Genomic DNA, 143,825 nt, shown 5'->3' on the forward strand with positions numbered 1-143,825 from the left:
ACATTCCACATTATTCGCAACTCCATGAATAACGTCCGATGGCCAAGCGCATGTATGGAGAGCAGTGACGTGCGGTGAGGTCAATGGCTGGGGAGGCACTGGATCGTGTCAGAGCCAGAGTCACACACTGAGGGGGGCGTGGCCTCACGGAGGAAGGCGTGGCCGGAGTGAGGGGGGCGTGTCCTCACTGAGGGGGGCGTGTTAGACACGTCCCCCCTCAGTGAGGCAGATGTGATAGCGGCCTCCCCTGGTGCTTTTTCATTGCAGTTTCATGACGAGACCAGCGAGCCTAAATATCTTGATACACATACGTGAAATAAGTTACCTGGAGTATGGAAGGCGAGGACGTGAAATTAAGGGGTCTACAAACATTACATTGGTGAGATACTGAGATAGTAACAGGCACGCGCTTATTGCCCGCGCTCCATCCAGCTACTGAGGGGTTGCGCAATCAGAGGGGAGGCTGAGCTCGTCGCTGCTTCACCTCTCGTCTCTTCCTGTATTTGCAGCAGAGCTCCGCAAATTTGGCGATTTTGACTATAAAAATGATTGGAATCGTACAGAAATGACATTTATAACACAGATCAGTGGAAAATTATTGATATTTATTTTATTTAATTACTCTTTTTTTTACTTTTCGTACACAGCTATTTTCATTGGAGTATGACAGGTGAGGCTCTGCCTCCCCTGCCTCCCCTGACCGCACGTCCCTGGTGGAGAGCCGATACAGAAACCATGGCAGATGCATTGTGGGAATTTTTTATCTGGGCCGTTTGCCATTAATGCACTTTTTCTGTTAAAGCATTGTCGTTGAGCAGTGCGGTGAGCTGTTGTGGCGATTAATGCCAGTTATTTTGGTCTTTTCGTTAAAACACGAGAAATGCCCTCATTTAGACGGACACATTATTCCCCAGGCGAAGCGATAGACAGCCCGATGAATCCATTTGAGAGCGGGAAGGATGATGTTGGATGAGGGGAACTTGTCGTTTGCGAATGAGTGACGCGACTGGACGCATGGCGTTTTGACCCGATATCCCGTCCTGCCTGCCTGGGGCCGCGTGTGGCACCTGCAACTTGCTCACTCCCTCCTCTGAAAGAGGCCCATTCACCCGAAACGTTATCTTGTTGAGAAGAGTTAAAAAAAATGGTGCGTGCCCAAAACTTCCCGGCACACGCGAAAGGCTGGGCCAACCGGATCCAGTCACATTGGCCCAACATTGGCACGCTCACTGGGCTGACGGCGTTGTCACAGCAGCCTGTGCAAGATGGCCCGCAGCCAAGTGTGGGATAGGGGTTGAATATTCGAATGCGTTGTCGGTTACAAGACGATGTTTTCTCGACGCAGACGGGTGGGTTGTAAGGTATGGTCCAACAGGTGCAGTGGGATCCAGCTGTTACCACGACCTGTCTTTTAAATGCCTCATGTGGCCAGAAAAAGAACATCCAGCTGCTCTCTTGTAGTTTGACACGTGGGAGGCTTTCACGACCAATATTATCCATAATAAAGGTTTGTTTATGGGTTAGATCGGGTACAAATAAATGTGTCGTTAAACCCACCACCGCCCGACACATCCAATTAGTAAGGTTTGTCACGTAAACAAAGCTTGCCAAATAGTTACTACTTCAGCACACCGGTGTGTTGAAGAGTAAACCCACAACACTTGTAGCTATAAACCCAGATTGTGTGTGCCGAGAGGGAGGCGGCGGGTGGAGGGGCCGGCTACCACACACGTTTGAAGATGAGTTAATATCGACAATGAAGTCACTTTTAAGATGCCCTCTCGTGATGCTGTGGCAGTGACGACGCCTTGTATAAAGTACGGCGAACACGCCGTGATGAAGTCGATGGAAAGTCATTTGAAAGTGCCTTGGGGTTATCGCCGTTACCGCTGTGTAATGTTTCAAGATGTTGACCTCTGCGAGCCCCTCGAACAAGCACGTTATCTCTTCACGGGTGGCTAATGGCGACCAATCAATGCCATTGTCCCCACCCTCAGACCTTTATTGGGGACACTTTAGGTCCAATAAAATAAAATCTATGGGAATACCGTATATGATTTCACTACGATGCTCATTTGACGAACGGGACCGATCCGTTGGCGATAGCCAATTGCAAATAATCGCCTCCCATATCGATGAACAGCGTTTGGGCTGTGCTGCTGCGCGTCACTCAAAGCACGACAGTATCCCAAGTACAAACACGACAAGAGGCTTTCGGTGAAACATGTAAGTCGGGAACTTTACTCAAAACACAGAGCTGTACACATTTATAAATAGCACACAAAATAAAAGCGAAACTTTACAGGTAACAGTCACGTTGGGACGCTGGTTTGAGACGAGATGCGATGAATGTTTTGGACGCCGAGATGAGTGTAATGTGTGGGATTGGTGGTGGGGGGGGGGGGAGCACGGAGGGGAGGGGGGGTTGGGGAAGCACGGGGGGTGTGGGGGGGGGACACAGAGGGCTCATCAAAATTATGTAGCTTGTCAACATGCATTTCTCCCCGCTCTTGGATCCGCGGACCATGAGAGTCCAGACGTGGGTTCTCGTTGGGCCACCGATGCTTTTAGAAGCACTTGCGGTGGACGATGGAGGGCCCTGCCTCGTCATACTCCTGCTTGGTGATCCACATCTGCTGGAAGGTGGACAGCGACGCCAGGATGGAGCCTCCGATCCAGACGGAGTACTTGCGCTCGGGAGGAGCGATGATCTGTCGCGGGAACGCGGGGAGGAGGAGGAGGAGAATGAGAAAAGGCGGTCAATGACGAGAAGAACCCGTGTGCATCCAACAGATGGCAGTGCAGCATCGCATTCTGATGTCTGCGAGTCTGAACCCTGCGACTTGGGAACACTTTTGTATTTTTGTGCACCTCGTCACGAACGTGCGCGCGAGCTGACCGATGTGTCGTGGACATTTACCGCGTGCGTGGCCTCAGACTCACCTTGATCTTCATGGTGCTGGGTGCCAGGGCGGTGATCTCCTTCTGCATGCGGTCAGCGATACCCGGGTACATGGTGGTGCCACCGGACAGCACGTTGTTGGCGTACAGGTCCTTGCGGATGTCGATGTCGCACTTCATGATGGAGTTGTAGGTGGTCTCATGGATGCCAGCGGACTCCATGCCTGAGAGACGGGTGGGAAAGCGAGTTTATTGAACATCATCACTCCCGAGCCTTCGTCTGTCCATCCACTGTTGCGCGAAACGCCTCTGCACATCGTGGTCCTGCGGATGCCACGATCCCCTCGCACTCACCGATGAATGAGGGCTGGAAGAGGGTCTCGGGGCAGCGGAAGCGCTCGTTGCCGATGGTGATGACCTGGCCGTCGGGAAGCTCGTAGCTCTTCTCCAGGGAGGAGGAAGTGGCGGCGGTCGCCATCTCGTTCTCGAAGTCCAGAGCCACGTAGCAAAGCTTCTCCTTGATGTCACGCACGATCTCACGCTCGGCTGCGGGGGGCGCGCGCGTACAACACCGCGGTTCAGGCGACTCGCACGGCGGTCTCTCCCGAGCCGGGAGTCGAACACCCCGAAAAATGGTCGCGTGTTCTGCGGGGGAGTTCCTCCTCCTCTGGCGGACGGCTCACCTGTGGTCACGAAGGAGTAGCCACGCTCTGTGAGGATCTTCATCAGGTAGTCGGTGAGGTCGCGACCAGCCAGGTCAAGGCGCATGATGGCGTGGGGCAGCGCGTAACCCTCGTAGATGGGCACGTTGTGGGTCACACCGTCACCGGAGTCCAGCACAATACCTGCGGGCGGGAAGGGGGCACGAGCGGTCAGTTCCGAGTCGCGTTGTGCCCGTGCAGGGCTCGTATCGCAGACTGTGCGTCCGTGAGTGGCCGCAACACCCCCCCCCCCCCCAGCCTCCTCCTCCATCCCCACCTCGTGCGCCATGCCAGCCCTCTATAGGTGATCGCCAACAGCACTTGCTGCAAGAGTCCAGTGAAGGCTACGTGGGGCATCTTTGTCTTTGTTTCGGTGGCGCAGTCCTTTCGCGCAATGCCCTACGAGCTCGACTTTTAGGGTTCCAACCCTGGGTCTCGATTTTCCTGAGTGGCAAGCGGTCCCTGAAGCAATCTAGGCTGAGCATCACCTAGGTCGGCGCGGCCTTAAAAATGAGTTACCCAGGTTCAGTGATGTGAAAATCAGGACCGGGGAGACGAAGGCGTCCGAGCGAACGAATCCCGTCCCTCGTGCGCCGTGCTGCTACCCTGAGCCTTATCAGGTGCTCGCTCACAGAACTTTGCCCCAACAGTCTATGATACTGAAATATTGTACGTGGGATCTTTGCCGTGCGCGAGTGTAATCAATGCAAAACCGTCATACTGAAAGATATGGGGCATCTATGTTGCGAGTGTGGGTGTGTGAATGTAGAATTCGGTGTGTCACGTGATCTCACCGGTGGTACGGCCGGACGCGTACAGGGACAGCACGGCCTGGATGGCCACGTACATGGCGGGCACGTTGAAGGTCTCAAACATGATCTGGGTCATCTTTTCACGGTTGGCCTTGGGGTTAAGGGGGGCCTCTGTGAGCAGGGTGGGGTGCTCCTCGGGGGCCACGCGCAGCTCGTTGTAGAAGGTGTGGTGCCAGATCTTCTCCATGTCGTCCCAGTTGGTGATGATGCCGTGCTCGATGGGGTACTTGAGGGTGAGGATACCGCGCTTGCTCTGCGCCTCGTCGCCTACGTACGAGTCCTTCTGACCCATACCCACCATGACTCCCTGTTGGGGCACAGACGCGCGGAGGACGCGCGTGATTAGTGGCGAGGCGAGCGCGTTGCACAACAGGACGTGCCTCGTCTGAGTGTCGGTGTCACGAACACCGAAACGCGTGTGGTCCGGCGCCTTGGCGGATCGGGGTTGGTGGCTCACGCTGGGATTTGTGAAACTCCAAAGCCTTCTCGACTTCTACGAGACGCGTTGCTGGGAGATGGTGAAACCAGCAAGTGGGTCCTTGACTCGCGATCGGTGCGCAGATTTTGACTGTCATCTCCTCGCGTCTGCGTGGTGGGGTTTCTCCGAGCATTCCGGTTTCCTCGTTGCGCGCAAAATATTCATTTAAAAAAAAAGAACTAAATTGACGAAACAGCCTGGTGTTTTTTTATATATATGTAAATGCAGGGTACCCTCTCGATGACGAGCCGTGAGGCTTTGCCGGGTAAGTAAAATGCCTTTGCAGTGCGGCTGCTGGGCTGGATGTCGGATTGCCGTCGAGTGAGAGAGGCTGCGCAGTCAGCAGTCGCCATTCTAAGATCCAGGCTGCCCAGGCGTCAAGTCTATTCTCGGGCTACAGTGCGTGCTAGAGGGACAGGCCGATCCACGGAGGTGGACCCCGCGGCTAAATTTAGTGACCCCCTTTCACCCCGTCCTTATTAGGGCCCGAAACTCCCTTGGCACGTGAGCGATTTCACATTTTTCATCGGGATGAAATGTGAGATTCTGCACACTGGGCGTCAACGGAGCCGCGTCGGCGTTTGCAGCAGAACGCCCACCGTGGTAATTCACAGGGTCAGAAGAGTTGAAGCGGAGGTTGACGTTCAAGAATATGCGCGCGCGTGCAATTACGGGTAAGTCATTGGCTCGTTACTAATCGCTCGTAGAGCCTGGATCGGCGTGTGTGCGCGCGGAGCGTGTGAATAGTTGATGGATGCATTGTCCGCCGCTTTAGGTGGTGATTTTAATGCAACTCTGAAACCACATCGCATCGCTGCTGCCAGCTTCTTCCGACTTCTACGACCTCATCCGTTTGTTAGCGGACACTGACTTTTCTGTAGACTTGTTAGACACCCGCCAATTTAGCTGACTATCGCACAGTTTGCCCCATGTGTCCGCCCAACTTTCGCAAGCACTTCACTTCGGCCGACGCATGAATTAAAAGCCCCATCGGGGCCTTGGCGACTTCCCCCAATTGGTGGCTTTCTCAAAAAACACATCCGGCGAAACCAAATCAGTCGTTGGCCCCTTAATGCCCCCCGCCGCATGCCGAAGTGCGTGGGTTCTTCCTCCTCCGCACGTCTGAGTGACAGGTGTGTGGGGGGGGGGTGTATGGGGAGGAGTAGTGGGGGGGGGGGGGTGTGAGGGTGCGGGTGGAGGCAGCCCTTACCTGGTGGCGGGGTCGCCCTACGATAGAGGGAAAGACGGCGCGAGGAGCGTCGTCTCCGGCGAAGCCAGCCTTGCACAGCCCCGAGCCATTGTCGCACACGAGCGCGGTGGTCTCCTCGTCGTCACACATGGTTGCTTTTGTTTCTTGTTTCCTTCAAGCCGCTGCAGGGGGATAGAGGGGGGGTGGGGAGAGCGAGAGAGCGGTCCGCGTTATTGCGCCTTAACTCCGTGCTGCTGCGTCCCCATCGACTACCCCCGCCTCGGCGAGCAATCCGCAGGTGTTCGCATTCGTTGGGAGTGGTAGAAATTCGCCATTCTCAAGGCGCAGGTCGGTCTATTCATAGGGCATATCCCGCTTGCTTCTCAAAACGTTGTACTAGCCCCCGTCGATAATGATGGCCCAAATCGACAAATAACCGGAATTGAAGCTCGCTACTTGACTGAGATGCCATTCACATGTTCTATTAGTGACTTCGTGGCTTTTTGTGTTCTAACTGATGTCATTTTCCTAAACCCCCGAGTTAGTTAAATCCACGTAAATGCGCACATCCTTTTTCGAACTATCAGTGTTGTTTGAATTAACTAGCACCCATCCCAAGCACTTTGAATTTCACAGCACTGAAGTCTGCGTGGTTGATTCCCCGATACTCACCACAGAGAAGGGCGATCAATTTGGATTAAAAACTTCCCCGATCTAATCAAACTAAATCTGGATTCCGTCTCTGAGAAGTGCATGCCTAATTAAAATTATATAATCTGTTTGTCTACACTGCCCTTCACCGATGTGAGCTCTCGATGTTAGTTTATGCTCGTAGATTACGTTATTTTGCTTTAAAGCTATCATTAAAAAAGATTCCACTAAATCTTTAGAACTCCAACTAAGAGGTTTCTTTTTTTTTAATCTAACGTTATTTGTATTGTTTACATTGTGCTCTTGTTAGTTCGCCTTCTTCAGGAAATGCAATCACTGCTATAGTAAGATCCTCCTGGGTGCACAGTTACAATTTAATAAAGCTGCTTAACACCTCCTCATATATGATCTTCGCTTTTAAATTATCGATGCCGTTGTCTGTAAACATTTCCATTCACTTCCTTGTAATGTCCAATATTTGGTATTGCGTTTTATTCTCCCAACTTAAGAATTGACTGCCTGCCGCCACAATTGCCACGTGTCATCATTACTTAAGATCGTTGAGGCTCATGGTGATATATTAACTACACAATAATTACAACTTTGTCTCTGACCCTCCTTTAACAACACCCTCCTATTCACATCGTTCCACAACTCGCTCCCTTCTTCTGTAGCGAGCCCATCCCGAGACACGGCTGCGCAAAGTTTCGACGGCACATGAACTGAACTTGCGTTGCGTGACATTTGCCACTGCGTTAGATCCAAGTCGCTTCTGCCTGGCTGTTGCCTGCTGCTGCTGCCAGGTGGTCCTTATGCTTACCCGTGCAAGGCTGAAATGCTTCGCTATGTTCCTCGAGCGTAGGACTGGAGGCCGAGGTAACCCTGCGCTCCCTTTTATACACAAGCGGTACCTCCTCCTCCGCACACGCCGCTCTGCATATGGAGTCGCATAAGAACCTCTCCATATATGGTATCGGCCACGCCGGGCGCCCCATTAATGGCGAGGCGGTGGCCGGGATGGGTCCTCGCCGAATGAAGCGCACTGCCTTCTCGAGTCGGGGATTTGACCACCCGGCCTTGTAAGGGCACAGCCGAGGGCTGGGAGAGGGACCACAGCTTTGCCCGGCAGTAGCGCGTGCGGCGGGAGCGAGCGTCGCGCGATTGTTGACCCAAAATGGTCTCATTCAATTAATAGAGAATAGTAATAAAGTGGCACGCAGCGTGCGACTGAAAGCGTGTTAATTATTATTTGTGTATTATTATTACTACTCGTGATTATTAGTGCCATTGCTGGCACGGTATACGTAGCAGGATTGAACCATGGTGAGTGCTTAGACGGGTGACCATTACCAGGGCTTGCCAGGGTTTGTAGGATTGTGGCGGCGAGGTTTGGTGGAGGTGGCAGTGCGGAGCGTTACTCACTCTCGTATGCGTAATGGGGTTTTGTCCGATTCCTTTCCCACACGAAGCCACTCATTCAAAAATGAAATCGGTGAAACAACCCCAATGGAGTAGAAACCCTCCTGACAAGGCGTATTGAGACTCTTCAGGCTCCCCTGTGCGAAACAGCTGCCATTGTGAATGTCGCTGCGGTATTAACTTGTGCAGGGTGGCGTCAATGCCACGCTTTTGGCCGTGGTGCCATCGCTAGCCGCGCCGTGTGAACTTGCGTGGAGATGGAATGATGGGCACGGATGGCATTGCTCATCCTGCCAGCGCGATAACAATAGCGAGATAATTCCAGTTATAATCGTGGCCCCTGGTGGGTTGAACAGATACCATGTAAGATAATGTGACGTCTTATTACAAAGGTTGAACGCAAATTTACTTTCATGAAAACCGTACCAGAAATTGTCGCGCTTGTTTACTTCCAAGTATTCAGGAGTGTGCGTTATTAATTCAGCGAGGAGAGCTCCGCGACCACTCCGGGGGGCTGATAAGCAGCTAGCGGACTAACGTTTCGCAACCCTCCCCCATCCTCGCGATACAATGAATCGTCACGATTCACAGTCCCGATTGAACTACATAATCGATTGTTTTCTTTAATAATTGTGGTGAATGCGGCGATCTCCGGTTGGCGGAGGGGGTCATCATCATTGCCAAACTGATGTTCTATCATCATTAGCCATGATCAGTCCACTGCTGGATGAAGGCCTCCCCAAGTCGTCCCGATCTCTCACGATGGACGTCCTCACGGGCACGTTCTCTCCATGGACTGCCACTCCGTTATTATTCTCGACCATCGGCGGAGGGATGACGCGAAACCCCCGCACCTCCGATTAATGCGGTTGGCTACGCATGGTGCGAAAGAAGTTCAACATACATACAACCTATAGCAATGGAAACATGTATACATACATTCGGGATCTGTTATTCATCGTCACACCCTTTATAGTAGCATCACGGCTGCTATCGTGGCTGGAGGATGGCCAGGGCAGCCCACAGGGAGACCTGCAGGGATCCCACTGCTCATCGAGCTCGCTGGCCTCTGAGTCACTGGACAAAATTGGCGGTTCTACTCCCACCGCCGTCTGACAATTAATGTTGACGTCGTTCATAGCGTAATAGCAGAGTACGTGGTTTGCTGTCAAGTTAACTTCAAGGACTGTGTGACATCATTTTCAAGAGCAGACCATCATCATCGTTATTCTCAGACCTGCCTGCCAGAGCATATAAGGCGTCTCACGAGGCTCGCTTTGTGTGCCTCTCACCTGGTTAAATAAAGGACAATGTGCCAAGACCCCGGGGCAACAGAGGGCCGAGGGGGACGAACGCTCTTGCACGTGTGAGCGAGCGGCCGCACGGCTCCCCCGCAGCTCGCCCGGCTAAAATTAGGGCCCACTTTGCACTTTGTATTCCAAAATAGCGCGCTGGCCTTATGTGGAAGTCTGAGTTATATATAATTGTAGATCAACGCCGGGAAGGTGAGGCTATTGCTCGGCGGCGGCGGCAACGCAGTCGCGCGCGTGTGCGTGTGTGTGGCTGCCGCGTAAAGCCGACATGGGGGGTCTCGTGTTGAGTGTCCGAGGCTCCGTCCTTTCAGTGTTGGCGACACTCCGGGAAGTGGCGACACTTGCCGTGAACGAGCCTCCCCCCCAAACCCCCCGAGCAGACGGGGACTCTCCAGGGAGGAGAGCGAGAGAGTGGCGCGTGTGGCTCAACCGGTCATGGATCATATCTGGAGAGACAAAAGCGTTCGGGCGTGGATCACGGCCACACCGCACCCTCGTCCGCCGTGCTGGTCTTCGCATGTGCTCGCTGACAGCACCTGTCCTCATCGTGTGTGCGAGGCTACACGGGGATCGCTGTGAGCTCGCCGAGTGTGCTGTGCTGTCCGTCCCCCGAGTGTTGCCGGAGTTCGAAGCGAGCGCTCCCCTCGCTCACGTCGCACACCCGCTGGCGTGAGTCTCACATCGTGCAGCGAGCCCCCCCCCCCCACCACCCCCAAATCTGATGCTCTTATACATTCCGCCACCCTCCCCCCACCTCCCCCCCCCAAAGCAGACTCAGTCGCTGGGTGGGGGGGGTCCCTCGCCGCATGGCTCAATCTCCCCCCACCTCCCCTCCTTGAAACAAAAAAAACCCCACTGAAAACAACAAAAACTCACTTCGCGGGATTAGTTTGGAATTTGGAAGGGAGCCGTGAACAGGAGCAACACCCCCCCCTCCTCTCCATCCATCGCGATGTGACGCGGCATGACAGATGCCTCCTCCCCCTCCTCCTCCCCCGCCTCCTCTCTGCCATGTGCGCGCTCTCGTGTTGTGTGCGGGTGGGCGCGCGAGGAGGCCGGGGCCCCTGGCTGCTGCTGATGATGATGCTGCTGCTTGTTGCTGTTGGTGGGGATTGCCGAGAACACCTGTTGGACGGCGCTGGCCCTCGGCTGCCTCTCCTTACGTGTCGAGCGCGATATCGCCTTTTATGGTCAGTGTGGAAGCGCGCCCTCTGAAGCTCAAGACGTCTGTTGGGAGGTTGAGAAAGCTGTTCGCTGTTCACGTCCCGTCCCCCCCCCCCCTTTATTCGCGTTGCAAGATCACACAAGAAATGGAGACGAAGGCATTCCAATGCCTCCCAGCCTGGGTTCGAGTCCGGGTTAGGACGAGCGACGATGCCCTTATATGTCGTACTTGGGTACAGAACATCATGATCTAATATATATGTAGTCGTGATTGCGACCGATATAACCCCCCCCCCCATGATGTTCTGGAAGGGCTAGAAAGCTGAACGCTTGGTACCAACACAGTCGTCCTATCCTTAGAGCTAGAACAGGAGTCGCAACCTGCTACTGCTTCGTGACCGTTATTTTATTAAGGGCCACCACCCGTCCCGTATTCACGTTGCCTTGCTGCGATTTCTTAAAATATTGAGCTATTTTCTTTCGTTGCCGACCCTTGAGCAAGAATATATATTTAAAAAAATGTTTTTAGAATTCTTGGTTCTTTCGGTAAAGTCACGTTGGAAGGAAACAATAAAATAATAATATATAAAACAATAACATTCTCACGACGTTTCGACTGTAACACAAACAGTCATCATCAGGTGTAAAAAAAAACAACGGCAAGAAGCAACGGCAAGAATAATGCTTCTTGCCGTTAGTTTTTTCACACCTGATGATGACTGTTTGTGTTACAGTCGAAACGTCGTGAGAATTTTATTGTTTTATATATTTTATTATTTTATTGTTTCCCTTCAACGTGACTTTACCGAAAAAAACAAGAATATGAATCACTGCAGTCACGAAAGCTTTAAATCAAAATGTAATGTTTTTAGAATTGCGGGTCTCCAAAACGTGCAGCCGATTGTTGATTGATTTCGGCTGTAAGTGGGGGGGGGGGGTGGTATGGCTAGCCTAGAAGTCTCAATCGCTTCCAGTCTCTTGTGTTTAACACTTAAGAGACAATAACCGCTTGTAGTACATCATCAGTGAACCAAGTGTCACGCTATGATGGACGGAAATACGCGGAAGAAGTCCGCTCCCTTTTACTGATATTAATGGTAATTGATGTAAAATAAATCGCTCATATAAATGGCATAATTGCATTATTGTGGTTGTTGTTTAACCACAGAAGCCGTGTGAAGTCTCAAGACTGTTGTCAATGAGGGTCTTCTGCCTTGGGATGTTTGGTGAGTTGTTATTGGCAGTGTTTTTGTTCAGCCTAAGTGTACACAGAAGGGCTAATTCTCATTTTTTATATTTAAAAAAATAACCATACTTGCTCTACGCACAGCCCTCGCCTCCCTTGCCTGTATTCAATGCGTGATGCAACTCCCTCATTTCGAACCGTGAACAGTGTCCCACTGACAAGGGCGCACGACAACGAGATCATTACACGCACACACAGCGCGCTCGTGTTTAACCCCACGTCCACCGTCAGTGTGCCGCGCGGCAATCAACAGGCTCCTTGGCATGGAGCAGCTGCGCGCCCCAGACCTGCAGCTGAGCAGAGGGAGGCGGCCGTGTGCTCGGATGTAACAGGAAAAGGGATAACGCGGGGCCGGGGTGCCCTGGGCACGGGGGGGGGGGGTGGAGTTTGTGGAGACGAAATGGCACGGACAGCTGGGCCACGGCGCATGAGCAGATAGATTCCGGCCGCCCACGTGGCCTTGAGCAGCCTCGCGCAAGCGTCAATGGGCTCCTTGTGCCGTGCACACAAAAAAAAACAGTCGCCCGCGTCTCCTCGTGTCGCGAGCAGCTGCGCCGGGAGGCAACACGTGGATAGGTCGGGGGGGGGGGGGGTTATGTGGCTGGGGAGGGATGGAGGGTAACGCACAATAACAATCCAGTGTTATAGATGCATTTGTGTATTTATTTATGGGGGTGATTCTTCCAGCATCTCAAAACGACGTGAAAATACGAGGAAGGTGCCCGCATGCATTGTTTGAAGTTATATATTTTTTTCCTAAAGTCACAGCAGGGATGATGGGTACAATTCTACGGGTCAGAGTGGACGCATTCGGATAGAAGATACTTCTTCAGAGAGACATTCGTGAGCAGAAGGGGGAGAGGAAGAACTTGAGCTTGGACATAAACCGGGAGAGGGTCTCAACAGAGGCGAAACGAAGGGAGCAGCGTAAACAGCAGCGGAGAAAGAACGTGAAGGGGCTGGATTGGATAGTTTGTAAATGCAAGTCCACAACGTTTATCCCGTTGACGGTTGCTATACAACGGTGGGAATTCCACATTCCTATTGTGGAGACAAGTCTATGTACATAGGACGACGAGTATGTTTATCGACCGGAAATGAAGGAGATATAAATTGGCTGCGTTTCGGGGAGAGATTCAATAAAATATCAGCGGCGTGTACACGATTCCAAACACGTCGTAACGTACAGCGCTGACCTTTTATAATCCAATTAGCATTTAATTATCTCCATTCGGTGCCTACGTATTGAACGTTTGTAATTGTGACAAAGTGCCTGAGTGCAGCCTGTAATTACTGGAGGTCACGCGGGACAATTTTAGATTACCCGAGCGCCGTGTTCGTGAATGCAATGCACTGAACTGACAGCGTCTGTATGCTCGGGGGGGTCGTAAGGATTTATTGAAAGAGGAAATATCGCATCACGGGTCCATCGCAATCTCGGCCCTTTTTTGTTTTGCTCTCTTAGGCAACATACCAATGCCTTTACTTTGCGACTTCACGTTGTAGCCTGCGTAACTGTTGCTCGTGTGGAATGGCATTGGGAAAGTTTTTTTTATATATATACAGCAGGTTTACGTTGGGGATGCGTTCCTGAAAGGTGCGACGAATATCGAAACGGCGTAAACCAAAGTGGTGTACGGGGGCAGGTGAGGACGGAGGCTGAGGCGACGGATACGAGAAAGGACGGATGGTTCTGTCGGCAACGTGTGGCTTGGGGCGACGCAAATCTGGCAGTGGTAGTAATGAAGTGCCGGCATTTGTAGATCTGGGTATTGCTGTACAGGGACTCTTCTACTTACAAACGAGTTAGGTTCCAGAGGTCTGTTCGTAAAGTCGATTTGTTCGTAAGTCCAACTTTACTCCTGTCGATTCCAAACGTGTTGTGCGGCATGTACACTAAACACAGGGAATTACTTTAAAAGTTGTATAATCTCCTGTATATGTAGATGCCATTTGTTAGTAATGCTCTGCAGATGTAGATGCCACTGGCTCTTCACGTTCTGCAGATGTAGATGCCACTGGTTCTTCATGTTCTGCAGATGAAGATGTCACTGGTTCTTCACGTTCTGCAAATGTAGATACCACTGGTTCTTCATGTTCTACATATGTAGATGCCACTGGTTCTTCATGTTCTGCAGATGTAGATGCCACTGGCTTTTCACGTTCTGCAGATGTAGATGCCATTGGTTCTTCATGTTCTGCAGATGTAGAAGCCACTGGTTCCTCATGTTCTGCAGATGGAGATGCTAACTCCCTTTGGTGCTCGTGTTTCCTCTCTTGAAAAACTCGGTCCGAACAGGCAAGTGTACATACGGACAGGTGTGTTTGAATCTCTGAAAGTTCGTAAGTAGAGGAGTCCCTCTATTTTGTTACAAGGGATAGCCTCACTTGAGTCTCGAAGACTCCCTCCTAGCTTATTCAAGTGGGTCCTTCTACGGTGCGAGTGTATCCGATGACACGAATGAGAATGTGGTAAGCGGAGATCCGAAGAAGCCGCAGAAAGGGAGGGGGTGATTATAATTCAGCACTGCCACCTCGCAGCCCTCCGCGTCTAACATCACCTGGCGAGCCGTGGGTGGCGGTCGCACCCATCCGCACGTACGAACCGGACTCCGATCGAACACCGCCTCATCTTTTCAAACGACCGTGCAACGAGGATCTGCGGCGCATCGCGACGGCCGCGGGCATCCGTTTCGTGGAAACCCCTCCGCCGTTGTTGATGCACTCTCAGTAAACACGCCACTTTGCTCGACCCGTTTTTCCTTAAATACGTATATTTAAACTGTCAAGGCTTCTCGCCACTCGAGACGAGTGTTGGCGGGTTTTATTTGAGCGATGCAGGTCGTCGGTTTACTTTTGAGAGAAACTAAACAAACCTCGCGACCGCCGTTCCGCAAATCACGCAGGGGCGCACGCGCGGAGGAGTTCCTGCGCGCGCGTCTGCCTTGCGTTTCATGCGTCGTTCCCTTTAAACGGGACATTTTAAACAAACTCAACAGAAACTACCGCCGCCGTACAGCGGCCCGGAACATAAATAAATACGGCGTAACGCTGTCGCTTCGCTGAACTTGTACCGCAGATTGATTATTAACAGTACACGGTTAGAAACACAGTATTTGTCATTTCGATTTTAAACACGAAAATATTGCGAAGAGCCGTCTCGACGCAGCGGGAATTTGCAAACTACGCAGGAGGGCAAGCTTAGCCAAGCGTGCGCATTTGTGGAGGAACGCGTCGAAGATGTGACCCGCTCAGCAAATCGTCCCTTTGGTCGGTGGATGAAATCGCGACCGCTTCGTGTGAAGTCAGCCGGTGGCCGTCTTTGCTTGGATATGGAGAGGCATGACGAATGTGGACTTTCCACAAATGGCTCCGGGTCGCCAACAACGGAGGCTAGAACCCGCTCCAGCAGGGAGCCGTGCTTGACTCTTGCCCACTTGTCGGCTACGTCCACGCGTCGTCTCGTCGTCCGCCGTGGCCCCGCGGGCAGCAGTGTCCCCTTCCTACTCCTCCTTATCGGGGGGAAGAGAAGGCAGCAAGGCCACGGGGTCCGGCGAGGCCACGTGCTCCCTGGGTCCACCCCTCCCCCCACACAACACCATCCCCCCCCCCCCGCAACTACCCCATCCCTTCCCACCTTCCCCCCCCCAAGAATGAGCGCATGTTTTCCACAGAGAGCCGCTATCATCGCGTGCGCCTCTTTCGCGGCGCAACTATTAATCGATTAATCTTCGTCTGCTGCTCACGATGCACGACGCATCATTATTATTTGTGATTGGTATAATTACTGGAGTTCACCGGATCCCTACAGCCACTAGAGGGGGCTACAATCCACCACAATGGTTGTAAATAAACGATTTTTTTTAAAGTTTAAACGGGACTCAAAATTATTGGCAATAAAATCGTTGATGGATGAGGACCGCAACAAGCCGAGTGGCGTTGCACGTGGGCCGTGTGGAAAAAGCAGAAAACACGGCCCTCGCACTGCCGCCACGTGTGCCCTGCCTCAGTGGTAAAATTATTTTTTATTGTGGTTATTTTTGTTATAACCATTTTTTAACCCAGCAAAGCCTCATCGAGGTAGAAAACTATATATTTTTCAGAAGTGTTCCTGTGCCAAGTTTGGTCGCAGTAGAGGGCGATGTTGCAAATTGAGTAATTTGAGTAATTGAGTAATTTGCAACCAAATTGATAATATATGCATCTGCTTTGAAACTGATTGGTCCGCACCAGATACAGCTTTCTTTTGAGCCTCGTCTCAAACAGGTGTTAGACCTCTGGTCTCTGGTGTGGACCAGTTTCAAAGGCAATGCATATATTATCAGAGCATGTTTTTTGTTTGCATTCTGACCAGAAGTATTGTGGTCAATGCAGACATGATTCCGTGTAAAAGGTTTCAGTTTGGTGTTTTAACATCTCAACACCTGTTTGTTGCCAGAAAAAAGGGGAAAACCTATTCTCAAACTTTGGTACTGGAAAAGGAGGTCCCATGTTGCAATTTTTTCAGAGAAACCGGAGGAAATCCACCACGTGTCGTATAGGTGGTTGGGAGAAGATAGAAACGTCACACAGAAAGGAGTCCAAGTCAGGAATCGAACCCTGGGACCCTTCGTGCGGTGAGGCCCAAGTGTTACCACTACGCAACCCTGCCGCCCTTCACCGGGTGAAAGCTCTCACTGCCCTTCAGTGCAAGAGATGTTCAAACCCCTTGGCCGTGCGTGGATTCTCCACGTTGCTCGTGGGCTGTCAGGATTACATCGTGGCCGTGGTGGCTCATGGCTCCGGGTTGAGGAAGCCACTCTCTGCATCGGGGTTTTCCCGTCTCGGGTGATGTGTGCAGGTGGAATTCCTTAAGCAAATGCAATAGAATACATGAACTGATAGCATACTAACGTATCAAGGTGAGCCTCATCGAGTCTCAAGATACATTTTCAGACTGGTTGCTACTTTGAGATGTTTGTCCAATTTCACTTTTATGAGTATTTTTTGTTGTTGAAAGCCTGAGGCATTAGGCGTACCCGAAGAAATCCCACATGCACGCTTTGCTGTACCGCCATCTCCTGGCCACCCCACAGCCCAACAACGGGTTTGGGAGATGTCACAAATCTGCGTGATCCACCAACCCTTGCGCCCGTCTTGTACGAAAAAAAACCCCACCGATTATCAAACCAGTTTCTCAGAATTTCACCTGCACGCATCATTCGAGACTGCAAAACCCGAGGCATAGTCTGCAACCTCGTCGATCTGCGAGCTACAAGCCGGCCACTCCATAGCCGCACCCTCATCTCGCTGTGAGAGACCATGAGCAGTGAGGGCCATGTCCTTTCCTGGAGTCACCGAGGGGAATTTTTTTTCACCCTGCCCTCGCGCCTGGGGGCAGCGGAGAGCGGTTCCGAGTGGCACGCTGTGGGTATTTTTGAGAGCCTGATCGAGTTACGTCTGACCGCTTTCTCGCTGCCTAAAGAAGGCAAGGCGTTCACTGCTGTGCGGCGATCGCACCCGAAACCGCACGACACTCGGGGTCTTCGCTCGCTCGCTCACTCGGTCATTCATTCAAAGCAGAGCGTGAACATTTTCAACGTGGCGATAACGAATGAAAGCAAAGCTCTGGTGATTGCTTCTGGATGTACAGCCCCACGTGCTTTTTTCAGTCTACTTGTACACACGTTCTGGATGGCCCATACACATGCGTTGTGCGCGCAAGAGTGGAGGCATGCCGCTGCGGGCCACCCAAGGGTTACGGCCTTGGCTGGTTTAACGGAAGCCTCTGGGGAGGGCAGGGGATAAGAGTGGGGTTCCTTGGTAGGGCCGCCCCAAAAGGTTTTTGGGAGGCTCAGAAAATACCAAAATACCATCTGTGCTATTTGCTGGGGTCCCCATGGACTTGAGGCCTGGGACGAATTGCCCCACTGATGCCCCCTCCCTCTAAGGTCCTGGTTCCGAGATACTCGCTGCCTCGGCTGATGAATGGGCACAGGGATCGAGGGGCAACGGACCAATGACCCATCGCTCCATTGCACGTAACACAACCACGGTGTGTGAGCAACCTGTAGAATACATTACGACAAAATATTAAATGCAAACTCATCATGAATGGTCTTTATTTAAAAGTGGAATGTATAAAAACCACACCAGGCAAACCTGCTCCAATCACAAGAGCGATGTCTAAAGTCGCGTCTCCTCCGTTTACGGCCAAGTAATTTGGTATCACACCATCCCTTGTGGTCATCCAGCAAGCATCAGCTTGCTGGACAAGCAGTTCCACAGACCAGCGATGGCTTTTTTTAATCAAAATTACCAAAAAAAATACTGTAAAAAGTTCCCGTTTGTAAATTCTTGAGTAGGGGCTTTCTTTACAGGGTAATATTCAGAGTGCGGGGGGGGGGGCATCCAGACCCACCAGCGCTCAAAGGTCGGTGGTACTCGAAAGGGTGGAGACTCGGTTCTATTGCGATCGAGCACAAGAATGGGACATGCGCCCGAGGGAAAAAAAAACAAAAGACCATTTTTACAAGAGACAATCTACACATCATAATGCACATATAAAATAGATTAATTAAAATATATCATATACAAAATATAGTTGGCCTTTAATATTGGCATTTTAAAGACACTTATTTTGATAGCGTGCGGTTGATCATTTACATATTTTTGAAATATTCTATGGGATTCGCCGCTCACATCTTCCCTGAATACCAACGGCACAAACTTACACAATCAGCAATGTTATTGGTAGAAACACTGCACAACCTGCCTTGTGTAGACTTTTTGAATCGGTACTCACAGAATAGTATCTTATGTCTAACAAGATCAACAGATGCCACGTCATTTCCCATCACCTGTGTGGACAATTTTGATTCCACGGCACAAGGTGGCACTTTGGATTTTGCGACTGCATCGTGTCCACGTTTGCGTCTGCTCCGTTTTAAAACACGACACAGCACAGCTATAGAACGAGAGTAATGTGGTTACAATGTAAGTGCACGCAAAAGTATATAGGGTGGGACAACGGATTTCTCAGGAAGTAGTTTGGTGCCAGCACTGACTTGGCAAGATGCATCCTTCACATCCGCCACAACTACAGCAACCACGATTATCATCTGGCTCATCGTGTTGTCCACATGGCATAACGATTTTCATAATCGGTGTTCGGGCAGTTCGGGCAGCTCGCGCATATCATTCGGCAGTTTCTCCTCGTATCCCTTTACATGAAAAGGCAAAGTCGCTGTTCGTCGAAATTGGCGATGAGCCTTTTGAGTTCCAACTACATGGTGACGATGACATGCGCCGCTCATCCGGCACGCTGGTCCCCTACGACGGCGTGGTGTGCCGCGGTTTGGCGCTCCACTAGGCGATGGAACATGCCGCCCGTGTCGGCCGTCAGCTGTGCGTAAGTGCCGGCCTGGGCCACGCGGCCTCGCTCAAGCACGGCGATCCGGTCTGCGCCCTGGATTGTGGAGAGGCGGTGCGCGATCACCAGCACCGTGCGTCCCGTCATCAGCCGGTCCAGCGCCTCCTGCACCAGCGACTCGCTCTCCGAGTCCAACGCACTGCGGGGCGGTGGCGACGAATGGAATGAGGCTTAATTTCGCAGTGGCAAGATGTTAACTACCTCGCCTGGTATACAGGAGGTCGTGGGTTCGATCCCGACACTGACGCCTGTCTATTTGGAGTTTGCGTGTCTCTCTCCCAGTCGTCGCTTTAATTTTTCTCCGGGTCCTCCGGTTTTTCCCTCCACATTTAGAAACATACATTTGGAGTCAAGTATTTGACTGATATAAATTCCCACGTGATAAGCCACTTCAATGAGCTATCATTTGTGGCCAGGTCGCTTCTGAAAAAGAGCTATATAGCTCAATGGGCCTTACCTGGTAAAATAAAAAGTTTAGTTGAATAGTTTTGTTTAATTTCAGTTGACATCACCAGCCTCCTTCAACAATAATGGAATACTGGGACTACAAGTATTCACTCGAGTACCACTGCTACTACGAACCAGGGTTTCATTTCATCTGGGTCTGTTCATGTGCGCGACCCCGGTAAATATTTCCGCATCCGGCACGCCACAGCCAAGTATAACTCTCGCAATAGCTGCGGTTACTATTCACGTGCGCATCCCAGTTTTCCGGTGACCAGGAAAATATTTAGCGACACACAACCCTGGAAAGGTGAAATGTAGTTTTGCAACTTGCTAAAAAAATCCACATTAACACCACCTCAAAATAAAAAATATATATATACAACAGGATAACATTATGCATACACCATTTTCCAGTGTTAACAAAATAAATAAGCAATGCGTCTTCGTCACAAATCCACCTCTTCATGTAAAAATATACATATTTCTTATCCAACCCATTGGCCACACGACCATCTGGGAGTGCATTATGAGCAGCACTAATTCACAATACAAGCAAACTTTGGACAGGTTTTAACATAGTGTTTAATCAACTGAGTTTTGTTTTATAGATCAAGTATTAAAAAAAATCAAATATAATGAGGCATCGCAAGACAGCGAGAAGCGGTGGCAGCTTAGGGAGGCTGTCATCCAGCAGTGGACTGATCATGGCTGATGATGATAACTGGAGTATACGATTTGTCCTACCTTGTTGCTTCATCCAGCAGGAGGATATTTGGATTCTGCAATGAATAAGAAAAAATAATTAGCAGCGCTACGACATACAAATTTACGCTTCAAATACAGTGGGGTCGAGTGTAATTTGAAATGCTCCGCTGAAAAAAAGCATCACCTTCAGAATGGCTCGCGCGATTGCAATTCTTTGCTTCTGGCCACCTGTGTGAAGTGGAAGACAGAACCCGTGTGAATGTTTATCGTTTGTGAGCTCAGCGAGCGCCTGAAAGAGACTGATGCTTGACATGTGCCGGTGGTATAATAAGCAACACAGAGATCCACACCATGGGCTCACGGTCAAGGAAATTAAAAGCACCAGGTTATCGTGTGCGGTAACGTTTGTGGTTTCCATCTGTGCCTTGATGATGACCGCACATAAACCGGTCTGGTAATTCACACCTTTAGTGTTTCATTTAGTAAATATTGGCACTGGGGGCTTATTTCTTTGAAAAGGCCAGGGGCAAAGCACTGCTTGCCAAGACGGATGAAAACTATGTGATACTTAGCAGTAGTGTAAGAAAGATATTGCAAAGATACTGGGCAAAGAGCCATGATTTTGAGCCCAAATGCCATTCCACATCAAAAGAACAAACCCATAAATTATTTTTTGCGGTTTTTACATCTTTCTGATGCAAGAAATAAAAGTAATAAATGGGATTTCAGCCAAATTCCTATTCGTACTCTAAACCACTGTAAGGGGGCCAGTACAACAATGGATTCCTGAATCGATCTGTGCACACAAGTGTTAGCGTCTTGTATGTATGGGTTTTCTCCGGTTACTCCAGCTTTCTCCCCAATGTTTCGGACTTGGGACAAGAGACGACGGGAGGGAATTTACCAAGTAGAAAGGTTTCGGCGGATGAAGCAGGGAAAAAGAGACAATGGGAGGAAATTCCAAATTGGAGCAGTGCGAAGGAAGGAGCAGGAAGACGTGCATTACGACTCGCAGTCAAGGGCATGGTTGAATGCAGGCAGAGTGGACGAGTTGACTGTACGGGTTGAACCGCATCTCCCGCGAGCTCCTCGCCGGAGCGGCATTTACCGGAGAGCAGCACCCCCTTCTCGCCGACGACCGTGTCGAAGCCGCTGGGGAAGCCCTCGATGAAGCCGTAGGCGTTGGCCGCCTGCGCCGCGCGGGCGATGTCCGCTTTGCTCGCGGCCTCGGGGTTGGCGGCGCCGTACGCGATGTTCTCCGCGATTGAGCACGAGAAGAGGATGGGCTCCTGCGTCACACGCGCACGCGAGGGGTGTTTGAGTCCTGCTTCATGCGGGGTTTTTTTTCGTTGTTGAAAATCACGGTTCCTGACCGCATGCCCAAATGCCCAAAAAAATGGCTGGCGGTTTCACCGAGAAACGTTTTAAAGAGATGAAAGGGAATTTCCACGACGAGCTATGCGTGGTAAGAAGAAAAAATAGAGGAGCTTTGACCTGCGGTGGTGGTTGAACACAGCATGGAAGAGACCAAACAGTTCCTCTGTTTGTCAACCAAAAGTGTCGCACAATGTTTTATTGTAATATAGCTAATCTATGGCCTGCAGGGGTCAATATACTTCCAACAACTTCGTTTCATTGGCCAAAACCCAACCACTTCAAAATAGGTCACAAAACGACATTTATCCTTCACTGCCAGCATCTTAACTGCACTAATCAGGAATGTCAGGGGAATAATATTGAGGCGGCAACAATGCAGAATCTAATTTCAGCACGATCAGTCGCTTCCGTCATGACAGACACCACTTGCGTGACGTGTGGCCCACCTCGTGCGTTTACGAGGGATCTGAAAGTCCTCTTCATCTCGAGAAAATAAGAGGTGCCCACACCCAACCATGTCGAATGCGTTATTCGTAGACTTCACATTTTTGCTTTAGTATAAAAATTGTTATTTTTTTATCACTGCAGACGTACGGCATTAGACACAAATCAATTCAACAAGAAACAAAATAGGCATATCCCTGTGCAGCCACACACAACTGACGCAAGTATGAATCTTTTAAACCCTTGTTCAGGCCATCTGTCGCTGAGCTGCATTGACGTCAACAGAATTTTAATGTCACTCGAATACATTTTAATATCAGTGCAGCGAGGGTCACTGAGATGAACATGATGGAGCACCTGAATGTGCTATTAAAGTCTCTCTTGATCTAAGGAAGCTTAAAGCTCGCATCGCACAGCCCGTGACATGCAGCCTAGGTGTGTGCCTACTGTATGAGTTGTATTTATGGGCAAATGTCTTTCTGTAAGTTCACATCCTGCTAGTGATGTAGGCTCGCACCTGGCTGACTGTGCCAATCTGCGATCGTAGCCAGCTTGGGTTCACCTCCCGGACGTCCTGCCCATCAATGAGTACTTGACCTGTAACACAGAACAAATGCACAATGCAGTGATCGTGAACATGTGTATGTGTAATAATTCCCCAAGTATCCGAATATTTATCCTCATATATGTAACTTTGGCTAAAGCGTGACACCATGTCCAATTCCATACCAATATGTAATCCGTATAAGTGTTTTGGCGGATGATGATTATGATGAAGCAGTGCGAGTGTGCCCCATGGGAGGGTGACCTCTGCTGCGAACGAATACTACGCCCCAACCCCTCCTAGCTTTGCGAGCGACACGTGGCAGCAGAGCGTCGGACCTTTCTGCGGGTCGTAGAGGCGTAGCAATAGCGACAGGAGTGTAGACTTCCCGCAGCCGCTGGGGCCCACGACGGCGGTGACCTGGCCAGCCGGCACTGCGAGGTCCAGCGAGCGGAACACCGGGGCGGTTTCACGAGTCGGGTAGGCAAAGTGCACTCCACGGAACTCTATCTCCCCGCGCAGCGCCTGCAACGGCACCACCTGCCCCTCTGCCACGCGACGCACGTCACAACAAAGCAAGCAGCCGGCATCAGCCAGAGGGAGCCCACAATCGCAATCGTCACCACACCTGTTTATTTTAATTGACGAATACTTCCGCTGCAAAAAGTCAGGCCCACGCGGTTGAAAGATAGTATGTTTGATGGTATTTAATGCGGAATGTCCTGCTTCGAGGTTGGGCTGGGCATACCACCAAGTGGGATGGTCGGCTGCCGATCCAGTAGCTGCCAGATGCGACTGCCAGTTCCCAGCCCCTTCATCAGCTCCGAGTAGAAAGAGCTCAGCCCTATGGTGGAGATAAAGCACAGACTCTTTTGTTGACCCTTTCCCGTAAAAGGCAAAATGCTAAAAATACTGAACAGACCATCGACAACACAGTGAACCATTGTGAACTCCGAACAGTGAGTGGAGGCTTTGAAGCAATCCACTGTAGATAAAGTGAAGCCATTTATTTCCTGGCAAAGTAGTCTGAACATAGACGTACAAATTGCTATTCATCAAGCCATATATAAGATAGCAAAAGGCAAGAGCAGTGTCCCTTGCTGTAAACTGAAGGTGAGCTTACCTCCGATGCTGATGCCCACCCAACCAGAGTAGAGAAGGAAAGCAGAGAGGTCCCCGACAGTGATGTGTGCACTCTGCATGAGCAGTCCCCCCTTGTACAGCACGGCCAAGACGATGAGGTTGCCAGACAGCCCCGTCTGCAAAACCGAATGCACACTCGCTGTTTACCCTATCCCTTCATTCCATCTCAACACAATCCCTGACAACCTTCTCCACCCTCCAAATGCAATCAGCAGAAACAACCACAGTGTTGGCGTGGGGCTGCAACATCGGTTGAGTGATATCTACACCGTATGTCAGGATCTCTTTTGGCATGTCTATTATTTTGTAGCAGCACCAATGCTGCGTGTGCAGACACGCCCCACAAACCCCGGCTTTTCCCGTCGTGCTCTTGCGCGCTAACAAGCTCTCACCGCCCCGAAGAAGCCGGCTCGAGCCAAAGCCTCCTTGTATGCCAGCTGTAGCACGTAGTTCACTTTGGAGGAGTACTTCTGCATCTCAAGTTCTTCCTTCGCAAACGACCGCACCGTGCGAATGTTCCCTATGCGCTCCTCGGCCACCTGCAGTGCGGAACGGAAGAAGTGAAAGCAAGGTCGGTGAAGCAGAACAAAAACACGTCCACCTGTTTTGAACATCAATTACTGCCTTGCACACTTATTTTGGCAGACTTTGTTTATTGGCTTGCGAGGGGTACACGTGAGCATTCCATAACTGATGCTTACACACTCAACGTTGAGATGCTTAAAGGTCCCTCCTGCTTGAAGTTGCTGCTGGCCAAGCATGTAAAATTCATTGATTACAATTATATCTTATACTCGTGATACATACACCACGTTGTGTGAGTCAGCACGATTTTCAATTTCTATTATTTACATTACGGTCATGGTCAGAATGAGACAACAGAATAGTATAAATGAGATTTACAATACACATGCGATGGGCAGTAGTAATTTAAAAAACACAACACAGAGATAGTATGGACAAGTTGTGCATTGTGAATAGCAAAAGACAAGCTAGGCGTAGAAACAATTATTCAATCGAGCCGTGAATCCAAACTGACCCATGCAATTATGAGGCTTTTCCTTCGAAGAACTGAATGGTGTCAATTCATGCAACGGAGGTTGGGGTGAATCGCAAATATGCCCGCTGCTGGATAAGTGAATAAACAAAACACGAGATGGCTCTGGTGTCCGGCGGGGGGGGGCGGCTGCACCTGCGTGGCCTCGGCGAGCGAGTCCTGCGTGCGTTTGGTGATGCGGCGCAGGTAGCGGCCGTACACCACGGCGATCAGTGCGATGGGCGGCACCACGCCCAGGACGAAGGTGGCCAGCTTCGGCGAGACGTAAAACTAGAAAAGGACGGGGGCGAGCACAGGTCTCGTGTCAGCCACAGTGGTGCTGTAAGCGTGCATTGATGCGCAAGTTCATGGTGCATACGTTCAAGTGTGCAGGGATATATGCTTCTGGATTCGTACGTGTTGTATGTAATTCGTTAACCTGAACCCTCCAGCCGCTTGAGGCTAATATGGAAATCAAAAATAAAATATTCTTGATTCGAATTATATGCCTCAATTGGAAGGAGGGTTAATTGTAAAATATCTCCTCCACGCAACGTTGTTATGCAAGTTCTATGTGCAATTTGTGTCATGAATAGGTCAGTAATATGCCATAACATTAATTCATAACGTGCAATATATACCAAATGACCAATAATTATACATCACTGTATAAGAATTGGTTTTATCCTTCCTGGCAATAAACAGGTGTTAAGATTTTGATTTAAAGCTTTCGTGACTGCAGGGATTCATATTCTTGGTTCTTTCGGTAAAGTCACGTAGAAGGGAAACAATAAAATAATAAAAATATAAAACATTAAAATATGTTTTATTTTTTTTATTTTTTTTTAATAATAAAAATATAAAACATTAAAATGTCACGTAGAAGGGAAAGAAAGAACCAAGAAAACATTAAAAATAGGTTTTATATTTTTATTATTTTAATGTTTGCCTTCTACGTGACTTTACCGAAAGAACCAAGAATATAGGTGTTACGATGTTAAAACACCAAACGTAAATCTTTAGCAAAGAATCATATCTACATTAACCACACATACTTGTGGTGAACATGCAAACAAAAACATGCCCCTGGTAATATACGCATTGTCCTTGAAACTGATTGGTCCACACCAGAGCCTAGCCTCAAATAGTGTAAGACCAGAGAACACCAAAAGGCAAACAGCACAAAGACAATGCCACTATCAGGACATTTATAGCTAAGGCTTGAGCAGCTACATCATGGGACCTTTCTTGCCAGAATCAGAATTGGTTTTCCCCTTTCTGCCAAGAAAGGGCAAAACCAATTCTTATATTTCTTATATTTTGACACATCACTGTGTTAATATAACAAGATGGATAGAATATATTTTACATTCCCAATTAATTTTTTTTCATGGGAATGTAAAACATAGGCAATGTCAGCCGTGACCAGGACTCAAATTCAGGTTTCCAAGTTCAAGCCGCAGCATGTCGACAACTGCGCCACCGCTCCCCGTATTATAAAAAAAAATACCATTAAATATTGTATGAATTGGAGACATATATAACCTTTTACAGAAGTGTCACAATGTCGCACCACACCACTATTCAGGCTGTGCACGCTACTACCCTCGGGTGGAACTGTTACTCCTCACGCACCATCATGCCGATGCCGACCGTGACCTGGGCCACAGATCTCAGTCCATCGGACAAGTTCTCCGTGACAGCGCGGCCCATTAGGGCCGTATCAGCAGACAGTCGGTTCACCAGCTCGCCCGTGCGCGTCCGGTCAAAGAAGCCGAGCTCCTGCCGCATGATGGCACGGAAGAGGGAGTCGCGGAGTCGCTGCACAATCCGTTGGCCTGCGACCACACCAGATGTCATCATCACATGCCCCAACGGACGATGGTGAGATTACCGATAAGAGATCAAGGGTTTCACAACCGCCTGTTCCTTGCAGTTTGGAAATGTATTAAACATGTTCATTATTTACAAACGACTTCATGTTTCTTAAGTACTGTTTTAAAGCGCTTTATCAATCCGCGACTGGACGAAGGCCTCCGTGGGCAATGTCAGTCAGGGGAGATGTTGGTCATTGCAAGTTGGGAAAGGTGAGGGGCAGGCAGGGGGGATCGGTGGTCGGGACTGGCTGCGATACCATTTGCCACTGGTGTTAGCAATGACTCGGAATCAAACTCAGGTGGCTGGGTTCTGAGCGCAGTGCACAAACCCACTGTGCCACCACCCCCTCCCTAGATTTTAAATACTTTAAGCTATACGTAAATTGTATCACACTTAACGAGCAATACGTAAGACAAATACACTTAATATAGGCAACACTGAACGCATCTTCTCATTTGACTACTGCTATAGAGGCAATGCACTACGCTGACAGACAATCTGGCCTGGGCCGGTAGAGGCCCACAAGCCGATCACAGAGCCGTGGTGGTGTGGTGCGTGCCAGGCCGGACCTGACACCTGCATGAGGTAGACACGGCCGGCGTTCGCGATGGCCCCGGCCATGAAGATGCCGGATAGCACGGTGGCCAGGTGAGCCAGGTCGGTGGGGGCCATGTCTACGCCGCCGGTGCTGTTGATCACATCGATGACCTTGCCCAGGCAGAACGGCACCGACATGGTCACCACACTCGATATGCACAGAAGCCCCACCGCCGCTGCCAGGAGTGGAAGGCAAAGAAAACAAAACCGGCGATTAGAAAGCGAAGTTTGAACAAACACAATCTCACTAAACTCACAAGGCCTTTCAAACAAAATGAGAGGTCAAGCTGCCCTGGCTCCTCTCAACAAGTCGACTTGTGCTTTGTGTTGTGCCAAATCCATTAATGGCATACCACACAAATCTGGAAGTTAGTGTAAAGTAACCGAGAGAGCATACGCATTTCACCTCATCTAATTACATCTCTGCTCAAGAATACGTTACCAAAAGCGCGTGCTCAAAATATAAAATCAAGTTATGTTGTGCATTCCCTGACACACGCCGCACAATAACTCGAGCGCAGCAATTGCCAATGTGCTCCACTCCACATTCATCCCCGTCAAGGCCAATCGCGTGCAGTGCTAGTGCCAGGATTCAAACAGCAGGTGGAGGGGGAAGGGGGCAACACTGCAGTCAGTCATCACGGCACTGTTAACGACCCGGGGCAGCCGAAATGTGGCGCTGTCTCACCGGCGAGTGTACGACTCTCGGGCCGTGCCAGCGCCATCAGCTTCTTCAAGTCCTTGGAGGAGTCATCGGCGCTCTTAACCTCCGAAGCCGCGCCAGTGCCGCCCGCTTCCTTGAGGCCTCTACCATCGTCAGCGCCGCTCGCGAACCTCCTGACGTGGTGGAGGCTCCAGGCCCGTGCTTCGGGAGCCGCGAATCCCAGGTGACCGCTCCAGGGAACGATGACCCCTGGAAGCCCCGGGACCACCCTCAGACCCGTTCGTCGGACCCCGGGGCCGCTCGTCGCGTGGGCCCGTCGCTGCGCCTCGCGCTCCGCGCAATCCTGCAAGCCCGACGCAGCCCTCGCCAACGCGGTCGTGCCTTCTCGGGGCCATAACCGCGGAGCCCCGCGGGAAATCAACGCCGCCAACGCCGTGCGGCAAGGGCCACGGGGCGGCGCGGCCCAGCGGCCGGCGCGTCCGTAGCTCACACGGGGGGCACAGGAGCCCTGACGCAGCCTGAACAGCAGCAAAGGGCGCCTGGCGGGGACGCACTGCATCCTGCCCGCAAGCGACGGGGACGATGCGGGCGAGGGGCGGGGGTGCCTCGGGGTCACGGCCTCAGAGCCGGTAGCCGCTCCAGTAGCCCGGGCCGAGTGCGGGCATCACGGAGCCACGCGTTCTCCTCGCCTCGTAGTGCGTGAGTGAAGGCTCCGTGGGGGGGGGGGGGTATACAGGAGGTGGAGGAGCAGCAGCAGCAGCGGCGGCGGCGGCGGCAGCGGGAATGTGCCGAGGCCTCGGGTCCACCCCCAGCCGGTGGGACTCGCGAACTCCACACGCGTTGCCTACCCCCCCGCCACTCCTGTCGGGACACTGTCGCACGCAACTTCCGCAAGGGGTGTGGCGTCTATGACTGGCGAGCGACGCCCCGGATTGGCTGTCTCGCGAGCGACGCGTCTTTAAACGCCGCCCATCGTGGGTGTTTGATTAATTCGTTTAAAACCCCTAATCATTTAAGGCGACGTTTCGGGCAATGGGCCTTCTGCAGCACACACAAATGTCGAGGCCGGAGAGATAGGCAATGTAAGAGTTGGAGGCTGTACTTTTCATCATTGGGCATAATAGGAATATATATTTTTGTTGCTGATATACAATGTTTGAATTGGCATATGAATAACAATGTATTTGTAGCTATTGACAAACAAACTAATCCTTCAATGATCAAACATATATTCCTGAATAAACTCGTTTGTATTAAAAGTCAAATTATAAAATGTTGCTGCCACATTGCATTATGGATGGACCTGTTGTTGTGAGGTCATTGAAAGCATCATCATGCCTGTCAACCCCTAAGTGCCCTACCTTATTACAGACCAATTCAAACCTTATTGGTCACCCCGTACCCTTATAAGTCTCAACGTTCATCATCCTACAAAGTCCCATTACAAGGGAGAAACACAAACAAATTGACAACACAAATGTTTTTTACCCGTATTGAAACGGCCGTACGCCGTATGGACCGGAAAACTCAATTTCCCTGCACTAGAATATGGGTAACCCGTTTGGGTTGACACGGTATGCATCATTGGCATTAATTGGGATTAGTAGCCGAAGACTAAGCTGGCAGTATAAACTTAGATAAAAAATTAAACCACACTTACACAACATTTGCAACTGTTACAGCTAAAATAAATTGTATTTGAACCGGCAATATGCTCAAGTTAATAATTTACAATATTGTTTATACTTGTGTTTGAATGAGTGTGCTATTCATTATATACACGGACATTGTATAGGTTAAATATTTAACATTTTTGTATATGTGCATCACACTCTGGACACCCTTACAAACGAGATGTTCCATGCCCCGAGAGATTTTCAAGGACAATTTTTTAAATAAAATAAATGTAAAAATAAATAAAATATTAAGTGAACACATCCTCTTGCCGCTCAGATTGTCATTTTCAAAGCTCGCACCTCAGCCCTGGATTCGAATCCAGACAGGGCTCTCAATTGTAGTGAGTCGTTCTCTCAGCACTCGCCTTGATGACTGAAAGAAAGATATCACATTTAAGTGGACGCGTGATTTGGCTACGCAAAACAGCTCTGAGAATTAAAATACTTATCGGTTTGACTGCCTTGGGAAACAAAAAAAAAACATTAATCTCTTTGGCAAAAAGGTGACTATGTTTACGGGATATTTTTGCCAGTATCACAGTGTGAAAAATAAGAATAGGTTTTAGCTTTTTTTGGCAATGATAGAGATGTTAAGATGTTCTAACACAAAACATGCAAACAAACATGCTCTAAAAATATATGTAGGCCAATCAGTTTCGAAGGCAATGCATATTTTATCAGAGCACGTTTGTTTGCATGTTTTGCCACAAGTACGTGTGGTTAATGCAGACTTTATTCCTTGCAAAAAGTATTTATTTTGGTGATTATTGCTTGTGTTGCAGTCGAAACGTCGTGAGAATTTTATTTTATATTTTTTATTATTTTATTGTTTCCCTTCTACGTGACTTTACCGAAAGAACCAAGAATATCTTAACACCTGTTTTATTTCCAGAAAGGGTAAAACCTATTCTTATTATACTAGTATAATGAGCCAAGAATGTCTGTGTGTAACGCGCGTGACGTCACTCCACATGCCGCACACCCCCCGTCATTAATATTCATGAGTGGGAAAAATATTTTTTCGCAAATTCGCTCTAAGTTTCACGTTTCTTTATTGAAAGTCAATCTAATAAATAATTATACGCAGCAACAAAGTGGATTTGGTGTCTTTATTCATTTCTTCAGCACTTGAGACAAAAGGTAAGTCTAATTTATGCTTCTACATTATGGTAAAATATACATTTATCGGTGATTTTCATGATATTGTATCGAATTTCAATTTATTTGAACCCCAGCAACCGAAAGCAGAAGAGCATAAAGTATTAGAGCAGTGAATTTTTACAAATTGAAGGTCAGTTATATACAGTGCTCCAGTGACATGAAGTAAGGTGTTTTATGACTTCGTTTTGTGGCAGATTCACTGCCATTAATTCAGTGCTACAGTGAAATGCAGTGCAGTGTTTGATGACATACTTTCGTGCAAGACTCACTGGCATTAAATTTACACAAGATAGAATTATACTCCGCTCAATTTTTTCTTAAATATTACAGCTTCCATCCAAGGACGGGCAAATAAGCTAGTTATTAATAAGATGCATATGGTTCACAAGTCAACCTTATTTGCGATCAACAGCATTGCATAGCTCCACTACATTCTTACCAACATTTTATAGTTTTACGATATTATTTGTTTTAGATTGTTAACATTCATAACGCGCTGCAATTTTCTAAATTAGTAATCCTATAACACAATAAAACGATGCACACACTGTACATGTTAATTTTAAATGTTCTCGTTATTGCACACCAAAGCAACTGTATTCGCGACTGCACGAATCTAAAGGCAATTTGTGCCTTTTGTGTTTCTACCAAACATCGCATTAAGGCTTCGCAGTGAGTCATACGCAGAGAGCCCAGTGGGGGTCTTGTTATTCTGCCACGTTGCAATTAGGCCAATTATAAAGCGTCGTTGCCCTAGACAACGTGCTGTCATCACAACCCCCCAAACAATGGTTTTAGCAATCAGGGCTTGTGTCGCCGTGTTGTCATGCAAATTACAACATTATTCATTCATTCTGCGGGAAGCGGACACTCTAAGTGAAAATAGCCATTGAAACCATAACCCTGCATAGAAGATCGCGTTTAGACAGTCATCCCACTTCATGCGTGAAGTGCGGTGCGACGTTGATCTCATTTGATTGTCACGAGCAAGAGCGATAGCCTTGTCCTCGGTGTGGCCAAGGGGTTACAATTCGACATTTGTGATCTGGTGCATGTTTTGGGACCACTGCCTGGTACTTCGCCCCGACTCTTTCCACACGTTCGCCGAATACCTCCTAAGGCTGGGTCTATTCAATTAATCGATTAAGCAAACGAATGTACTAAGCCAATTGACCGACTAAAATTATTCATCAATATTTTTTTGGGTGGATTACCTCGGCACGCCAAGCGTGACGTGGCTGGCACACATTGGAAACAGAGGTGAGACTTTTTTTCGAAACACGTCGAGTAAATTGATGTTATAAATAATTGGATATCCCAGCTCTAGATGTCTCCCATACTCAACCCACAGCAGGCTTCCAGGACATTCCCCCTACCCTATTCACGTGGTCCGTAGTTCTACTCCCACCCCGTCACAACCCGCCCCAGTGGCTCGGTACACTGTGGACAAGTCCCACCTCGATTCTATCTATTCCCAGCCCACTCGAGAGTCCCCCCGCATATCCGTGTCCTCTGCGGGGAGAGATTCTCTCCGTGGCTCTTGTCCGCTGCAGCTCCACGTGGAAGAAGAGCCATTGTCGTGGGTCTCTGTGCTCTCCTCGGATCTTCTTGTCAACCCGTCGTGGGTGCTTTTTTGATTTCAGGAGGACTGTGCTGAAGAAGACGAGACGAACGACCAGATACATCGACTCGGTTGTTTAAGGAATTTCAAGCGTAAGCAGTTGTTATTGAACACTCAAATAGCGTGCACAGTGATATGGCTTTAACCCCCCCCTCCCCACATTAAAAGTTGTTTTACTTGTTTTTTGTTCAAATGCTGTACATTGTAAATATTTAAATCGCATACAATGAGTGTATGTCGTACGTGACATTGGAAAGCATTACAATTACTCTGAATGACTGTGTAATTTCTTGTTGTTAAGAGGGAGTGTTCATTGGTTGCCTGGTGCATTGCGTACAAAGCCACCCCTGGTCACAGAACACTCTTTGTTCGGAACGCAAGCGCCAGGACACTTCACGCTTTGTGACCAACTCTAGTTGTTGGCTCGCTCACGGTTTGCCCGTGCGTTGTGGGAGAAGCCAAACGTGTGCTTTAATAACTTTTTTTTCTGTGCACGTCCAGCAGAAGAGCGTGGAGTGAGTGAGCGGGCCCGTGGTGGCAATGTTGACATTTTCGGGGACTTGCAGAACGTGAGCCTCAACTCCGAGAGCGCGGCTCAGTCACTGCGAGACTCCAGGTGTGGTGATAATGGTAAGTGGCCATACCTAGAATTGCGGACATCCTCACTCACCTTCAACCCTACGTCGTGCATGCCGATACATCGAGTGTTTGGGAGACGCGTGGGGCGGGGGAGGTTTGGCCAGGGGGCCATTGGTGCTGAGATGTTAGACCTTGACATATGTTTTTTTTGTATAATAAAAAGTGAAAATTCACTGCCCCAGGTGACGGCATGCCGCGGCGCGTCCGTTGCCAGGGTGCACGTAATTAAGTGTGAATTTAGCTCCAGGCAGTACTCAGCATTTGTGTAACTACAGTCGAGAAACTGCCATTGATTAAACACGATTTATTGTGGTGTTTTTTGGTAAAGTTGAGAATAGAGACGTCAATAAGACATTTAACAAATCTTACGGTAAAATACAAGTAGCATTTTTACATTTAACGTTTAATATTTAAAAAGCACGATATCGTGTATATAATGCTTGGCAAAACAACTTTCTCGACGCTGTACGGTGATGTAAAACTTCATTAAACATCGTAGTCCCTGTACAGCTCTAAGTTTTCCTGCCAACCGCGAGTGACTGAAAAGAGTGACGCTTGCAGTAAATCGACTAGAATGTGGAGTAATTTTCAAAAGTGTCCATACGTTCCGACACTTGTATTTTGGAATCGAGGGTGTGCAATCATTTTCGATGACATTCACGCGTCATATCGTTACTGTAAAAGTAGTATCGCTCAACAAAACTACTGAAACTTTGTTGAAACAGCTCTAAGTCAAACATGTATGCTATCAGTGTGCCTGCGGGCATAATTCCCTTGGAGCGCCAGTGCAACCAACATCTCGTTGAGATAATCGATGTGGATCTGTTTCTATTACTACCCATAAAGAGGCCACACATGCCAGTTGTAACCCACAATATATGCAACTCTCAACATAAAATAAAATTGAGGGATAGGAAGATAATCGAGAATGTATTAAAAAAACATAAAAATAGCATGTCGAAAATATATTGAGGTTTTTGTTGACAAAGATCAAAGGTCATATAGTTACACATAGCCCATCATCAATACAATAGCTGCTTGGTTGCTCCAGGTCTGTTTGGACAATTAAGTTTCCGCCGTGTCAGATGGTCTCTGAGATGGACAAATTAAGTTTGCTACACATTTAGATGTAGCTTGCTTAGGTATCTATGCGTATTGAGGGTACTGCAGGAACATGCGGCAAAACCACTCTGCTGCTGCTATCAATTTCCACGTCATAAACCAATTCGTTGAGCTATCATTTGTGGCCAGGTCGCTTCTGAAAAATAAGTTAATAACTGAGTGGGCTTTACCTGCTCAAATAACTTAATTTATTTGTATATTTCTTTCGTGATTTGCTTACTTTTCCTATACTTTGCACTCATATCGTGTTTTTGCATTGATTGTTTGTTGCAACGTTCTGACTCGCCCCAACTGGACGTCTGTGAAAAAGAGCATTAATTAGCTCATCGGTTTCTTCCACTATAACTACATATTCTGATTCTGTTTCTGGGCCACAGGATGGGTTTTCGCCCTGTGCCCAGCCACCGGCCTGGGCTCGCAGGTGGCATGCTGGCAGCTCTCTGCTGGAGCAGGTGAGCCGAATGCTTTCATTACCCCCACACCATCTACCGGCCGTTGATTGTCACGTGCACAAATCTAAAACCAATATTTCATGCGTTTGCTGTGGTAAGTTACGCAACAGACAAATAGACCATCTCTGTGAGTGGAATTTCAAAGGTGTCTTGATACACCACTGTGCCGTTTGACGTGGTGGCTCTATTCTTCCTATAAAGTATTGCATATGTAGCTGCTGCATCGTGATTTATGAATGTTAAGTGATATACAAATGGATTAACATTCGGAGATAAAAAAATCACATTTTACATGTTGACTGAGAGTCTTTTTATCCCGATATAAACCGGAGTAAATAATGTAAGTGTTTATGTAACAGTACATTTATATAACCTGACGAGAGACAGTGAAAGCATACAATATCTCGCCCCCGGAGTGCAACCCTGTGCAGGTTTTGTGCTTCTGGTTTTATTTCCGTTCCCAACCGTATTTCAGTTCCTACCGGCACCCTGGCGTAATGCGCACTCAGTCGAGGTGTGTGTCCCACCACTCGTCAGTGAGCCCACTAGTTCGGCACAGAGGTGGCGAGTTCGCAGAGATGCAGCCCCCCCCCCCCCCATGCCTTCACAGCGTGGGGTTCCCACAAGCACGGCTGTGATCAAGGGGAGGCGACAAGGCGGAGGAGAGTTCTTGAGTAATTGACCCCTCATGCGCTGAAGCACCGTCGATGGATGGGTGTTCTGGGAGTAGGGGTTTGGTCTGACCAGCCACCCTCTCAACGAATAACACTTCATGCCGCTGGGTGCAGCTCTGCTTTGATTTGCTCTGAGTGCAAACTCAGTGTTTGCTTTCCAGTATGGCTGTATACATTTAAAACTGTGTATACAGCAATGTTTACTTTAAATCAAAGTTTAGATTTCAAGCAATTATGATAATTTAATGGAAAATGTTACGAGAAAATGTCTTTAGTATTCTACTAATGAGGCCTTCGTCGCGCAATAATTGACAGGGATGTAAATTATTATTAAAATATTTCAGTTGTCTTTGATAAAGAGCACAGATTAAAACATCCACTATTTGTTTAGAATGCAAGGGTAGATGCTGATGCGTGGTGTGCGCCCTTTTATTGGGTGTACACGTGGACCTGCTTGGAGTAAAGTTTTCTTCATCGATCGCGGCTGAGCCAGCCTGTCGGGTGCTGAGTTAGCACCAGGACTTCATTTCTCAAGGAATCTTGCCCAGGGTCCCTCCAAGCCCGTACCCCCTGGACCCCACTGTCTAACCCCTGACAGTGGGAATTGCAGGGAAGGGTGGGGGTGGGGGGACAGGGAAACAATTTCCAGATCTCAGCCCTGAGACAGCTTCGGCTAAAACTAAGCCGTGGTTAGCCCAGTGGCTGTGCTTGGATCTGGGTCACTGGTATGAGATTCGGATATTCGAAGTGTAAAGCTGGCTTCCAGAGTGGCACGCATGCTAGGGGTGGGCTCACACCTCGGAGTGAGTTCCACGGCCAAATTTGGCTCAATTGTTAAACTTGTGCGACTTATGGTGCGGTACGACCAGAGTGTGCTAAAACGTGGAGATGCAACGAACCGGCACTGGAAGAGACACTTCAGGGTTTGAGTCCCACTCTCGCCAGGTTCTCGTGTGATGCCCCACGCATTACCCCTCCAGTGAGAAAAAAAACCAATGACAATAGAACAACAACCACCATCAGCATCCACGACACCAGCCCTGTCCCCCATACCCTCAACTCATACATATCCAGCAAATACGCATCCAGCAAACACATGTTCACCTCACCGGGTGCACAGCTCGGCATGCTATCGCCACCACAGCTTAAGACTGCGGGGTCCCTCGCTGAGGCACAAAATCCGCGGTGGCACCTCCTCCGCCTGTGAGCTGACGCTGTGGGGTTCCGGAAAGTGTCTGCCCCGTGATCCTTGCCGAGTCGCCACTCCACCTGTGTCCACCATCTGCAGTTTAACAAATGAAGCCGCAGGAAAAAGAAAAGCTGTCAACTATGCCAATTGATCCCACCACAACTATTAAATTATTTGGCAGACTTACAGCTTGCTATTAAGCTGGTGCCGTGCCCACAGTTGCGGCTGCTGGAGCAGAAGGATGATGGATGTGGGCAGTAGAGGAGCAACTGTCCTGTCTGGCTTGCAAACTGCCCTTCTCTACCCAAGCCCAGTGGCCCCCCTCCCCCCATCGGAACCAACTCCAACCGATATTCATAATGTTACCTCTCATCCAATTGCACGCCAGTGAAAATAAACCATCTGTGGAATGATGTTTGATTATTTATACATTTTTGATATTCGATAATTTATTGAATGAACACATGTAATGTATCCTCAATTTTCGGCAACATTATCGACAACGTTCACGAATACTTTATAAGGTCGCAACTCATTACACACAAAGTGCTTGCCACAAATGAACCACCTTGCTGATCTTGTAAAGGAGCATAAACCATCATGCGAACTCCGGTCATCCTCGCAGCAGGTTTTGACTAGCCATCGAAAAAAGATGGTTACCCCATTGCGCGTTTTTAGATGCGCTTCTGTGGCCGTCTGGAATGCTCTTCCGAAATGAAGAAGCCACTGGAGCTATGCATTTTTAAATCTAGATTGAAAACTAATTTCTTTAGAACTGCGTTTTGGGTTTAGTTTGTTGTCCTTCTTCTGCGCCTCCGATTAGCACGGTTGGCTACGTACAACATGTTCAATAATCGAGCATAGCAACAAATGTTATGCCATACCCATCTGACTAGGCATCTGCATACACTACACTACTGCCTGGTCAAACTGACAGGGCATTATACTTGTGATGCTGAGGCTGCTAAAATGTTATTCTTTATTAAACCCGCATTCCCATTGTGGTTTTTTTTTATTAAAGGTAACTTTTAAAATTATAGATGTTTGTATCTACCTGAGCATGAGTCAATGAACACTAGGTGGCAGGCTTTACAAAGATTAAGTTGCAAAAATAAACCCATTTTATTCGTTCCAAAAGACAAAATCTTTTAATATTCTTGAGCATAAAATAATGTCCTAATTTCCCTTTTTTAATTAAACGCAATGAATGTTCTCGGTTCATTGAGTGCATATTAAATATTTGGCGAACAATTTGCTTCCATTAGTATTCTACACATTATGTTTGTACGATTTATAATTGATGTGTGTTAGTCAAACATTTTTTGCGTGTGCACTTTGCGTAATGTTATTAGTATGATGTCGCTGTGCATTAAAGCTGTCGTGGCTTGCAATCGGAAGGCAAAAGTGTAAAAAAAAGTGTGTATTGATTTTGTAAAGGGGGAGACTTTTTTTGACGAGCGCCAGATGCAGACACAGGAGACGCAATGTCGCTTCGTCTCCTGGAAAATTGACATTCCGACCTGTTGGCGTGTGCATACACACACGCACGCCCGCACGCACGCGAAAAGAGATTGGCCAGGAGATATATTTCCAGCAAACGAAGCAGGCGGGCAAACAGCAATCAGAAGCAGACAATGTAAATAGAGACGACTTGCCAGGTGCCTGTTTGCTGCAATTATCGCTATTGATAATACAGTAATCCCAGTGTCCAAGGCCCAACGGTAATTAGCAAACATGACCATCGCAAGACAAATGTGGCAATGCATGCGCCGGGGTCTTTCTCACTGATTTTATGAAATAGGGGAAGACACAAATGGATTTTGCAGCGTTGTTCGGCTCACGAATGAAATCCAAATGTTTTGATATTTGAGAACCTTTAAATTAAATTCATGACAATGCCATACCTCCGTGCTGCAAACTAGATGTTGTGCTGTTATCCTGGCTGGGAATGCCCGTCAAACAATTGTCAGCGTTCGTACGTCAAGTGCTTAAATTGTGCTTGTGCATTTGTTTTCTTTTACGTCTCCTGCAGCACGCCGGGAATGAGGCATTAAATCTAATTGAGGTCAGAAGTGGCTTCTCTGGGCAAGTCGTGAAGGTGAGCTGTCTCCGCTCGTCATTCGGACATAAATTACTTGCCCTCTTCACCTTGCCACTCATGCCAGGCAGCTTGTCTTTGCTCATGCCACAGCTCACACCATTCCATAAACATATCAGTTTTATGTTTAAGTAGGCTTTTTGTATTTTAAAGCATCTTATTTAAGCGATGATAATGTGTGTGTGACGCACAAACATAAAAAATGCACGCACACATGGGGTACATGCAGTTATGTTCAACTCAATCTATGCTTGCACATTTATAATCATTGAATACAATTGCAGGGCTGCACCTTTGCCTTTTAAAGGGACAATAATTGTTGCAAAATCATTAATGAGTGCTTACAGCCAGTGGGGACGATACACTTGGATGAACAACGGTGTAAAGAGTTAAATTGTTTATCGGGAACGTATAAAGGCTCTTGTTAGGCGAGTGTGCTTGCCGTCATTTTTCTTGTCTATTTCAATTATTTCGTCAGGGAAATATCCCTGGATCTTTAGACTTTTTTTTACAGGAGGATCCTCCATTATGATGTTTGGCTGCTACCATTAATGAGTGTTTAGCATTACCATAATGTATAACTTTTATAGTAATTATTCACCAGCCTCATTTCTACCAGGAGGCTTCTGATAAGTTTAATGGCGTTTTCTTGACCAATTGATCTCAACTAGTCGAGCATCGATTATCTACAATTTGCAAATTAAGTTTGATCAAATATATATTTGAAAAAAAATTAATGAAATTGCAACAGTACCTCCTGCAACCGTGTGAGTGCATATAGGACGTTAGTGGCTATATATATATATTTTTTATTTCCTTTTAATGGTAGTCTGGCAAAATAATGGAGGGTTTAAATCAATTCGAAGTATCGAACCGTGTCAAAGAAATCCACTTTTTTCTTTTAGCGTAGCGGGCACTTTGCGAACCGCCGAGTGGGCCTGGAGTCACAGGGTCATTCTGTGTGTGCCTCATGTCCGCACACGATACGTGGTCTCCCTGCCATGTTTGTTAACGTATATTAAATGCGCTGATATTCAAACAAAATTCGGTAATAAAACCCAGCGCAGGCAACCTTATTGGGAACGTAATAATGAAAAGTTTGATTAGACGGATGTGTGTTTTGATCACACATGGCATGGAGTCGCTTCAAATGACAATTACTTAATCAAGCCGAGCATGTCTGTTTTTTTGAGTAATGGAAAGTACTATATAAGCTAATCCATTGAAAGAGGTTTGACGTACAGCGTCCAGAGAACGCCTCCTGTTTTATTCATGTGGTGGCACATCGCTTTCATTGGAAGGTACAAAGTTACCATCAGATACTATAATTGAGTGTAGTTTTTCCCCCTACAACACAAAGTAATTTAATCTCTATTTACAATAGTTTATATTTCCAATTACCTTATTTAATCCTCACAGGTAAACGTTTGGTCGGAAAATTTCTACGCCTAAGCCCAAACGTAATTTATGCACGTCTTCTCACACAGCTCCATTCGGCTAAATGAAATGAAAATATTGATGGTTGACGCCGTGCGGTGCTTCTCAAAATTCCAGTCTCATCATATTCTAAGAGCTTTGGAGTGCAGTAGCAGGTGTGTACCATGCGCCGCCTCAAGTCACGGATGGACCCTGGAGCATGCTGAATTGTCTTAGGCTTTCAAGGGAATCTACGGAATGCAACGTCGCGCATACTCGCACAAAGGCAAAGATGAAAGGCCCACCTTACAACCTTTATAGACTGGCGGGGAAAATGCTGTTAATGAGCACCTATCTAATCCCGAACCGTGAATAGGCGGATGGTATGGCCAACACCGTGTTTTAGCCATCTTCGTATTCGCAGTGCTTACACTACATCTGGTACTCATTTCAGTCGACCTATAGGAAGGCCTAGAACCTGTTCAGACACCATTCGCCATTGATGTGAACTCATGTGAACTCGGGTCGACCAGTTTGTAGCGAGAACCACTGCAGAAACAAAGAAGCCCCGTCATAGCCTTAATAGACTGTTGGGGCAAGTGCTGTTCGCAAGCACCTACGAAGAGTGGTAGGGCACGCGAGGCGGTGATGTGGCCGGGATCACGCCCGGCCGCCTTTGTCTCCCTAATGGCGATGTTTACACGCCGCATTGGGTATTAATTTGAGGCTGAATCGACGACCTAGGGGAAACCCAGGACCAATTCAGATCAATGTCACTGGTGTTGGCCGTGAGTGGGAATTGAACTCGGGTCGCCAGGGTCGTAGCGCAGTGCGTGACCCGCAACACTACCGCTCGCCCCCGCAAACCACTGCACCTCCAGTCACAAGACAAAGATCTCCCTTATAGCCTCAAGAGACTTTTGGGGCAAGTGCTGTCAGCGAACAGCTATGAAGGTTCGCACGGCACACGAGGGGGTGGGTGGCCAGCACCACGCCCGGCCGCCTTTGTCTCCCTAGTGGCAAATTTTACAAACCACATCAAGGCGGAGTTGACCTAGGGGAGGTCCAGGACCGGTTCAAATATTCGTCACTGGGGTTGGCCGTAAGCGGGAATCGAACTTGGGTCGCCGGGTTCATAGCGCAGCGCGCATAACCACCACACCACCGCTCCCCAGCAGTCACACTCGCGTGCACACACACACACACAAACAGATCTCCGAGGATGCGAATGCTCCGTGTATTCCCATGCTCGTTGTCACCGTAAAACATCTGCGTGTAAGCCCGCCCGCCCGCCCGCCCGCTCGCTCACTCGCAGCGCTGCGGCTAATTGTTTATGGTGGTGGGCGCACGGGCGGTGGCCATGGTGGAAAGCCACCGAGAGATTCCACCCCCCCCCGGTATGTATGTGGATGGATTAATGGTGCGTACGTGCGTTCGTGCGTTCGTGCGTGCGTTCGTGCGTGCGCGGCGCGAGGGTGTGGGGAGATCGGCGCTCGCCGGGGCGCCGGCGGCCGCGGGGGCGCCGGCCGGGTTGCCATGGAGCTTGCCCCGAGGAGGCCGATCCTTGCGCGTGCTCTATATTTATTGCATCTGTTTATTGTTACTTAGGATTCACAGTGCTCGCCGAGAGACGCTTGAGCCGAGTGAGCCTAAACCTGTAAAACAAATCAAATCGAGGTGAATTTATATTATTGATCAGGCAGAGGCTTTGGGGCGCAGTGGGTTTGCGCGCTGCCCTACGAAGCCAGACACCTATGTTCAGTTCCCTGCCGTGGGCTACGTCGCTTGCGAGCGACGGCTTTCGCCAACCCGCTTTGACCATCGTGGTGAAATAACCAAGAAAGACCCCCCTCCCCCCACCCCCCGCGACCGACACGGCACGAGCAGGAATTCATAGACGTGGCTTTACAATGTGGGACAGCAGTGATTCATTCTATTGCGGCAGGGAACTGGAGACACTGTGCAGCAGGCGAGCTGTACCTCTGTGGCCCTGATGCGCGTTCACGTTCGGCGTCATTGACCACTTGCGCCGCGTTCAGTTCGTGAAGGTGTCCGAGCGAGAGTGCCTCCCGTATCGGCTCGTCAGGCTCGCTGCCCTGCCCCATGCATAAAGGTGAATTGTGCCTGAGCGAATCAAGCCATTTATTTGCCCCGTGAGATTGGGTTGTTGCTGTAACAAGGTCGGCAGAATATAAATGGACTCGGGACCGGGCTGGAGTTGTGTCATGTGTAATGTTCGCGTCAATGAGAGTCGTGCAGGCACGTGCGCTCGGTGCGGGGATGACCGCTCCATTCCAGCCACACTGGCGTCGATAGCAAAGCTTAGGGTGGGGACGTTCAAAAATTATCCCTGGATAAAATGCGAGTTCTTCTCGGCACGTATCATTCGCTATTGGTTATAGGGTCGTTTTTTTTTTTTGATGCAGCAAGCCGTTAAATTGATCTATAATTTGGCCAGGCGCATTTCACAGTCGGAGTCCGAGGAGTAATTCATGCGCACCGAGCGGCGGATCAATCGCGTTCCTCCTGCCGCCTCTTGGGGGGTTTTTGCTCTTCCAGCGCGTTTGTACGCGAAGCGACCAGGGCATTCGGCGGAGACGAGTCATTTAATCAATAAAATTCATTATTTTGCAAAGCAGTTATCAGTTGTGTTCATTATCTTTGAAATGTTTAACCAAGGACCTGCTTGTCAAGCTTTGGTAGACTCCTCAGAAATTAATTGGCTGATAAAATTGCCATCATTAGCAGTAGTGACCGTATTCATAGCCAGGGCATAATTTCTAACTTCATTATTTTCCCGTTCGTCGATGAACTGGAAGGAGGCGCGTGACGAGTAAACACAGCCACAGTGAGAGAGGCATGCTGGATGTGATGTACCAGGCTCGGATGTATGTGTTGCCGGACCACTGTCCCAGACAGACACGGCTGATGTAAGGCGATGTGAGTAGCAGCAGTAGTTCTGATGTCGAGTGCTTGCAGCCGTAATCACTGTTGATGGAACTCGGTGATGTCAATATTGTTTGACATCATGACGCCTCCTTTATACGCCAGTGGCGTGCTTGTGAATACAGCCCACTGGCCACTGACATACATGACCCTTCTCGGGTCTCTGCTTCGTGTCGGGGGTGCAGGGCAGTTCCTCCTGGGATGGGGGTGTTGCTACGTGTTTGAGAGCAGCGTACCCCCCCCTCCTCCTTCGTGTAGCGCACGGGATGTGTTTACATAATACGCGTGGAGCTGCGGCGGAGCTGTTCATATGGCATCGTACGTGTGGCCTGGTTTTACAAGGCGCGCCGCGATTGTGCGGTGCAGCCTGCACCCTCAGTGGGAGAACATTCCGTTCATTGTATTAATGTGTTCTCTGAGGTGAGAACACCATTACGTGAGTTAATGGTTTTTTTTTTTTACACAAAGACCTGTGGTCTCAATATCACATGAGTTCGTGTCCAGTGGAAAACCTTGGGCGAGTTTCTGCATTCGCAAATGTGCTCATCTGCAAAGCAATGAAGTGGTGCAACACGATAGTAGTACGTGGGTCACTTTACCATTTGTGGTGGGAGTGCCGTGGTTGTTTGCCATGGCCCTGGTGCGCGGAGTGAAATGGGCCCTCCTGCCCGCCTTTCCCCCTCTTTGTAACCCAAATTATGGCGCCCTCTGGCCAGTGGGTCCAGGTGCAGTTGCACAGCCTGCACACTCAATAGTTCAGCAACTGTGTGGTGAGAATAAAGTGTGGGTCTGCAATCTCTTACGACCCATTATGCCAGTGTGGCATGGTGGAGGGTACACACCTCTTGAGAGAGGAATTTAACTATTCCAATGCCACTCACACATAATATGCTAGGCAATAAAAATGTATCAAACATTCGTTAAATAAAATAAAAATAAAACATGTTTTTCTTTCCTCTCCAATGTTTTCTGGTTGTCTCGCATATTTTCTTAACAAATACGTCCGACGTTCTCCCGCGTATAGAACCGCGAAAACCTTATACAATGAATGGCAATTGACATGACCGAGAGAACATTGTTCACATTGAACAAGAAATATATTTTATAATTCCTCTCTTGAAACAGGTTTTGTTTTTATCCCCACGAAACGATGGTTATATGTATGTACGTTGAACTTCTTTCGCACCGCGCGCAGCCAACCTGCACTAATCGGAGGTTGCGGCGCTAATCGGAGGAGCCGCTGCCGATTACTGGCTCGGCGGTGACAGCCGACAGAAGCCAGGCAGGCTGCTGCTGCTGTTGCAGGGGTAAAGCGTGCCCATTGATAACACAGAATTCATCGTTTTCCACTGCATGCGTGCGGGAAATAGTCTTGTTGTGTCTCCCCGTGCAGTTCTACTTCTGCCCCGCTATTAATTGCCGCCGTAAAAAAAAAGCAAAAATTGCCCATAGCAATTTTTTTTCAGCACGACGCCTGTGCAGGGTTCGCGCGGGGCAGGCGCTCGGGAGGTTTGAACCCTGCCGGCGACTGCCGCCGGGAGATGACGGCGGCGCGGCTGGTGAGATCTGACAGCCCCGTGGCATTTCGAGAGGCCGCGCAAACGCAAGAGCAAGCGCGCTCAGCTCAGCTCGTCGACAAGCGCGGACAGGAAACGAAGCGAATGGGCGATTCCTGTCGTAGGTTGAGGCCTCCTCGTCTGGCGGCGTCTTTCATTCGGCTGCCTCTTGTCAATCCACTGCTGGATGAAGGTCTCCCCCACGCCGGGTGGGTCGTGGGGGTATTGAACCGTGCGCTTCACCTCGCTGGGCAGTGCGGGTTTGTGAATGTGGGGGAGGCATAGGCGTCAGAGCATAGACGTACAGTATAACACTGGATTTTCCCGCAATCCCCTCTGCTGACGACGTAGCCCCCAAGCAGCCTGCAACACCTTTGATGCTTGGTGGTCGCCCACCTAAGTGCCTTCCGAGCTGAATCCCGCTTTAGCTGCCAAGATGTGATGAGATTGAGAGCATTATATTCCGGGAGATTCCATCCCAGGCGTACAGTATAATGCAGTACTGTACTTAAAAATGTCTTGTGGAATATTACATTCCCATTAAGGCGCACATGCTTCTATTTCAGTGGACGTGTGCCTCACTCATGGCAACGTGGTGTGATTATGTGTTTATTGACTTGTTATTTTTCTGTCAATTGTAGTTTAATAATTTCTGCAGGATCTGTTCTGTAGCGTGATGTATAATGTATGGGGGGGGGGGTATCTCCTGTGCAGTGAGATGCTGCTGGTGAAATGGGGTCACGTTATTTACATACATCAATGCCTGCATAGCATTAACAAAAATAGCAGGGCATTTCATTCGCAAGGGAAAAATGCACTGGCATTCGTGGGAAGGTTGTTTAAACGGCCATCCTCGGACGCTTTAGCCTCGCAAACAACTTTCCAAGGGTGAATTTTTGTTCACATTCCTTCCGTGAACCGCTTACTGGTCCAAATCTTTTCTGTTGTTGTTGTTGCAACATTCGCAGACGAGCACATGTTAATGCTGAGCATTGCCATTCATTATTCTCAATCAGACAAAAAACTATATCGAAGACTTTGCAGAAAATACGAGGGTTTCTTATTCTTGTCATTTATAAAGAGAACACGGTGTTTTTGTTTGTATTTTGTATGTATGTTAAACTTCTTTCGCACCGTACGCAGCCAACTGCGATAAACTATATTTGAAGTGTGTATGATGAAACACGTTCTGTTTTAACTTTTAAATGTTCAAGCAGTTCAGATAACAACAATAATCGAATTCTAGCATTTGGCGAGTAGGGTCCAGAGATTGTGGCCTTCACGTGACCCACCTTTTAAGTGCTTCATTGCACGACTAATACCGTAACTTCAGACTTTTTTTTAAATAGTTCAAGATTGTGTAAAAAAAATGTACAAATTACCTTTCTGCAAGGTACTCAAAACGATGTACATCACGAATATAAATAAATGGATACATGAATGGATACATTGTTTGACAAGGGGAGGAATAACTGAAGAGTATAGGAGCGAATGAAGAGAGCCCAAAGTGAGAAAGAATGAACACGCGTTGAGACGGGTTTTGGCCACACGCCACGTGCTGTGGCCTCCGAATCGCGGACAACACCGATGGGCAAGGCATTCCACAGACGCGGCACAGCACAACAGAAGGTGGTTTAACAATCGCTGGGCCTTCCAACCATCACTATCTGCAAATCTATTAGCGCTGCCGTCGCCACCCTTGGACGGCGTGGGTGAGACCGACAGCGCCAGTCGTGACAGGAACGAGGCCGACTCGGCTTTGCGAGCAAATCGAGTCACGTTAACGCCGCCACGGTGGCTCTTGCCTCCGTGCACAGAACAACAAAAATCCCTCGTCCCGCCGAGTCCTCGCGTGTTAGTGGCACAGCGTGTCCAGTCGCCCTTGGCTCCAATTACTCGCCGACTGACGCACTAAACGTCGAAATGAGCCAGAAATCAAACGGGCTCTTGCACGCGTTTGTGTCCAGTGTGGGTTTTGTTTGTTATTGCTATTGTTGTTCTTTCCATTGCATTGTTTTTCTTCCTCGCAAAATTTTCCGTACATTTCAAGCTTTTGTGACGGTGATTTTACTTCGAAAATTCAGTATGGTCATGGATTATATTATCCACGGTTTGGTTTTGAAAGAGAGAAAAAACACATTTCTTCTGCTTGACCTTTTTTTGATCTTGCAAATTATTTTAAGTAAAAATGCGTTTTAGTCAAGCCGTATCTACTGCAAAATGTGTAATGTCGATGTTCATTAATTGTTTGCGTTTGCATTGCACCCGTATTTGGGTTGGCATCACCTTGCCTAGAGATGCAAAGTTTGGCCAACTAAAATGGAAATTTGAATCTATTGAAAAATTGGAAAGTATTGAATTCGAAATTAATTATATGCCATTTATATAAATAACAACTTGCATTAAATCTTGCAATATTTACACATTCAGTTAGTATCACGAATAACATTATTTAGATGTACTTCAATATCTAATGTGGTACCAGTGTAAGATGCGCTCATGATGTTTTGTCTTCGTGGTGGACAATTGCGACTTAAGAGGTGAACATAATTCTAGATTTGAAGCTTTCGTTACTGCAAGGATTCATACTCTTTGGTTTTTTCGGTAAAGTCACGTAGCTAAAAAATAAAATAAAATAAATGTAGTTGTTTTCATTTATTTTATTGATTTTTTTTACCTACGTGACTTTACCGAAAAAAACAAAGAGTAGGTGAACATAAGTTCATGTGGACCTTGTGGTTGTGTAACTCGATGTGGCTCGGTGTGGCTCAGAGTGGCTCGGTGTGGTTTGTTGTAGCTCGGTAGTCAATATGAGCCTCTCCAGGTCGAGAGTGACGATGAGGCTGCCCCTGCTGTGTTGCCAAACAAGACCTCGGAAACAAAGCAGAGTGGACGTTTCCTCTTTGCCAAAATTTTGCCATGCTTCCCTTCTTTGTTGTATTCGAACATTCATTAATGCTTTCGTATAAACTAAAAACATATCGCCCACTGTTTTAAAAACTTAAAAAGATATATCATGGAGCTCTCAGACGTGATTTGGAGGATTGTGACGTCCGTCCGTTATTCGGCACGACGTCCGGAGTTTTGCTCCACGTGTTGCGAGCTTGTTCAGGAAACTAAATGCAGTTCATGAAACGTCAGACCTTCATGCCTTACACCAGCACGCGGTACAACCGGAAAAAAAAAACACGTCGGAGAGCTGTACAGCACAAAGCCTGTGGAAACGACCCATGGCGCGCAGCGTTATTCATCGAAATGCGCGGCTGTGCGCCTTGTGGGCCTCCGTGACGAAGGTTGGTAATGAACGTGCAAGGCAGAGCCTTCACCTCGCAGCCTGTGTGCTTCCTAACCTTAGGAGCACACGACCTAGAAATGTTGCCGTGTGGAAATGAAGGCAGCAGCAGCAGCAGCAGGATGCCCCCTGGGTCGGAAACACCATGCAGCCAGCGGCCTCGGCACAGTGCGAGCGTTAACGGTTTGCACGAAATTGCCTCTCTGGTCTCTTGGCTCCAAAGTCTTTTGCAATGCCAAGTAAAAAAAGACACAACTGTTTGCAGCTGTACACGGAAGACTTTGCAAACCAGTTGAGCTTGGTTTTTTTTTTTTTAATAACCACTCATCGTTGTCATCAGTAGCCTGTGACCTGAGTTTTATTGCCAGCCGCAGCGAACATCCGGTCCTGACCAGCAGCCCCTCACCAACCCGCACTGGCCGTCTTAAAACATTTGCCATTCCACGGCTGGATAGAGCCCCCCCCCCCCCCCCCCCCAAGCTGTAGCCATCTCTCACAATTTTGCGATGTAATGACCACCTAGCACCTGCACAAAGTGCTGATTTCATTGCTCCATATCCTCGGTGGGACGTCCTCTGAGGCGCGTTCCATGCCTGGGCTGTGACTCTGCCAAGTCATGTCAACTATATATTTCTACATCATGGGACCTCCTTTTCCAGTGCCAAAATATGAGAATAGGTTTCCCCTTTTTTCTGGCAACAAAACAGGTGTTAAGATGTTAAAACACCAATTAACTGAAACCTTCTACAAAGAATCATGTCTGCATTAACCACAATGCTTGTAGTCAGAATGCAAACACAAAACATACTCTGGTAATATATGCATTGTCCTTGAAACTGATTGGTCCACACCAGAGACTGGTGTTCGCATTATGACCACAAGCTTTTTGGTTAATGCAGACATTATTCCTTGCAAAAGGTTTCAGTTTGGTGTTTTAACATCTTAACACCTATTTTGTTGCCAGAAAAAAAGGGGAAAACCTAATATCATTATATATTTAAAATTATTTTTAGCCCTTTGTCAAGTTCATGGCTGGACGAAGGCCTCCTAATGACCAATATTGCGTGGGAGGCTTTCATCCAGCAGTGGATTCATAAATTGCTCACAATGGTGAGTGCGGTTTGGTGAGGGGGAGATCAGGACCGTTTCACTCACCCTTGTGTTGGCTTTGATAATAACTCAGGCCAGTGGGTTTATAGTGCAGTGCATGAACTATTACACCACCGATCCACCCTGTATTTGTCGAAGCCTACAATTATCCCAGATAACCGCAAACAAACGCCAATGTGTAAGCAAAATAAAAGCATAAAAGACCATGAAATACTTTTACACCACTATTATTCATAAATATTAATAAGTAGAGAAAACATAATACAACATCACCCTTTAAGTAATAAAACATATTTTGTATTTCAGAAATACAAAATATTCAACATAACCTTTTATTTAAGAAAAAAATATATTTGTGTAATTGCCGAATATTGACTCTTTACAGGGTAATGAAACCTGGCTCAGATGGAATGGCGACTAAATTAGCATTACGCTTCCTTTTCATTGTCTTCCATAATGTGTTATTCACTCATCATTTCTATGCAGAGCCAGAGAGTGACAGTCCTGTATACACCGAATTTATTGGAATTATAAAGACATTGAATTAAGTACTGAGTCCCTCTTTGCGGTGAATAATGTGAGACTGGTAAATAAATATGCAATGATAATGGTTTGCTAAAGGATTTTTCCACTGCATAACTATATTTGATTGCACAGTCTCCGTTGATCTGCCACTTTAAATGTCTCATTGATAAATACTTCAAATAATTATTTTTGGTAGTTAATATTGCAAAAACACTGCAAAGCCATACACACATACACACTATGGAGACTCACTAATGGTTATTGTTTGGATTGGTGCTGTGTTTAAAATACAAGCGTGGGTAGCGGCTGGGTGGGAAGTTGGACTTGGTAATCACGTTAACCTTTCGCGAGCACGCGATGTTGTTTACGAGGACCTGGAGCTGTGTTTGTGTAATGCTCTCCCGAGGCTAGGCCATTTGCGCTTCATTTCCAGGTCAGGTGGATGAAACGGGTCACCGGATTTTGTTCCATTCAGCCGCGTTGTTTCTTTGATATTGGAAACAACCAAGCAATCAGCAACAATTAAACCCTTTCAGCAAATGACAACGAGTCCATTTGCTAGTCGTGTTAAGCGCTTTCGGTGGGATTTTTCCAATAAGTTTGTTTGTTTGTGTGTGCAAAAGTAGTGCATGCGTGTGTGTTTAACTTCTTTCGCATCGTACGTAATCAACCGTGTGCTAATCAGAGGTGCAAAGGTAATAGGAAAAAGGTAATCGTCCAAGGTAATAGGAGCATTGTTTTAGTGTGCTTCTTACCCAAAGCGTATGGTACCTGTGACACCAGCTGTTTGCTTTCAAGAACCTCTGCCACCAAGCGCATGTGTCTTTGTTGTTTGTGCATGCAAGTGATGGGGCCGTCCGTAAATGACGTCACGCACCTCGGGGGGGGAGGGGCGTCAGACATTTGTGACGATGTGTGACGAGGGGAGGGGGGGTTTGAGAAATGTGACGTCACGTCAAAATGCGCAACTTTAAATAAATATAAACAACACGTTCTACTTAATTAAATAGAATTGTTATAACAACACAAATTTTGATTCATTATCATGATTAACTTTTAATTATTTAAATTTGGTAAAGTCACATTTTTTTTTAGTATAGATTATATTATATTTCGATTTAAAATACGCTGCCAAAATTAGCAGTGTTCATTAAGACGCTGTCTTTCTGACAGCTCTGTTTCCTCACCTGAGGATGGCTGCTTGCGTTGTGGCCGAAGCGTCGTGAGAATTTTATGCTTTATTTTTATTATTTTATTATTTCCCTTCTACGTGACTTTACCGAAAGAACCAAGAATATATTATATTATGTTAAACTTAAGAACCGGAAGCCAAACTACGTAACACGTTTATATAGAATAATACTTCGTCAGGAAGATGAAATGCAAATAAAATTTATATTAAAAACGCTTTATAGTTACAAAGATATCAAACAGCCATTTTTGAGCATGGAGGGATAATGAATTACGGAGTACCGACTAAATAGACGTCATTCGGCAAGCGTACAATAGCCAACGCGTCCTCCATAATGCATTATTCCTCCATGAAATTTTAGTTATTTGTACCCAGACAATGACGTCATGCTTCTTTTCGCCATTGTCCTACTATGAACCATGAGTGACTGAATTTAACCATTGAGGATCTTTACTGTAACTACGGAGTTCCCTTATGAAAATGAAAAAAAATGTGAACCGCTCAAAATTCAGTATATCGTGTGCACGATTTAGTATTTTATGAGCAAAAAATACGTTGTTATTTTTATTCCATGAAGGAGCATTTTGCTTCTCCATGGGAGAATGGAGAAGCATACATTTTGTTAAATTTTTTGTATGATTGTTATTAAACATTTTGATTCTAATGATTCTACCAGGGCTTTTCATTTTGTGGAATTAATGTGATTGTTATAATTGTACTCTCCATTTTGCTTTTTTCTTCTACAAAGTTTCAAGTATTTTTTTCAACGGTTTTAATTACTTTGAATATTTGATAATTAGAAGATGAATTTCAATATAATATTCTGAACATCTGCAGTTTTAGCTAGTCGATGAATATTTTCAGGTGAATTTTATGCTAAATTTCAGCTTTCCAACACCTTTTTAATTAATGTTTTCTCCTACAACATCAGAGTGCAGCGCCACATTTAATACGCACTGCAATGACAATAGTTTAAAGTGATTTGAAGCGTGTTTAATTTGGGGGGGGGGGTTGCAGAGCGTTGTGACGTCATATTTGAGGGGTGTCTGACTTTGTGACGCCATGTGACGAGGGGGGGTCAAAAATCGGCCAAAATCGCGTGACGTCATTTATGGACGGCCCCTAAGTGCATGCACGTAGATTTATTCAGGTGTACGTGTGTGCATTCAAGTGTACGTGCGTGCATTCAGGTGTACGTGCGTGCATTCAAGTGTACGTGCGTGCATTCAGGTGTACGTGCGTGCATTCAGGTGCACGTGCGTGCATTCAAGTGCACGTGCGTGCATTCAGGTGTACGTGCGTGCATTCAGGTGTACGTGCGTGCATTCAAGTGTACGTGCGTGCATTCAGGTGTACGTGCGTGCATTCAGGTGTACGTGCGTGCATTCAGGTGCACGTGCGTGCATTCAGGTGCACGTGCGTGCATTCAGGTGCACGTGCGTGCATTCAGGTGTACGTGCGTGCATTCAGGTGCACGTGCGTGCATTCAAGTGTACGTGCGTGCATTCAGGTGCACGTGCATGCATTCAGGTGCACGTGCATGCATTCAAGTGTACGTGCGTGCATTCGGATCACCTCCACCGGTCCGCGCCAGTGCTTATGCAGCTTAGGGGATGTGCCAACGGGTACTTGAGGGCAATGCAACCAAGCCCTGTCACCAACAGATCACGGCACGTCACGGCCAGATCTGCGCGCAAGACGTTCATTGCGCGCTTGTGTCTTGGCGGTGTTAATTTTATCTGCCTCCCGTGTGTCAGAAAAACATCGCAAGGAATCGCGGACGTGTTCCGGCAGCGTATACTTAGCATTAGCAATCGGCGCACCCAATTGGGTATCGATAGGTGGTACGTTCTCCTGCCCATACATAAGGAAGAACGGTGAAAATCCCGTGGAAGCGTGAGGGTCCATCGTATATGCAGCGAGCACCCTAGGCACATGCAGATCCCAATCCGCCTGCTTGGCATCCACCGTCTGACAGAGCATGGCGGACAGGGTCCTGTTCAGGTATTCGACCATACCATCCGTCTGAGGATGGTACGGTGACATCCTGATTTTCTTAGTGCCCAACGCATCGCAAACCTTGCGCAACAACTTAGAGGAGAAATTCCGGCCTTGGTCTATAAGCAGTTGTTCGGGAGCACCTTTATCCATAACATACCCGTTCAAAAACGCGTTGGCAATGCAGGCCGCCGACTGGTCCGGTAGCGGCCAAGCCACCGGCCAGTGGGTAAAATATTCAACACCTTCTAAAAGGAGCTTGTTCCCTCTAGACGTGACCAGAAAGGGCCCCAAAACATCGAGCGACACCAGCTTGTTGATAGGCGAGACCGAAATAGACTGCAGCGGCGGGTGTCATTTCTGCTGCAACGGTTTCCTCTGAGCACATTTTGTGCAAGCTCTAATCCATTTGGAGACATCGGCCGTCATTCCCGGCCAATAATAATCCCGTTGCAATGTCAACAGCGACTTTTGCACCCAAAGGTGTAACAACTTCTCCCGTACAGAGCGCGAACCAAGCCACACCGAAGGGCAAGAGGAATGACAATTCGCCAACGATCCAACGTTTCCTCCCTCCACATCAAAAGACCATCATGATGAGTCAACCGGCCATCCTCAGCAGAAACAGAAGTCACCTGCCTATACTCAGCCCGACGCCACAGATCCCTTAAGGAGACATCAAGCAGCTGCTTGCGCATCCATGTGAAGCGGGGGAGTCACAAAACACTGTCAACTGGCGCACCCGCGTCTAAAGGCTCAGAAACAGCAACTGCAGACATAGCCGTACTTGTCCGTGAGGCAATGGGTCCACAACGACTCGTACTAGATAGATACGGGCAATGAGGTGATAAAGCATCCGCGTTGCAGTGGCGAGAACCTTTACGGTAAACGATGCTGAAAGATAATTCCTGCAAAATTTCGAGCCAATGAGAAAGCTGGCCAGCTGGCTGCTCAATTTTCAAGGAGTATTGAAGAGCCGCATGATCGGTGCGGACAACAAATTCCCTGCCATAGAGGTAAGGCCTGTATTTGCGGATGAAATAAACAATAGCCAAAAGTTCCCTCCGGGTAACACATTAGTGGCATTCCGCAGGTGAAAGGACACGGCTGCCGTACGCAACCACCTTTTCCATGCCGTTCTTAATGTGAGACAGCACAGCGCCGATGCCCGTATTGCTAGCATCAGTGTCAAGGATAAATGGCAGCGAAAAATCGGGATATTCTAGCATGGGTGCGTTAGACAGCCGTTCACTGAGGGCAACAAACGCAGCCTCTTCCTCCGGACCCCATTTAAACCTCTGATTTTTAGCAAGCAACGCGTGCAATGGTCCAGCGACTGTAGCGAAATGCGGCACGAATCTACGGTAGTATGACGCAAATCCTATGAAGCTGCGGACCGCCCCCAAACTTACAGGGGTCAGCCAATCGCAGACACAGGCAGTCTTTTCAGGGTCCGTGGCAATGCCTTCGGAACTAACAATGTGACCCAAGTAACGCACCGAGTTCTGCAGCAAGTGACACTTGGCCGGCTTAAATTGCAAGTTAGCGGATTGCATTCTATCGAAAGCGGAGCGCTGTCACTGCAGATGTTGGTCAAAAGTGCGACTAAAAACAATAACGTCGTCTAAGTAAATGAGACAAGTTTCCCACTGTAAGCCGGCCAAAACGAGCTCCATCAACCACTGAAAGTTGGCCGGAGTCGAATTCAAGCCCATCGAAAGGCAATTGAACTGAAAGAGACCTTGAGGCATGCGAAACGCAGTTTTCGGCTTCGACGACTCGTCCAGGGGTAGCTGCCAAAACCCCGAAGACAGATCAAGGGTGGAAAAATATTTTGCGCCGGACAAGGCGTCTAGAGAGTCATCCATCCGCGGAAGTGGATACGCGTCCTAAGGGCTATTAGAAGGGGAGGTAATATCGGCGGCCAGCATGTCGTTGACCGCCCGTTGCACGCTTTCCTTCTCCACCGGGCTCAACCGGTGCGAGTTTTGCCGAATAGGGAAAAACTCGCACTGCTTACGCTGTATAAAGGTGGTTCATCTCGGCATACGCGCCCTGTACCATTGATCTCTTTTCCGGAGGAATGGACCTGAAGACCGCCAGAGCGTCGTCATCCAGCACGGTCGGTAGAGCAACCAGTTCCTCTTCCTCTGTCCAATGGACCGACCGGAACGCCGCCTCAAACCTCCAGGTGAAGGCGTTCCAGTCGCCGCCCGCTGCGATTAATTATTTAATGTGGGGAAGTCGACGCCCGCGATCGACACTGCTCCGTGTGACAGCAGCGGCTGCCGCACCCTTCCCAGCACGTGGCTCGTTGGAAATGGCGGGCTCCCCACCCGCCTTCACCGCAACGTCCAAAATGGCGGCGTCCTGCCGCGTGGGCGACTCCGCTCGCGTAATGGCAGACGTCCCTGCCGCGCAAACAATGGCGGACGACTCCTCCACGCGCGCAATGGCGGACGCCGCCTCTGCGTGCGCGATGGCGGGCGTCACCAGAGCCGGGGAACCCGTCGGAGCCGCCGCCTCGACTCCCCGATCACCGCTTTCTGGAGGCAATGCAAGTGGACGCCCCGCCACCGTGGACGTCGCGACGAGCGAGGCGAGTTGCAGAAGTACGCCTCACAGCGACTCAAGCTGCTCCTCCACCCTTTTCCATCCGTCGTCCGCCCGTAAGGACGGAGGTGCCGCGACCGTTCCGCCCACCTCCGGAGCGGCAACTTCCTCGGCCGTGGCGCTTGTGACCGGGACCACGGATCCCGGGGGGTCGGCTGGTCCTGAGTCTCCGTCTCATCGTTGTCGGAAGATTCCACAGGTGGGTTCTTTTTCCTGAGGTTTTTCGACATACTTCACCCTCAGTGATTGTCTTGTCTTGAAAGGCCACTCCTGACACCACTGCAATAAAGTACTTCCAAGACGATGCTTGTTCGAGTGCTTCTTTAATTAACGGTAGTACAGCACGGCTTCGCGCCTTCCCCCTTCGGTGTTCAACTCTTTCCAACCCCGTGGACGAGGCGTCCCTCTCCGAGCTCCCACGAGGCTCACTCCGCTCTCCCGGCCTCGTCGCTGGCTGACGGCGCGCTGGAAGCGGAGAGGTGAACTCCGGGGGAGGATCCGCCACGTGGCCCGTGGCGAGAAGATGAGCAGCGACGCGATCCGGAACCCAGGCTTCCCACACCGACCATGAGTCCTCCCCCGATGTCCCTTATATCCTACTTGGCGGAGCTAAGCCCCGCCTCTCACCACGCCCCCTTGGGGAACCTTCTCGATAGTTCCCGAACCTCTCTCAGCAACCCCGCCCGTCCTCTCCGGCCCAGATCATATCCCCCCTCAGGATTGGATGCTGATGACGTAATGGTGGCTGTACCCGTTACCCTCTGGCACCCCCTGGATGGCGCTCTCTCATTACATATGTTAGTTTTCAACAACAGTCCCTGCAACCCTGATAAGAGTTAGCCATAAAGCGTTAAATAACGTTTTAAAAAGGCAGTGCTATCTAGGCAGATGGTACCGCTCATACACGATGATGTCACTTTCTCAAATGCTGCTGGTGATGTTACACAGGACATCGTAATATTACTGAAAGCTTTCTTTGGACTCCCGAAATCAAGCAATTGCTGCGATCATCTGTTTGGTTTTCTCTGCACGTTAATTTGCTTTTAATTGTTTCCAGTGGAAACAGTTTACTTTTAATAAAATTTTGTAGATGTTATAAATACCGAACTACATAATAAAAAAAATAGTTTTTAATGGGTTTATTTTCGTGTGTCCTATCCGTATGGGCTGGAACACACGTTTCCAAGATGTGCATAAGGACAGACGGCAACACACTGCAAGCCCATCACTTACAGTAAAAGGAATAGCTGATGACGTGAAGGCCAACCATGCAGAAACAAGGCAATGATATTAATCTTGGCACAGTGCCTTCAAGGAGGGCAATTACTGTAATGACTTCCGGGAATATTACGCAGGGTTAACATGAAGGCATAAGGTGTGTTTAAATATAGTGCAACGACTGTCATCTGCTTCCATATTGATTTTAACGTAGATATTCTTTTTTTCAAAGCAAGTTGGTGGGGAAAGAGAGACGGGTGTATTCCACACAGGTTTGTAAAAATATTTCTTCGAATTTGGCCAAGCGGCGCTGCGTCATGTCTTTGGACCCACACTCGGAATGCCGCGAGGTCAAACCCTGAACAGGAGCCAATGCAGCCCATTGTTCCTCCTGAGTTACCAAAATATGTAGCACATTATGAGAAGTAACCATTGACTGTTCGATGGTTCCATTCAAAAAGTGTCATTCACCATTATTTTGAATCACCGTCGCTGTCTCAGAGTCACCAACGGTACGGAGCATTGCCCCCTCCGACCTTCTTAGAGCAGGAAGACACGTTGCCTTGGTTTCTGAGGTTTCTTGCGGTAAATTTCGACATTGAGGTCTGCTGCAGCGAATATCAACCGCTGCTGCTGCTGCTGCCTTTGTTTTTTTTTTCCCTCGTTGGCGTCTTGTGCGTGGGGAGCACGGGGAGCCCAGGCGGTTGCGTTCAGGGCCGTCCAGGGCCCTGGCCGTGTTGGGGAAAGACGTCTCCTCCCGCTCATCCACTCGGCAGCTGCACGCGCTGGCCAGGTAACGAGCCGCCCCGGGGCTTTTGCTCGTCCACGCTCGTGACGACCGATTGCGTGAAGCCCGTACACTTAAATCAATTGCCGTTTCCAAGCGCGATATTAGATCTCGATGTCCGTCCCCGACGTCGCCACACGTGTGGTGGCGTCCGCACGTTTCATTCACAATTAAAATCACAACGATGCCAAATTCTCTCGGTGCCCCAAAAATGAACGAATGCGATGCGCAAAAGAGAGAGGAAATGAAGAGGCATTTCTTTTATGATTGAACCAATATCTAAGTTTGGTGCCATGTGTATGTGTGCCTTTGTGTCCAATGTTCTTTGTATTAATCCTTAGAGCCTTCAAATGTAAAGAGCCCGTATTTAGAGATAAAGGAAAATATTGTAGACTGCCTAATTAATGCTCGATTCAATACTGTTATGCAAAAAGGAACATGTACAAAACACATTTTTGTAGAACTTGGGATCTGCGATTGTATTTTGTGCGATACTTTGCACTGGTGAGCAGACCTTGCCAGCGTGAAGAGCGACACGTGCAGATGGCCTGATCTAACCCCTATTGCAGACTCTTTCTGTAAATGGCGCTTACTAAACATAGCCGCAAACAGCAACAACCCGCGGTATTCTTTAATTAAAATGCGACGTGCCATTGTGCACAGCACTGCCGCAAAAACAAAAAAAACACAATGCATTGGTTGTGCTGGCGTTTGGACAACCTTCCAGCAGCCGATTGACCTTTTGAAGTAGCCACCGCAGGTGTGTGCGCTTAAATTGCATGACATCGCGAATCAAGCAAGACATAAACAGATGTTGCAGTGCTCTGTGAAACGTGCAGCTTTGAGCAATTCCGTGTTGGATGCGCTAATGGTGAAAATAAGGTCGGCCTGGGGTCAGCTGCACTTTGGTTTGAGTGTGGCCAGCGATGTGTGTCCATCTTTCCTGTTGCAAGCGCTTGGCCACCTGTTCAGTTGTGTACAGTCTTTGCCGATAAGTGCTCACCTCACTTTTTCCATGTTCCACGTTCCCGACTGCTGCCCGGCATGCTTGGACTTTTAAATGTTCCATTCAAAATCCTGAAAATCCCACACTGTTTCCAAAGAACAGGAAGACTTCTCGCGCAAGCTAAAGTAGTGCTTCTAGTTGCTACATCGGTGTACAGTAATCAAGATTAAACAATTAAATGAATAGTGCAATATCAATATATGCTCCTTTGTACATTTATATTCTAAGGTATTGAGTGGCACAGAGGTCAGAGCTCTCGGCTGGCATTGCTAAGATTCCCGGTAAAAAATCTGGGTTTAAAATCTGGTCCATGAATAAACTGGGTTCTCCAGCGGTATGGATGTATGGTCTCAGCCCTGTCACCACGAGCTGCAAAAAAACCCCTCTCATATTGTATTTTACTTAATTTAACCGCATTTAAAATCTGAAAATTACAAAAAATGTCATTTGACTACGTGTGCGAATTTGTCGCCTGGTGTGTGCACAAAAAGGCCACGGTGGTATTTCCCACTGTGGACGGACCTTCGCATCTCGTGTGCCCTGTTTTCGTCATGACGTGACACCAAAAGCGCAATTGGAATAAGACCGGGGGGGAAATGGCAAAAGAGATGAAATCACACTCGTATACCGTGCTGCCATCGTTTGTGCGCGAAATTTAATTGCGCACGTAAATGTGAAACGACCATCATCGCCACGGACGTTTGCCAAATAATTATATGCAGGCGCCGCTTTTACGATGGGCCCAACATTGTTATCCAGCAGCCAGTCCATCAGATTAGTTTATGTAAGGCCTGTTGGGCTAAGAAGCCCTTTTTTAATGGTAAGAAGTGTCTACTGTGGGTATTTGTGAAAAAAATGTAGCTTTTTTTCTTTACACATTTACAGACACAAATTTCAGTGCGCTTCCGAAATATGCATGGCTGGATCTGTACACGCCTCCGTGTATACGCACCAGCGATCATGCACGTTGCGCAACTTCTACCTTTGTCGAGGTTATTATAATAACATATTATTATTAAGTTTACTATATCTCTGCACGCTCCTGTATTTGGCGCACAACACAAAAAAGACGGGGGTGGAGTTGCTCGCCTTGGATTATGGACCCTTGGCCTCAACTCACGAACCACGTATTTGTGGACGCTGCCGCTGCGGCAAATGGTGTGTTGCGACAGCCCGTGTGACGTTGCCAGGAGGTAAGGTCTCTACGCTCAGAGTCTCCGAGCCGCCCACTCACCATCGCCCGTGTGCTCACACGGAGCTGAAGGCCGGCAGCCCCGGGGGCCACACTTCAGCGCACAGGGCGGCCGCCCTTAAAGCCTCTTATCTGAGCCTAACTGCTCCAGGCGCTGCTACCCCTTCACGCTTGTATTGAGTAAAGGTTGCAGCTCAAAATCTTTGATTTCAATGATAGAATGACATCTTTCACATGGTCTGTCGTCGCCACCGCTAGCCTAAGATTCGATGATCGAGTGCGCCGTTTTTGTGTGGAACTTGTAACACCGCTAACGATTGTTGCTTTTGCTCTGATTGAAAAATATTGACTTGGAAATAATGGGTAAGTGGTTATGTGCCCGAGGGTGCTAAGACACACAATCAGTGCCGAGCCACTGGTTCAGGTGTCCTGAGTTGAAGCTGTGGATTCTTACTCAATTGGTTCTCTTCCTCGCCAAGCATGATGTGCTCAGCCCAATCACCAGTGACCGCATCAGGAATACATCTTTTGAATGGACACTTTTTTGATAGCGATTTAAGTGCACGTAGCTTTACTCGATGGAGCAATCGTATGATTGCAAATCATTGTGATTTAATTAAATGTAATTATTGGATGGCGATTGGTGACATGGCCAAATTCATGCGATGGTTTCCTGCCAGTTGTTATTTTCTATAAATAAAAGTACACATTTCATTGTGATGTCTCGAAACAACACACATCGCTCTAGAGTACTGCAATCCATTGAGAATTCTTTGTCACGATCATTGTGTGGGAGTGTTATGCATTTCCGCATGCGCTATCCGCACGAAATGCTCTTCACTTCCAAATCCTTTGCCACTTTCTCTGCTGTTAATATTATATCCTTCCGCTATGTCTTCCCGTTTGGTGCGATTACTTCCTCTTTTCGTTCTGCTGTGTGTTGGTTTTCACAGCATCAGTTTTCCCACCACCGTGGCTGCCACGGTGGCAAGATGTTATTTACCTTGTCCGGTATTGAGGAGGTCGTGGATTCGATCCCGACCCTAACGCCTGTATATTTTGAGCTTTTGAAAAATAATTTAAAATCGTTTCGTTTTTGTGGTTTCCGTACAAGAGTAGATGCCCGAGCCATTGCAGTTGCATTAAAGATAAATCTAACGTGTTAATTGAAGTTCCTAACGGTTTTATACTTTCAGTTTATTACTCGACCGATAAGAAAATAAGTGGAAGGCGTAGGAGGAGTGAGATATATGGGTGGAGCTGCAAATATTAAGGTGCTTCATTGTCATGGAAAGGGCAACCCGAGCGTGACCTGATTTAATGTTGCACGCTCGCTGCACTGGATAATTATCCCCTGAATTGGACAAATCAGGCCTGAGGCTGCCATTGGATTACATACGAAGGGAGCCACCAATTTTTAATTGGAATTTGGAGGCATCTTGACATTGATGCAAAAGATACCCATAGCCGTTACAAACCGCCGCAGTTTTAAAGCACGTACCATAGTCAAAGTGCGACTGAAATGTAATGTATTTGTTTTTTTTTATGCACGCAATTTTAACGCTTAATATACACAAGTGGTGACCAGGTGTCTCAGAGTTCAGAGCATTGAGTTGGCACCACTGACGACTTAGGTTCAAATCCAGGCAGCGGTCTGTGGTTAATACCGGATTCTCAAGTTGAGTGAGTTTTTTCAACTCGGTCACCAATGATCGCACAAAATCTCATCGCGTTAAATTAGTTTTTTTTCTCTCTCTCTCTCTTTTTAATTTGTCTAAATTCCAACTCTGAGAATTAAACAAATTAATTTGCCTGTCATATGACGAACATTATCCCCGGTGGCAGATTAAGTTAGAGAGCGCTGTCCTCTGCAGTGTGGACCAGAGGTCACTTGAAGGGATCTCAAAGCCACCTCTGTGATATACATTTCCGTGGATCGTTCTCGTAATGCCAAGGCTTGCATTGCTCGGCTAGATATCTGAATGGACACATTATCCCAAGACCAATAGCACAATTATGATGAAATTGGGGGAAAGACACAAACGCACACGCGAAATAAACTCACGCATAAAGCGCCCTATTTGATGAAGTGTGCTGCTGTGGATGTGCTGCTGTGTGTGATCTTCGAGGTGTGGGACTGACGCTAGGTGTGATGAGCCTGAACTGCGAAGACACTTGCAGCTTGCTGCGCGTGTTTGTTTCTCTCTGTAACGCATATAATTTGGGGCAAAGTCCGTGGAGCGTTGCCATGTAAAGTTCTCAATATGCCATACTCCACATGCCTGCCTCGGGCTGGTCTCGCATAATGCCGCATAGCACCAGTGCTCGACTGCCCGCACCGACGGTGCTCACCGCAGCGCCGCTACAATTCAACCTCTGTTACACTAAAGTTATTGGCTGAAAAGGGCTTTAGACAAGACGTCCATTCACCGCCGCATGCATGATGGTTTTATCGCCTGATGTTTTGTCAGTGTGCTCTTTGAGATTTGTTTTTATCTTCCCTCTGAATTTGGGACTGCAGGACTGTGAGACCTTAACGGCAGATATTCTTCACAAGACGACCATTTATTTCTGCAGCGTTTTGCCATCTGACCGCCGGCGCGGCGCTTTAGAGCGAATTTACCGTGCGTATTTGGAGGTGCACTGATGTCTGTCAGCCGTGTCCACCCGCCACCGGAAGCGCTTTGACTTTCAAAGACTCCCACGCACCACCGCGTGGCGTTGTCAGGGCGTGATGGTGGTCCAGAGACGGCTCGTCTCCACGGAGCCACGCGGCCCCGTTTAAATAACAAGCGAATAACGATTAAAGCAACTTTTGAGCACGCCATTGCTAATCGGTGTAACGCTTTGACGCGTCCGCACTGACAGTTGACGTTTCGTGCGGGGACTGCATCTGTTTGAGAAGAAGCCGGGTGTAAATGCTGCTACGGGCGTTATCATTCGCAACAACAACAACAAAAATCAAGAACAACTGCCGGGGCGAGGCGGTGCATTTCAATTAAGATCGCGGCGATAGTTGTGCGTCTCCCGTAGCTGAACGCATTAACATAAATGTACGCACGAGCCGCATTGCATTCGGGTATGGCGGAGATTTTCTTAATAGTCACGCAACATTATCGGATGCATGTGCGGCAGCACCGGTGAAGTGAGTCAGTGTCCAGGAAGCGGATCTGCATGTAACGCAATGTGGCCGTCGCAGTTTTAGTCATGGTAAATAATGCTTTAGTTACAAATATTTCCACTTACATACACGGTGATAAGAAGGGAGCGTTTATCCCCGTTTTATTGCGCCTATCTCCTCCACGATATGGCATTGAACGCTGGTGACGAGGCACGTTCACTTAATCCGTTCAACTCGGCGGGTCCCAGGGGAATTTATTCGGATGGTGCCACCGGACATGATGAGTGCCAAGCTTGTGCCCAGAACACACGCCCCACCGGCCGGGCGCTGAAACTCGGCGCCTGACAGTGCCACTCTATGCCCCGCTGCGCGCACGCTATATCGATTCCCGCAGCTGGGGATTAATGGTTGCATTGTCCGCGCCTCGCCGTCATTAGTGACTGTGTGACGCTGATAAATGAGCGTCATTCACCAAATTCTTCATTTACCACATGTGGAGAGCTTTCCTTTTTTTTTGTCCTCCCCAAATTTCGAAAAAAACCAGCGAATTTAGATCAAATGTTTACAGTCGTTCATTAAAACTCGGGTACATAAATAAAGCCCGTGTGATGTGCATGTGGTCTACCAGAGGAGCTATTGCATTGTGGGTAGAACTGCACTAATATTTATTAAATTCAATACCTGGCCCGCAGGAATCAATATCTGCACCTTGCACGAACCTGAACTTTAGGGTGACATAAGCATCTGATGTTTTGCGCTAAAATCAGTACAGCAGATCATTTTTCCCATCCAGTTTCTTCTATGATATTCATGCTGCTCTGTAGTGCCATACTCATCACTGTCACTTCTTCCCATCAAACAGTGGAGTGGACAAACTGGAGACAAGACTCGAGCACATTTTAGCTTTTAAAACTTGGTTCTCTCATTGATTGTGCATATCGTCTGCATTGCGTTGTTTTTTAACATTATATTTTTGGTCTGCAATCACTTTCTTCCCGAGTAATCATCTCAAATACCACTTTTCTCGGCCGACTCTACAAGTGCCGCATGGGTGGTGCAGTGTAAATAATAAATGATGATGATGATGAGACACCGAGAGGAGGTTGCCCGTGGATCTGAAACCATGCAATGTTGTGTCGCAGGAGAAATATGTGGGAGAGCCCCCAGCCTGGACTGGGCCACGTGGTCCTGGCAGCTCACAACAGCCGCCACGCAGTGGGCACGGCAGCCCGGAACGAGCACCGGCAAGCCCCGGTACACGACCAGCAGCCAGGAGAGACAGGCAGGTTGGCGACGGCCGTGCATTTCCAAGATTGCAGTGACGCTGCCCGACCGAGCTGCCCTCTGAGCCCGAGCAAGGTGGGGGAGGAGTGCCGATGTTTTGCATACACTTCTCCGAATAATGATGAATAATACAAATGTGTGTACATATATATAACGCCAACTTGCAACGCGCCGCCGAACAGTATTCGCTCACTCTCGGATAGAAAGAACGACTCAGATGTGTGAGGAACAGCAGGCAAGCGGGGAGGCGGCCACAAGGTGAGCTGGTTCCAACAGTTGTCCAAGCTCTGTAGTCCTCTATATATTAACGTGGTATTGGCCAATTAATGTGTTTACGTGTGTGAGGAAATTGGAACACCCCGGAAAAAAATCCACGTGTGTGTAAGGGGAAGAAATGATAATTTACAGCCTTTTGATTTAAAGCTTTCGTGACTGAAGTAATTCATATTCTTAGCTCTTTCGGTAAAATCACATTGAAGGGAAACAATAAAATAGAAAAATATATATAAAACAATAAAAAATTCTCACGACGTTTCGACCATAATGCAAACGGTCATCATCAGGTGTGAAAAACCAACGGCAAGAAACATTTGAAAGAAGCGTCGGTTTACATGTATTTATTTATTTTTAAACGGTGTATTTATTTATTTAAAAAAACGTTAGCGCCACACGCAGCGATTTGGCAGTTTATTTAGAAGGACGAGTCCATCTATGTTCTGAAAAGAGGAGGGGGGAGACGAAAAATGTATGTATGCTGTCTGAAAGCCACCGTAAGCATGAACAATCAATTAAGACCTGAAAAGGTTTATCAAATCCTTCCAATGATTGCTAAACCAGAATCCATCTTCTCGGTTAAAATTGTCTCTGTGCTTGTATATTTGGATAGCCTCATGAACGAATCTCTCATGGTAGCCAGATGGCTTACAAAGAACCTCTGTCTTGGAGAAGTCAATGTCATGTGAGCCTATTGAATTATAACAATGATCTGCCATGGCCGAGGTGTTGGTCCTACCGTGTTTAAGGTCTGCTTTGTGTTCACGAATGCGGTCCGAGACATGGCGTTTGGTTTCTCCAATGTAACTACTACCACAGAGGCAACTTAGTTTGTAGACACCAGGGTACTGTATGTCCGGAATCACATCTTTTACAGATGGAACCAGATCACGGATTTTATGTAATGTGTTGAAACGGACCTGGATCTTGTGTTTATTCAAGATTTTGGAGATCTTTTTTGTGATCCCCGCAATGTAGGGTAAAGTGATGGTTTTGAAAGGCTCCTCAAGAGGGTCATTCTTCATGGTTTGAGTGATAGCTTTGCGGATTGTATAGTCGGAGTAAACATTAGCCTTAAGCGCTTAGTGTACATGCTTGTGTTCACTGCCTATGTGTTCCTGGTCGGATATGCATTGGGCTCTATGGTACAGAGTCTTGATGAGAGAATTCTTCTGTGATGGATGGTGGTGGGAATCCGGTTTCAGATAAGCATCCGTATGGGTAGCTTTCCTGTAGACAGAGTGGCTCATTGAACCATCAGGTCTCTTTTTTATTAGGACATCCAAAAAAGGTAGCTTGCCATCTTTTTCGACTTTCATGGTAAATCTGATGGCTGGGTGTATGGAATTGATGTGGTCGAAGAATTGGTCTAGAGCAGGCCGGCCATGTGGCCAGATGACAAAAGTGTCATCCACGTACCTCTTCCATAAGGTTGGGCGCAGAGTGGCAGTCTGGATGACGTCAGTCTCAAATTTCTCCATGAAAATGTTAGCTATAACCGGAGATAGGGGGGAGCCCATTGGGGTGCCCTCAGTTTGTTTGTAGAAAGTTCCATTCCAAGTGAAGTATGTATTGGTTAAACAGTGTCTCACCAGGGGGGGTACCTCAGTGTTTAGTCCTTGATGAACCAAGTCTTCAATGATTGTGATGGTGTCAGGTACAGGAACTTTGGTGAATAAGGAAACTACATCAAAACTGACAAGCAGGTCGTCTGGGGACAGGGAAATACCCTTGATTGTCGATACCAGGTGAGTAGAATTTTGTACCGCAGAGGTGGTTTTTCCAGTGAAAGGACGCATACCAGTTAACAATATAATTGCCCAAGTAGACGTTGCTCTCAGGGGCCTGGGTCACATCGCTGCAGACGTAGCAAGATCTGAAATCGCTGCAACCCTCAAAAACGCTAAGATGCCAGCTAGCAACCTCAGCAAAGATGAGCGTTTTGAATTATATAAATTAAAAAAGAGGGATGACATTGTAGTCCTCTCAGCCGATAAGGGCAATGCTACTGTCATTATGGATAAAATAGAATATGACAACAAAATTAAATAATTACTCGATGATGGTAGCTATACAAAAATAAAAAGAGATCCCACCAACAGCCTCGTCACACAAACCAACAAAATAATTTCTGATTCAACCGCATTAATTGATCAATCTAAACAGTTTTCGCTAAAACCTTCTGCTGCCAGGCCACCAAGATTATACGGCTTACCAAAAATACATAAAGTAGATACACCCCTTCGTCCCATCGTCTCTACTATCAACTCCTCCACCTACAAACTGGCTCGTTTTTTGTCTGAAATCCTGCGTCCTTTCACTGGAAAAACCACCTCTGCGGTACAAAATTCTACTCACCTGGTATCGACAACCAAGGGTATTTCCTGTCCCCAGACGACCTACTTGTCAGTTTTGATGTAGTTTCCTTATTCACCAAAGTTCCTGTACCTGACACCATCGCAATAATTGAAGACTTGGTTCATCAAGGACTAAACACTGAGGTACCCCCCTGGTGAGACACTGTTTAACCAATACATACTTCACTTGGAATGGAACTTTCTACAAACAAACTGAGGGCACCCCAATGGGCTCCCCCCTATCTCCGGTTATAGCTAACATTTTCATGGAGAAATTTGAAACTGACGCCATCCAGACTGCCACTCTGCGCCCAACCTTATGAAAGAGGTACGTAGATGACACTTTTGTCATCTGGCCACATGGCCGGCCTACTCTAGACCAATTCTTCGACCACATCAATTCCATACACCCAGCCATCAGATTTATCATGGAAGTCGAAAAAGATGGCAAGCTACCTTTTTTGGATGTCCTAATAAAAAAGAGACCTGATGGTTCAATGAGCCACTCTGTCTACAGGAAAGCTACCCATACGGATGCTTATCTGAAACCGGATTCCCACCACCATCCATCACAGAAGAATTCTCTCATCAAGACTCTGTACCATAGAGCCCAATGCATATCCGACCAGGAACACATAGGCAGTGAACTCAAGCACGTACACCAAGCTCTTAAGGCTAATGGTTACTCCGACTATACAATCCGCAAAGCTATCACTCAAACCATGAAGAAGGACCCTCTTGAGGAGCCTTTCAAAACCATCACTTTACCCACCATTGCGGGGATCACAAAAAGATCTCCAAAATCTTGAATAAACACAAGATCCAGGTCCGTTTCAACACATTACATAAAATCCGTGATCTGGTTCCGTCTGTAAAAGATGTGATTCCGGACATACAGTACCCTGGTGTCTACAAACTAAGTTGCCTCTGTGGTAGTAGTTACTTTGGAGAAACCAAACGCCATGTCTCGGACCACATTCGTGAACACAAAGCAGACCTTAAACACTGTAGGACCAACACCTCGGCCGTGGCAAATCATTGTTATAATTCAGTAGGCTCACATGACATTGACTTCTCCAAGACAGAGGTTCTTTGTAAGCCATCTGGCTACCATGAGAGATTCGTTCATGAGGCTATCCACATATACAAGCACAGAGACAATTTCAACCGAGAAGATGGATTCTGGCTTAGCAATCATTGGAAGGATTTGATAAACCATTTCAGGTCTTAATTGATTGTTCATGCTTACGGTGGCTTTCAGACAGCATACATTAATTTTTCGTCTCCCCCTCCTCTTTTCAGAACATAGATGGACTCGTCCTTCTTAACAAACTGCCAAATCGCTGCGCGTGGCGCTAATGTTTTTTCATAAAAAAATACACTGTTTAAAATTAAATAAATAAATGCAAACCGAGGCTTCTTTCAAATGTTTCTTGCCGTTGGTTTTTCACACCTGATGATGACCGTTTGCGTTATGGTCGAAACGTTGTGAGAATTTTTATTGTTTAATATATATTTTATTCTTTCCCTTCAACGTGACTTTACCGAAAGAGCTAAGAATATGAATTACAGCCTATTGTCAAGGCCATGCTGCATGCAGCTCTCCCCCATGTCGTGTTAATCGTGGGCGTTCTTTGACCATTCTGCATTACACTGGTCAGTGTGGGTTGGTGAAGGGGTGGCTACGACCGTCTCAACTCTCACTCTGTACTTGATGTTGGGTGTGGCCAGGAACTGAAATCTGGTTGCCGAATTCATAGTGCAATGCACTCACCACTGCCCGCTGCTCCGCGCTGCACGTACAATACAAAAAAAACATCAAATCACCACATTTGTCATTTACATTGAATTATACCAGAAAAATAATAGGCCGATGTTTCAGGGAGTGACCGTTCATTTGAGCAGAAGGCCAGTACCTGGAACGTCAGCATTTTATATATATGTTTATTTGTGATATAACGCAGGGTTAATAGAAAATGTGGTGAGCTCTGATGCTGAAGGACACTGGGCACTGAGGGGCGGTGCCTCAACGTCACTCATTCAGACTCGACTTGAAACCCCGGCGCAGATGGTTCGTGTGCTGTAATTACATCTACCTCGTGCGGACAGCTGCTGTCAGTTAACCCTGCAGTTGTTTATCTCTGTTGGTCAGTTTATTTTGCTGATACAGATGCTTTCGAGATGATCTGCCTGATTTCTCTTGGGTTGGTGATTGTGCGAATTTATATGATTTTTGGAGGGGAAATGTGCTGACGTTTCCATGAACGTTATCGATTGGGCTGGGTATGTTTTGGGTTTAAAAAAATTGTTTGGCTTTTTCTCAGTGACACCATAAATAGAACCCACTCATACAGATATTTATGAAAGAAATTTGTTAATTGGTTTAAAAGAGCACATGTGATTCATTGTTTGAGCTCCAGAGTACTCACGGTGCCCCCACAATGCATTCTGGGCTGTTACGCAGTCGAGTAAACATGCACGCTCAACAGCAACAACTGCTTATAGAACGCTTTATTAAAAAAAATCCTCTTTGCACTTCATTTCGAAAGTACCAGGTGTTCCAGACACCGAGTTGACAATAATGTCGTCGCACAAAATCGCCTTTTTACTGGATGTTTGGGAAATTTCAGAGTGATTTTATTGAGAGGCGTTTCAGGATGAGAGGCCAGCGATGCTGTGACGGCGAGCTCCCCTGAAGGAAAATGGCCTCTGGTTAAAAAACAAAAATTCTCCACATTTTAAATAACAAAAGGGTTGCGGATTTAGTCGCATTCAATTGATAAGTAGCATAGCTTGCTAAACACGCAGACAGATGGTGGGCAGGTAGATCATAGTCAACCTCCGCCTGGTGTAATAGAATTAGTTTGCGTGTCATTTACTTGAAAAGGTACCTTTAAATGAGATGTAATTATTTTCCTTCGCGTATTCCGCCGGAAGTAACCGAAGCTCTGGTCAAATAGCATTTTGAAAATTCTGACGCGTGGGGCATTAATGTGCGAGGGCTTTCATCCGGGCGACGAGTGCAATTCCCGATGTTAGGGGCTTTTAAAATTCTAATCGTGGCGAAACAAAAAAATCAAATCAGCGTATTTAAAGATAGGGCAATGACGTGCGCCTAAATGAAAACATGCAATTCAAGCCCACGTTGCAAATTGACCATGCTTTTATGATTAACTTCGTTTCAGAGCCCTCTGTAGTCAATGACCTAATAATGAATGGAGATTACAACAAATTATAACTGTGCACGGTTCGTGGTGCAAAGGGTAAAATCGGCTCAGAAAGAACATGGAAATTATAAATGCGACGTATAATGTGTAACGAGTATAAGGTTAATGAAATGCCTTTGGTTATTTTTTTAACGAATAAATAATGGGCCAAGGACCTTTTGGTGCTCGTATTTTTTGGGTGAATGGGAAATCCTTTGATCCACATTGCTCAAGTCGTTATTCTTGTACTCCCACTGTCCTGTAGGAACAATTAAACAATTAACTGTGCTTCTTGCTGGACCCTAGGCTGCCATGGGCCATCGGCAATTCATTGTTGCGTTACATCGATTTGCATCGGCTTCTATAGATTTTCCACACAACGGTCTCGCATGAGCCTCCATTGTTCTACAAGTTAAATGAATGTTCTGCACAGACCGCAGCTGTCCCTACTGCCATCTCCCTTTGTCCCGTATGTCCAACGCAAAGGCTGCTGCTGCTGCCTCCTCTGCCACTGCTACCCATGTGACCTAACGTGTCGCGTGGTTTCCGAATGGGGTGGTGCGTGCTGTTTCGATCGTGCACCCCTGGAACCGTTTTGGTCCCTGCGTACGCAGTCTTGTTGGCAACGGCAAGAGATAATCGTTGTTTCTCGTTTGTGCCTCTGTTTGCTACTTGAACATCTTATGTATGCATCTTTGTTTACGGATGAGGTCCATTCAAGCAGATGCCGGAGAGGCAGCCCTCGATCCCACACTGAGCCCTCAAGGAACCGCTTTGCCTGCTCACTTCTACGCTTCTTTGCCTGCCCGCTGTCATTGGAATCCACCGTGAATTGTGTATTATTTCGGAGTCCTAATCAGTGCAAATTAGTGGCGTCTAATTGCAGAGATGTTGTACGCACACTATGCGATGCATCTCGGCAGGGACAGTGCACGGCGGCGTGCGGTGTCGTTTCACAGGCGAATGCAGCTATCTGAGCAAGTAGCAGTCAACACGTGTGTCGCAGTGGAAAGGCACGTCTTTCGTGTGTCAAGGGTCCCACGGTCCCCTTTCTGAACCGGTTGCCAGTGAGTCAGCAACATGACAGATTCTTGAGAAGGTCACCAAATATCAAATGGCATCCACATCTTCTATTTTGTCCTCGCCCCACCCCCCCCCCCGCTACTAATTTTATCCCGATAACGCTTCATGCGTTAAGAGATAAATAATCCATCCACTACTCTCCCACAGCAGTGCAACCATCAGTTAGGGTATCGCAGAACTCTTTCCGAAAATCTCTTCAAGTCACTGCTTTTCAACGGAGAACTGGCGTTTAGCCAAGTTTAAGTGCAAAACCATTTTATTAGCTCAATCGTTGGTGGGCTGGGACTATGAACTCTCTACACGTGAGAACCCGGCTTGTTCATGGGTGGCTGACTCTGGATTCAAACCCAGCATCTCAGATGCGTCAGCCAAGCACTCTGGCCTCCGAACCACCTCAACGGCCACCTCAACGAGCGCATCTTTGACCGTGTTATGCATGTCCTTGGGTTGGCGGGACGCGAGTGTGGCTGCTGTGTGCGCGTCGTCTGTTTGCAGGGAGACGTCGCGCTCGCGACACGACCGCCGGCGTCCGCCAGGGTGCTGTGCGCCAGGAACGTCCACCCCCTGGCGTCTCCCCTCGGCAACCCGCTCACCGTCCTGTAAGCAGAGGCAGTGGGTGCGGCCGCTGCGCACCGCGGTGTTGTCAAGTCGCACTAAGATCGGGCGCACGCGGCAGTCGAGCAGCACACGTCCGGTCCGGCACAGTCGAATAGCACGGAGAGCTCTGATCTCGGGATTCGCTCGACAACTTGACTGGCTGCGTTAATTCCAGCGCCACGCAATGGGAATTTCACTTGCCAAACTTGGTGCCCTTCGGAGTGGAAGGTGACACTATTGTTTGGTCATTACCAGCGTTCTGTTGTCGCCACCACTGCCCCGCTCCCCAACCCCGGCAGGAGCCTTCGCACGGCGGCCGAGCCACGGCGCGTCGAGCAGGTGTCGGAGGTTTGCCGCAGGCGGGCGCGCGGGCTCGCCAGCTGCCGCCTGCTGTCCCTGCCTGGTCCGTGCCTCTCGCTGCTTCCACACTCGTTCCACGAATGCTCCTCCGCGCGGCCATCCCATCTTTCACGGAGCTGCCCCAACCCTGCCTTCCTTGGTGCTCGGCACGCAGCGTCGCTGGTGGCCACCGCCCGGCCCATCACCACCTGCGCTGGCAACGTGGGCGCCGGCAGGAGAAGCCACCCAGAAGGACCCCCCAGTCAGTGTGACCCGCGCACCGTTCACAGCCTCGCACATTTATTTGCTGCGGTAATGTCTTGTCAGTTGTATAATAAATATTTATGGTAGTCGGGCCATAATGTACCCAACAATTTTATACGATGATCTTCATTTTGAGTTAAAGTTTGCCAACAAATATAACAATTAGGATGACGGTGAAATATGAACGTTAATGAATAATTTTGGCCGAAGCTGCTGACAGTGTTCAACGTTGCATTGCTGAGACGTTCGCCTGCAATTATTGTGTTAGCTTTCAGTGATCCTTTATAATAAGATTAATACTTGCTGAGATATATTTTATTTTCATCGTTGGTTTAGCTAGCTTCATATCCTTGGTTCTTTCGGTAAAGTCACGTAGAAGGGAAACAATAAAATAATAAAAATATAAAACAATACAATTCTCACGACGTTTCGACTGCGCAACACAAGCAATCATCATCAGGTGTGAAAACCACAACAAGAAAAGTTGAATTTTACCGAAAGAACCAAGACTATGAATCCCTGCAGTCACGAAAGCTTTAAATCAAAATTTAGCTTCATATCGTTTGTTATTTTGACCTGCAGACGCACGCCATAGTTACATCATCCTGGGCTCTGACTTGAGAGTTCTTTGTGTAAAAATGGCGGCACACCTTAGCCTTGCACACAACGCATAGCGCGGCTTCTGTTGCATGCCTTTGAGGTGCCCTCCAAGAACATGAATATCGACGTAACTCTTGAATGAAAATCGTCATATTTAGCACACAATTCAAACTGCTGCAACATATATATTTTTAATTATTTAGCTTCCTCCCGCTCAGCGCATTTCTACGACAGCTTGCTCACAACAAAATGGACGTCGCTATCCAAAAAAAAATGTGGGAAGCAACGGAATGTTTTTTGCAAGATATACCAAAGCCATTCAGATTCTGTCAAGGTGATACTGTCTGGTGAAAGGGTTTCTGCCTCTTTCATTGCCTCTTGCTCCATATCTGAGATTAACTGCTGGAATTTGCTGTGGCCTCTCTGCAGTGGAATAACTTACGTACTTGCCCAGGACCCTTGGCAATTGGCGGCAGTAAAACCCAGTGATTGTAATTCAGGATGCGACTTGTTTTCTCGATCGCCAAATCCGTTTTCTCTATCACCAAATCTGTACAAAGTAGCCAACTTTTGATTATTTTGTAATATATTAAATGATAAATATTTGTTTTCATTTCATTTGAACTCTTTGTAGGGGTGTAATTATGCATGGATTCATGAATTAATATAAATTATTAAGCTCACGATACACGTTTTGAATTGTGTGTAAGAATTAATGTTTTCCCTTCATGTATATGTTGCTTTAGTGGGTTCACGTGACCCCATCAGTCATTTGTTGCCACTTCATAACCCACATTTTTTTAAGACGATTAATGAATTGAGTAGTGATGCTGAATCATGACAATTGATCTTAATGTCTTTTGCATGGTGAATCATTAAATCTCTAAAGTCTTACAATTACAACATCTAAAAATGTACGTGTATATATTTATATATTTCTCTGTTGTGCAATATGAATTGGTCGTGTGGGCTAAATTTGTGAATTCCAAATGGGACTAATGGTTTTGCCATTCTTACCAGGTTTCCCTTGGAAATTAGATCTGAATGTCCACGATATCATTATTATCATCATCATCCATTTGTCAATCTACCACTGGATGAAATCTTGCCCAGCACCTTTTGCTCATGGGAGTTTGCTTGACCACATTTGACCAGTTCAAGGAGGAGGGGGGGGGGGTCAGGACCGTTTCGGGGCACCACGGTAGTGAGATGTTAACTACCTCGCATGGTATGCAGGAGGTCATGGGGTTGATCCAGATTCCCGACCCTAACGCCCGTAAATTTGGAGTTTGCATGTTCTCTCCGTAGTCGTGTGCATTTTTATCCGGCCCTTTTGGCTTTTCCCTCATTTAGAATCAACATGCGTTTAGGAGTATTTGGCTGCGATAAATTTCCACGTGATAAGCCACTTCGTAGAAATGTCATTTATGGCGAGGTCGCTTCTGTAAAAATAGCTATATAGCTCAATGGGCATTATCTGGTAAAATAAAATAAAACATAGCAAGCTATTGATGCAATAGCTGTGTCCAGGCATCATACTCAGGTTGCCGGGTTTCTGGTGCAAGTGCACGAACAATTGCACCGCTGCTCCACATCATCGAGAGTTTATCCTCGTTACATTTATAAACACCCTCGTCCAATACTTCACCTGCGCCACGTAACGCCCGCACAAGGTTGGGCCCTGGCGCCTTCTGGCCTCACTTCCCCCCCAACTCCTGCTCGGCCTGCTGGCCGGCCGTCAAGCCCTGTTTGCCACAAACAGATTAAAGTTGTCCATCCGGAAACTTTCTCTCCCTTAGCTACCGAGCACTGGGGAGATAATTGCATTTCGTAACTCGCGAGGGTAATGCACTTGGGGTTTTGTGCCAAGCCAAGCCGCACATTTTGTTCAAAGGGGCAGCCACCGCTAGACCGTAATTGCTTGGTGTGAGGCGACGGGGTTTTCTCTTTTAAGAGTGTGTGAGCGTGATAATTGTGTAGACTTCCGTAGTTTCTACCGCAGCCCGTGGAGGTTGCCCATGCCTCTCCCTGCTCACACGAAGTCGTTGATGTTGCCAGGCGCGAAGGAGAGCAACATTCACTTCTCCTGCCACTGTTGCCGTATAATCTGCGACGTCAGACACCACTGGCAAGGGCCGGTTACTGATGAGCCACTTGCCTGCGAATGGCACTTCATTTGCACTCTGACAGTGTCCTTCACTGTCTGCTATTTCTTTAGCAAGTAATTTCCAATTTGAAATGATATTCGATTTGCACTGGATTATTTTTACCTTTTCCCAACTCTGTTTATATTTGCACGATTGGAATCGTTTCATCGGACAAAATGCACGTTTATTACATCTCTTGCAGCTAGCAGTGAACTGCTTTGTGTCTGAAAGTGGCTTCAGGAGATGGTGTCCCAGAAGAACTTGTGAGGACACTGTAATAAGCCTCATTATCCACACTGGGGGCACCCCATATGCATTGCAACGAGTTATCATCACATCATAAACAACATGTTTTAAGTCTAAGCACTGGCATAAGGGAAATTAAGTGAAACACACATTTAACTCCAGGTTATTTTACACAATCATTGGCTTCCATGCTGAAAGCATGGACTTGCTGCACGTGAAAAGTATTTTTAATCATGCGTAGCTGGCCCATATTGCAAGCTGACATGGCATTAGCCTATTTAATCACCCATCTCCCTTGAGATGCAATTATCTCATTGAATCGGTGTCCGTTGTTTATTTGTAGCTCCGAGATGTATAATCATCTTTTCAGAAAACGTCTTGCCATGCAATGCGTTGTGGTCATGGAATGCATTATGTTGTCCACAAAGGGGGATTGCAGTCCTCCGTCTTTCATTTCCACAATAGCGATGCCTTCCACAAGGCCATGGCACAGGCGTGTGCGATCACAGAGCTCCATAGCTCCTGCAATAATAAAAAAAACGCTTTTAATGTTTTCTCGGAGTTATTTTTTTCATGAAAAAAATCAAGGGTTTTGTGTTTCCTGTTTGTCCGTTCGGAACAAAGTGCAGAGCTCGCCAGCTGCGCGACACTGCAGGGCCTTGACCCTCACGCCCGGTGACGTCAGTGCGAGAGCCTCGCACGTGAACGGCCGGCCCGGCAGACGCGCCAACCCGAACACCGCGTGGCGTTCCCCGGATCAGGTAATGATCCCCCCCCCCCCCCCTCCGTGCGCATATCCACTCTGCACTGGTGCTGTTGTCTGGCACTGCCCGCTGGCTTTTTGATTATTCCGGTCCTCACCGCTTTGATTCTGCCCCTAACGAGGGATTTGTGTATCTCTGTGGGGAGCAGCGTGGGGCAGGAGACTTCGTCCCGTAGAGAGCGAACACGACGCCATCCTGTGATGCCACGCAAGCACAATATTCCCCTAACAAGTGTCAATTTATAGTATGGCTCAGACACCAGGGTATTTGTATCACCATTGTTAAACACGTGGTCTTCTAAAGGTAAACAATACAATTTCGCACCTCCGATTAGTATGGTTGGCTACTTACGGTGCGAAAGAAGTTCAACATACATACATACAAACATGCAATACATTGAAATGAAGGTCAATGATTTCATGTTTTAACAGCTTTTCATTGAAAGCAATGCATTGAATTGCGGTGGGGTGAATCCTTGCATGCCCAGCTCGCATCCTATCGGGCTGCCATTTCGTGTTATGGGAGGGTGAATTCAAGAGAACCAGCAGCTATGAAAACACAACTGTGGCACCACAATAGAGCCTGATTTATTTAGCGACCAACCAATGTGAGTATCTCCTCATTTGATATGCAATTTTTCGTTGTGAGTGCTGCTTCTCCCATTTCCGTGTTGATACTGAACAGGGCCCATACACTAAATGCCACAATTTATGTTTTGTTGTTGTTACAAAATGTTTGTTTTCATTTGAGTTTTACGAAACATCCAGCAACTCTCATGTCGAATCCGCAAAGACTGCTGCAATAGATTTACTGCCCACTTTCGGAATATTTTTTTTTACAACTCGGTGGCAATTGTTATTGGGGGTTTTTTTTTTTCACGAGTATGTGAATTCTACATCTTGCGTGGATATCCGTGCAACCCAGACATGAGGTCGCACGAGAGACTTATTGCAAAGAGGACGTTGATCAGCGTGGCCGGGGGGGGGGGGGGTATTAGGTGACCGATGCAGTCACGGCACAAACGGCAGTTTCATTCAGGGCATCGTTTACAACAAATGTTCTCATTTGCCTGGTCCTCAAGGGTTCCGGCGGCCAGCGGGCTTGCAGGAATGAGTATCTGAGTGGCTGCTTCTGCAATGGATGGAGAGCGGAGTCATTGAGAGAGCACCAATTGACCCGGAGTACAGTTTCTGGTTCAGCAGTGTATTTTGTCAAAATAACCAATTTGCTGAACGGTTGTTTATTTACTTTTTTTTACATTCATGTGTAAAGTAACAAAAAAAATTGCGTTGTTTTTTTGTAAAAAAAAATTTAATTGAAAAATCAACGATGCGGTTGGTTTGTGCTGACCTGCACCGCCAAGTGCAGTGGCATGTCAAGACGACGGGCAGCACGATATGAAATCGAGGCGGCGATGCAATTAATCCATTGCTCGACGGGGACACCGGGGGCCCAAACAGCCCAGCGCTGGAGATTACGGACGAGGCGCCAACCCGCCGTTCCCCAGGGAGTCCAGTGTGCGCAGCTCGTCGCTGAAATTAATGCCAAAGTGATTTTCACGTGTCCTGCGTTGTGCATTGCAGAGGTCTCCCAGCGTGTGGCTACACATACCTGTTGCCCTGAGAGGAGCGAGGGTGGCAGGGGAATTGAACGGCAGTGAAGCACACGACGGAGGTGTGTTTTTCAACACGTGTTGCCATGTTATTTGCGCTAACCGCTCGTTTACCGGTTTGTTTCCTGAGGTCAACAGTTGCAGATGGAATGAATAATAGCCACACCGCGTTTATAACGCCTATTTATTTCGCTGTGTCCGAAGGCCTTGAAAGTAGCCCGAGCTGTCTTGAATGCAAAGAATGGGAATGCAGCACCTGCAGTGTTTGTCCTGGAACAGAATGTTCCGGGTCATCTCCCTGTGGAGCGCCTGTGTGCGCGTGCCACGTATACCTGCGCCGCAAACCCGCATTCTCCCATTGAGCAGGCGCGTCTTTTAAAAATGTGCGATGAGAATGCCGTTGTTGTCTTTTGTCTGTGAGACGCCAGTTCAAACATTTTGTGAGAGGTTTGCACGGAGTAAAAGTTTTTTTTTTACTTTTTTGTTACATTAACCCAACGTGCGTGAGTCATTGCTCGATGATTTTTCAAAAGAAGAAAACGAGACAATGAAGATAGCTACATATATAGGGGTGGGAATGTCTGCTTTATTATTTTTCTACCCATAAAAAAAAGATGACGTTAAAAAAACCTTCTTTGGTTCTTTCGGTAAAGTCACGTAGAATGAGAATAAAATAATAAATTGATAAAATAAAATAACACAATAATATTCTCACGACGTTTCGGCCACAACACAAGCGGCCTTCATCAGGTGAAGGGAGCGAGACTGTCTGGTAGGACAGCGCTGGAGTGAGAGAGCCACGTTCTATTGTGTTATTTTATTTTATCAATTTATTATTTTATTCTCATTCTACGTGACTTTACCGAAAGAACCAAAGAAGATGAATCATTGCAGTCACGAAAGCTTTAAATCGAAATTTTTAAAAAACCCTTCAGATAAAAAACATTGCATCGTAGTTAAGTTTTATGATTTTTATATGTTTCAATATGAAGCGTTTTGGACTGCCCCCCTGATTAGTGTGGTTCACATCCATTTTCCTTCAACCCCGTCTGACTCCCGGGCACAGAGGCCGACCGCCCACACCGCCCACACCCTGACCCTTACATCTCCCGAACACAAAGGGGAGTGACTCAGCACTCCTGGGGTCTGCCCGAGTCCTCACACCGATTTAAGCATTTCCCTGTTGAACCTGCCACTGGCATTAAAGTGCGTCCTGGCAATCGCTCAAATGATCTCATCCAGATGCCATGCTGAGCCAGTGTTGGCACCCACAGGATTTTGTCAGCATTCAGACATCTACTTAAAGAGGTGGACAATAAATCACAACATCTGGATTATGGGATTGTGCCGACAGTCAATTGCAGTGCAATACGCAGTTTGTGCATTCCCTAACACTTTATAATCGCGAGCTTGGTTATTATGAACGTATAGCCTCACAAGAAACAGCATCGTTCTCTTAACTAAAGTTGTGTTCAGACCCTAAAAGGAGAGTAGTGGCACAGTGGTTTGCGCTTTGCGTTGTGATCCCAACAACCCGGGGTTAATTTTCAGCCACAGCTTAACGTCCACGGTTAATTATATCAGAACAGCTCTTGGTGAAGCATGGTTGTCATTTACTCTCATTCATTTTTTTTATTCATAAGTGCTTTCCTCCTTCATAGCAAATAATCAACCTGCCATGCATGAGTGTACTTCCTGAACAACCTTTATGTCGTATGATTTGGAAGGGTGAATGGTTGATGCAGAGCGTTCAACAAAACACCAGTGCCGTTTGTCAATAATTTCATAGAAGCGATTAAGTCATCCTTTCGCACGTTAGTGAAGGAGCCTTTGCGTTGGTTTCTCGCAACGCTACGGCTTATGCTTTTGGAGGTGACGAAGTACTCTTAAAATAATTTCAAACTGGAAATCTATTGATTTTAAGTACTTTCCCAATCGTGCTATCATAGTTACATCATGGGACAAACAACCCAGCCAGTGGAAGATATTTTTCACAAGATTTCTTTCAAAAAATTCTTCAAGTCGTTGTTTTATCTTCTCAACAGAAAGGGATGCAATTTCCCATGCATTCATCCAAGAGATTGTTACATGACAGTTAAACCGATAGTCTTCATGGTTTTTTTTCATTCTCTGAGCTGGAGTTTAGCCAAATCTTGTCAAATAGCAGGTTTAATATGATGGTCTTTTTTGTGTGCAATCATTGGGAGCTGCGTTAAGACCATTAACTCACCACAATGGGAAATCCCAATTAACCATGGGCGGCTGAAACCTAAATTTGAACCCAGGATCTCAGCGGCGCCGGGTCAGTGCAGTGACCTCTGAGTCACCCGACCACCTCGTTAAACAAATAGGTTTAAACGTTTACAATTAATCTGTTTTTAGTAGTATTCACAAAACGGTATCCCCAAACTATTTAATTGGGGTGCAAGTCAAAAATGAGGCGCTTGTCGAGGCAACAAGTAGATTGATTTCACGGTCATCTTGTAATCAGAGATTGCCAAGAATCATCATCTAATAGAACACCCCAGAACTTGGCCGATAATTTTGTTCCCACCGCCCACTCACATCATTATCTGTGTCCCAGAGGTGCTCCCACTGAAGCGGCGATCATGTTGATTGGCAGGCACTGCCGACGATAATAGGTTAACGGAGCACCTTCCTCCCTCGCAAATTCCTATGAAGCGGCACGGTGATATGATGGTGTTTGCAAGCCGGGAGATGGCACGTGACATTATTGTGGAAAAGAGGATGATGAGCGAGAGAGAGATAGCTCAAAATGAAAACAAGAAAGAAAACTTACGTTTGTTAAATATATTGAAGTATTGGCTCGGGATTGATTTTGCAATGACTAAGTACACACAGCCATGTTGCGACATGTAATTGTGCATGAAATGTGTGTGTACTTTATGTGATGTATTTGAGGTATTTCATGTGCGGTAACAAAGTGCTTTAAATGTCACAGGAATAGTGTACAGTAATTTTGTCTGTATGTATGTTGAACTTTCGCACCGTACGTAGCCAACCGCGTTAATACACTGCTGGATGAAGGCCTCCTCACGCCAAAAACTCGAACTCGGTTTTCTGGGTTCGTCGTCGTGTGGTTCACTAATCACTGTGACACCATTCCTTCTGGTCTCAACAACCTCATCAAAAAACATGTGCCTTGATACTAGGGTTTACCGCAAAGATCCATATTTTATTAACCTCCCGAGAGCCTTTTGCAAAGGGAGACCTGGGTTGCGGAAAGGAGTTTGGCTTTACATTAAAGACATTCTGAAATAACGGAGCAATTCTGCTTGCCTTGCCTCAACACTCATTCTCAACACTCATTGCCCACGCCTGACTTTTGATCCTTCCCGTACACGTTCAACGTACGACGTCGCTCCTTGTGTTTTCCTAGGGCGATGCGCAATCGGCGCTGATTTGAGAGAGGAGCAGGTTTCAGGGGGTCCGCGAGCCCGCTTTAAGCCATCGGTGCCAAAGCCGCACAATAGCTTCGACGTGACTGGCCCCACCATGGCGGGCAACCGATGTCGCGAGCCACCTGGACGCAGCGGCGGCGACGGTGGCGGCGATGGCGGCGGTGGCGGCGCCAACGCTGTGGAGATTTTCCACGGTCAAATTGCCGCTGCCGAGAGTCCTCCAAGTCGACCGACGGCGCACGCTGGGGCGAGTCGCCACGGGGACTTTGGATGGAAGGAAGCGAAGATGGCTGTGGTCGGGGACACGGGTGGGCAGATTCAGGTGATCATCAACATCCGGAGCAGGGAGTGTGTGCCCACGACGGGAGAGGACCAGCGCGAGTGACGTTTAACCGCCACCGAGCAATGGTTCAATTGAGTTGTACCCCTTCTACCTTTCAGCATATTATTGTTTTGATTTAAAGCTTTCGTGACTGCAGTAATTCATATTCTTAGTTCTTTCGGTAAAGTCACGTTGAAGGGAAACAACAAAATAATAAAATATATAAAACAATAGAAATTCTCACGACGTTTCGAAACGTCGTGAGAATTTTTATTGTTTATATATTTTATTATTTTGTTGTTTCCCTTCAACCTGACTTTACCGAAAGAACTAAGAATATACATATTATTGTTGTTAAACATACGTTTCATTTACTCTTACGAACTGGTTCCGTGGTAATTATGCACAGTCCGTGTGTTTTATTTTAATTCGTAAAATTGTTAATGATGCTCACGTATTACACATGTAACATACATGGGGCGGAAAATCCGTTTCGCTAGCGTAGCATTGTCTAGACGCTGTTGCTTTGTTTGCCTGCGAGGTGTTGTCTGTGCACCAGTGCGGTCTCGGTTTTGTGCACAGCCCTGTGGCTCTGGTTCAGGTTCACGTGATCCAGTGAAAGCAACCCTGAGCCATGGGCAGCAGCTGCCCCACGCATCCCACAGTACCCACTGTCAGTGACATAACTATCAAGTGTGCCGGCGGTGCAACTGCACAGAGGTCCATAGGCCTAGAGGCCCAAGAGTCGGGCTACACTGGCCATTGTCCACCGGCTGACCCCTCCCACCCACAGGGATCACTTGGTAACCGTCCTTCCTTAGGTCGCCCAAGGGTTCGAGCACTGAGCCGGCACTGCTGAGAAACTGAGTTTGATTCTGGGGTTCAGCCGTCCGTGCTAAGGCTCGGTTCTTAATCGTAGCAAGATGATGATCACAGTCCAGTTCTCAAATGACTGCACAAGAAAAAATAAACCCATCATTAAATCTGATTTAGCATCTGATTTTGGCTATATTCCCGCTCTGAGAATGAAACGTATCGGTTCGGCTCTCATGCAAACCATGTCTCGAGTGAGTGTGGGAAATCGCATCTATTGCTCTAAATATATATAAAGCACTTGAGTGATTTTGTTCGAGTGTAGCAAGGTGAAGGTCTCGGGCCAGTTACGAATGACTGCACGAAACAGCCCCATCAGATTAAATGTTTTGTTTCACTTTGGCAAAAACGCCAGCTCTAAGATTAAACAATATTGGGTTGTTCTGCCATAAAACAATAGCGGGGTGTGTTTGAAAGCAGGGTGCGTGAGAAAGGACATGGATCAAAGGTCACTTGAAGGAGTCACGTCAGTAGTTCTGTGATATCTCTTCCATAGACAGTTCCCTAACACAAGGTCATGCAATGCTTACTGTCGGCGTTTCCGAATGGACACTGCCTCCGTGACGTGACGTGAGGCACGCGCAGTGAGAAATACGCTGCTAAGCAATACGAATTGGATAAAAACTGTTTGCAACGCTGAATGATATATATTTTTGGGTAAAACAGCCTCCCTCATCGATCGCACACGGGGAAGAGCAAACATGCACTTTGTCAGCGCGGAGCGCTCCGAGCGGCTGTTCCAGGGCTCGTGGCGAGCGTGCGGCGATGGCTGTGCCTGCAGTGACAGGACCGAGTGACCTTTCACCCCCCCCCGCTTCGAAGGCTGCTCGCACGCTGAGATAAGGCTCTCACTGTGTTGGTTTTAAACCGGAGAGAACATCTTGAATGCGCTTGATGATTTTAACCTCTGCCCTCCGACAACCGCCCACTGCTTGTTAGAGACAAACTAAACTGTATTTACAGCGTAGCGCTCCGCCGTTATCGCCTTGTAAAATGTCATAGGAGAAGCACTCGAGATGCACGAATATACAATCATTTACAATACACAAGTGTCCCCGACTCGCTGCTTTGTACGTTTCTCATAAAGCGCGTGTCCATTCGTGTGAAAGTGAACCTCGCTCTGGTGTTAACGCGAGCGCGTGCGCGCGTGGGCAGGCGAGTCCGCGAGAGGATGCTGGTGCGCGTGTGTGTGTGTGTGAGCAGGGTCCGCAGGGCACCTCGCGTGCAAGGGAACAGGAGCGGCGCCTCTCCGCGCCGATATGAATTTCCACTACGTTACCCCGGAATGAGTCAAACAGACAATTTCACGCCTTGCTAGCGAACGCAAACACGCAATAACTGCCGTGCTTCTCACTTGACCATCGGGGCTGCGAGAGCGGTGTTTACTCGGCAAAACATGCGCCAAGGAAATGTGAAATATACAGGGGCATTGAAGGAGCCCTGTGGTAGGTGTGAGATAGCCCCCCTTCTGTAGTAGGCCCCAGCCAGATATTGACGTCGCTGTTGTGGGAGAAGCTCCCTGTATTGATCTGCACCCCCCCCCCACCGCCCCCCTGCCCTGCATGTGAGATGCCCTGTCAATTGAGACTGGCCACGTTGAAGGGATTCGAGGCTGGCGAGCTGTGCTTGAGTCTTGGTGCACAGCGAGACGCGCATTGCATCGACTCGAATGGGTTGTCGACGTCATCGTTTCCAAATGTAATATCAGCAATGCGTCGAGGGTTTTTGTGCTGCGTTCAGTCATGGTCAAGGTCCATGCTTGTGTCTTAATTTCTGAATTTCTCATGGAAGATTTTCTGGAACCCTCCAACCCCCCCCCCCCCTTCCCCCCAACTCCCCGATAGCGGTAGTAGAGGGGAAATATTTTTTTCGAGAGTTCAGCCCCAGACATCTTTGGTTGATTTTTAAGCCGTCAGTGTCCTCCAACGAATATGGATTTGTATTTGGCGAGTGCGTATCGGGCGGAAGACTATTAAGCGCACATTTATTTGCGTGAAAAGGTCAGAATTGAAAATCATTCAAGTGAACTATAAATTCGCAAAGGCAGAAACTAGATTGTCAATACCATGAAATGGTTATACGGTGATTGAACGACAAGCGGGATTGCCTTTATGGGCGATAATGTTTCGCGCTCGGTACGCTCCCGTTAATTGCGACGCGCGGGTGCGCAACGCGGAGCCGTTTGTGACACCGCGTGGGCTGGCACAGGCGCGGGAGATGGAGCCACGACGGGTCCCAGTCACACAGCCCCGGGGCCATCGGTAACGCGCGGGCCGGATCGCGGCCTTCCACTGGAGCGGAGCGAGTATTATAGCTCGGTTACGCAATGCCAATAAAATTATATTTTTTATCACAGCTCCAAACGCTTGTGCGCGTTCTTGTGGTTGTATCGTGGGCTTGATCAGCTCGTGGTGGAATTGAAACGGCATCCGTTTAATGAGCACCGCTGGACACGAAAGGCACACTGCGTGCGTGCATCCCGGCCATAACTCACCCCTCCTGCCTGGCCATTACTCAGCCTGGCGCAACTGCCGGCAACGGCAGTCCGGTTTCCCTCCCCCCACCTCTCATTGCCAACCTCCCTCTTCCCTCCCTCCGGACCCCCCCCCACCCCGCACTCTTATATCCCCCACCCCCGCCTGTTCTCGTGTCCTGCGTATCCTGCAGATTGTATCGCCTCTAGCAGGCGTTGTATCTCAGCTGATGCTGCTGAATTCTGTCGACCGCAAGACGATGCGATGGCGTCTCCAAGCGCTCTGCTGGTTTGAGCAAAATATCACACACGCCATGGACGATTGATTTGAGTTATGAGCAAGGTGGCACGGGGGGAGTGTGAGTGTCTGGCGCATCGTGGGGATCTTCGACGATCAACGCGATGGTGACGTCCCCATCACTGAGTGATAGAAACATGGGGTGATATTGAACAGTGGGGGCGGGGGGGGCGTGCACAAGCTTCTTCTTCCGTATGGTTGATGTAGATGCTGGGAATGAACTACAATTTCACATTCAGGTAACCAAAGCCAGATAGATAACCGCGTCAGGAGCAGCAGAGTGCATCACCGTCTCCTTCGTAGTTTATGGATCGGGGCAGTGCGTCGTTATACGTTGTATGGTCTGTTCTGGATGACCACAGTCGCACCACTACTGGGGGGGTGCACAATGACGTCACTAGAGTTCTTTGGTGGAGCACCGGATTGGCTTTAAAAAAAATCTCACATTGCATCCCTACCCATGCTGCTGTGTCATGGCCTCGCGAAGTGAATCGCATCGAGATGCTGTGGCATTTAGACGCTGCATGAGTATCCATTGCAGTAGTTGTTGTTGTTGTTAGTGATGGGGGAGCGTACGCAAGCATGGCGGGGTCGATTCTAGTCTATTAAATGCGAGACTAAGTCTCTCCCTTTGTGCTTTACGATTTCCTTTCATCTATAAACGGTAGCCACAGCAGTGGTAGCAAGTCACGTTAACTCGGAGCAAGGCGTTTTTGCAAATTTCACGCACGGGCGGGAATGGACTGTAATACGAAACGCAGGTTTTTGCACAAATTAATATGCGATCGTTTTTTGTCGACACATTGTTCGGAGGGACGTCAAGTGTAATATAGACCTATGTAGAGGCAGCTGTTAAATATATAATAACAAATTATATCGTTTATGCGACGAACTAGGATTCATCTCGGGGAGTGCCCTTAACGAACATGTGTGGCAGTTTGCCGGCATTAGTTCAAGCAAAGCCCGACTCCGCTGATGCCACGTCGAATGTCGAAATAAGTCCATAAATGTCTTGCGTTGAACCAATGCTGCTGGAATTATGGACGCTCAGAAGGCGTTCTGGTTGATAGGATGTGTGAAAATTAAAACACATTTTATTCGTGGAGGAGCAGATAAGAAAAATAATCATATTATCTGCTTATTTTAAATATATAAGCCATTATCTCGGATGTCTCTGCAGAAGAGCTATTTCCCGAAACGTCAGTCTATTATTTATTTTACCCTTACCAGACAGTGAGAATGACGAACGGGGCGAATGTTTTTTTTTTCCAACGTGTGCGCTTGTGAACTAAAGCCACCAATCTAGCGCCCTGAATTTGTATATGTTATATAAGAGACATAGTCCGAGAGGAAAAATGAGTCATCTAAGGGACGTCGCTCACAGAGCTTCATGTTAGAAATGCCTCGGCCGTGCTCTCGGCGCGTGCCGTGCGTTCTGGACGTGGACCCCCGTCGATGGCGCGCGCTCGTGGGAAACTCGCCGTGCGAATTAGCCGGGGACAGGGAGCGCCCCGTTCCGCGCGGCCCCACTCCACTCCACGATTTACAGGCAGCGCTGCCAGCGAGCGGAATCCGCGGGCTGAGCTAGGGGAAGGATATCTCCACCCCCCACACCACACCAGCCCGACCGAAGCAAGCCTTTAAATCTCACGGGACCCCACGAGCGCCTTCGTGAAATATCAGCGAATACGCGAGCTCGTCGTAACTAGGACACCCCGCACAAGCGGTGTTCACTGTGGGGCCGCTCCAGAAATCGCCCCTCTCTTCTGGGCCACCTCCGCATGACGGAGCCGCTACGCTGCGCCCTTAGATTAATAATAGCAACAACAATAATAGGTCATCGCAACCCCCCTCCCCCCCCCCCACGAGGCAGTGCGCGCCGCGGTAGAGTTGAGCGCTGCTGCTGCTCGTGTGTGCGCCCACTCCAGCGGGGGTGGTGCGCGGGAGGGTTTATAGGGCGGCTGAGTGACGCGCGGTGACGCGGCTCCCTGCTCGCGGCTCGCGGCGCAAACCTTCATGAATTATACAGATGATCCGTCCCGTCGGCCGAGACGATCCGCTCCGCGTTAGCGCCGAGAAACAAACAGCCAGCGCGCCGGCCGCTCGTATTTATACTCCTCGCGCCGCTCCCCTCCGCGCAGACATGCCGACTGGGAGGGGCGACCCGCGCAAGCCGCGCTCATAAGCGGCCCTACACTTGAGCTGAGACGTTGCCCAACGATGTGTTATTACTGAATGCTTAGGGAGTAGTGTCGCTGCTGCTGCTGTTGCTGCTGCTGTTGTTATTAGTAGCAGGAGTGGAGTGCGCTCGACGAGAGTAGGAGCCACAGAGGCGTAATGCGGTTGAGAAGCGCGTGCAACGCCGGGGTGACCCTTCTCGCGTTGCTGCCGCTGACCGCTTTGGTTCTCGTGAGCGGCGACCCGCTCTTCACGAACCATTTTCTGGTGCAGCTGCATCAGGGAGACCTCGGCGTTGCTGGGCAAGTGGCGCGGGACCGCGGCTTCATCAACCATGGCCAGGTACTTCCCGCGCACACCGCACGGGCGCTTCGCGATCCGCGCTCCCGACACGCGCGTGGATGCTAATAGATTCCCGCCGGGCGCCGCAGAGCCGCGCGGATCGCTCGAACATTTCTCGCGTTACTTTGCTCGTAGTGGAATCGTCTTTGAAATTGTAACTTTTTTTTTTGTTATTTATCCGCTCACGATGTCTTCGTGCGCAGCACCGCGTGCTGTAGGGGCGCGATGCTGTGGCCGAGCGCCGCTCACTTTCAGCACCACGAGCGGGAGGGACAGCTCCGCTTTACGAGCGGAGTCCATTAGCCTGCGCACCCGTTGCGGTCCAGACGCCGATGCAACACACAGTATGTGTAATACATACGCGTTGTTCATGGGTTTCTCTGAGTGCGCATACGTGCAAGAGACAATTAATTTATGTACGGGTGAATCCTGAAGGTCAGGTTGCAGCTGTATAACCCTTAAGCCCAGACTAGCTATTTCACTTACCGGTACCACCCGAGGTGGCATAAATGTAGCGGTTACAATTTCTTTATCTGGCCAAATAACAGTGGATTACGTGATAACCACTTGAAATGAAAGGGGTTATTGAGTAATTCACTCTCATTAGCCGTGTGAATAAATCGGTACTGCGAAAGTTGTTCTACCTTTGTCGGTGATGCAAATGCCTGCTGTGGTCCGTGGACTTTTACAACAACCAGGGATAATCTAGCGAATGGAAGAAGGGAGGGGCGGCGAGTTGTGGGGTGCTTCAATGACAATCGGCCGCAATGACCTCCAATTGTCTTGGCGACACGTTGCCGGTCTAAAGCTAGAGCCGTGTTACGACACACGCGCAAGCCCCTTGCGCGTGTGTCGTATCGGCTGTGCTTTGTGCAAAGCGCTGACCGCAGCACTCTGCACAGGGGCGTTCAATAGTGTCGGCTCTCGTGCGCATGTGATGTTATTCAGTCGAGCAGCGGCGTTCATTGAGTTCCGAATTCCACCGTTGTTAAGGAGCGGATACAAGTCTCTAAATGGATCAGTCCGCACCATCGCTGGTCATAATTGTCGTAACATTTATAACTCTCGTCAAACTTCCCCGCTAGGCGCGTCGGCGCGAGCGGTGACCTTAACACCGCGACTACACGAGCGCCGCCTTCATTTTAATTCCAGAGCTGTAAAACCGATAGCTGCTGCCCAGGGACGCATGATTAGAATGTTCTATATTTGATACAAGCTCGCAGTGTGTGTGACATTATTAAAGTCAAGGCATAATATATTCAATGAACATGTTTTCAGGGTGGTCTGTAAAACTAGAATAGACGCGTGACTACTTTCCACAGTCAAATTAGGGGGTATACTGGATGTGATGTGCCGGGTGCGGAAATATTTTCCGGGTTTTCATGATCCGGACCAGCCTGGCCGAAATGAAGAATCTAGCTCCACTGCCTCCAGACTGAGTCGCCGGGATTGAGCACGGAGCGCTTTCTGTGCAGCAGCGGCAGGCGCCACCTCGTTTTGTGTGAAGATTCACTCCACCATTTGCCCACCATTCCCTTGCCTCTGCGGTGCTCTCATTGCACCTCGCTGACCGTCAAGAGTCGTTAGCGTGGCGGCGGGAGCTCAGCGTATACACAGGTCGGGTTTTCGCACGGCGCGATGTTGGTTCTCGCGTGCCGACGTTTGGAGGACCAACGTCTTTCAGGATCATCGATGTCCTTAAACGCGCAGTGACCACTCGGTCGGTCATGACTGACGCGACTGCCCGAGTGATGATGATGCCATCCGTTCCCACCCCACCTCCGCCACTGCTGTTTAATCACCGTCGTTTGCGATGGGTAACTGCAAGAGGCGTTCCGTGCTCACCGATCCTGGGTTGTATTCTGTGTAATCGCGGCGTGCTGTTCCCGAGGCATGCCTCCTGTGGCAAAACCCCCAGCGTGGCTCCGATTGTAGGTTGCAGATTTCACGCCAAGAGCATGCGGCTGAATTCCCCACGCCTGCTCGCAGTCTACATTTGCGCTCGTATTCAAACTGTGCACTGTGTTGTGAATTATATTATAACCCGGTTGTTGTTTTTTTTACGGAGACAGAAGATGGTTTTCACGACAACAAAAGGCACATTAGATGTTTTTTTTTTATTTTTGCTCTGGTCCATGGGCTATTACAATCCCATTATGCAAAAACTATTTACACTGCAATATATATATACAAGGTGTACAGTGGCTACGAATTGCTGAATGCTTTGGTCTCGTTTTGCCGCAAGGTTAGCCGTGTATATAAATATGATGGCGCACATTTCCCATTTTAGTGCAATGGGCGTTGTGCAAGAAGCTGTCCACACGATCTGCCATGGGTTAAACGAGGGTGAGCACTAAGGAAGCAGCAGCCTCTGGCTTCGCGAGGCTCATAAATTCGTCTCTGGCTCCGTGGCTATAAATAGGGTTATGATATTGTTGTAAAGTGCCCAATGTGAGTCGGAAGATATGGTTGCCACCATCGCGACACTGAGACGAGGGACGGATTTCCGTGTGGATTACGAGATGAGCGCGCACTGTATACCGCGCATGCATCGTTGGGGGGGGGGGGGGGGGGGGGTGAGGGGTCTTGCGCTTGCTTCGAGACATGTTTCGTGCAGAGGTTAACCGACCTGATTTTAATATTGATAAGGTTTAAGACTGTGAACTTTGAAATCGACACTGTACACGGCATTTTCATTATACATATCTAAAAGATGGACCCAATTTCAAAGCAGTATATTTCACGATGCCAACATGTTACAATTACACAAAAAGTTACAAACGGTTTAATGCGTTATCAAGTTTTACTAACCCTTTTATAAATGCTCTATGTGCCCTCCACCTGCTGTACGGACAACATCGAGACCATAGTTGAATTCGTCCCAAACGCCTCTCAAAGTGTCTTCTTCCACTGAAGTCACCACTGCCGTGATTCTGTTTTTGAGGTCATCCAGATTAGTCGCTAATGGTGGCACAAAAACACCACGGCTCTTTGACGTAAGTGCACAAGAAAAAGTCGCAGGGGGCCAAGAGTGTAGCGCCAAGTCTTGGGGTTCCGTGCACCTATCCAACGTTGAGGCAGTGTTGTCTTGCGAATGACTGAGGCTAGGGGCTGTTTGTGCGCTGGGAGAGGCATCGAGCGGTAATCAATTGCAACTCTTTCAAGCGGTAAGAGTTTCATTCATGGGCGGTTCGTGGTTGCAGAGATATAGCGATTTCAAATCGGGTCCATCTTTTTCAAACACTCTGTTCTTAAAAATCATGCCAAGAGCCATTGCATTAAACAAATAAAAAATATTGGCATATTGGAAATAGGAATAGGTTTTACCCTTTTAACTGGCACAAAAACTGACACCTTTATTCAAGGCATTATGTTTGCAATGACCACAACACAAGCAGTATTGTTAAACGTTTCCATATCTTGGTCCCAACAAGAAGGCCACAAAGAGCGCCCATGAGTTCATATTCACTCCCGATGTTAAAGGTCACATTCTTAGATCTTTGCAATGCATGACCGATGCACCCCCATTCCCTGTCCCAGCCCCCCCCCCTTCCCGGTAGTGGCTGCGTCTTCTAGTTTATTAGTCTCTGATGTGCGACTTGTGTCGTCAGCGTCGGACAGATGAGAGTGATTTCATCTTGATGAACCTCTATTACGGCACACGGCGAGAACCCCCCCCCCCCACTCCAACCTCCAATGCTGCTTATCATCCTGGAGCCGCAAGAGAGGGAAAACATGGTTACCTGATTTGGTGCGAGATCGATGTCTGCATTTACCTCCTCCACCGAAGGCGCGGGGCTACTACCGGCCGCGGAGACTTTGACTCGGAGACGCCGGCCAATTGAGGGTGGCCGCAATCGTTTGACTCGTCGGCGTTCCTGACCCCCCTACCCCCCCCCCGGAGGACACCTCGTGACGTGCCAGCAGGCCGTGTAATTCGGACGGTGGATGGTCTCTCGGTGGTTTTAACTTAGCGTTGCCAGTACAATCGCTTAAGAGCCGAGACGTCTTCCTTCGGTGGACACGTTCTTTATCTTTTCGCTTGGTATTCACGGAAGTCAACTGCAAGTGGCCATTTTTTACACGAACAAAGCGATACATTTTCAAATAATTACTCCTTACAATATGTACCATGCTGCAATGCATCACACAAAGGATATTTCTATTTCAGTGAGGCTAATACCACTCAGGGTTTTTTTCCCCCTTCCACAGAGCGGTGAAATGAATATGTGCTGCTTCATTACGCCAGCTGATTCAATTTGCCCAGAATATGGAGGTCCTTCCTCTCAAACAGCGACACAATGTTATCGGCCAGCGCCTCCACACAGCAGATGACTCAGTGATGTAATCCGGTCGCACGGAATCAGACTCCAGTTTTGTCTAAAGCTTGACCAGAGAGTCATTGTTATTATAATATTATTGCTGATTGTTATTGTATTTCATATAGCATAATTCATGGAAATTGCAACTCAGATCGTTGTCGAAGTACTGTAACGAGCCTAGAATTTTAACACCGAGGTTCGCGAGAACCAACGACAAGCATCGAGGACAGCGAGAACCGACGCCAAGGGTTATCCAAGCTCTGTGGTCCTATATTGGGATGTTTGGCCAACTCGAATTGGTAAGATATTGCACTACCTGGGCACATAGTATATCAATGACCGATTTTTATATTTTGATGGGAGTAGACTGGCGTTGTTAGTTTATATTCAAAATGTTAGCATTTACTGGGCCATATACCCAGAGCTACGTTGGCTAAATGTATGGCTGTCCTCGTATTTATTTTTCAAAATCTGGGAAATAAATAATAAAAAATCACCGCAACGTAAATAATGGCGCATCAGATAAAGCAATTGATTTGAAACAGAGGACGTGCCGCGTAGCGTGTGTATGTGCGCGTTAGGGTGCATGCTGGTGTGTGCGTGCTTGATTGGGAGCGGTAGTGTAGCGGTTAGCATGAACCCGGCGATCCGAGTTCGATTCCCGCTCACAGCCAACACCAGTGACGATTATCTGAACCGGTCCTGGGCCTCCCCTAGGCCGTCTCAGCCTCAAATTAGTACCTGGTTCGGTGTGTACACATCGCCACCGGTGTGTTGGCAACCCATCCCCTCGTGTGCCTTGCCGGACATCATAGATACTTGCTAATAGCACTTACCTCGACAGTTTGTTAAGGCTATACGGGGGATCTTTGTCTCTTTGGTTGGGAGATCGTCATGTACTGTGCCATGGTGTGCGCGCGTTTGTCATGGTGTGGGTGACCTCGTGTTTGCATCATGGTGCATTGGTAAGTGTGTCACGATGTTCGTATGAGTGTGTGAATGACTGGGGAGCGGTAGTGTAGCGGTTAGCGCGCTGCACTAGGAACCTGGCGACCCGGGTTCGACAGCACTTGCCCCAACAGTCTGTTAAGGATATATGTGGGATCTTTGTCTCTGTGTGATGTAAGCAATTTGATTTTTGTTGTTGTTGGTACACACAGTGTCACTGGTATTGTTGGCCAAATTTCCTATCGCTGAAAAAAATCCTGCAAATCACTCAAATGGGATTACACATAGCAACATTGTCCTTCTTGCGATAACGTGGCAGCACCCCTCCTGAAAGAGATAATCGTGACGAAGCGTCTGTCACCGCGTGCACATGAGTAGCACGGCTGGCTACGTACGGTACGAAAGAAGTTCAACATACATACATTTTCGTTCGGCGCGCGCGTGTGTGTGTGTGAGACAGCCTGCGAGCATCGTGCTATGTGTGTGTGACTGCGTGCTATGTGTGTGTATGTAAGCATCACGGTTTGTATGCGGGGCCGCTGCGAGTCTGACGCCCTCATCAAACCCTCCCCCACCCCCTTCCCCAGCTCCACTTTGCTCAGGACCTCTTCCACTTCTCCCACCCTGCGGCCGCGCGGGCGAGAAGGCGGCGCAGCTTCTCTCACCACCTCCGCCTCGAGAGGGACCCCAGGGTAAGACGCCCAGGGAGCCAGAGTGACACGCGGAGGAATTGCGCAGCCGGCAGGCGTTCATTACCGAGGCTTCGCTGTTTGTATTTCGGCGTGCTGGGCTCCCATTATTCAGCCAAAAGGTGACGCGTGTCCGTCCCAGCGTGCCCGCAGGGCGAGCTATGAGCGCATTTACAGCTGACTCGAGGAGGTATATATCTCTCCGGAGCGGGAGGTATTTTGCACATGTGCACACTTTCACCGCATCAATTTGCCGCCCTGAGCAGCCGTGGCCACCGAGGATAACTCGAGCGACGGCGAAAGATCGAGGTAGTCTATGGGAGCGCGACCTGGCTGGCAGCATGTCACCTCTACGTGAGATCCACCATGCGCTCACCCCTACCGATCGAACGCCTCTCATTCTCACTTTACTCCCCTCCATCGACTCACCCCTGCTTATCTCTCATCGAAATCTTCCCCTCCAACCCCACGCACTCACCCCTAACAAGCTCTCCCATCTCGACTCACTCTATTTGCCTACACGTCAACTCCTGCTCAGCTGCTGCGATTGTGGCCTGGAAATCCCACACCCTCGGCCATTCGTGCCTTGCCAAATCTCTACTTTGTGTGTGTTTAGTTTGTGGTCTTTCGCCCGCACGTCCGATTAGCACAGTTGACTACGTACGGTGCGAAAGAAGTTCAACATGCATACCCCCTGTTCGAATCTAGGTCCAAGGCCTTCCGCTTTTCCTCTGCCGATGACTATTTATTTTACTCAATTGCATCTGACATTACGAATGAACATCAAGCTATTTAGCACAACCTCTTGAGATGCAGTTTAATTTACGTTACAACTCTAAACTTCAATTATAACCGTGTCCTCGGTCACACCGCTACCAAAGAAAGCCACGTTACAGCTCATGGCAGAAGGAACGCCACATTGAGGCCAAGATTTGTTTGAAATGACATCGTATCGTACAATGGGTTTTTTTGTCATGGTTTTTTTTTCCCCCTGGGTAACAAATTAAATGAGTCCGTCTCTGAAGCGAGTGAAAATAGACTCAATTTGCACGCTTCAGGAACATCGTCGCTCTGCTGTGAACGATGCCTCCCTGCCAGCTGGGGCGGGGGGGGGGCGCCCACGGTGTGTCGGTGCCAGGCCCTGGCTCGGTCATAATGTGAGCCAGTCACGGGGTGATGGTGTGGGGAGTTCACGTGCAACTGGCGTGCGCCCACGTGCCTTGCCGAGTGCGTGGTGGCAAGGCACAGGAATTGCTTTTTTTTGTGAACGGCGTTTTTTGATGCGTCGCCTCATAATTAAACGTCCCCCCCCCCCCCCACCCGGGTATGAGCCCGATTTCAACTGTTCTCGTGACGCTCGGCTGATTTGAGCCTGGATAGCGCTGAAGATGGGCGACCGTCTGGAATATTCCAGACGTTGTACGCTGCCGTGCGGGATGCGTCGCAGCAAGAATCCACCGTTGCGCCTCCACCATGCGCCGATGTCTTCTTACGCTGCCCACCTTCAACAACCCTGAGCGGTGTGGTTGGATGGAGAATGATCAAATATCCCCTCCCGTGGAAACCCGCACGGTGTGTGGGTGGTGGGCCTGAGTCGCATAGCGGAAATTCAGACCGAAAAGGCTGTGAGCGCGTGCATTTCGTTACGGTCGAGCTGATTTTGCCGTTCTGCAGTGACTTTCATAAGACCGTGAAGACTCTCGTATTTCCATGGAGGGGCCGGTGCATTTGTTTCATGCTCGCCGTAATCTTGCGACGTGTGTCCCGTGTGTTTTGTGCGCTCGCTTTGAGAATTTACCGATGGGACTCCCATTGTTTCCGATTACTAAAGATAACACGTTGCGTATTTTTGAGCGATAATCAGGACTTGGGTAGTCCTTCAATCAGCAGTGGATTAGATAGGTCATGGCTGGTGATGATAATGTACTGTATTAGAATTATATATGTAAAAAAAAATCCCACATGTACCGTCTTATTTACTCATCGTTCCTCTGCGTGTAAAGTCGCCGTCTAACATCTTTTTTTTTATTATATCTGTCATTTTTTTTTTCACCCGCATCATTACATAAAGAGTATTCCTGGATGTATTATTGGGACAGTGTTCGCGGTCATCACAAATGCATCCCAGCTGCGGAGAAGGAAAATCGGGTGCTCGCCTTCTGCAGATTGATCTCACAACAAAGATCCCCCGTTGAGCCTTTCCCAGACTGTTGGGGCGAGTGCTGCTAGCGAGCGAACTACGAAGGCCCGACACAACACGCGAGGGGGTGGTGTGGGCCAAGCACCACACCAGGCCGCCTTTGTCTCCCCCAGTGATGATGTTTACACACCGCACCGGGTATTCATTTGAGGCTGAGTCGACCTAACGAAGATGTCCAAGACCGGTTCAGATACTGTATTCGCCGCAGTTAATGGCCATGCGCGGGAATTGAACTCGCGTCCGTTGCGTCGGGTTTCGTAGCCCAGTGCGCTCACCACTGCTCCCACCGCTCCAAAGACACACACAGAGACACGCACGCGCACACGCGCACGCGGCGTTGGCTTTGCCGTGCCGATCGAGCCTGAGCTGCATTATTAATGGGGGATAATTTGAGAGAGTTCCTACGGGGTGAGAGATTTGGGGCCTGCGTTTAAATTCCTTATACCGCATGCGTTCACATCATCGTGAAGATGCGACGAGCACTCGCTCTGGGCTCGCCGCGCCTGTCCTCCGCTCATTATGGGGAGGGGTAGGGGGATTTGGAGCTGCAGCTTTGTACGATTCGAGAAAGCAAAATATGAAAATGAATAAACGGCTTCGTTGAGCCATTGAGGCTCGAGAGCAGCTGCAGGAGGCCTGGGCACGTGGAGGACTGTGGATTTTGGGCATCGCGGACTGAATAATTTAACAGGGACTGTACACTGAATCATTTAAACGCGCGCTGTGTGTGGCGTGATAGTGTGCACAACGGGCATTGCCTGCTCCTGTTTTGTTTCGCCAATCTCCAAAGCTCGCTCTGCTCAGCTCTAATACGCTGTGCCCAGCGGCTTAAGTAGCAGCATTCAATGGCTACTCTGCCTCCTCCGCACGCAATCATCATCATCATCATTCCAGGTGTCGTCAATTCCAGATGGCTTTTTTTATTTAGCTGCAGGACAGTGCTCATCAAGAGGGGACATTTAAGCGAGTTGATAGCTAAACGTGAATTTATTATCTTGCTATAGTCATTGTTGGCTGCGCTTTATGCTTTTACGCGCAGCCACATACACAGCGACTAAACCAGTTGCGGTGGATATGAAGAATATTTCATTCTCCGTCCGTGAACACATTTTATTATGGATTCAGTCAGGGCCAGCCTTGACGAAAAGGGCATGCCGAGTGAACACAACTTTATTGCCCCGTGTAAGTAAACTGCTAAGGGGCTCTCAGCGGAGGCGAAGGCAGAGGTGTGGGGGGGGAGGAGATCACACACGCAACTCTATCCCCCCATCACATCTTTGAGGGCCTGAAGGGCCGCCTTTACTCAAATTCCTCCCCCCCACACACACACCTCGAAAGCCTTTGCGAATTACATTTATTGTGCCTCCCGCGACTTGGAACCGACATCGTCAGCCCGTCAGCCAGCATTCATTTAACAAAGTGCAGTTTTGCCGTGTTGGAGCTCGGCCAAGCAGGGGCGTGGGGCTGTAAAGAGGACATTACCATGCGTGACAGCGCGCGCAGGTGACTGAGAGCACGCATAGGTGACTCAGGCCACCTGTCCTGCCACTGCGCTTGGCTAGTCGATTGCTGTTCTCCAACACTCGAGGCGTTTGACTTATTTATGTATAGTTTATTTATTATTTATTTTACCGGGTAAGGCCCACTGAGCTCTACAGCTCTTTTTCAGAAGCGAACTTGTCCACGAATGATAGCTCAACGGAGTGGCTTATCATGTGCACATTTATAGCAGCCAAATACTCTTAAGCGCCTGTTTCAAAATGTGGAGGGAAAATCTGGAGGACCCGGGAAAAAAATCCATGCGACCACGGGGATAAATACATGAAAACTCAAAATATACAGCAGGCATCAGGGTCGGGATAGAACCCACGACCTCATGTGTACCAGGCGAGGTAGTTAACATCTCGCCACCGTGGCGACTCGCGTAAACGTGTAGTTCTGACTTCACGTGCGTTGTCCAAATCTCCTTCCTTCCCCCATCGTAGCAAAATATAGTAAGAGAAATAAGATCCTTTAATATAACTATCATCACAACGATGAACACCGCTGGTGCAGAAACCACCCAATGACCGGAGGCAATTTGGCCGTTTTGTTTTTTGAAACCCATCGTGATCGTCACGCTCACAATACACTCGTTATATTTTACAATGTTACATTTTTGTTCAGTTTCTTCAGATAACAAAATAAAAATCAAGTCTCGCACATCTATTTAAGACGGAGAGGCTTCCGACCGCCGTGGCAATGCGAAATTTTCACTTCGAGCTTCATCGGGCCGGAAATTGAGACGAGCGACAGATTCACCACTGTCGTTGCCATCCTTTCTGGGACCCACAATCGAGGGCGTTTGTCACCGCAGTCGCCCTTACTCCCCCTCCCTCCCGCCCGTTGTTCCTCGTGCCGTGGACGCGTGCGGCAGGTGAAGCGCGTGGTGCAGCAGGAGGGATACTCGCGAAACAAGCGCGGATACAAGTCCCTGGACAACTTCAACATCGACATGAACGACCCGCTCTTCAGCAAGCAGTGGTACCTGGTAGGGAGGACCCCTTTGATCGCAAGCGCCATCCCCGACCGCCAAGGGGCCTCGATTGTTACGGTCGCCACCTTGTCTCGGATCACCTGGGATTGTTCACCTGGGATTGTTCACATTTTTGTTGAGTCAGCGGTCCGGGTTCATCTGTAAGTCTTCTGCGAAACATTACAATTCCCGGTTTTTTTTACGAGTAATTTTTCTTCCCTCCACCTCCGATTAGTATGGTTGGCTACGTACGGCACGAACGAAGTTCAACATACATACATACAGTACATGAGGTGTTTAAAATAAAAAGAGCACAACACTCAAAGCAACGCGTGTACACGCAGCTCTCCTTTCCTCCAGGATTGTGATATATTCCTCCCATTATATGGTCTGGTTGTACTGTGTACCTCAAGAGGTGGCAACCTTCGTCACTATACATGGGCTTCATTTGCTAATGGTTCCCGAATTAATGTTACTTTGCGTGCGTTTTGCAACCTGAGGCTAACATGCAAAGTGAACACTAAAAGCACTGCACTTAGGGGCTAAAGAGGCGCTTTCTGACGCGATGAAAACAATGGCGTCACATGTGTCTGCTGTCACGTGTGCTTCTCGGCAGTCGCGGCTCTTCCAACGATGGAAATTAGCAGCCCATGACAAATCATTAAATAACGCGATACGTGACAAATCGATACGTGACAAATTCGTTGGGCCTCTCTGCGCGGACGAGTGGTGGATGTCCATACCGTGGAAAATGCACTCCAAGCAGAAGTCGTGCACCTGTGAGCTCTTAAGCGGACACGCATTTCCTCAAGTGTTCCATGATGCAGCACCATATTCACAGTCCTGGTGAATACGTCTCTGATGTCTTTGTTGCGCTGTCGCTCTCCTGTGCCTCCCCCACCACCCTCGCACCCCATCCCCCCCTCCCCACGGCTGCCTCTCGATGTCCTAGATAAACACGGGGCAGGCAGATGGAAAACCTGGACTGGATCTGAACGTGGTGGAGGCTTGGGAACTCGGCTACACGGGCAAAGGAGTCACCATCGCCATCATGGATGACGGTGGGTCCTTTTTGTTTTTGTTAAAAAAAAACACAAGGCCACGTTTTACAAAGGTGTTATTGTGAACGCTGGTGGTGTTGTGTTACACCGCTGATGTTTTGTCCATCGACCCGCAGGTATTGACTACCTTCACCCGGACCTTGCCGCAAACTACGTGAGTCAACGCACACTCGCTCGCTGCCGTCGCCGTACCGAAGCGCGAGCGGCGTTGGCGCGCGTAACGCCCAGCGATCTGTGCTGCTGAGCTTCGTGAGCTCTGATGAGGTGGTGCACGCCCAGGGTGATTTGATCATAGCCTCAACAGGATCTGTGGACGGTTGTATACGTTAGATTATTATTTTTTATTCGCACTACGATCATTATTTTAACTGAGTAATGCGTTCTCCTGTGTGCACCGTGCGCACCTGGAGGTGTCACCACCTAACGAGAAGCTGCAACGCAAAGAACAAGCGGAGTAGGGAGTTGAATGCAGTGGCTGTGGCACCACACCACCGGTTTCTGAGATTCACAGCAAAGTGAGCCACCGTGGCATCAAAGACGATGTGACGGCGCCATTGATCCTCCGTTGTTCCCACTGCAGCGCATATCTGGAGGTTGACATTCGACACCGTGACACCACACACGACCAGGGCTGAATTCCTTGCTCGATATTTTTGGGAACACCGCTGTAGGCTGGCTTAAAAAGTGATTTGTCGGCGTAAGGCACTCCCACTAGAGATACATGACACGCGAATCCATAATCCTATATTATCGCACCCTATTCTTATAATGCTAGCACAAGTTTATAGGAATATAGGGCACAAGGACAAAAATAATGCGATACGGATGTGGCACGTCATAAATTATTCGCAGAGCAGCATCAATGATTCTTAAGTAGGGCTGAACGATTAATCGATTTAAAATCGAAATCGCAATTTGAAACAATGCGATTAGCAAATCGCAAAGGCTGCGATGTTTTACGATTTGAAAAGTCATCTTACTGTGTTATTGGAATTGTTATATTTTTTATTATTATAATTTTATTTATTTAACTTAACAATTGTTCTATGTTTGATTGTTCTATTCCAATTAACACATTTTAATAAATACATGTTGGAAGCAATGCATATCTTTTAAGTTCTCATCCTTGCATTACAATATATTGAGCAGTTTCTATTTTGATGGTATCACGTGGTAATGCTCCATCACATGTTTTAAATCTATCACACAGCGAACATTGAACTGAAGCTTGACTTAAAAAAAATGTAATCGCATATCAAATCGCAATATGTCAGAAAAATCGCAATGAGATATTTTCCCCAAATCGTTCAGCCCTCACCTACAGTCAGCCCTCGAAGCTCCTTCACCATCAGCCAGGAGCATCGTCAAGAAGACGCTTTGAATGGTTAAGGGGGGAGGGGACACAGACGACGAGTCACGCGCACACAGGAACAACACAAGCTAAAGTGGCTCATGAATTCTGCCCACTTGCATTGTGCAAGGTTTACGCTGGTGGGCGCCCGAATGGCTTGTTCGACATCGAGTGGCTTAGCTTTGTAATGGTTAACTAATGCGGGAGGATGTGCAACATTGTACCCGGCCTGCAGCAGCAATACAAATAAATATATATGAGCAAGTAGTAAAAGTGTAGTGAGCGGAATGAGCACTTAACCAGGCTGACAGTGTGAATGGAATGGATTTGTAATGTACTTCCAATGAAGGTCTGCGTGTGACAATCCCCACCTTGTTTAACGCATCACGTAGAATTAGGATTCTGGAACAACAAAAAATGGGTTTTGTTGAAAAGTGAAATCACTGGAATTGTCGGTTTTGTTTAGTTTTGCTCAGCCCTACATTAAAACTTGAAATTGGGGGTAATGGCAATAATGTGATTGAAAAAGAACGTGTGTATTCGTGGGAAAAAGGTGACATTTCAACAATGAAACACATTGCTAAATTACATTACAAGTAAGTGCCGTAACAAACTGTGTACATGCTGATGCTTTTTGTCCGGAATGGTATATATATATATTTTATATATCTCAAATGAGTACCTGGTGCGGTGGCGTGTAAACATTGGCCACTAGGGAGACAAAGGCGGCCGGGCGTGCTGCTGGCCACCCACCCCCTCGTGTGCCGTGCAGTTCTTCATAGGTGCTCGCTAACAGCACTTGCCCCAACAGCCTGCTAAGGCTATACAGGGGATCTTTGTCTTCGTAAATGGCAACAGTATAAGCGACATGAAAGGCCACATTTTGAGATATGCGAATGTCACCCCAAACTTATTTAATATAAGAAGAAGAAAAACCCCTGAAAATTCAGTACGTACTATGACTGAAAATAATCATAAGCGTCATTGTAGAGAACAGATGATAAAATAGAGAAGCGGACAATTCGACTCCATATGTACGTCTCTCTGCGACAATAAAAAAAGTCTTTCACAAGCCATCGCCTACACGGGGCCATCCGTACTGACGGAAGTACAATACTCACAGAAGGCCGTACTATGATGGGTTGTGGAAGAAACGCATTACTTTATGTGAAGTAGACGGATACATGGAGACGATATATTGTACGCTTATTCATTTCATAACCTACTATGGCATCACTGCTTGGCCGGTGCCAAGGTCTTGGAAGCAAGGAAGAGGCGACTCAGAGAGGAGTGGGGAGAGTCGTATTGGGATTTTTTGTTCACATTTTTGTACGCAGCATAAACAAATGGTGCTTTTTTCTGGAATATTTTATTGTTTTTGTAGGGGATGTTTCAATTTGCGTACAGTCAATTTTAAATGTCTCTTGTAATTTTATTGTTTGTTGCGGTTGCACCCGAATCAAGAGTGGCTCACAGGGTTATTCTAAATAAATGAAACTGAAACTGAAAACTGTATTACTTCTGATCACCTACGCAGTTCCCCCAGTCTCCACCATCAGCCACTCCAAAGGGTGGTCCAGTCAACAGCAATGAACCAAACCTAATGAACAAAGAGCGGAGTGAATCTACGCATTTGTGCCGAATAATCCCATCTCGGTGCGTAGAGAGGCGAAACGACGCCCAGATTCACGTTCACGCCGCGATCCAATTAAACCCTCCGACAGAGGGCTCGCGTAAAACAAAACGCCACTTTGAACAGATTAATTCTTACGGCGTTGGTTATAACAGGCGAGGCGACGGGCAAGTTAATCAATCCGTGTTTGCTCTGCTCGCAGCATGCCGAGGCCAGCTACGACTTCAGCAGCAACGATCCCTTTCCGTACCCACGCTACACCGACGACTGGTTCAACAGGTAACGCGCGCTTGGGGCGGTGCGCGCAGTGACAAACGAGCCGTGTACCCCGCGGGGTCAGAGAGAATTATGAATCCGAGACTGCCACAGTTGGCTTCGTCATTTGGAAGGGTCCAGAGTCGCGATCTTGATTCGGGGTCAATCCAGACGCCCATTATAATCATGATCGCCGCTCGAGGTTGGATATAAGTCAGAATATTGACACTGGAGGAATCCGATGAGCTATGAAGCTCTTTTTCACAGATGTCCAGTAGGGGAGGGTAAGAACGTTACAACAACAAACAAGTACACGAGAGGGAAACAAATCACCCAAACATACAAATAAAACTAAACCATCCGCATTGTACAAGGCAAAAGCCCACTGAGGTATTAACTTATTTTCCAGAAGCGACCTGGCCGCAAATGATAGCTCAACAAAGTGGCCCCATCATTTGGACATTTATAGCACAAAAATAATCTAAATAATCCCAATGCATGTTTCTAAATGTGGGGGGGGGCAAAACCTGGAGGACCCAGAGAAAAAAATCCACGCGACCACGAGAATAACAACGCAAACTCCAAATATACAGCAGCAGGCGTCAGGGTCGGGATCGATCTCTCCGACCTCCTGCATACCCGGCGAGGTAGTTAACATCTCGCCACCGTGCCGCCTCGGGGGGAAGTCGGCAATAGCTTCTCCAACGAAAAGGTTGACTGCACAAAAGGGATGTTCGCCGTGGAATATCTGGCTCACGGCCACGAGTGGATTTAAGCCTCTTCCCTGCATGCTCGAGTGAGCAGAGAGACGCGCCGACGTCGCCTTGGAGTGGAAATGAAATGAGATGATGTTATTTCCCCCTAAAGCTAGGCTTTTTCTGTGTGTGTGTGTGTGGAGCAGCCATGGAACCCGCTGTGCGGGGGAAGTTTCTGCAGTCGCCAACAACAACGTGTGTGGAGTGGGAGTCGCGTACAACTCGCGCGTGGCAGGTACCGGAGTCACGCGCACGCACAAGAATAAAAGGTCCCCCAGGTAGCCTCGACACGGACTGTCGGCTTGCAAGTTGCTGCTCGCGGGCACGGCTTATTGCCAACACGGCGGACGATGGCGCTGCATGGTCAGCACCACGCTCAGGCGCCGTTCAGGCAGTTGCCACTGATTGTTTGACAGCTGCCGGCTTCGTAATGCGGTGCAGTAATTACCACGCGCACGCATGGAACACACACGCACTGGGCGGCCACCGAGTATTTGCCCACACAGGCATCGCTCGCCGCACCGCTCCCAGTCGCTTGTGAAAGAAGGCTCTCGCCCTTTTCTCTATCCACAAGGAAAAGGTCTCTGTTGTTCAGGGCACGGGTCCATACCTTCGTTTTCCGCTCTCTCCCGCAATGCCCACGAACTTCGCCTCCCGCTCCCTCTTTTAACCTCTTCCTGGCTCCCCATCACTCATCACCCTCTCTCACCCTCACCTGGCGTAACCATCCCACCTGACGCTCACCCAACCCGACCAGCTACTTTTCCCTTTTTGAACGTTCCGTCCAATCATCTTGCTCTCCGTGCTCTAACCAATCAGAGCGTGGAGTGTTTTCCCCCGCCTTCTTGATTTCTCTGTCCCAGGGATCGTGCGGAACAATCACTACACTTGTACCAGTCATTGCACAAGCCCCTAAGGTGGAGGCGCCTTTTCTAGAGCTGATGACAAAAAAATCACCCGAATGGGCCCCAATACATCCTGATTGCTAAGTGTGATGGAGCCCGCTTAGCAATTGGACGGGAGGCTGTCTAGACACACCAGGTGGTGTTGTTGATTTTGATTGTGAGGGTAGTCGGGAACTGGCAGCAAAGCAATTGATTATATAATCCATCTCTTTGGAGGTTTGAGTGTTATTTCCTTATACGTGTGTGGGTTTTCTCCCGTGTGTTCTAGTTTCTATTAACATAGTGGGAGCTTCCCGCGAATAGAATTGGCCAAAATCCAAATACGGGGTCCTCCTTAATGACTCTTGGGACAATAGGCACGTCCATGTGTTGCTTATTTTAGCTTGCGTGAATAGTTTTATGGTGATGACACCGGGTGTAGAAATTCCGCAGAGCTCCGCACTCACACGTGGAAAAGGCATTCGATGAAATCCGACTTGATGGCTGGCTCACACCCATCATCCTCCTCGGGTCGATAAAATTTGCACCACATTGTCGCGAAGCCAGCAGTGCTTAGTCTGTGGCGACATCGGTCCCGGTCAAACGAACGTGGAGATTTCCATCACGACATGCTTGCTTGCAAAGGTAAACACTGACAAACGCCGTCTAAAAGCGGGTTTTATTTTCTTTTGCGTTGCCTGCGGGGAAAAAAACGGATGCTAATCACGTACATTAAATTTGCTGTCGGTGTTAAAAAGACGTATTAGTGACCCTGTTGCGTTTGATCTCAGTTTGCGTCCACGCGCTTTCCCCACCCCCACCCCAGATTAGTCCCGTGCTCTCGTCGGCAATGGCAGCGGACCGTGAATTAAATTGCTTGCAGCAAACGCTCGTGTCACCCCCAACCTCGGCTTCCAAATTCATCAGCTCCTTTGACAGCTCGGCGCGGGCGCTTTCCTCCTCCTTCTCCCTCCCTCCTCCCCGGCAGAATGACAATGACGTAACCCCGCTCGGACTGCCGAGGCCACGGCACTGCGTGTACCCTGTCAAGGGTCTGCGCTGTTATTCCACGGGGCTTGATTTCTCCACACTTGAGTTCGCGTGATACCCCCCCCAACACCCGCCTCCCCCCCCACCCAACCATCACCATCTCGCCAACTCCTCCAAGCAATTAATGTAACGGGCGATCGTCGCTAATAAGCAACTGTTGAGTTCTGCACGTGCCGTCTGTCGCGCGGCGCAATACGTCAGGGCCGCGGCGGCCGTGGCATAAATCACCATCGCATTAAAAGACGACGACGAATTAAATTCACTGTCAAAAGTGGGGACTGTTCCTTCCCGGAGTGGCGGAATGGGACGCGCGGGTGTGCGGCTGATGCAGCGGTGCAGCGTTGTGCGCGTGGCGCGCGCCGCCGGTAAGGAGGGCCGGGGTAGGGTTGGCGATCGTGGTGGCATGGGCTGTTCCGCTTGGCCGTGCCCGTGCATAATGCACTTCGGAAATGAATAGCGCGGCAAAACCCGACACGTAGAATGGGATCGTGGGTCTCGGGGATGTGGTTTGCCGGAGCACAAATGTAAATGAAAACAGCCAGGATTGAAATTGGCACACGTGACAGAAATAGCGCACTTAGAGCGATGAATTCACCGTGGCTCGTGCCTTCCACCCGTACCCGCACGTGCATGCACGTGTGCGCCATGGGTGTCGGCGTGCACGTGTGCGTCTGTGTCCGTACACGTACGTGTGTGCGGATCTGCATGCAGGTGTACGCGTATGTGTATGTGCGAGCACCTGCTGTTGTGTGCGTGCTGGTGCCCATGCGTGCGTGTCCGTGTGTGTGTGGTGGCGTAGCTATCCAGCGTGCGGGCGGTGCTACTAATCCCGGGTCAAATGCAAATCACGAATCCACGGATCCTCCATACTTTTCCAACAATGGCAACAGCAGATGTCTCTTCGCGGGCGCTAGCAAGGGTAGGGTAAAGATTTGGCAGGGGTGCTCCCGTTTCACGCTTTGCACGGGGGGAGGGGGGTGGCCAATAGCAAGTGCCCTGCGCTCCACCGTGCCTCTACGGCTCCGTGCACGCGCGTGTGCACGTCCGTGTGCGTGAGTCGCGCGCGTCCCCGTGTTGCAGGCATCCGCATGCTGGACCAGCCCTTCATGACTGACATAATCGAGGCGTCGGCCATCAGCCACCTGCCCCAGATGATCGACATCTACAGCGCCAGCTGGGGTCCCACGGACGACGGGCGCACCGTGGACGGCCCTCGTGAGCTCACTCTCCAGGCCATGGCCGACGGCGTCAACAAGGTTCGCTCCGGGAGTCGGGGGGGGGGCGGGATGGGCCATCGGTAGAGCGGCTGCGGGGAGCCGAGAGGGCGTGGGGGGGGAGAGACCGTGCGATCGCGAGGTGCGGCCGGAGGCAGCGCTGCAGGATCTGACGAGTGCGCGCGCCGACGCCTAATTGGGAGGAACGCCGACGCGTGGCCTGCTAAGACGCTATGCACTCCTCTAAAGCTTGGCGCCTGCTCGTTAATATTACTCCGCTCGCTCGTTAACGCCAGCGCACGTGCCATTGTGTGCGGGGAGCGGTGGCGCAGCGGTGAGCGCGCTCCACGAATAACTCGGCGACACGAGTTCGATTCCCGCTCACGGCCAACACCAGTGACGAATATTTGAAACGGTCCTGGGCCTCCCCGAGGTCGACTTATTAGGAAGATGCTGGCCACTTAACCCCTTCGTGTGCCGTGCCGTGCACGCACTTGTGAGCATCACTAACGGCACTTTCCCCAAAGCCTATACGGGGGGTCTTTGTCTTCATGCGGCAACAATATCTCGTCGCTAGGTCTCCTGGGTGCGTCCCGTCCGCGCTGTCACGAAGAGAACCCGCGTGCTCTCTCACCTGTTGCGTCCCTGCACTTTATAATTGAACTATAATTATACTTTGCTCTCGCATTGTATCCCAATACAAAGATATTGAAAGCCTTCCGAAGAGCGACATTTTTTTACGTCCACATTCTACAAATATGAATTAAGCACGTCCATATTTTAAAGAGAAAACCTCAAGTAATGCCACATCACGCAAAGCACGGACGTAATTGTTCGTGGGAAGAAAAAAAAAATTCGCGACAAATATCACGCGATGCCCGTGAGCTCATCACACACACAAACACCCAGACTCATTCACGCTCCCCGCGCGGCCCGTTGAACATCATCCCGCTCGGTGGGGGTGGGGGGGGGGGGTGTGTCGCCACCACGACGCCACGCTGCACTCTAACGCGCGCAACCTCAGAGAGCCGAGATCGCGGGTTCGAATCCGGGATCCTCGTTGGCCGAGGCCTGCTCTCATTTGCAACGTCGTCCTCGATGCCCCGGACGCGCGGTTTCGTTACGCTGGGGCGTCCGCGAGCATCGCCGACGGGAAAGGGCCGTTTTGCGCCGTCACTGGACGTCTGCTCTCTGCAAAGTTTCCCAAACGATGCCATCTCGGCACGTCGCCGTTGCGGATATCCCCCGGGGTTTGTCCGTTCCGCCGTGGACACGTCCCTCGCTCAAGGTCCGGATTTTCGACTTTCATGGGGCATGCGGTTGTGCGTCAAGAGTCACTGGCTTGTGATTCGCTGGGCACGTGTTTATTTCATATTGGCTTACTTAATTCCTTGTGCTCACAAGTGCGTGCACGGAATCGTGCGCGAGAGAATCAATATGTTGCAGTTCATTGGAATTTTGTGAAAATGATTTGCTGATGTCATTAACTGAAATTCTAACAAAATCGTACGGACGAGACAAAAAGTAATCAGTTCTGAAATAAAATTTTGATTCCCTAATCGTGACAATTAATTGAATTACCAGGGATGGTGGAGGGTGGTGTGAATGACGATATGCCCATAACACAGCCTTACTTTTTCGTTCTTTCGGTAAAGTCACTTAGAAAGAAAATAGCACATTGCGAACACAGTGACCCGAGTTCGATTCCCGCTCAGGACCAACACCAGTCACGATTATTTGAACTGGTCCTGAGCCTTTCCTAGGTCGACTCAGCCTGAAATGAGTACCTGGTGTGGTGTGTAAACATCGGCATTCGGGAGACCAAAGGCGCCCGGCCTTGGTGCTAGCCACCCACCCCCTCATGTGCCGTGTCGGCCTTCATCGAAGCTCAATAACAGCACGACGAAGGAAATTTCATTACAGATCCATTACGCCTTTGGTTCATTTATCATAGCCAATTGATCCCTTTCATGGCGAAGGACATTGTCTTGGAGACAGACTCACTCCAATGCACAAGGGAAGTGTGGAATACAAATAAACAGCTCTCTCTCTGGTTAATACCGTGCGAGTGAAGTGGCATATACGTACACCGTGGTTTGCATGTACATATCCAATGTGTATTAAAAAAGGTAAATATAATGAGGGCTGGGGAGGAGCGGTGGCGCAACGGTTAGTGCACTGTGCTCTGAATCCGGCGACCCGAGGTCAAACTCCGGAGCCAGTCCTGGGCCCTGCAACAAGCCACCCCACCGCCCCCGCCTTCACCTCCACCAACTCGCATTGACCCAGCATCGTAAGGCCAGGGCCATATACCCCACACGACCACCACGGCGTGGTGAGGCCTTCACCCAGCAATATATCAACAAAGGGGCTGCCCAAACAACGAGTGTTTTTGAGGGATTCGTGTGAGACAGTACGGCAAGTAGGTATGTCCCATGCCTGTACGGAGGTAGTGACCTCCTCCTTCTGCGCGTGTACATATTCTTTGGGGTGCTCCTGTTGCTTCCTCGTGAAAAAAGGAGGACCTTGCATAATGTAACAAGCAGCACCCTTCCGGACGAATGAGTGCTGAGCCTCAATGAGGTTACCGTTTGTTCCTGTGGTGTTCTGCTTGCAAGTGCTCTCTAATAGTCAAGGGGGTCAAGAGGTCGTCACACCTAATGCCTGTTGTGGCACCCCCCACCTCGCCATTGCTTCTGCTAGAATTGACAGTTGTCTTGTCGTCAGCACGCGGCTTCCAAGGCCTACTCTTATAGGCTCACCACCACCACCACTGCCTGCTGTTTGATCTTCCCTATGGTTACCCACCCTGTTTGACTTACCCTCCTCCGTCTTGCAAGTGTGCGTCGCCTCTCGCAACCTCCCCTTTCTGATTAAATCTACAAAGGAACTCCTCTTATCCGTTTTGAAATGTGGGGGGGGGGGGGGGGGGGTTGGGGGGGGGCGAAAACCGCGGATTCTATTATCCGCGGGGATGTCCGCAAATTTACTCCACTTGTCCACATGGAAAAAATCCTGGACAATCGCAGATAATAGGCAAATTAAAGCCACGGCTAGCTAATATGAGTTTCCACGGACCCTACAGCTCCCACGCATAATGCTGCGAGTCACGGGAAATAAGCTCTGCTGTACAGATTTTTCTTCGAGCATCTCTGTGCTGAACGTCCATCTCGCTTCTGCGTAGGTGTTCGTGGCTTGTGCTGAATAGCTCGACCAATGCTCTTCTCGTAGTTCCGCGTGCGGTTCGGCACGATGCCCCCCATTTCGCTCCACGTGCCGGGAGCTTTCTTCAGGAGCTGAGTCGCGAATAATTCCTGAAGGAGCTCTCCCGGCACGTGGAAGCGAAACGTCCGGGCATCATGCCGAACAACACGCGGTGCCACGCGAAAGGGGCCGTACATAAATGACGTCACGCACCTAGGGGGGGGGGGTCAGACATTTGTGACGATGTGTGACGAGGGGGGGGGGGGTTGAGAAATGTGACGTCACATCAAAATGCGCAACTTTAAATGAATATAAACTGGTTATAACAACACTAATTGTTATAACAACACTCCTACAAAATCAGAGTGGAGCGCCACATTAACAACGCACTACAATGACAATAGTTTAAAGCGATTTGAAGCATGTTTTATTTTCAAAATGGAAATATGGTTTTGGGGGGGGGAGGGGAAAGCTTTGTGACGTCATACTTGAGGGGGCGGGGTCTGACTTTTTCTGACGCCGTGTGACGAGGGGGGGGGGGTCAAAAACCGTCCAAAATCGCGTGACGTCATTTATTATGGACGCTCCCAAAACACATCGGATAGCTTCCACGTTTCTCGCCCTATCCCAACCACCCATCGCCCTGACGACGGCTGCTGTGCAACGTCGCCCCTTCAGGGCCGCGGAGGCAAGGGCAGCGTCTACGTGTGGGCATCGGGAGATGGAGGCTCCTACGACGATTGTAACTGCGACGGTTACGCGTCGAGCATGTGGACCATCTCCATCAACTCGGCCATCAACGACGGGCGCACGGCGCTCTACGACGAGAGCTGCTCCTCCACGCTCGCCTCCACCTTCAGCAACGGGCGCAAGAAGGACCCCGAGGCCGGCGTGGTGAGTTTTTAGGGGCGGAGGAGTCGGGAAGAGGGCGGCTGGGAGGACACGGCACCTTGTGGGCTTGAGTGGGGAGCTGCGTTATTGACGCGCGCAGATGACAGCGATGGAATTCCGCTAATGGGATACGCGTTTGTGAATAATTGTGTTGCGCTCCTGAAAAACAAATGAGATGAAAATCCAGTGGGTTGTAGATGTGTCGTGCCTATAATAGAGTGAAGGAATTCCTCATTAGCAGGAGCCTAATGCATCAGAGGCATGCAACAGCATCTGCGAACAATCACAGCTCCTTGGCGTGACAGACGCACGGGGTGAAAGGTTTCACGGGAACCACGATCGTGTCGCGTGTCGCTTCCCGCCCAGGCCACCACGGACCTGTACGGTAACTGCACGCTGCGACACTCCGGGACATCTGCCGCAGCCCCCGAAGCAGCCGGGGTGTTCGCCCTGGCGATAGAGGCCAAGTAAGTCACCACACGCGCGCCCCCCACCCCCCACATTGGCACGCGATTGTACCCCCACAACACGCACTGAATCCGCCTACCCGCAACAACAACAACAACAAAAAAACCCACATTGGGGGATTGTTTCAGGATTTCCAGGACACCTCCATTATAACCACGTGCTATGACGAAGGGCGCCATTGCTCGAAACGTCACCGTTTGCACACCTTTCCTTTTGAGGCCACAGTGTGATCGACGAACTTGGCGAGTCCTGTTCGCTCATCGTGCTCGTGCGCGGCTGCCAACGCAGCAGCGTCGCTCAATAATTGTTGTCAATTAGAACCGGACTCATTCCTGCATATAGCCGCTCAGTGCGGAGCAGTCGGCGTTAAGTGATCGCTCGTTCCCACCACCGACCTTTCCCAACACACGCAGCCCGGAGCTGACGTGGCGCGACCTGCAGCACCTGACCGTGCTCACGTCCAAGCGGAACCAGCTGCACGACGAGGTGCACAAGTGGCAGCGCAACGGCGTGGGCCTCGAGTTCAACCACCTCTTTGGCTACGGGGTGCTCGACGCCGGGGCCATGGTGCGCATGGCGCGCGACTGGAGGAGCGTCCCCGAGCGCTTCCACTGCAAGGGCGGCTCCATCACCAGCGCGCGGTGAGTGCCGTGTCACCGCTGCTGTCCCTGGCTGTCCCAGTGACTCGGTGATGCTGCCCTGGCTGTCCCAGTGACTCGGTGATGCTGCCCTGGCTGTCCCTGCACTCCCAATGACTTAGTGCTGCCCTGGCTGTTCCTGCTGTCCCAGTGACTCAGTGCTGCCCTGGCTGTCGCTGCTGTCCCAGTGACTCGTTAGTGCTGGCCTGGCTGTCCCGGCTGTCCCAGTGACTCAGTGCTGCCCTGGTTGTCCCTGCTGTCCCAGTGACTCGTTAGTGCTGCCCTGGCTGTCCCGGCTGTCCCAGTGACTCGGTGCTGCTGCTCTGGCTGTCCCAGTGACTCAGTGCTGCCCTGGCTGTCCCTGCTGTCCCTGCTGTCCCAGTGACTCGGTGCTGCTGCCCTGGCTGTCCCTGCTGTCCCAGTGACTCGTTATTGGCCTCAATATTGGTGATTGCTTCATCCCAGCGCTGTGTCGCAGCGTTTTCTCTCGCTCCACTCTCTCGTGTTTCCCTGGCCTGATCTCTCCCCTTTCCCCCGAATCCGCTGCTATGCTCTAATGTAGTTTGGTTTTCATTTTTGTAAAGCACCTTGGGATACGATTGTGCCTAGAAGCCATGGAATTCTAAATTGTTGTTGTCATCCACTCGCGATGTAGCTCCCCACACCCGCTGCTACTATATTACCAACATTTAAGGGGCTGCATTGGCAGCGATGAAAAAGCAACACATAAAACAATAACATATGAAACGTTGCTACGTTGCCTTGGAATAGCAGCAGTGTGGTGTCTCTTAGGCTGACGTTCGCAGCAATGGCTTGTTAAACACTGCACGTGAATATCCATTGATTCGTCGATCGATTCTTACGTTCACTTTACATTCGTCACATTGCGCGCACGTGAGAGTCGATTATTTGCGGTGTCTGCAAATTCTTTGGAAATAATAATAATAAGGCGCGAGTGTTTGCCTAGGCTGTTTGGGCGAACGCAATTATTCAAATGAGCAAAACACAACACACACAGTGGGACAATGCAAAATTAGACCGTGGGTAATGAAGCCAAGAAAATAATCACGAGCCACGAGCCCAAATGGTGCGCGGGTAAAAAAACCGCGATCGGAGCCTCGCTGAATGCTCGTTGTCTACGAAATGTCAACCTCCTCAAGGGTCGATTCAAAGCGCGTTGAACCCTTCAGCTTTCTTAACACCTCCCAGATGTCTCGGTGCCCGGTGTAAAAGCACAATCGACAAGCACAAGACAGCCAACGTCTCTGCTCTGACGATGGGATTTCGGCCTGCTGTGTATTCGTCTGTTATCTAAGGCAGTGATAATGACAAATGAGCAGAGTGTTATTCTTTTTTTACCATTCTGATGGCTGCGGTGGGGTCCTTTCACTGAATGTGCTCTCGACGTCAGGCACAAGGAAGAACTTTTTCTTTGCTCTCTGCATATTGCAGAGGTGTGGAGTGGCTCCACAAGTGACATCGTCGAATTTTTCCTGTGTCTATCTGGGGTTTGTTGTATTGTTGTTGTTGTTGTGTGCCCACTAGACTGGGCTTTTACTGAGCCGTGCGCATCAACGAATGCTTCACCCTTAGCCTCTGCCGACTAAGCCCTTCAAGTCCGGGCTTTCGCCGATTTAATGGCAAAACGAAATGCATTTACACCGTTGGTGCGCGGTGGGGGGGGACCGGTTAACTCGCAGCGTGAAGCGGGAGTCCGTGCTCCATTTCATTGTCGTGCCTCTCTCTGAGCACCTCCGCCTCAGTGTCCCTCCTGCCTCATTCCCGCTCCCAAAGCCACCCAGAAACAGCCCCGTGTATAGCAAGGCGCACAACAACCAGTGACGCTAACCGAGCATTTTTTGTCACTAAATCTCGCGGATTTTTGGGTATCTGTCACGACTTCCATCTGCAGAAGCAACCAACGACACATTTGACTGCCTTCCGGGGCGAGGACGTTTGTTTATTTATTTTTCATGATTTTCTTACCTTTCCATTAGTTTGTGTATTATTTGTTTTGTGTGAACTTTCTGACCTGCCCCTACTGGACATCTGTAAAAAGAGCTTCACAGCTCATCGGATTTCTGTAAATTGTTGTGACATTGCTGGCCATTTCAGCCGCTCCACCGAGCAGCAGCAACAGCATTTGGCGACCTTCAGAAGTCCGTTTCGCACCTTTCCCCCTTTAAGGAGTCGCTCCCCTTGCCGTTGCGTTCCGTGCGTTCCGTGCAGCGCCGTGCCGGGCCAGGGCAGGCTGGTGCTGACCGTGGACACGGACGCGTGCGAGGGGCGCGCCGACCACGTGCGCTACCTGGAGCACGTGCAGGTCGTGGTGACGGTGAACGCGACGCGGCGAGGCGACCTCACGCTCAACCTCACCTCGCCCATGGGCACGCGCTCCCTGCTGCTCGGCCGGCGGCCCCGCGACTCCGACTCGCGCGTCGGCTTCCACCGCTGGCCCTTCATGACGACGCACACGTGGGGCGAGGACCCGCGCGGCCGGTGGACGCTCGAGGTGGGCTTCGCCGATGGAGCGGAGGGCCCCGCGGCGGCAGCGGCGGCGGCGCGAAGCGGCGTGCTCTCCGAGTGGACGCTCATGCTCCACGGCACGCACTCGCCGCCCTACGTGGGCCAGGTGGTGCACGACTCGGGCTCCAAGCTGGCGATGTCGCGCCGGCAGGAGCTCGAGCAGGAGCTGGGCGAGGCCGTGGCGCGAAGCCTCCGGCGGAGAAACGGCGGCCGCTAGGCGGCGGCGGCGACAACCGAATGGAGCCCTCGAGCGTGCACGCACGCGCGTGTGCGCACACACACACACACGTACATTCACACACATGCACATAGAGCTTCTGACACGTACGCTCACACACACACGTGCGCGCGCAGTCCCTCACGCGCACACGCGTAAGCTCACACCCACGCTGACACACGCGTACGCTCACACATATGTTCTGAAACACATGTACACTCTTACACACATGCCGACGCGCACACAGCAACACAGCACACACTTGTCCTCACCCGCGCGCACACACGCAAGCCCACACCGGGCCGTGCTGAGTAGCAAACACCACGCGCATGCACACACACATACGCACATCCAGCCACCGACATCGCTAATGTAATATGTACTCCGTTTCTATTGGGCCTATTATGAGTAATATTCATGATCATAATAATCTCTACTAAAGATGTTTAATAATGTGAGTTTTATTTTATTCCACCCCACCGGCACAGCTGAGCACCGACTTTTAATTTGGCTTTGTTCAAACTCGAATGCACGCGTGGATATATTCCACGGAGGCCATCAAACATTTGCGGGACAACTGCCCGCACAAATGAGATGAGGAATTACGTGGCACTTTCTCACGATTGAAAAACAATGCGGCCAAAGTAATAGACTCCACGTCCGGACTGTGCCACGTCTGATCGATGGTGCGAGCTATCGCTTATTGACAACCCCCCCATATTGCCCATCAACTTTTGTGATGATAGCATTTAGGGCGTTACGTAAAATAGATGTTTACTCCTCACTCCATTCGGGCTCTCCGTGCTCCAGAAAACGCTCCCGCTCGTTCGTATGTGGGTGTCGTTCCTCCGATAAGCAGAAACACGCATCAGTGGTTGGTTATTTTTGTTTATTTATTTTTTGAAAATCCACAATACCACTAATTGTGTGCACATCACTGCCATAACCTTTTCCGGTAACATTCCGGCCTTCAAGAGGAATTGGCTCCACAAACACTCATTGCTTATTTAGCTTTTACAGCCCCACTGAAATGAGTAAAGAAATTGAAATTCGAAAAAGACCTCGAAGGGAAATAATCACGCTTTCGAATTTTAATAATCGGCCTTGGCGTAAACGCCTTGCGCTGCTGGTGCCGTCAGCGGAGGGGCTCCTTGCGACTGCGTCCCGACGTACAGTCGGCCTCTGCAGCGTCCCCACACGCCAGCTTCCACAGGCTCTTCAGACGTCTTTGAGATGGTCCTCAGATTCAGCTGTGTAATGATGGGGCTGTGTAGCCGGGCCGTGGGCACCCATCCGTGCCGCTTGAGAAGGGGACAGGCAGGTGAGTGGTCACGCGCCGTCATGCTTCGGGCGTTTCGGCTCCGCGAGCCCACGATAGCCTCTCGGTGCCGCCGCTGTGGGAGTGGCCCTGCTGCTGGCTGACGGGTCTCCCGCCTGGCCTCCACCGCCATGTCCCGATTGTCACAATCTCAGCCCCTCTGTCATTTATATCGAAATCCCATCGCCTTAGGGCCCCGTCCGGTGTTTTCCGCTCACAATAGCCGCTCACAGTAGGCGCGCACAATAGCGTTCAAATTTTCAAAGGCCGCATAAATGAGCACGGCGCTCGGGATTCCGAAGCGTCTTTCCATCTGGCACCGATTGCCCGTTGCGTTTTGAGTGCAGAAAAGCGGCAGAGCCGTACTCTGATCTCGGTCAAACCCCCTTACGAAAGCTCCTGTGGCTCCTCCACGTCATTCCGCAATGGTCTGTGCACGCAGGCCAGCAACAGTGTCAGGTTATGACGATCGGCGGTATCACAGACAGATCCTACGTTACTGTAAATACTTGACAGTTACTTGATGAATACTGCACACACACACACACCGCTGTCTTAGTGTTTCGGCGCAGTGTTTTTATCACTTCGTTTATAAATCTCTTGAGGTTTCGTGAGAGAGGGCCTTCCTCCTCCTAAAAATGTGCAATTTTAAGAGACGAGATTAAAAAAAACGTCACCGAGCCGTGTGCCGGTGCCGAGAGATGTGGGCTCGGCTTGCAACAGCATTTACGCTGGATGTCAATCGAGCTTAAATGTACCGAAGAAAACAATAAAATTATTTATTAACATTTTGAGAGATTAATATATTTCAGAAAGAAGGGGGAACCCCCCCCCCCCTAAAATATCCTATAAAACTATATAAGTGTACCGTTGTAGTCTGCCTGTCGAATTAATATTTGAATGTAAACATGAAGTACCGTATCGTCGTCTTAACATGACGGGGAGCAAGACCACTTTAGGCCGTGTTCTCGTTGACCTGTCGCCATTCCAAAACTTGCCCTCTGCGTTCATCTCTTCTCGCGAGGTGTGTGTACGAACCTTCTCTCGTCAACCAAATGTGGCTTTAGTCTCCGTCTAATTTTTTCCGGCTGCGTATTTACATAAATGTTCCAGTTTACTCTCTCCTCGTGCTGCCGCCTCCTCGTGTCCGCGCGAACGTTGCGTTTGGATCCTGAGCGAGGATCTCTCCTCTCTCCCCTCTCTCTCCTCTCTCTCTCTTCGCGTGCGCCCGGAGCCGCGAGCGTCACGCTGGGAATCCTTTGCCCCGGATTCTAAGACGAGGACGAGGCTCCTCATTACTCTCAAACTATTCAACTTGTTTATTTCTTTTTGAAACCAGGTAAGACCCACTGCGATGTTGTATGGCTCTTTTTTCAGAAACGAGCTGGACCACAAATGATAGCTCAGCGAAGTGGCTTATCGCGTGGAAATTTATCGCAGCCGAACACTCTAAACGCGCGATGTTGATTCTAAATGTGGAGGGGAAAAACCGGAGGACCCCGGAGAAAAATCCACGCGACCACGAGGAGAGCGTGCAAACCCCAAATATACAGCAGGCGTCAGGGTCGGGATCGAACCCACGACCTCCTGTATACCAGGCGAGCTAGTTAACATCTCCTAGCCACCGCAGTGCCCCGTGTCTCGGAGGACGCTTGCGCACATTTAGACAGCTTGAGCCAGATCAGCCGCTCGGTCGCTGATCGAGGAAGCGTTGCCCCTTTCCCCAATGGTTCATGGACTCCCAGACAAGATATTTCACTCTTTGAGACGCAGCGGAGGTAAGCTAAACATTTGTTGGCACCTTTTTCAATTCAATTTTAAACGCAAGTGACCTTTTTTTTATTCTCGGGAAAAAAAAAACCTTATTCTGTAACACAACTGGGTTCATTTGCCATCAAGAAATGGGCACCGCGAACATTTTTTTTGCCCCTCGTCATCTCGCGTGGCGCAGAGATTCGTCCAGAGTCGGAGGCAAGGGACGAGCCGGTGAGCGTGGAAGCCACTCGGCTGGACTCTCGTGGAGCTGTTGCTCCTCGTGGGTACTCGGTGGACGGCTGTACGTGTGCCGTATCTCTCTCGAGCCGTGGGTGTTGTTCGCATTGGGTGGGGGAGCGGTGGTGTAGCGGTTAGCGCTACGCTGCGTTACGAACTCGCCGACACCCGAGTTCGATTCCCGCTCACGGCCAATACCGGTGGCGATTATCTGAATGGGTCCTGGGCCTCCCCTAGGTCGACTCGGCCTCAAATGAGTCCTTGGTGAGGTGTGGAAAACGTCGTGACTGGGGAGACAAAGGCGGTCGGGCGTGGTTGCTGGCCACCCACCCCCCTCGTGTGCCGTGCCGGCCTTCGTAGACGCTACTCGCTAACAGCACTTGCCCCAACAGTCTGTTGAGGCTATACGGGGAATATTTGTCTTTGTTCGCATTCAATTCAAGCCACTGTCTGCTGTTCGTAGGAAGTAAGGGTATTGCATGTGTGCAGGTTCGTGTAAGGGCAGCCGAGAAGCTACATTGTGGATGACACCGAAATGCAAAACGGTTATAATCAGCAGCAGCAGCCATGGTCATTCCACTGCTGCATGAAGGCCTCGCCAATCCGCCGCCGTCACTTACGATGTCATTGTGATCCACCTCACAAACCTGCGCACGAGCTGATTCCTGGCCATCTTCTCGGTCAACGTTCGGGGTAGGGCTCCAGCCCCCACGGTATGGGGGGAGGGCTTGGTCATGCCTCCGTAATCAAAACAAATGGGGTCACTGTGCGTGGGGGGAGCGTGCCAGTGTCTGTTGTGTTAAAGAACGTTGGTCCACGCAGCATGTTGTGCTCCGTTCAACACGTGGTAGGATTTCGCGACCAATATCATCCATGATAGAGGGGTTTTGGGGGGGTTAGATCGCGTAAATTTATAAATGTGTCGTTAAACCCGCCACCGCCCGACACAGCCAACTAGTAAGGGTTGTCACGTAATCAGATCGTGCCAATTCGTCACTAGTCACCCAAAAAAAAACCTCGATTATGGATGTTGTGCCCTCCCTGCGTAACCCAGGTATAGAGTCGCGGATTGGGCTCCAGCGCTAACATTGGTGAGGACGAAGTCAGGACCTAACAGACGGAACGGAAGAGTTACAACTACACTCGAAGCAAACCGAGCAACCGTTTAACACGTTTTTGAAAGTTTTTATATCAAGGGTTTAACTCAGAATGCGTGGCTATAGCTGCCCGGAGAGAACGATGGCTGGGGAACGATGGAACGTGATTTCTGTGGCACAAACGAGTTGGTTTCTCAGCTGCGCGTCGTCGGGAAGGAGTGGGAGACGCAACTCTGCGGGCTCTGTCACCTACCGGATCGCCGGGTGCGTCTTGCCGGAGATGGCTTGCCATGCCATACCACGATGTTTGGGGAAGGCCCAACCAAAACATTGAACGGCTCAAGTTCGCTTGTGGCCTACACGCCGGAGCTGTCCGGCACAAGTTTGATGGTTTGTTGAGAAGACAAATAAAGACTTCAAAGTGAATTTCAGGAGTGACGATGTATCGATGATGTCACTGCGATGTGAATGTCGAGAATCCAATACATCACACTGCACTGACGTCACGAGAGTTCTACAATTGTGCTCATGATGGTCACTTGAAAGTATTGTTCTTATTATTATTATTATGGCTGAACATCAAAGTGACGTCGTCATCCTGGCACTCACGGACCTAGACTCGTCTCGAACGGTGGGAGGGTGGACGGCTGTGACCTTAACGTAATGAAGTGTTCGTGCGGGCATGCGCCTAAAAGACACACGCGGCGACACCCAAGGCAACCCCGGCAAGGATCCTTTTTTTTCCGCTCGAAGTTCTATTCCACGCGCTGAAAGCCACATACTGGATGTGTTGGGATGTGCAGGAGAGTGACCATCCACCCCCAACCGCGGCGATGTACGAAGCGCTGAAATGCGTCTCCAAACAACTCTGACCGGCAGCGATGGGCCCAAGAGCTGGGCCCAAGGGACCTCGCTCACCAGGCCACGCGAGCCCCCGATCCCGTCCGATCGTGCGCGTTGCACCGCGGGGTACCGCAGATTCCAATTTTTTTTTTCCTCCGCAACACGGCCGGCGCCTGCTGACGCCGTGGCCCCAAAAAAGCGCAAATTTTAAGCGTTCGGCACAACCTCTGAAGCCCTATTGCAGCCCTCATTCGTTTTTATTGTTCAACTTACGGATGGATTGAAATTCGTGCCTAACTCTTCGAACTGTATAATACAAACGTCAATGTCTGCTTTTTAGCAGTAGTAGATTATGTTTTTTTATTTTCTTCGCCGTATTTGTTTTTCTCGGTTCTATTAGATATTGTTTGTGTCTATTACGTTATTTTTGTGTTCGTGTCAACAGTGGATTTAGTCTGGTCACTCTCCTGCACATCCCAACACAACCAGTATATGTCTCAACACCGTGGGGTAGTCTGCTTTTTTTATTTACTAAGGATTCCACCAACTACCACATCATGAAAACCACAACCGTGCGCGTTGCTTTTGTAGTAGAGACTATAGACAATGCGGAAATCAACGGCACTGGTCAACTCTTGAAATGAGTAGGTGATGCAGCGCTTGAGAGTGTGTATGTGTGTGTGATTTCACAAGCACGTGCTTCGTGAATTGTGTTCGCCCTTGACCACGCCGTGAGCTAAATCTAAATACCTGCACGGCGCCAGAAAAAAACCTTGACGCGTGGATTAAGCCATTAACCGAATCGCTCTGGAAATCCTGTTCACGGGGCCGATCGTTTCGGTTGAACTTCAGTAAAACACGCAGCGGTGAGCCACGCCCCGCGTTGCATCGAAACCCAGGTGGCTCAGTGCGAAGAAAATGTCTCCTTCCTCTCCACTGACGTCTCGATGACCAAAGACTTCTCCTCGTAGTCCTGCCGTTTGTCATCCACCGTCGTCTCCGTCGACTCCATCACCTCCAGCTTCTCGTAGCTGATGGAGGAGGACGTGAACTCGCCAGCCACGCCGGGCCTTCCTAGGGCTCGGCTGCCCAGATCCGTTGCGCTCTTGGTCTTCTCTTCGTCGTGCAGGGTCTCCTGTGGAGAAGATGGAGGGGTTTTGCCTATGGACGTTTTGTCTCCATCTTTGGCTTCATTGTCTGCGTCACATTTCTTCCTGTCCGCGTCATGAGAGGGCTCTGGACCTTTGTCCTTCCCTTTTTCGTCTTTATATTTTTTCTCCTCGCTGGCCTCCCGTGCTGGCGTCGCTGGTTCCTTGGATTCCCGGCTCTGCTCGGTATCTGGAACGGAGGGAGGAGCAGGTGGATGCGGAGGTACATGGTCTGGCATAAGCATGGGATCCAGAGGGACGAGGGTGTCTCCGTCAAGTGAGGGATCTGAAGGAGGAGGAGGAGGAGCAGGAAGGGGTCCCAGTGATGGCAGAGGATGCAGATGCTCGTCCTCAACCTCCGCTTCCACCACCGTAACGTGGCCGAGGCTCGGCTCGTAGTAGCACGAGGGCTGGGGCCAGCTGCCATGGCCGGTGACGCACACGGAGCTCGGCATCGTGTACACCGCAATGTCTTCCTCGCTGCTGCTCGTCTCGGAGACACAGTCCTCTGCGTCCCTGGAGCCAATCTTCTCCCTGATGAAATCCTTCACCTTGCTGTAGGCCCTGCTGAATCTCAATCCGTCTGGGACGTCACCTCCTGCTTCGTCGTCCTCCCCCTCCTCCTCGTTCCGTTTACGCCCAGTCCACGCTTCCATTCCCGTTTTCCCCGAGCGATCTTTCCCGCGGCCTTCAGTTTCAAACACGTCTTCACCCGGCGCGGTGTGGCCGCTGCACGGATCTTCCATCGGGGAGGTGGACTCGGCCAGTTTTCGACCGCGGGCCCGCACAATCACCGAGTCTGAGTCTGTATCGAGACAGCGCCAGCATCGAGGCATCAGCACAGAATTCACACGTGCGCGCACTGTGCAATACCCACATTAGGGCGCAATATACCGCCCCTAGTTTTACACTGTCGAGATTCGCCCTTGTTTTCCTTCTGCTAAAGTGCGCTGTGCCAACGTCTAAAAGAGCACAAGCGTTGCTCTTCTCGAAACACCAAAATGTTGTATCCAGAAAGTACATCACTTAAAATGTCAACACACATTAATGCTAAATTCTCCTGTTTGATTTGTACTAGGTGCCTCTGTGGATGTGTAGGCTTTAACTTTAACATAGCTATTTCTGTGACCAGTCACAAGCTAATCACTCAGCTATTTCAATGCTAAATGCTATGCTAATTCCTTTGTCAAGGCGCTTTGTTTCTTCTCACACAGCTTAAAGGTCGCGGTCTGGGCTTGGCTGTGTTCGCTCCAGCGCTGTCCTCCAGACAGTCTCGTCCCTTCACCTGAAGAAGGCCGCTTGTGTTGTGGCCGAAACGTCGTGAGAATTTTATTGTGTTATTTTATTTTATCAATTTATTATTTTATTCTCATTCTACGTGACTTTACCGAAAGAACCAAAGAAGACACATTAAACAGCTCCGTAGAATCGATTAGCTTTTACACATCCTGATGGGTTTTTTTGTTTTTCAATGCTCGAATGCCCCTGTCTACCAGGGCCACAGCAACAGGGCACGAAACGTCAGCGGGTTGCCGGGAGTTGCGAAGCGCGCTCGCGTCGGCACTCCGTGCGGTCGGCGGCGTGACATGACGCACCTGACTGTGCCCCGCGGCCCAGCTCTCGTGACACCAGCTCGGGCACGCAGCGACGCTCCAGAGTGTGCACCGTCGCTGGCACAGCGCCGATGATCACCGAGTGCAGGCTGGATGTCGCAGACGAACGGACACACGCACGGACAGAGACGATCGGTGTTTGCTCAGCGGGGAGGGGGGGGGGGCGGGGTGTTTGCGACGCCGCTATTCGCGTTCGGTGTCGCTGCCTGCGGCGCCAGCGTTACCGCGAGTCCTCGTTCTCGATGGCGCGGCGGTAGCGCGTCAGCTCGGTCTCCAGGTCGCGCGTGCTCGCCCACAGTCGCTCGTTCTCGGCACGGTTCGATCGCAGCGCCCCCAGCGCCTGGGCCAGCTCCACCCGGTGCGCCTGGAGCTTGGCGGTGGCGCGGCTCAGCTCCGCTTCGCTGGCGCCCTCGGCCTCCCGCAGATTGCGCTCTAGCTGCTGGCACTGCCACCAGCGTGGCGTCGTTGTGGGGTACGGGAGGGAGGGGGAGGTCAGGAAGGGTGGGTTTAGGGGGTCAAGGGTCATGGAGTCAGGGTTAAAGCTAGAATGAATAAAATGAGCACCGCTTGCGGTCATCCTGCACACAGAAACTAGTTTTTGCAACGCGCATGTGGAATTTATACCCCTGTGTTAGATCGTTCTAGTAACTTCACTTCAATGCCAATCCCACACATCTCAATACAATCGGGCAACACGGTTCGCGTGGTATACAGGAGGTTGTGGGTTCGATCCCAACCCTGACGCCTCTATATTTGGAGTTTGCGCGTTCTCCCCGTGGTCACGTGGATTTTTCTCCGGTTCCTCCGGTTTTTCCCCTCCACATTTAGAAACACGCCTCTTAGAGTATTTGGCTGCCATAAATGTGCAGGTGATAAGCCACTTCGTTGAGCTATTATTTGTGCCCAGGTAGCTTCTGAAAAAGATCTATACAGCTCAGTGGGCCTTACCTGGTAAAATTTAATATAGTTTGATAGGTTTTTTTTCAATGTTAACGTAGCGGAAGTACTGGAGTGTTATGAAGACACACCTGTTGGTATTTTTTTGTAATTCAGGTCTTAATTTTTTCTCATGAACGAAGCTTGAAACTGATGTTGGATTAGACCGGCACGCACAGCCTAGGTGTGGCTCTACAAGGTAAGATATGTTTTTTTTATATATATATTGCGTTTTCCTTTACATCGCCCAAATTTACTCGTTAAAACAATAAGTTCAGCATTACGTTTTGATTTAAAATTGCCAGCGGCCACGCGGCACAGGCGAGCAAAGCTCCCGCTAAGCCACTGTCGACAAAATATTGTTGCCGTTCAGGTGAAGTCGAACAACGCGCAGTGGAAATAGCTCCCGGTCCAATCTGATTTCCTCCAATGGGATTATCGGGTCCTTGCGAATCGCTGAGTTGACGGAATGAACGTAATCCGTGCACCCTGCCTGACGGAGGGGGTAGATTGACGGGGATCTTGCCACAAGCCCAGGCTGTGGATTATAACGTCCCTGTGCCAGGCATACTACGGCCTACGCATCATCAGATCTCTGCTCCGTACAAAACACAATTTGGACTTAGCGCAGCGTCTAAATATGACCGCATCACAAGGCCGTGCGAATCTTTGGAAAGAGATTTTGGTTCTTCGATGTTATTTTCAGTTGGAAAATGCTGTGGCGGGGGAAGGGGGGAGGGGGTAGGAGCAGTGGAGTGTGTAGGCGGTGCAACTGCACCAGAATCCAGAGTCAGACTATTGATGCTGGAGAAATCCGATAAGCTATGAAGCTCTTTCTCACAGGGGGCCCCAGGCGTCAGCCTATAGACAAGGGGGTCATTATACAGGGGGCCCCATGTCATTCTCTGTACCGGGGCCCATTACAAAGACGCTGCACCACTCTGGTATAGGAGGGTACAGGGTAGAGAGGGTATAACGACATTGCTTAGAGAACAGAGAGTCAACAGGCAGAGGGGAAAACAGAGGCGACTTGACCCTGAACTGCAATGTGGTCACAGCAGTGCAGATGGCCAGGGGTAGAGAGCTCCAGACACGTTGGGCAACCGAGGAGGAAGCCACCTTCCATTGAAGAGCAGTTAACTGACCCTACTGGATTTACATTTAGACTTTCCATTGTCACATAACGTCCCACTCGTGGCATGCTGATAATGGCGATGGTGACGGACAAGCCCCGGCGGGCTTCGGAGTGTTTGCTTGAAGACCCCACGGACGCGACATGATAGACGGAGTCGGGGTGGGGGGTGATGATGATGATGGGGCACCTCGTCCTGGAGCGCCCTCTGCCGGCTGGAGAGGGAGTCGACCTGGACGCGGAGCTCCGCCACCTGCTGCTGCTGGTGGACTTCGCCAGTCCCGCCAGCGCCCCCCTGCAGACGCTCACAAGCCCCCCCCCCCCATCACGCCTCATCATGTCCACATTCACATGGCCGGGGCAAGTCGGTTCAGCGCAGCGTAGCGAGCGGCGCCAGTCCCCCCGTGTAGCGTGGGGGGGGGGGGGGTGGAAGCCGAGACGACACTGAAGGGGCAAACTCGGGGAGAATGCGGAGCTGGGACGAGCAGGTCACGTGGGACTCGTGCCCAGCCACTGGTACTAGCACTACCTCTAACACCTAGCACTAGCACTACCTCTAACACCTAGCACTACCTCTAACACCTAGCACTAGCACTACCTCTAACACCTAGCACTACCTCTAACACCTAGCACTAGCACTACCTCTAACACCTAGCACTACCTCTAACACCTAGCACTAGTACTAGCACTACCTCTAACACCTAGCACTAGCACTACCTCTAACACCTAGCACTACCTCTAACACCTAGCACTAGCACTACCTCTAACACCTAGCACTAGCACTACCTCTAACACCTAGCACTAGCACTACCTCTAACACCTAGCACTAGCACTACCTCTAACACCTAGCACTAGCACTACCTCTAACACCTAGCACTACCTCTAACACCTAGCACTACCTCTAACACCTAGCACTACCTCTAACACCTAGTACTAGCACTACCTCTAACACCTAGCACTACCTCTAACACCTAGCACTAGCACTACCTCTAACACCTAGCACTACCTCTAACACCTAGCACTAGCACTACCTCTAACACCTAGCACTAGCACTACCTCTAACACCTAGCACTAGCACTACCTCTAACACCTAGCACTAGCACTACCTCTAACACCTAGCACTAGCACTACCTCTAACACCTAGCACTACCTCTAACACCTAGCACTACCTCTAACACCTAGCACTACCTCTAACACCTAGTACTAGCACTACCTCTAACACCTAGCACTACCTCTAACACCAAGCACTAGCACTACCTCTAACACCAAGCACTACCTCTAACACCTAGCACTAGTACTAGCACTACCTCTAACACCTAGCACTACCTCTAACACCTAGCACTAGTACTAGCACTACCTCTAACACCTAGCACTACCTCTAACACCTAGTACTACCTCTAACACCTAGTACTACCTCTAACACCAAGCACTAGTAATCACCCTACCTCTAACACCTAGCACTAGTACTAGCACTACCTCTAACACCAAGCACTAGTAATCACCCTACCTCTAACACCTAGCACTAGTACTAGCACTACCTCTAACACCTACCACTAGTACTAGCACTACCTCTAACACCTAGCACTAGCACTACCTCTAACACCTAGTACTAGCACTACCTCTAACACCTAGTACTAGCACTACCTCTAACACCTAGTACTAGCACTACCTCTAACACCTAGTACTAGCACTACCTCTAACACCTAGTACTAGTACTAGCACTACCTCTAACACCTAGCACTAGCACTACCTCTAACACCTACCACTAGTACTAGCACTACCTCTAACACCTAGCACTAGCACTACCTCTAACACCTACCACTAGTACTAGCACTACCTCTAACACCTAGCACTACCTCTAACACCTACCACTACTACTAGCACTACCTCTAACACCTAGCACTAGCACTACCTCTAACACCAAGCACTAGTAATCACCCTACCTCTAAAACCAGCCACTAGTACTAGCACTACCTCTAACACCAAGCACTAGTAATCACCCTACCTCTAAAACCAGCCACTAGTACTAGCACTACCTCTAACACCTAGTACTACCTCTAACACCTACCACTAGTACTAGCACTACCTCTAACACCTAGCACTAGCACTACCTCTAACACCAAGCACTAGCACTACCTCTAACACCTAGCACTAGCACTACCTCTAACACCTAGTACTAGCACTACCTCTAACACCTAGTACTAGCACTACCTCTAACACCAAGCACTAGTAATCACCCTACCTCTAACACCTAGCACTAGCACTACCTCTAACACCTAGCACTAGCACTACCTCTAACACCTAGCACTACCTCTAACACCTAGCACTACCTCTAACACCTAGCACTACCTCTAACACCTACCACTAGTACTAGCACTACCTCTAACACCTACCACTAGTACTAGCACTACCTCTAACACCTAGCACTAGCACTACCTCTAACACCTAGTACTAGTAATCACCCTACCTCTAAAACCAGCCACTAGTACTAGCACTACCTCTAACACCTAGCACTAGCACTACCTCTAACACCTAGCACTAGTACTAGCACTACCTCTAACACCTAGCACTACCTCTAACACCTACCACTAGTACTAGCACTACCTCTAACACCTAGCACTAGCACTACCTCTAACACCTACCACTAGTACTAGCACTACCTCTAACACCTACCACTAGTACTAGCACTACCTCTAACACCTAGCACTAGTAATCACCCTACCTCTAAAACCAGCCACTAGTACTAGCACTACCTCTAACACCTAGCACTAGCACTACCTCTAACACCTAGCACTAGTACTAGCACTACCTCTAACACCTAGCACTACCTCTAACACCTACCACTAGTACTAGCACTACCTCTAACACCTAGCACTAGCACTACCTCTAACACCTACCACTAGTACTAGCACTACCTCTAACACCTAGCACTAGCACTACCTCTAACACCTACCACTAGTACTAGCACTACCTCTAACACCTAGCACTACCTCTAACACCTACCACTACTACTAGCACTACCTCTAACACCTAGCACTAGCACTACCTCTAACACCAAGCACTAGTAATCACCCTACCTCTAAAACCAGCCACTAGTACTAGCACTACCTCTAACACCAAGCACTAGTAATCACCCTACCTCTAAAACCAGCCACTAGTACTAGCACTACCTCTAACACCTAGTACTACCTCTAACACCTACCACTAGTACTAGCACTACCTCTAACACCTAGCACTAGCACTACCTCTAACACCAAGCACTAGCACTACCTCTAACACCTAGCACTAGCACTACCTCTAACACCTAGTACTAGCACTACCTCTAACACCTAGTACTAGCACTACCTCTAACACCAAGCACTAGTAATCACCCTACCTCTAACACCTAGCACTAGCACTACCTCTAACACCTAGCACTAGCACTACCTCTAACACCTAGCACTACCTCTAACACCTAGCACTACCTCTAACACCTAGCACTACCTCTAACACCTACCACTAGTACTAGCACTACCTCTAACACCTACCACTAGTACTAGCACTACCTCTAACACCTAGCACTAGCACTACCTCTAACACCTAGTACTAGTAATCACCCTACCTCTAAAACCAGCCACTAGTACTAGCACTACCTCTAACACCTAGCACTAGCACTACCTCTAACACCTAGCACTAGTACTAGCACTACCTCTAACACCTAGCACTACCTCTAACACCTACCACTAGTACTAGCACTACCTCTAACACCTAGCACTAGCACTACCTCTAACACCTACCACTAGTACTAGCACTACCTCTAACACCTACCACTAGTACTAGCACTACCTCTAACACCTAGCACTAGTAATCACCCTACCTCTAAAACCAGCCACTAGTACTAGCACTACCTCTAACACCTAGCACTAGCACTACCTCTAACACCTAGCACTAGTACTAGCACTACCTCTAACACCTAGCACTACCTCTAACACCTACCACTAGTACTAGCACTACCTCTAACACCTAGCACTAGCACTACCTCTAACACCTACCACTAGTACTAGCACTACCTCTAACACCTACCACTAGTACTAGCACTACCTCTAACACCTACCAACTAGTACTAGCACTACCTCTAACACCTACCAACTAGTACTAGCACTACCTCTAACACCTAGCACTAGTACTAGCACTACCTCTAACACCAGCCACTAGTACTAGCACTACCTCTAACACCTACCAACTAGTACTAGCACTACCTCTAACACCTAGCACTAGTACTAGCACTACCTCTAACACCTAGCACTAGTACTAGCACTACCTCTAACACCAAGCACTAGTACTAGCACTACCTCTAACACCAGCCACTAGTACTAGCACTACCTCTAACACCTACCAACTAGTACTAGCACTACCTCTAACACCTAGCACTAGTACTAGCACTACCTCTAACACCTAGCACTAGTACTAGCACTACCTCTAACACCAAGCACTAGTACTAGCACTACCTCTAACACCAGCCACTAGTACTAGCACTACCTCTAACACCTAGCACTAGCACTACCTCTAACACCTACCACTAGTACTAGCACTACCTCTAACACCTACCACTAGTACTAGCACTACCTCTAACACCTAGCACTAGCACTACCTCTAACACCTACCACTAGTACTAGCACTACCTCTAACACCTACCACTAGTACTAGCACTACCTCTAACACCTAGCACTAGCACTACCTCTAACACCTACCACTAGTACTAGCACTACCTCTAACACCTACCACTAGTACTAGCACTAGGTCTAACACCAAGCACTAGTACTAGCACTACCTCTAACACCAGCCACTAGTACTAGCACTAGGTCTAACACCTACCACTAGTACTCACCCTACCTCTAACACCTACCAACTAGTACTAGCACTACCTCTAACACCAAGCACTAGTACTAGCACTACCTCTAACACCAGCCACTAGTACTAGCACTACCTCTAACACGAAGCACTAGTACTAGCACTACCTCTAACACCAGCGACTAGTACTAGCACTACCTCTAACACCTACCAACTAGTACTAGCACTACCTCTAACACCAAGCACTAGTACTAGCACTACCTCTAACACCAAGCACTAGCACTACCTCTAACACCAAGCACTAGCACTACCTCTAACACCAGCCACTAGTACTAGCACTACCTCTAACACCAAGTACTAGTACTAGCACTACCTCTAACACCTACCACTAGTACTAGCACTACCTCTAACACCTACCACTAGTACTAGCACTACCTCTAACACGAGCCACTAGTACTAGCACTACCTCTAACACCAAGCACTAGTACTAGCACTACCTCTAACACCTACCACTAGTACTAGCACTACCTCTAACACCAAGCACTAGTACTAGCACTACCTCTAACACCTACCACTAGTACTAGCACTCCCTCTAACACCTACCACTAGTACTAGCACTACCTCTAACACCTACCACTAGTACTAGCACTACCTCTAACACGAAGCACTAGTACTAGCACTACCTCTAACACCTACCACTAGTACTAGCACTACCTCTAACACCTACCACTAGTACTAGCACTACCTCTAACACCAGCCACTAGTACTAGCACTACCTCTAACACCTACCACTAGTACTACCTCTAACACCAAGCACTAGTACTAGCACTACCTCTAACACCTACCACTAGTACTAGCACTACCTCTAACACCTACCACTAGTACTAGCACTACCTCCAACACCTACCACTAGTACTAGCACTAGGTCTAACACCAAGCACTAGAACTAGCACTACCTGTAACACCAGCCACTAGCACTACCTCTAACACCTACCACTAGTACTAGCACTAGGTCGAACACCTACCACTAGTACTAGCACTACCTCTAACACCTACCACTAGTACTAGCACTACCTCTAACACCTACCACTAGTACTAGCACTACCTCTAACACCTACCACTAGTACTAGCACTACCTCTAACACCAAGCACTAGTACTAGCACTACCTCTAACACCAAGCACTAGTACTAGCACTACCTCTAACACCTACAACTAGTACTAGCACTACCTCTAACACCAAGCACTACTACTAGCACTACCTCTAACACGAGCCACTAGTACTAGCACTACCTCTAACACCAAGCACTAGTAACTAGCACTAGGTCTAACACCTACCACTAGTACTAGCACTAGGTCTAACACCTACCACTAGTACTAGCACTAGCTCAACACCTAGCACTAGCACTAGCTCTAACACCTACCACTAGTACTAGCACTAGCTCTAACACCTACCACTAGTAATAGCACTACCTCTAACACAAACCAACTACTACTCACCCTACCTCTAACACCAACCAACTAGTACTAATCCTTCCTTTAACACCAGCCACTAGTACTCACCCTACCTCTAACACCAACCAACTACTACTCACCCTACCTCTAACTCAAACCAACTAGTACTCACCCTACCTCTAACACCAGCCACTAGTACTCACCCTACCTCTAACACCAGCCACTAGTACTCACCCTACCTCTAACACCAACCAACTACTACTCACCCTACCTCTAACTCCAACCAACTAGTACTCACCCTACCTCTAACTCAAACCAACTAGTACTCACCCTACCTCTAACTCAAACCAACTAGTACTCACCCTACCTCTAACTCAAACCAACTAGTACTCACCCTACCTCTAACTCAAACCAACTAGTACTCACCCTACCTCTAACACCAACCAACTAGTACTCACCATACCTCTAACTCAAACCAACTAGGACTCACCCTACCTCTAACTCAAACCAACTAGTACTCACCCTACCTCTAACACCAACCAACTAGTACTCACCATACCTCTAACTCAAACCAACTAGTACTCACCCTACCTCTAACTCAAACCAACTAGTACTCACCATACCTCTAACACCTACCAACTAGTACTCACCATACCTCTAACTCAAACCAACTAGTACTCACCCTACCTCTAACTCAAACCAACTAGTACTCACCCTACCTCTAACTCCAACCAACTAGTACCCACCATACCTCTAACACCAACCAACTAGTACTCACCCTACCTCTAACACCAACCAACTAGTACTCACCATACCTCTAACTCAAACCAACTAGTACTCACCCTACCTCTAACACCAACCAACTAGTACTCACCCTACCTCTAACACCAACCAACTAGTACTCACCATACCTCTAACTCCAACCTCTCAAACCCCCTCTCGACCCCCCCCCAACCCCCCACCTCGAGCCCCCCCGGCCCCCCCCCTTCGACTCCCCCCGACTCCCCCCCCCCCTCGAACCCCCCCTCTCGACCCCCCCCCCCCACCCACGCTCACCTGGCAGTCTGTGCCCATCTCGTGCTGAAGCTGCCCGGCCTCCGTGGTCCCCCAGACGTCTGGGGAGAGCCCCTCAATGGAGGACATCATCTGCCCCACGAGCTCCACGCTCTCACGGAGCTCGGACAGGTGCTGAGGCGGAGGAGGATCACGGCAGGGGAGGTGCCAGGAGAAGGAGGGGGGGGGGTCATAACTTGGGCTGAACGATTTGGCGAAAATTTAAAATTGTTTTTTTTTTCTGACGGATATTGCGATTTGATTTGCGATTACATTTGTTTAAAGTCAAGCTTCAGTTCAATATTCACTGTGTAATAGATTTAAAACACGTGATGGAGCATTACCACATGATGCCATCAACATATGAATATATTATAATGCAAGGATGAGAACTTAAAAGATATGAATTGCTTCCAACATGTATTTATAAAACAAAAATTAACATAGAACAATCAAACATAGAACAATTAAGTTAAATAAATAAAGTTATAATAATAAAACAATTCCAATAATAAAGTTATAGGACTTTTCAAATCGAAAAAAAATCTCAGCCTTTTGTGATTTGCTAATCGGATTGTTTCAAATTGCGATGGGCAATGGATTGATCGTTCAGCCCCAGTCACAACCTCAACCCGGCCAACCTGCGTCCTCGATTCCGGGGGATTTCCCTTCCTGGAGACTCATATGACTCTAAACTTAAAAAAAACAATTACCAGGTAATGCCCACTGAGCTATAGAGATCTTTTTTTTCAGAAGCGATCTGGCCACAAATGATAGCTCAACGACGTGGCTTATCACGTGGAGATGTCCATCAGCTAAATACTCTCAACGCATGATTCTAAATGTGGAGGGGAAATCCACAGAAATCCACGCGAGCAAGGGAGAACATGCAAACTCTTTTCCATACCAAGCGAGGCGGTTAACATCTCAGCTCCTGGAAGAAAATAACACGACCTCTCTGTCCGTATCTCCGTTGCGCTTTAATTTTGAGTCGTAAGAAATACATTCGATTTGGAGGAACAGCTCAAGAATTCCCTGCTGGGCAGTGCGTCACCTCCGGGTGGCTAAGCTTTTAATGCTGCTGGAAGCTGCCCTCGAAAGAGAACCCGGACCACCTGGGGAGTCCAGGATGACCCTAAGATTCGTCCCCGCAGGCCGGACGAAAATATTTATGCGGGAAACATCTGGCAGGTTTTATCGCATCAGACTGCTGTGCTCCACCGTCATCGCCGGAGCATCGCCGGAGTGCGTGATGGACGAGCGTCGTTGCTCGTGATGCCGCGGAGAATTCGAAGCCTCTGCAGAAGGGACATCGTCCGAAGCGTCGTCCCGCTGCGTGTTGCTCTATTAGCTCGCGAGGCAGTGGTGCTTAGCAACGACAGCGCGGCGCTGCCAAGCGCCGGGCATGGGGCGAATGAAGTGTGAGTGTGGCCAAGGGTGAATGAGTGAAATGAGCAGACCAACTGCGAATGGAAGCGTGAGCGCAAGAACAGCGGCGAATGAGTGAACGCACGATCGAAGCAAGGGCGAATGAGCGAATGGCTCAACGAGGGACGAACTGAATGAGCGATGGATGAACGAACGCGCGACCACGAGTGACTAAGTGAGACACGTGACCGGGAGCGAACGGACTCAGGATGCATCCTGACGAGGTGTGAATAAGCCAGGTACGAACGAGGATACACGCCTGGCCGCAGGATGAATACACGAACGCCCGACCAAAGGTGAACGAACGAACTAACGGCCGGCCTGGGGGGGCGGCGGGGGTGGGATTGTTGAATGAATGAATGAGTGACGGAACGTGTGAAGGCAGCAGCAGCCACCTGTTTGTGAGCGTCCCGCGTGAACGCCACGTCCTCCATCAGGGCCTGAGTCTCGATCTGCAGCGCGAGGTGGGCGGACAACGCCTCGTGCGCGTCCTGCAACACAACGTCTGCTCCAGAGACAGATCCACCGAGCACCGCTCCCCCTCCACCCCACCACCGGCATCGTCGGCGTTCGTCAATCATGCACAGTATATACGAGCTTGTTTGCCCGACCAAGGACGGCTGTATATTGCAGTAAATATGATATATTCAATAGAAAAATTGTTCAGCTCATGATTGTTAATGAGCGGGGCGGGGGGGGTGGGGTGGTTGCCCCATCTGGAGTGACGCCACCCGCTAATGGTTATTGGGGAGGGGTGTGGCATGTGGAATGACGTCACCCCCTCATGGTTATTGGGGAGGGGTGCGGCATTTGGAGTGACGTCACCGGCTCATGATTATTAATGAGGAAGGGGGGCCTCATGTAGAGTGACGTCACGCGCAGGACACACACGTTCTTGGCTTATTACATTAGTAGTAAAAACACACGCGCGCACGCGCGCGAGCATTCACTCGCTCTTGGAGAGAGAGAGAACGACTCTCAGAGCAGCCACGCGGCGAGCTGGCGGCGCTATCGACAATTACCCGAGCTCTGCGATCTTCTGCGAGTCGAGGTGTTTCAGCCCATGAATGGGCGTTCACATGGGGGAGGATACCGGAGCACCCGGAGGAAACCCACGCGCTCCAAAGGGAAAACACCGGGATCCCCATACAGACGTGACAGGTGGAGTCCACGTCCTTTTTTTGTGTGTCTGTTCTCTGCTGCCTCCTTCTCCTCCTGGCAGAGCCCGGGGTTAATGGAACCTCCTCGACGCCCGCGAGAATGGAGATTGACAACTCGCGTGGCTGATCCACCAACCCCCCCCCCCCCTTTAACTTTTACAGCATTGGATTAGGGGGGGCGCGTGCGCGCGCCACCGCGGCGCTGCTTAAAGGCTGCCCTGTGCCGGGCGCCCGTCGCTGGACAACTGTGATAAAAAGAGCTCCACAAGCTCATCGGATTCCTCCCAGTCCAAATCGAGATTCTGATTCTGATGCGGGGCCAATGTGGCAGAGAGCCCCCCCGCAAAAGGGGCCATTGCCCGAAACATCACGACAGCCCAGCGGCTCTTAACCCGGAGTGCATGCACCCCTGGGGGTGCGAGACGCCCTCTCTGGGGATGCGAGACATGGCCAGATTTATTTTAGAAGGTAAATCATCGAAACACAATTTAAGCACGGGGGCACGTAAGTACAACTACTTTGCTTCATCGAACCCGATTGGTGTAGACCTACTCTCGGTGTCGGAGACCTCTCCTACATTAACATTAGCTGCCCCGCCAATCCCTAAACCTTAATAAACAGCTCTCTGATTGGTGTAGACCTATTGTCGGTGTCGGTGCCCTCTCCTACATTAACATTAGCTGCCCCGCCCATCCCTAAACCTTGATAAACAGCTCTCTGATTGGTGTAGACCTACTCTCGGTGTCGGAGACCTCTCCTACATTAACATTAGCTGCCCCGCCCATCCCTAAACCTTCATAAACAGCTCTCTGATTGGTGTAGACCTACTGTCGGTGTCGGAGCCCTCTCCTACATTAACATTAGCTGCCCCGCCCATCCCTAAACCTTGATAAACAGCTCTCTGATTGGTGTAGACCTACTGTCGGTGTCGGGGCCCTCTCCTACATTAACATTAGCTGCCCCGCCCATCCCTAAACCTTTATAAACAGCTCTCTGATTGGTGTAGACCTACTGTCGGTGTCAAAGCCCTCTCCTACATTAACAGCTGCCCCGTCCATCCCTAAACCTTTATAAACAGCTCTCTGATTGGTGTAGACCTACTGTCGGTGTCGGAGACCTCTCCTACATTAACATTAGCTGCCCCGCCCATCCCTAAACCTTGATAAACAGCTCTCTGATTGGTGTAGACCTACTCTCGGTGTCGGAGACCTCTCCTACATTAACATTAGCTGCCCCGCCCATCCCTAAACCTTCATAAACAGCTCTCTGATTGGTGTAGACCTACTGTCGGTGTCGGAGCCCTCTCCTACATTAACATTTAGCTGCCCCGCCCATCCCTAAACCTTTATAAACAGCTCTCTGATTGGTGTAGACCTACTGTCGGTGTCGGAGACCTCTCCTACATTAACATTAGCTGCCCCGCCCATCCCTAAACCTTGATAAACAGCTCTCTGATTGGTGTAGACCTACTCTCGGTGTCGGAGACCTCTCCTACATTAACATTAGCTGCCCCGCCCATCCCTAAACCTTCATAAACAGCTCTCTGATTGGTGTAGACCTACTGTCGGTGTCGGAGCCCTCTCCTACATTAACATTTAGCTGCCCCGCCCATCCCTAAACCTTTATAAACAGCTCTCTGATTGGTGTAGACCTACTGTCAGTGTCGGGGCCCTCGCCTACATTAACATTAGCTGCCCCGTCCATCCCTAAACCTTTATAAACAGCTTGCCCTTCAGAGGCTAACCTCCCTGTCCCTGATGACGACCGCTTGTGTTGCGATCGAAACGTCACGATATTTTTATTCACTTTGTTTTCATTATTTTATTGCTATTTTTTTTTCTATCTACGTGACTTTACATGAAAGAACCATAGAACATGAACCCCGATGTATTTATGGACATTGTGCACATTTTTTGTTTACGATTGAGAAGCACCAAAGGGGTGGCGAGGCTGCAGTAATGGTCAAGAACCACTGCTCCCCAGCCCTTGCCTCCTCCGCCGAGTTATTGCTGCCGTACGCCGGTACGCCGAGCAAGGCGCGGCAGTGCGGGAGAGTTGCGTGGGGGTGGAGGGGGTAGTGCCGAGCGGGGCTTTTACGTGGCTCAGCCGCCCCAGGTCTTCCCGCAGCCGCTGGAGGTTGTCGCTCTCACTTTTCCACCTGAAATTCACGGAGAGTCTCTTGTCAGACGCTGCACTGGGCCGTGATCGGGGCATCATGACATCATCCTTCAATCCCACCACCTCGTCAGTCGACACCATTATCACTGCCGTCCGTAATACATGGGGTTGTTTTGGATTCGATCGCGTTGTGGATGTGCCATCCGACACACCGGTGTGCCGTACTGGTACAACGAATTGGCACGTTTTGTTTACGTGGCAACCCTTACGAATTGGCTGTGTCGGCGGGTTTAACGACACATCTATATTATGGATGATGTTTGTCGCGTTAAACATTCCGTCCTCAAAACAGACGGCGCTGTTAGTTTCACGTGTAGTCTTTCGCGACCAATATTTATAATAGAGGGGTTTTTTTGTGGGTTAGAGCGCGTAAATATAAATATGTCGTTAAAACCTCCACCACCACCCGACACAGGAAATTAGTAATGTTTGTCACGTAAACAGAACGTGCCAATTCGTTGACAAATCTGGCTGCCCGCCTGATGAAGCTAGTTGTAATTCCTGGTGAAACGTCGTACTCAGGTTATAAATGTCGTGGGTTTACTCTCCAACACACCGGCTTGCTGTACTAGTGACGAATTGGCCACGTTCTGTTTACGTGACAATCCTTACTAATCGGCTGTGTCGGGCGGTGGCGGGTTTTACCGACACATTGATATTTACGCAATCTAACAACAAAAAAACGATATTATGGATTATATTGGTCGCAAAAGCTTACGAGGTGTTAAACTGATAATAATCAATATCAACCTGCCACGTCTGAGCACTTGGCGGGTTTTTTTTGCTGTTTGATGCACTCTACATGTACATGCCTGTTGTCAATCCACGCGTAGCACGTGCGGGTTACGCTGCCTCTACTTCACCACGCGGAGTTCGCGCCGGGTTCGTGAAGGCGTAGAGCATAGAGACGGGCGCGTAGAAGCACAGTCCAACCACGGATCGCGCGTGCATCGCCTGCTACTACTGCCCCACAACACAGCCCCGTGGCCTATGACGTGTGTTGTACAGGGTGCTTCAAAATAATGTGAACACTTCGGAGAATTTGCAACAACACCACAAGAAATGTGCTGCTGCCGGGCTCTGGAGACTACCTGGATAAGATTCCAGGCCACGCGTTGACGACGATGGCGAACACGTGGGAGACTCTTTGACTTTTTGAAGCTATTGACATATAGTTGTTATCATGTTACAGTGTATTATCCGTTCTTTTTCCATTAAAAACGATAGTAAGTGTTACAAAAATTTGAAGCACCCTGTATACAATTGTACCCAAGTCTCCCTTGAGAGAGTTAGAGAGAGAACTGCGGTCTCAATGGGATCTTAGCTGGCTTAAATAATGGCAATCAATCGCTCGATCAATCAGGCAGACACTGAAATCTCCCTCGCTGCGCCCCTGTGCAAGGTGACGAGGAGTCGGTGGGACCGACGTAGAGGGACCGTGGTGCAACTGACGCGGCTTTTCCCGATTCTAGGCCGTGAATGTTGAGTTGAGTTTCGTTCGTGCCGTCTACAACGGGACCGATAGCCGGTGATAAATAACAACAACAACGAAGACGGGCATAATGCACGCGTATTTACGTGTACCAAACCAAAATATATAACGGGTCAAACTTCTCTCGCACCGTACATAGCCAACCGTGCTCATCGGAGGTGCGGGGGAAGGACAGCAAACTAACAAACAAAAAGCAGTTCTTAGGAATTGAGTTTTCAATCTAGATTTAGAAGTGCATAGCTCTAGTGCAGTGCTTCTTAACCTGGGGGTTCACGCAACCCCTGGGGGTGAGAGACATGGCCAAATTTTTCTTAAGAAGGTAAATAATCGAAACGCAAATTAAGCACGGTCACGTAAGTACAACTACTTTAATAATAGGATTTTCCCCCTATTATTACATTTTGGTACTGGCAAAGGAGGTCTAATGATGTAGATGCTCACCCCGAGCCCTCATTACTTTGATAGTGCATTGTCTTTGAGCTGTACGCCTTCTGGCGTCATCTGGTCGAGCACCAATTGGTTCGAGGCTCAAAAGAAAGCCGTCCCTTGGTGTGGACCAATCAGTTTCAAGGACAATGCATATATTATCATAGTATGTTTTTTGGTTGCATTTTGACTGCAGGTATTGTGGTTAATGCAAACATGAATCCTTGTAAAAAGGTTTCAGTTTTGTTGCCAGAAAAAAGGGGAAAAACCCTATTATTACATTTTGGTACTGGCAAAGGAGGTCTAATTATACAACTACCTTGTTTCATCAACCCCTATGTATTTATGAGTATTGTACATGTGTATGTTTTAATGATTGAGAACCAAAGGGGTGCAAGGCTGCAGTATAGGTTAAAAACCACTGCTCTGGTGGCTTCCTAATATCGGAAAGAAGAGCGTTCCAGACGGCCGCGGAAGCGCATCTGAAAGCGCGTTAATGTTTATCGTAATCTTTGAGAAATTTGGGACCCACCCAAGTTCCGTGGCAATGTAGGGTATATAAACAGAGGACTCTACCTATCGCTACTCCGCTAAACTTCACTGCACGCCACTGCAACGCGAGCCAGTGGAGCGGGAGTGGCGGCGAAGTGGTTAGCTCACTTCACGACGAAGCCGGGCTATGTAACTTCGATTTCCGACCACGGTTAATACCAGTAGCAAGTGACATTAACTGTACTCTTTGGTTCTTTCGGTAAAGTCACGTAGGTAGAACAAAATATTTTTGAAATAATTTGTAAAACATTTTTATCACGACGTTATTTTATTTTTCTACCTACGTGACTTTACCAAAAGAACCAAAGAGTATGGATTCCTGCAGTCACGAAAGCTTCAAGTCAAGATTGATGTTGACTGGTGGACTGGACCTGTGTCTCCTCTAGGTCGACTCGACTTAAAAAAAAATCAGTGGTGCAATGTATAACCATGAGCACTATGGAGAGATAGAGAGAGACACAAACGGCCGGACGTGCTAGTATCGTGTGCCGTACAGGCCTTAAATAGGTGGCCGCTAATAGCACTTGACCCAACTGTTCATAATTCCATACGAGGGACCTTTTGTCTTGGAGCTGGTAGTGATGGGTATAGTGGTGTTGGCGGTAGTCACGATGCAGCTGTGTTTTGAGGAATACATTTGAATACAATAAAATAAACGTTTTACAAGTAAACACTCGCGGAATGCGTGGCACGTCTGCCGCAGCTCTCTGTGTGTGCACGCGGACCGCCGTCTGGTCTCATCACACCTTGACCCTTGACCCGTTATCACTCCCCTGCCGTGGCGGACACCGGAATACCGACGTCCTTGATCAATGGGGCACCAGCTACGCCAGGCCACTGTCGCCTGCACCATGCGGCCTCGTCGTTCCCCACGCCCCAAGTACCTGGGCCAAGTTTCCCCAACTTCCACTACCCCTGGTCCCCGTGCTCCACGTGACCCTCCTCGCTCATGCCCTTGGGCCCCCTACCGGCTCTTGTAATCCGTCTCCTCCCCGCGCGCCGCCTCCAGCTCGCGTCGCAGGCGCCGCTCCTCTGCCTTCAGGTCGTCCAGCCTCTGCTCCGTGAGCCCGAGGCACTCGGAGTAGACGTCCTCAGGCCCCGACAGCTGCGCGAGGCGCCGCGCCTTCTCCAGCTGCTGTCGCAGCACGAGGCTGCGTTGCTCCAGCGCGCGCGCTCGGCCGATGAAGCCGCCCAGGTGTGCGCTCAGCTCGCGCACTTCGTCCACTTCGGCCGCGTCGGCGTCGAAGTGGGCTGACTGCGACTGCGGCGGCGGAGAGAGGCGGCTGTGCAGGGCGGATGGCTCGAAACGAGCCAGCGAGCCGGCTCCCCAACGCCCGAGGCCGTCGTCCCTCCGAGCCGGGTCACGCGCCCCTATGGAGGCGGTGACCTCCTGTCGTTCGGCGAGACCGCGGCGCGGAGGGGACGCGGCTCCTCGGTGCCGGTCATCCCCGCGCGGTACCCCGACCCCGCTGGGTTGGGACATGCTCAGGTCGTGTCAGGTGGCCGGGCATCCCAGCCAGCGTGAGAAAAGCGCAATCGGCCCGAGGGCCTCCACATTTATAGATTTGCTCGCTAATCCGCGGCGCTCGGACGCCGATCGCGCTCAGCGGTATTTTCGTCTGACGGCTCGAATGAAACGAAAAAATGCCAGCGCTGCCGTGCGGGTCGCGCGCGGATGAAGCGAGACAAAGGGAAACACCAACGCGGGCCGCGACCGCCCAGAGCCGGGAACAAAGCTCGGCCCCCGCGCCTGCGATCAGCTCTCACGCCCGTTGCACAAACACAGCGGCCTATTCTGGCAACAGAATAAATACAACGCGAAACAGACACACGCGCGCGTGTGTGTGTGTGTGTCTGTGTGGTGCGCGGGCGCTGAACGCGCGCGCCCCAACTCCAAACGCGTTACTCGCAGTGAAAGCGACATCGCTTGGACGTTGCGCGTGACTAGGCCTGGTCTCCCCATTGACAGAAACAAATACGATTATTTCCACTCCGCCCCCGCCATAGGAATGTTGAATTTCCACCACTGGCACAGGGCTGCCCAACGGTTGTGAGCGCTGGTCAACTCTCGGTTGCGTAGGGAGGCACTTTGGCTTGATTTGTCTACAATTGATATTGTCTGAAAACCTCATGAGCTGTTCATATTGCGCGATATGCGTCATTTTTGTTTTTATCATGAAACAACAAGTGTCCATTTCAAATTCTCAGATATTGGAAAAATTCTGATGTATTAGGGGAAACTCATTTGTGACGGTGCCGACACCACGGAATCGCTACACTTGATAATAAGCAGTTAACCACCTGGATTCAATCCCAGGTCCTCGGTGTCTCGAGTCCGGTATCAGCTCCCTGACCCACCAGGGCCATTCCACGTGCTCTCTAATTTGAAGCCCATATCTGTGCATGCACCGCATTAATATTTTACTACGATAAATAGTTTCTAGCTGCCCTGCATCCGTATCATCATCACCACCGCCACTCCACTGATGGATGACGGCCTCTCTCTCCAAATCGTCACCATCTCTCACGATACCTGCCGTGTATAAAAAAAAACCTTCGAGCGCCTTCACAAAGGGATTGATGTCAGCGCGCAGTATCCAGGGTGTACACGAGCGCGTTCCCCTCCTTTGGCCGCCACTCCGTCATTGGTCTTGGCCAATGCGGTCACTTCATTCTGTGTTTCGAAATAGTATACTGTACCTGGACAGTATTGCAATACTATACTCAAGCAGAAACATATTCACCAAAAAATATATTTTTTTTCACAATTTGATGATAAATAACGTTTTCACGGGACAGGCAAACTTTACGATGTTGACGGAAAATAAGGGGCCGTCCATAAATGACGTCACTCGATTTTGGACGATTATTAACCCCCCCCCCCTAGTCACACGGCGTCACAAAAAGTCAGACCCCCCCCCTCTGCCCCCCCCAAAACCCTTTTTTTATTTTGAAAATAAAACGTGCTTCAAATCGCTTTAAACTATTGTCATTGTAGTGCGTATTTAATGTGGCGCTGCACTCTGATGTTGTAGGAGTGTTGTTATAATTAGTGTTGTTATAACAATTCTATATTTATTTAAAGTTGCGCATTTTGATGTGACGTCACATTTCTCAACCCCCCCCCCCCCTAGGTGCGTGACGTCATTTATGGACGGCCCCTAAATACACTATGAATTGTCACTTGGCACTGTAACGCGATTCCAGAATATTCCTTCTCTTGCCCACATACCCACAGCGAACTAAAGCCAGTGCGTGTTCAATCGACACTCGGAAAACCAAATTGTAAAGACGGATCCATCTACACGAGAATTGACCACAGCAGCATCGTTTCTTTAGCTTTTCATCGGTCATTTGGTTGTATTCACTTCGCACGTGTGTGCATATTCGTATGTATGCGTGTGTATGTATGTGTGAATGTACCTGTGTGTACGTGGGTGCATATATATCTGTGGATGTATGTTTGTGGGTAATGGTCGTGTATTGGATAGCGTGCTGCGCTATGAACACGGAAACCCGCGTTCTCTTCCCGCTCACGGCCAACGCCAGTGACAATTATCTGAACCGGTTTTGGTCCTCCATTAGGTCGACTTAGCCTAAATTTACTACCGGGTGCGGTGTATAGCCACCAACTCACTCGTGTGCCGTGCCTGATTTCATAGTTCCCTCGCTCACAGCACCTGCGACAAAGAGTCTGATAGGGCTATAAAGGTGTGCACGTGACCAACGCTGTTCTAAGAACTCGGTCACCTGAGCTCGATTCCGGATCACGGCTCACATCAGTGCCGTGTCCCGGGGGCCTCCCCTAGGCGAACGTGTACCGCCTGGTGCGGTGTTTAATCTTACGCACTGGGGGGGGGGGAAGACAAAGACGTCCGGGCGTGGTGCTGGTCACAATAACCGTTCGTCTGTCATTGCCGGCTTCAAAAAGGTGCCCGGTAACAGCAGTTATTTTATTCCAGTCGTCTCGAAAGTATAGAGGGCGGCAGCCTCCGGTCCACGGACCGATACGAATTAATTCCACAGGCCCCCGCGGGCTCCATGAGTCGGACCGCTGGCAAAATGTATCCGTCACTGAAAGCCTCCGCGCTGCTGCCCTAGGGGTACTCGGTGGGGGCGGGGGGGGGTATTCCACAGGGCAGCACTGTTTCAAATCTGAGCTCCTTCAGTAAAGGCAAACGCTTGGGATTATTCGCGTGATTATTCGTGGGTAATGTGTGAGCTTTCGCTTTAATGGGTGGTTGAAGGTCATATTGGGCCAGCAAAAATAAAAAAACGGAATGATTCCGCACCCCTACGATCTCTGTGTGGTCAGCACCACGCGTGGCTTTAATAAGTGGGACGTTGCCTCCATGGAACCGTCTCGCACAAGGGCCTTCCTGTAGGACTCTTCACCGCGTGCGCGCTGGGGTGATTTGCGTGAGTGTGTGTTTGCGAGGCAGTGAGTGCTGCGTTCGCTCGCCACACAGAGGGTCGCGATAATTAACGTGCCCATGGTAGAACGGCATGGCCGTGTTACACCGACTGCGCTCAAAACGCAGAGTTCTCGGAACAGATAATTAGGCGAAACGCCTCCGTAACGCCCACGGATTAGCACTTTTCATACATTGGTTCTCATTTTGGGAAGCCCTTTATCAATTCACTGCTGGATTCGTGTGTGTTGCCAGTGTAATTAAAGGTCCCTTAATTCCATTATCAAGCTGATTCTCATTGTATCTCATTTAAAGGGGTGTGTTGATTTATTGGGATGTTTAGCTTATTATGTTTACGAGTGTTTGGCTTAATGGGCTAGGAAACCGGAGTACCCGGAACATCCCACGCACGCATACGAGGAGATAAACACTCAACGCCACGCACGTAAACTGTGTATTCATTCCACGGGTGGATCGGTGAAGAATGAATCATCAGCAGGCTGAACACATTGTTTCTAGGCTTATTGCCATCTCATG

General features: G+C 49.1%; 5 protein-coding genes across 11 annotated transcripts; 2 read left to right on the top strand and 3 right to left on the bottom strand.

The window, feature by feature from the left end:
- Window positions 1-2,218: 2,218 nt before the first annotated feature.
- Window positions 2,219-7,702, bottom strand: LOC116939766 (actin, alpha cardiac muscle 2). Its single transcript, XM_032948551.2, has 7 exons — window positions 7,553-7,702; window positions 6,103-6,263; window positions 4,397-4,721; window positions 3,585-3,746; window positions 3,256-3,447; window positions 2,944-3,125; window positions 2,219-2,711 (listed from the first exon to the last, which is right to left on the bottom strand). The coding sequence occupies exons 2-7, from the start codon at window positions 6,229-6,231 to the stop codon at window positions 2,568-2,570; spliced, it is 1,134 nt and encodes a 377-aa protein (XP_032804442.1). The 5' UTR covers window positions 6,232-6,263; window positions 7,553-7,702; the 3' UTR covers window positions 2,219-2,567.
- On the top strand, window positions 5,203-83,162 carry LOC116939761 (uncharacterized). Of its 6 annotated transcripts, none has more exons than XM_076065114.1 (12): window positions 5,203-5,566; window positions 32,601-32,670; window positions 33,080-33,208; window positions 34,717-34,791; window positions 38,687-38,752; window positions 57,305-57,411; window positions 63,867-64,083; window positions 71,423-71,526; window positions 71,824-72,125; window positions 75,745-75,881; window positions 77,468-77,558; window positions 80,897-83,162. In XM_076065114.1, exons 3-12 carry the CDS (start codon window positions 33,206-33,208, stop codon window positions 81,301-81,303), a joined length of 1,509 nt encoding a protein of 502 aa, XP_075921229.1. In that variant the 5' UTR covers window positions 5,203-5,566; window positions 32,601-32,670; window positions 33,080-33,205; the 3' UTR covers window positions 81,304-83,162. The 6 variants fall into 6 exon arrangements, with proteins under 6 accessions (XP_075921229.1, XP_075921230.1, XP_032804429.1 ...); XM_076065115.1 differs by having other exon boundaries at window positions 33,083-33,208; XM_032948538.2 differs by lacking the exon at window positions 5,203-5,566 and having other exon boundaries at window positions 32,255-32,670.
- Window positions 17,959-29,015, bottom strand: ABCB10 (ATP binding cassette subfamily B member 10). 2 transcript variants are annotated; one of them, XM_032948529.2, is made up of 13 exons: window positions 28,145-29,015; window positions 27,429-27,632; window positions 26,617-26,819; window positions 25,138-25,272; window positions 24,338-24,484; window positions 23,926-24,061; window positions 23,551-23,646; window positions 23,141-23,350; window positions 22,776-22,855; window positions 21,546-21,726; window positions 20,622-20,665; window positions 20,477-20,511; window positions 17,959-19,424 (listed from the first exon to the last, which is right to left on the bottom strand). In XM_032948529.2, the coding sequence occupies exons 1-13, from the start codon at window positions 28,677-28,679 to the stop codon at window positions 19,166-19,168; spliced, it is 2,265 nt and encodes a 754-aa protein (XP_032804420.1). In that variant the 5' UTR covers window positions 28,680-29,015; the 3' UTR covers window positions 17,959-19,165. The 2 variants fall into 2 exon arrangements, with proteins under 2 accessions (XP_032804420.1, XP_032804421.1); XM_032948530.2 differs by lacking the exon at window positions 20,622-20,665 and having other exon boundaries at window positions 19,287-19,424.
- Window positions 83,163-85,927: 2,765 nt separating the features above from the next.
- Window positions 85,928-116,665, top strand: PCSK2 (proprotein convertase subtilisin/kexin type 2). Its single transcript, XM_032948531.2, has 12 exons — window positions 85,928-87,404; window positions 93,262-93,366; window positions 97,980-98,093; window positions 99,031-99,139; window positions 99,256-99,293; window positions 102,326-102,402; window positions 103,280-103,368; window positions 106,148-106,323; window positions 110,164-110,379; window positions 110,743-110,843; window positions 111,258-111,485; window positions 113,712-116,665. Exons 1-12 carry the CDS (start codon window positions 87,222-87,224, stop codon window positions 114,223-114,225), a joined length of 1,950 nt encoding a protein of 649 aa, XP_032804422.1. The 5' UTR covers window positions 85,928-87,221; the 3' UTR covers window positions 114,226-116,665.
- A 3,316-nt stretch (window positions 116,666-119,981) lies between these two features.
- BFSP1 (beaded filament structural protein 1) lies at window positions 119,982-141,362 on the bottom strand. Its single transcript, XM_032948528.2, has 8 exons — window positions 139,845-141,362; window positions 136,326-136,386; window positions 133,464-133,559; window positions 131,644-131,775; window positions 124,495-124,599; window positions 122,461-122,681; window positions 122,219-122,325; window positions 119,982-121,428 (listed from the first exon to the last, which is right to left on the bottom strand). Exons 1-8 carry the CDS (start codon window positions 140,357-140,359, stop codon window positions 120,380-120,382), a joined length of 2,286 nt encoding a protein of 761 aa, XP_032804419.1. The 5' UTR covers window positions 140,360-141,362; the 3' UTR covers window positions 119,982-120,379.
- Between the last annotated feature and the right edge of the window lie 2,463 nt (window positions 141,363-143,825).

The sequence above is a fragment of the Petromyzon marinus genome, chromosome 6, assembly GCF_048934315.1.
Source record: "Petromyzon marinus isolate PM22_M1 ecotype Great Lakes invasive population chromosome 6, UKy_Petmar_22M1.pri1.0, whole genome shotgun sequence".
Classification (NCBI taxonomy): Eukaryota; Metazoa; Chordata; class Hyperoartia; order Petromyzontiformes; family Petromyzontidae; genus Petromyzon; species Petromyzon marinus.

Excerpts from the sequence above, each read along its gene's own strand:
- LOC116939766 (XM_032948551.2), bottom strand. The coding sequence starts at position 6,231 with ATGTGTGACGACGAGGAGACCACCGCGCTCGTGTGCGACAATGGCTCG. Across the intron at positions 4,722-6,102 it reads TAGGGCGACCCCGCCACCAG|GGAGTCATGGTGGGTATGGG; the intron begins GTAAGGGCTGCC and ends GTGCCCCAACAG. Across the intron at positions 3,448-3,584 it reads CTACTCCTTCGTGACCACAG|CCGAGCGTGAGATCGTGCGT; the intron begins GTGAGCCGTCCG and ends CGCCCCCCGCAG.
- ABCB10 (XM_032948529.2), bottom strand. The coding sequence starts at position 28,679 with ATGCAGTGCGTCCCCGCCAGGCGCCCTTTGCTGCTGTTCAGGCTGCGT. Across the intron at positions 25,273-26,616 it reads CGGTCGGCATCGGCATGATG|TTTTACGTCTCGCCGAAGCT; the intron begins GTGCGTGAGGAG and ends GTCCTTTTCTAG. Across the intron at positions 20,512-20,621 it reads TCGCGCGAGCCATTCTGAAG|AATCCAAATATCCTCCTGCT; the intron begins GTGATGCTTTTT and ends TATTCATTGCAG.
- LOC116939761 (XM_076065114.1), top strand. Across the intron at positions 64,084-71,422 it reads GCCCTCTGAGCCCGAGCAAG|GGAGACGTCGCGCTCGCGAC; the intron begins GTGGGGGAGGAG and ends GTCTGTTTGCAG. Across the intron at positions 77,559-80,896 it reads CAGTGAAGCACACGACGGAG|GGCGATGCGCAATCGGCGCT; the intron begins GTGTGTTTTTCA and ends GTGTTTTCCTAG.
- PCSK2 (XM_032948531.2), top strand. The coding sequence starts at position 87,222 with ATGCGGTTGAGAAGCGCGTGCAACGCCGGGGTGACCCTTCTCGCGTTG. Across the intron at positions 99,140-99,255 it reads CATCGCCATCATGGATGACG|GTATTGACTACCTTCACCCG; the intron begins GTGGGTCCTTTT and ends ATCGACCCGCAG. Across the intron at positions 99,294-102,325 it reads CGGACCTTGCCGCAAACTAC|CATGCCGAGGCCAGCTACGA; the intron begins GTGAGTCAACGC and ends CTCTGCTCGCAG.
- BFSP1 (XM_032948528.2), bottom strand. The coding sequence starts at position 140,359 with ATGTCCCAACCCAGCGGGGTCGGGGTACCGCGCGGGGATGACCGGCAC. Across the intron at positions 136,387-139,844 it reads GAGACGGATTACAAGAGCCG|GTGGAAAAGTGAGAGCGACA; the intron begins GTAGGGGGCCCA and ends CGTGAATTTCAG. Across the intron at positions 124,600-131,643 it reads AGATGGGCACAGACTGCCAG|GGGGGCGCTGGCGGGACTGG; the intron begins GTGAGCGTGGGT and ends GAGCGTCTGCAG.